This window comes from Mesoplodon bidens, assembly GCF_964165515.1.
Source record: "Mesoplodon bidens genome assembly, chromosome: 18".
NCBI lineage: Eukaryota > Metazoa > Chordata > Mammalia > Artiodactyla > Ziphiidae > Mesoplodon > Mesoplodon bidens.
This window is the reverse complement of record NC_138175.1, coordinates 57,624,797-57,761,728: the sequence shown is the minus strand read 5'-3', so window position 1 is coordinate 57,761,728 and position 136,932 is coordinate 57,624,797. Positions and strand designations below refer to the sequence as shown.

The 136,932-nt window shown below is 55.2% G+C and overlaps 9 protein-coding genes across 26 annotated transcripts; 6 read left to right on the top strand and 3 right to left on the bottom strand.

Annotated features, from left to right (window-relative positions):
* Positions 1-18,367: 18,367 nt before the first annotated feature.
* On the top strand, positions 18,368-21,737 carry SBK3 (SH3 domain binding kinase family member 3; the record flags this gene model as incomplete). The annotated part of the gene is made up of 4 exons (XM_081215209.1): positions 18,368-18,412; positions 18,919-19,069; positions 19,598-19,800; positions 21,048-21,737. 4 exons carry the CDS (start codon positions 18,368-18,370, stop codon positions 21,735-21,737), a joined length of 1,089 nt encoding a protein of 362 aa, XP_081071335.1.
* A 3,019-nt stretch (positions 21,738-24,756) lies between these two features.
* Positions 24,757-28,478, top strand: SBK2 (SH3 domain binding kinase family member 2; the record flags this gene model as incomplete). Its single annotated transcript, XM_081217105.1, has 3 exons — positions 24,757-25,009; positions 27,076-27,278; positions 27,741-28,478. 3 exons carry the CDS (start codon positions 24,757-24,759, stop codon positions 28,329-28,331), a joined length of 1,047 nt encoding a protein of 348 aa, XP_081073231.1. The 3' UTR covers positions 28,332-28,478.
* Positions 28,479-36,567: 8,089 nt separating this feature from the next.
* On the bottom strand, positions 36,568-61,880 carry SSC5D (scavenger receptor cysteine rich family member with 5 domains). 4 transcript variants are annotated; one of them, XM_081217924.1, is made up of 14 exons: positions 61,275-61,880; positions 60,808-60,834; positions 60,177-60,485; positions 59,337-59,456; positions 59,035-59,148; positions 58,392-58,700; positions 56,444-56,761; positions 56,035-56,211; positions 52,887-53,204; positions 50,321-50,893; positions 49,924-50,241; positions 49,598-49,765; positions 41,713-41,877; positions 36,568-38,602 (listed from the first exon to the last, which is right to left on the bottom strand). In XM_081217924.1, the coding sequence occupies exons 1-14, from the start codon at positions 61,729-61,731 to the stop codon at positions 36,654-36,656; spliced, it is 5,322 nt and encodes a 1,773-aa protein (XP_081074050.1). In that variant the 5' UTR covers positions 61,732-61,880; the 3' UTR covers positions 36,568-36,653. The 4 variants fall into 4 exon arrangements, with proteins under 4 accessions (XP_081074050.1, XP_081074051.1, XP_081074053.1 ...); XM_081217925.1 differs by having other exon boundaries at positions 49,924-50,238; positions 61,275-61,879; XM_081217927.1 differs by lacking the exon at positions 59,337-59,456.
* A 358-nt stretch (positions 61,881-62,238) lies between these two features.
* NAT14 (N-acetyltransferase 14 (putative)) lies at positions 62,239-65,474 on the bottom strand. Of its 6 annotated transcripts, none has more exons than XM_081217932.1 (4): positions 65,413-65,474; positions 65,010-65,064; positions 64,182-64,297; positions 62,239-63,438 (listed from the first exon to the last, which is right to left on the bottom strand). In XM_081217932.1, the coding sequence occupies exons 3-4, from the start codon at positions 64,251-64,253 to the stop codon at positions 62,890-62,892; spliced, it is 621 nt and encodes a 206-aa protein (XP_081074058.1). In that variant the 5' UTR covers positions 64,254-64,297; positions 65,010-65,064; positions 65,413-65,474; the 3' UTR covers positions 62,239-62,889. The 6 variants fall into 6 exon arrangements, with proteins under 6 accessions (XP_081074058.1, XP_081074056.1, XP_081074054.1 ...); XM_081217930.1 differs by lacking the exon at positions 65,413-65,474 and adding an exon at positions 65,277-65,404; XM_081217928.1 differs by lacking the exons at positions 65,010-65,064; positions 65,413-65,474 and adding an exon at positions 65,277-65,381.
* A 40-nt stretch (positions 65,475-65,514) lies between these two features.
* Positions 65,515-93,881, bottom strand: ZNF628 (zinc finger protein 628). 5 transcript variants are annotated; one of them, XM_081216954.1, is made up of 2 exons: positions 93,554-93,881; positions 65,515-68,777 (listed from the first exon to the last, which is right to left on the bottom strand). In XM_081216954.1, exons 1-2 carry the CDS (start codon positions 93,708-93,710, stop codon positions 65,638-65,640), a joined length of 3,297 nt encoding a protein of 1,098 aa, XP_081073080.1. In that variant the 5' UTR covers positions 93,711-93,881; the 3' UTR covers positions 65,515-65,637. The 5 variants fall into 5 exon arrangements, with proteins under 5 accessions (XP_081073080.1, XP_081073081.1, XP_081073083.1 ...); XM_081216955.1 differs by lacking the exon at positions 93,554-93,881 and adding an exon at positions 72,592-72,786 and having other exon boundaries at positions 65,515-68,968; XM_081216957.1 differs by lacking the exon at positions 93,554-93,881 and adding an exon at positions 72,592-72,786.
* Positions 83,113-89,457, top strand: LOC308605987 (uncharacterized protein C19orf85; the record flags this gene model as incomplete). Its single annotated transcript, XM_081216374.1, has 2 exons — positions 83,113-83,285; positions 89,064-89,457. 2 exons carry the CDS (start codon positions 83,113-83,115, stop codon positions 89,455-89,457), a joined length of 567 nt encoding a protein of 188 aa, XP_081072500.1.
* Positions 90,926-98,141, top strand: ISOC2 (isochorismatase domain containing 2). Of its 6 annotated transcripts, none has more exons than XM_081216960.1 (8): positions 90,930-91,014; positions 92,982-93,079; positions 94,496-94,539; positions 94,834-94,989; positions 95,221-95,430; positions 95,746-95,816; positions 95,974-96,091; positions 97,740-98,138. In XM_081216960.1, exons 2-8 carry the CDS (start codon positions 93,046-93,048, stop codon positions 97,818-97,820), a joined length of 714 nt encoding a protein of 237 aa, XP_081073086.1. In that variant the 5' UTR covers positions 90,930-91,014; positions 92,982-93,045; the 3' UTR covers positions 97,821-98,138. The 6 variants fall into 6 exon arrangements, with proteins under 6 accessions (XP_081073089.1, XP_081073090.1, XP_081073086.1 ...); XM_081216961.1 differs by having other exon boundaries at positions 90,932-91,014; positions 94,852-94,989; positions 97,740-98,137; XM_081216963.1 differs by lacking the exon at positions 95,974-96,091 and having other exon boundaries at positions 90,926-91,014; positions 97,740-98,141.
* A 4,982-nt stretch (positions 98,142-103,123) lies between these two features.
* Positions 103,124-111,611, top strand: SHISA7 (shisa family member 7). Its single transcript, XM_081216959.1, has 6 exons — positions 103,124-103,143; positions 104,385-105,094; positions 106,623-106,777; positions 108,345-108,410; positions 108,857-109,006; positions 110,912-111,611. The coding sequence occupies exons 2-6, from the start codon at positions 104,415-104,417 to the stop codon at positions 111,556-111,558; spliced, it is 1,698 nt and encodes a 565-aa protein (XP_081073085.1). The 5' UTR covers positions 103,124-103,143; positions 104,385-104,414; the 3' UTR covers positions 111,559-111,611.
* A 13,780-nt stretch (positions 111,612-125,391) lies between these two features.
* Positions 125,392-130,311, top strand: UBE2S (ubiquitin conjugating enzyme E2 S). The gene is made up of 4 exons (XM_081215991.1): positions 125,392-125,670; positions 126,275-126,422; positions 127,779-127,969; positions 129,836-130,311. Exons 1-4 carry the CDS (start codon positions 125,668-125,670, stop codon positions 130,163-130,165), a joined length of 672 nt encoding a protein of 223 aa, XP_081072117.1. The 5' UTR covers positions 125,392-125,667; the 3' UTR covers positions 130,166-130,311.
* The last annotated feature ends 6,621 nt before the right edge of the window (positions 130,312-136,932 follow it).

The window sequence follows — 136,932 nt, the reverse complement described above, 5'->3', positions numbered from 1 at the left end:
TCGGCACAAATAAATTAGGGTTTCCAAATGAGCCGAGTGCTCCAATGCACTAGATCCTACAAGAATCTGTAACTTAACCTTGGGTGTTGGGGAGAAGAGGGGCTGGGCTATGCTTTCCTCACAGGCCAGCCGCCTCCCCCCAGCCCAGGAACCTTCAATGGTTCCCTATTACCACATCCCAATGTGGGCCAGAAAACTTTTCAGCACAATCTCATGGACAAAACTCATTGAGGGAGGCGTTTATACAGCCCCATTTATAGAAGGGGCAAACTGAGGATTAAAGCTAAGAAGGCACTTGTCCTACTTCTGTGATCACTAATATGAATTGAGTCCTTCGTATTAAAGGGTTACTTTGGGGAATCCCCTGGCGGTCCAGTGGTTAGGACTCCGCACTCTCACTGCAGAGGTCCCAGGTTTGATCTCTGATCTCTAGTCGGGGAACTAAGATCCCACAAGCCAGGCAGCGCAGCCAAAAAAAAAAAAAGGTTACTTTGTGGAAAGAGCTGAAGACAATGGTTGGCGCCTGGGAGGAAGTCTTTGCTGTTGTTGCTTTGTTATTATTATTCTCCCAGGTTGCTATAAATGTGATCTCAGGGAATCCTAGTTCTTGATGGGAAACATCCTCACCATTTTCCAGAGGTGGAAACAGCACTCAGAGCGGAAGTCTCTTGTCCAAAATCCCATAGCTAGGAACTGGTGGACACAGGATTTGAACCTAGGCTGGACCAGCTCCATGCCCTGAACCCTACATCAGGCCCATATGACCTTCACAATCAGCTCCCAGCCACACAACCCACCTTTCCAGCTCCCCCTGCACACACACACACATCCTGGTCTCCAAGGCCCAAGGCACCCCACGCCACTACAGGTTTGCCCACCACCTTCCCCCACCCCATACGCTTCCTCAACCTTGACATGCCACATCCGAAGAGAAACATTCCTAGAAAAAAATACAGAACTTATGGCAAGAAAAGGGCCTTAGAGATGGAACCCAGTTCTCCCATTTTGCAGATAAGAAAACTGAGGCCCACGTACGTGGGACAGACACAGGAAATGGTAAAATAACCAAGTAATTTGTATTATTATGAAGCAATAGTAGTGGTGTTCATGAGTCTAACCCTATTGCTTGTCTTTCCCTGTGGTGAGCATCTTACATGGACGATCTCAACACACTTGTTAATAATAATACAAAACACATTTCTTGAGTATTTACCCTACATCTCTTTCTGAGGGGATTACGTGGATTAGCATTTAATCTTCACAACGGCATCATTATAGATACTATTATGAGCTCTGTTTTTTTCTTCTTAAGCAGCTTTGTTGAGGTATCATTTACATTCCACAGAATTCACTCATTTTAAGTGTACCATTCAATGATTTTTAGTAAATTCACAGGACTGTGCAGCTATCACCACAATCCAATTTTAGAACATTTCCATCACCCCAGTAAGATCTCCTGTGCTCATTAATCGTCACGTCCCATTTCCACCTGCAGTTCCAGGCAGTCACTAAAGTACTTTCTGTCTCTACAGATTTGCCTTTTCTGGACATTTCATAGACATGGATCATACAATATGTGGCCTTTTGCATCTGGCCTCTTTCACTTAATGTCTTCAAGGTCCATCCATGTTGTAAATTGTAACAGCACGTCATTACTTTTACAGCTGAATAATATTCCATTATATGGACAGACCACATTTTTTTTTATCAGTTCATCGTTGATGGAGGTTTGGGCTGTATCTACTCTTTGGCTGTTATAAATAGTGCTGCTATGAACATGTGTGTACAAGTCTTCCCATAGAGGTATGCTTCTGTTTCTCTTGGGCAGATTCCCAGGAGCGAAATTGCTAGAGTGTGTGGGAAGTTTACGATGAACTTTTTAAGAAACTGCCAGACTATTTTCCACTTACCACCCCACCAGCAATGCATGAGGGCTTCCCAAGGGGGCTCCATTTTCCTGAGAAGGAAACTCAAGTACAGAGATGTGAAATGACTTGCCCAAGGTCACACAGCTAGTAAGTAGCGGATCTGGATATGACCCTGGGCATTGTGGTCCCAAAGCCTGTGCTCTTCTTTTTTTTTTTTTTTTTTTTCATTTTCCAGTTCTTTTTTTATTGAGGTAAAACATAACATAAAATTTACCTTTTTTAACCATTTATGTGTACAGTTCAGTGGCATTAAGAACACTCCTATTGTCCTGTAACCATTACCATCCTCCATCTCCAGAACATTTTCATTGTCCCCAACTGAAACTCTGTCCCCATTAAACAATAATAACTCTCTGTTCCCCCTCCATCCGGCCCCCGGCAACCACCCTCCTACTTTCTGTCCCTATAAATATGACTACTCCAGGTATGCAAAGAAAAACTCTTCTGTTTTTCTTCTCTACCCTCCTACAACACTACTCATGGAATACTTCACCTCTGACCCTGCCGGTCACCAAATGTGTGTGTGACATTTGGTCACACATCAAGCAATTCTGCAGCAAAGCTGGGTGTCTACAGTTCGGTTCAGTTCTGACACTGTCTACCTGCAGATGATGTCAGATCCCACAGATGAAGAGGGTCAGTCCCACAAGACGGCAACTCCCCCCCTCCAATTTCAGACACCAGTCAAAGTCTGGGTTGTGACCCATGCCAGAGCCTGTGCTCTTAACCCCCTTATACAAGGGTTCACCCTAAGCTTGTTCACTCATCATTCATTCATTCATTGAGCAACATGTGCTTACAGGTAGGAGAAACATCAGTGGACAAGCAAACAAGGTTACATTCTGGTAGGGGATGCAGATAAACAAATATACTTAGGACATCAATTCAACAAATACTTACCAAACTCCCACTCTGGGCTGGGCACCGTCCTAGGTGTTGATCGTCCACCGGCTAATGAAACAGACACAAATCCCTCCCCACGTGGGGCATCCATCCTGGTGGGAGGAGACAGACATGAAAACACAGTGAGCAAGTAAGTGATGAAGCATCTTAGGAGGGGATGATGCTAGGGAGCAGGGTGATGCAGGACAAGGTGGGGGTGGGGTGGGAACTGCAGGCCTGTCCAAACAGGAGCCAAAGGAGGGAGCCTCGCAGGTAACTGGGTACATGTCCCAGGGGAGGTGCACAGTGGATGCACAGGTCCTGAGGTGGGAATGTGACCAGCGTGTTCAGGGGGCAGAGAGGCCAGCCTGAGTGGAGGGGGGCATGGGGGTCCAGATCCAGTAGCAACTCGCAAAGACTCTGGTTTCTTCTCCAAATGCAATGCATACAGAGGGACTTCCCTGGTGGTCCAGTGGTTAAGACTTCGCCTTCCAATGCAGGGGGTGCAAGTTCAATCCCTGGTTGGGGAGCTAAGATCCCACATGTCACACAGCCAAATAAACCAAAACATAAAACAGAAGCAATATTGTAACAGATTCAATAAAGACTTAAAAAAAATTGTCCACACCAAAAAAAATCTTAAAAAAAAAAACAAGAAAGAAATGCAGACAGAGCCCCAAAGGGATTCATCAAGAGGCTGGCATAATTTGACTTCCCTTTTCCCTTTTTTTTTTTTAAATAGTTATTTATTTATTTATTGGGTTGTGCCAGGTCTTAGTTGTGGCATGCAAACTCTTTTTAAAAGTTTTTTAATTTTTATTTTTGGCTGTGTTGGGTCTCAGTTGCTGCGCGTGGGCTTTCTTGAGTTGCGTCGAGTGGGGGCTACTCTCCGTTGCAGTGCGCGGGCTTCTCATTGCAGTGGCTTCTCTCGTTGCAGAGCACGGGCTCTAGGCGCGCGGGCTTCAGTAGTTGTGGCTCATGGGCTCTAGAGCGCAGGCTCAGTAGTTGTGGCGCACAGGCTTAGTTGCTCCGCGGCATGTGGGATCTTCCCAGACCAGGGATCTAACCCGTGTTCCCTGCACTGGCAGGCGGATTCTCAACCACTGTGCTACAAGGGAAGTCCTCCATCTTTTTTTTTTTTTCAGTACGCGGGCCTCTCACTGTTGTGGCCTCTCCCGTTGCGGAGCACAGGCTCCGGACGCGCAGGCTCAGCGGCCATGGCTCACGGGCCCAGCCGCTCCGCGGCATGTGGGATCTTCCCGGACCGGGGCACAAACCCGTGTCCTCTGCATCGGCAGGCGGACTCCCAACCACTGCGCCACCAGGGAAGCCCCTCCATCTTTTAAAAAATAAATAAATTTTACTATCTAGAGCCCTTTTAGGTTCACAGAAAAACTGAGTGGAAATACAGATGGTCCCTATCCATCTATCCTTTAAAAATTCATTTCAAAGCAATTTGCAAACATTAGACCACATCACCCCTAAATACTTCAGCATGCATAACAAGATATCAAATATTTATTGAACCTTCTTGTCCTTGATAAAACTTAAATTCCGTGAAATGCATGCCTGTTACCTTACCATCTGATGAATTCTGAGCGATACAGAACACCTGAGTAGCACAAATTCCTCTCCTGATTTAACAGATTCCCTCTGGCTTCTGTTTGGAGGACAGACGGGTGGGGAGTGGGAGCAGCAGTCCTCTTATGCCTGCCTGGCTTTCTCCTTAAACCACCTTTTTCTTTTAGAATCGTTTTTAGATTTACAGAGAAGTTGCTACGATGGTCAGAGCCGTCCTGTGTGCCCCGACCCAGGTTCCCCAAATGTTATCGTGTCCCTACCATCCCAAACCAAGAAGCCAATACTGGCAGACGCAACCATTTCCTCAGATTTTACCCATTGTTCCTAATAGCTTTCTGTCCCAGGATCCCACCCAGGACACCACCGTGGCCTTACTTCCTGCCTCCTGAATCTCCTCTGGTCTGTGGTCACCTTTCAGGCTTGTCTTGGTCTTTCATGACCCTGGCCGTTTTGAGGAATCCCCGGAAGAAAGGCCACGCCCACGTGCCTAGCGCTCCCGGGCTGCGTCTTACCCACGTGACTATCACTGAAGATGTTAACCTGCCTCACCTGGTGGTTTCCACGCTGTGCAGTGGCCCCTTCCCCGTTCCAGACTCCACTCCTTGTAAGCTGAGCTGCAGCCCACGTGGAGGGGAGGGGACGTTTCCAGACACACTTTGGGCAAATTCTGTCCCTTCTCCTTACCCTGTTTATGTATCTATTCAATCATTTGTTTGTTTTTTGTGTGTGTTTTGTTTTGTTTTGGCCACGCACGCATCTTGCGGGACCTTAGTTCCCCAACCAGGGATGGAACCTGTCTCCCCTGCAGTGGAAGCTCGGAGCCCTAACCACTGGACCGCCAGGGAATTCCCAATCATTTATTTGTATCCGTATGGATTCACAGACGTTTCTTTTATACTTTGGGTGATAGTCAACTCCAACATTATCTCATATAAATAGTTTATATTATAGTCCAATGTCACATTATGTATTTCATTGAAGCCCACCTGTGTTTGGATGCCAGGTGCCATCAAGAGCTAGTGAAGCAAGCACAGGGAGCTCAATATCTTGTAATAACCTATAAGGGAAAAGAATATATATATATGTGTGTGTGTGTGTGTGTGACTGAAGCACTTTGTTGTACACCTGAAACTAACACAGCATTGTAAATCAACTATACGTCAATAAAAAAATAAAATCAAAACTAAAAATAGAGAGAGAGAGAGAGAAGCAGTGCTGAGCAACAAGCAGGAGCTTCTGGCCAGCGTGTGATGGGACATGTGACTTCAGCTGGGTGACCAATGAGGGCTTTTGAGGAGGAGGAGCTGAAGACTTGGTCCAGAGGAGCTAGGGACCTGAGCACGTGAGGGTCTCTGAGGCTCCAAGGGGACGGCCACCTGCCCGTGGACATCCAGCCAGGCAGAGCTACACCCACCTTTCCCAGGCACCAGCCCCACAGCAGTTTCTACCCCCAGTTCCCGGCCCCCTGGGCGGGCGGTTTGGAATTCAGCCTCCGAGGCCAAGTCCCCACGCCTCCACAGCCCCTTATCTCACCACGCCCGGCACTGTGCCTGGCACCGACCTGCACTCTATAAATATTTGCTGCCACTCACCCGCTGTGCTAGCCCCAGCCACCGTCCTCTGCCCTCCTCCCGAATCAGCTCTTTCATCTCGAGGAGGGAGAGGGGTGTTGGTGGACCCCGATGTGGAATCAGGGTCGTGACCCACCCAAGGTCACTGGGAGAGGGAGGGCCAGAGAGAGAGAGAGAGAGAGAGCTGGGCGGCCTCCAGACTTCTAATAATGGGATAAGTGTAGCTACCATTTATTATCTTGCCCATTCACTGGTGTCAGGCACTTCACACGCATCTTCTGGTTTCATCTCCTCAGCAACTCTGCTGGTTCCTAGCACAGACCAGCTATCTCACCTCGTGGCCTGGGACGCGTGAGCCTCTTTGCCTGGGATGACCCCCTCACCCCTCCTCCAGGAGGCCCACCCTACATCCCATGTTTCTCTAGAGATCCCCTGTCATAGGCCCAGGTAAGATGGCCCCAAGATCCCTGCTCCCTGGGTGAATACACACCTCTTCCCAATTATTCAGTCAGACGCTGATTTAGGTGCTGCTGTGAAGTTACAACGCAGCTGGAATTAAGGTTCCGAATCTCAGATGGGAACTGGGTCTTCCGTGGGCCTGGCTCATCAGGTGACCCTCCAGAAGAGATGGGGACGCAGAGCATGAGGGGCGTTCAACAGGAGGGAGATTCTCCGTTGCTGGCTTGGAAGGTGGAGGGGATCCCACGACAAGGAATGCAGACAGCCTCTGACAACAGAGCAGATTCTGCCCACAGCCAGCAAGGAGGCGGGAACCTCCTTGTCTACCCCAAGCAGAGAACCCAGTCAAGCCAGCCTAAGCTCCTGACTCACAACTGTGAGCTAACAGCAGGTGCTGTGTTTGCATTCGGTCTTCGTTGCTGCGCGCGGGCTCTCTCTAGTTGCGGCGAGCGGGGGCTACTCTTCGTTGCAGTGCGAGGGCTTCTCATTGTGGTGGCTTCTCTTGTTGCAGAGCACGGGCTCTAGGTGCGTGGGCTTCAGTAGTTGCAGCATGCGGGCTCTGTAGTGGTGGCTCACGGGCTTAGTTGCTCCACAACATGTGGGATCTTCCCGGACCAGGGATCTAACCCGTGTCCCCTGCATTGGCAGGTGGATTCTTTTTTTTTTTATTTAAATTTTTATTTATTTATTTATTTATGGCTCTGTTGGGTCTTCGTTTCTGTGCGAGGGCTTTCTCTAGTTGCGGCAAGCGGGGGCCACTCTTCATCGCGGTGCGCGGGCCTCTCACTATCGTGGCCTCTCTTGTTGCAGAGCACAGGCTCCGGACGCGCAGGCTCAGCGGCCGTGGCTCACGGGCCCAGCTGCTCCGCAGCATGTGGGATCTTCCCAGACCAGGGCTCGAACCCGTGTCCCCTGCATCGGCAGGCAGATTCTCAACCACTGCACCACCAGGGAAGCCCCAGGTGGATTCTTAACCACTGCACCACCAGGGAAGTCCTGCGGGTGCTGTTTTAAGCTGCTACATTTGTGCTAATTTGTTACCAGCACAGAAAACAAATGCAATCTCTCTGTTTTGTTTCCTTCAGGGCACTCACTGCCCAAGTAAGTTGGTTTCTTTGATTACTTAATTGCTTCAAGTCTATCCATCTGTATTTGGTTTGCTAGGGCTGCCATAACAAAGTACCAGGAACCAGGTGGCTTACAACAACAGAAATGTACTGTCTCACAGCTCTGGAGGCTGGAAGTCCAAGATCATGTGTGGGCAGGGCCGTGCTCCCTCGGAGACCTGCACGGGAAACTTCCTTGCCTCCTTCTGTCTTCTGGTGGTTGACCGACGATCCTTGATTTCCTTTCCTTGGCTTGTAGAGGCATCACTTTGATCACCACCTTCCTCGTCCCATTGTGTTCTTCCATGTGTCGCTGTCTTCACTTGGCCGTCTTACTGAAAGGACACCAGCAGTAATGGATTAGGGCCCATCTTCTCCAGTACAACCTCCTCTTAACTAATCACATTTGCAATGACCCTGTTTCCAAATAAGTTCATGTTCTGAGGTGCTGGGGGTTAGGGCTTCAACCCATAAACCATCCCTACCTACATGTGTCATCTTCCAGGGTACAAACTGTGGCTGGCTTTTCCCGCTGGGTTCCTAGAGCCTAGAGCACAGCCTAGCACACAGTAGGTGCTTAACTGTTTGTTGTTGTTAAGTCATCTGACAAATTCTTTCTCTGAGGCTCCTTCCATGTCTTTCAAGTGGGGATAGAGATACACAGCAAATAATTGTCCAACACATGAATGAGGGGAGGATTATAACAGGCCTCACCCCCACTTGACAGAGGGAGAAACTGAGGCTCAGAAAGGTGAAGCGAGTTGCTCAAGGTCAGTGCCACTGCCATGCTGGCAGCCTGGCCAGGAGGGGCCTGGGAGCCCTAACACATGTCCTGCACTCCTCCCACCTTGGCCGCCAACCTGCTGACACCTTCCAGTGGCTGAACCCAAGAAGAAGCCAGATGCAGCCCAGGTAACGCAGTCAGCAGGGATGACCCGGACAGAGAGGAGCGAGATGGACAAACAGAAGGTTACCAGCACAGGGCGTTCCCCAGAAGGGGCGTCCTCACACTTGGGAATGTCTTCCAGCTCGCTCCCCAGAAGGACATGCCAGTCTACATGCACCCCCAGCACTGCCTAAGGGTCCCCACTTCCCCACTTCCTAATTTCTGCCTATCCACTTGGTGTCAAATGGAATCTCCCCTCAGTGCCATTCCGTGGTGGGGACGGTGGAAGTGTTCTGCCCTAGATGCAGGTAGGAAGGGAATACTGCACCTAGAAGGTACAAAAGCACGAATAAAACCCATTAAAGGTTTGGTCTGCTTTTCACTTTTACCACACACAGGCGATTGCAAACAAGGTCAGTGCTTCCCTGCAAAATATCTTTTGTTGGTCTAAGTTCTGAGCATTTGCTGCAAATGTTACCATGACGTTTTAAATACATATATTTAGGGCTTCCCTGGTGGCGCAGTGGTTGGGAATCCGCCTGCCAATGCAGGGGACGCCGGTTCGAGCCCTGGTTCGGGAAGATCCCACATGCTGCGGAGCAACGAAGCCCATGTGCCACAACTACTGAGCCTAAGCTCTAGACCCCGTGAGCTACAACTACTAAAGCCGGCGCACGTAGAGCCCGTTCTCCGCAACAAGAGAAGCCACAGCAATGAGAAGCCCGTGCACCGCAACAAACAGTAGCCCCCTCTCAGTGTAACTAGAGAAAGCCCACACACAGCAACGAAAACCCAACACAGCCAAAAATAAATAAATAAATAAATAAATAAATAAATACATATATTTAAATACACACATATAGATATATATACATTTCAAATGTAACAAATCCAGAAAAGGATGATAACTTATTTGTTATATATGGGAGAGTTTCTTACTAAACTTAACATCATCTTACCATATGATCCAGCAATCGTGCTCCTTGGTATCCACTCAAATAAGTCAAAAACTCACATACACAAAAACCGGCACGTGGATGTTTATAGCAGCTTTATGTATAACTGCCCAAAGTTGGAAGCAACCAAGGTGTCTGTTAGGAGATGAATGGATAAATAAACTGTGCTACATCCAAACAATGGAAGATTACTCAGTGATAAAAAGAAATGAGGGGGCTTCCCTGGTGGCGCAGTGGTTAAGAATCCGCCTGCCAATGCAGGGGACACGGGTTCGAGCCCTGGTCCGGGAAGATCCCACATGCTGCGGAGCAACTAAGCCCGTGCACCACAACTACTGAGCCTGCACTCTAGAGCTCATGAGTCACAACTACTGAGCCCGCGAGCCACAACTACTGAGCCCACATGCCACAAGCCCATGCTCCGCAACAAGAGAAGCCACCTCAATGAGAAGCCCGCACACCTCAATGAAGAGCAGCCCCTGCTCGCCGCAACTAGAGAAAGCCGGTGCGCAGCAATGAAGACCCAACGCAGCCAAAAAAATTAAATAAATAAATATTTTTTTTTTAATAAATAATTTTTTTAAAAAAAAATAAATGAGCTATCAAGTCATGAAAAGACATGGAGGAACCTTGAATGCACACGACTAAGTGAAAGAAGCCAATCTAAAAAGGCTACATGCTGTATGATTCCAACTATATGACACTCTGGAAAACACAAAACTGTGGAGGCTGTAAAAAGATCAGGGGTTGGGCCTCCCTGGTGGCGCAGTGGTTGAGAGTCCGCCTGCCGATGCAGGGGATACGGGTTCGTGCCCCGGTCTGGGAGGATCCCATATGCCGCGGAGCGGCTGAGCCCGTGAGCCGTGGCCGCTGGGCCTGCGCGTCCGGAGCCTGTGCTCCGCAACGGGAGAGGCCACAACAGTGAGAGGCCCGCATACCACAAAAAGAAAAAAAAAAAAAAAAAGATCAGGGGTTGCCAGGAGATGGCAGGGAGCATAGAGGATTTTTAGGGCAGCAAAAATACTCTGTATGATACTGTAGTGGTGGATACATGTCATGATACGTTTGTCCAAACCCATAGAATGGACACCAGGAGTGAGCCCTAATGTCAACTATGGGCTTTGGGTGATAATGAGGTGTCAATATAGGTTCATCGATTGTAACAAAGGCACCACTGGTGGGGATGCTGGTAACAGGGAGGCCGTGATGGGCGGGGCCAGGGGGTGTATCTCTGTATCTTCCACTCAATTTTTTTTTTAAGATTTATTATTTATTTAATTTATTTTTGGCTGCATTGGGTCTTAGTGGCAGCATGCAGGAACTTCGTTGAGGCTCGTGGGGTCTTCATGGCAATGCGCCAGCTTCTCTCTCGTTGTGGCGTGCGGGTTTTCTCTTCTCTAGTTGTGGCACACAGGCTCCAGGGCATGTGGGCTCTGTAGTTGTGGTGCATGGGTTCCAGAAAAGGTGGGCTCTGTAGTTTGCAGCACATGGGCTCTCTAGTTGAGGCGCCCAAGCTCAGTAGTTGTGGCGTGCAGGCTTTGTTGCCCTGTGGCATGTGGGATCTTAGTTCCCTGACCAGGAATCGAACCCACGTCCCCTGCATTGGAAGGCGATTCTTTACCACTGGACCACCAGGGGAGTCCCCTTCCACTCAATTTTGTTGTCAGCCTAAAAGCTCTGAAAAATAAGTTTATTAATTAAAAAAAGAAATAAAAAACACAAATCAGGAAGGATGCTGATGGTTCTTCCATGAAAATGACTGAAAATCTTTCTGTTACATACAGGAGGGGAGGGTGTTAAAATGATCTGGGTGTCCAATACGTCAGGTCGCTGGGGCCTCTGATTAGAATGTGTGCTCTGCCGGGACAGGGATTTTTTTTATAGCTTTATTGAGATATAATTCCCATGCTCCACAACATGCCCATTTAAAATGTACAACTTGGGGGCTTTTGGTGCCGTCACAGAGTTGTGTGACCATCAGCACGATCACTTTCAGAACATTTCCATCACCCCGAAAAGAAGCACCACACCCCTTAGGCATCGCACCCCCACCCCCGCCAGTGACCCATCCCCGGGGCGACCACTCATCCCCTCCCCGTCTCTGAGATTTGCCCCTGAGGGTGGGAGTTGTCCCCTTTGCTCTCTGATGTGTCCCCAGAACCTGCAACCCTGTTGGATACACCCTAGCGGGCAGGTGCTCCATAGTTAAATTTAACTAATATGTTTTTTCTTTTTCTTTTTTTTTAGCCACACTGCCTGGCTTGTGGGATCTTAGTTCCCCGACCAGGATCAAACCCCGGGCCCACGGCAGTTGAAAGCACGAGTCTTAACCACTGGACCGCCAGGGAATTCCCTTAACTAATCTGTTTTTGTTTGGGTCCCAGTCACAACTGGCTTCTGCTCAGAAGCCTCTTTCTCCTCCACCCATTGTCCCATCAGGACCTTTCAGAGTTACCTCCGTTAGAGCAGGTAACACCCTGCTTCATAATTGCCTGCATCTTGTCCTCGACACCCTCCAGACTCCTCCCAGACTCCTCCCGGCAAGGCCAGAATCTACTTGCTCCTCTTGGCCTCACCTCAGGCCCCAGGAAATGCGTGTTGCATTTGAATGGAAACAAAAACAGTCAGCATCCTAGACACACACGCGTCCCCAGCTCCTGGCCCGCAGACACACAGCCCAGCAGAGAGGCCCAGAGTGTGAGGCGTGGAGCCCAACTGTCCCCGTGTGAGTCCGACTCTGCCGTTGACCCCCAGCGGGACACTGGGCAAGAGACTGAATCTCGGCAAGCCTCCCTTTCCTCAACTATAAAACGGAGCTAATAATAGGACCTACCTCTCCCCGCTGCAGCGAGGATTAGCACAGGGGCTGGTAATACACAGAATTCAGTAAGTACCAGCTATAATTATCGCTAAGCACACGGGATTTATGAAGTCATGACACACGGCCTTCCCTCGGCCATCCATCAACCTCCTCACCCTATGCACGTTTCCCAAGGAGAGGGAGAGAGAATCCAGGGTGCCCCCAGGAACTGTGAGTCCTTCCTTGTGACTGGGGTGTTAGGTGAGATGGGTGTAGCAGCAGATAAGATGGGGCCGGTGCCAGCTGCGGGAGAGCTCAGAGGCCAGGCTGGAGAGCTTGGATTCCTTCCCAAAGACAACAAACAAGGAGCCAGGGCATGCTATTGAGAAGCTGAGGGACAAAGGATATCTCTGAGTGTTAGGAAGATGCCTTCGGAGGGGGGGTGATGGGGGCTCACTCTAGGGGGAGAGACTGGAGTCGGGCAGGAAGCAGGGGTGATGGTCCACATGGGAGAAGATGCAGCCAGGCCCTTGGCCTGCAGCCCAGTGGACACGGAGAATGCCCTGATTCTGAGCCCACTGTCTCTAGATTTCTAGAGAGATCTGGCAGGGACTGTAAACCTGGATGTCATCTGCTAAATCCTGTTTCCATTTTTACAAAAGTGAAAGAGAAACAAGGTGAAAGTAACTAATATGCTTTAGTTCACTCAATACAGTATATTCTTTTTATTGGCATCACTCAATATAGTTTATTCTCCTTATTCACGGTAGTGATGGTCTATAACGGCATAGTGAACACTGAATAATTGATCCTGAGCCACTGCCCCAGGGGAAATACGGGGTTAGTTGCCTACCAGACTTCGGTCACAATTTTGTTGTTGTTGTTGTTAATTGATTTATACATAACCTTGTTTTATGTGTATTTCTGCTTAAAGGCACCTTGTCTAATGCATATTGTTGAGTCACTGACATTAAACTCACAGCCAACAGTGTTGTAACTCATGCCCAGAGGAAGCTTACCTAAAATGCATTTTCTCCATAAGCCCCATCCCAGCCCTTTTACGCTTAGGACACTAGACAGCACTTGGGCTCTAGGTCTGGGGAGGCGTTTGAAAGTGTAAAATCACCAAGAAATAGTGCAATACTGCAAAAAGGACACTCGTTTACAGGATGCAAGTTTGTTCAACCTTAGCTGGGAACATGTGTCAGAGACTCCCGTTGTTGGCTGCTCTGCGCATGCCCGCGAAAGCGCCGTGCTCTAGATTCAGGGGTCACAGGAGCATTTTCAGTGGGTAGGCAAATTTGCAAATATGGAATCCGCCAATGATGAGCTCGACTCTATCCAAAACATTATCATGTCATCATGTAATTAATATAAATATCATCAACGGGTAGTTTACATTCTCTTTTCCCTGCTAAGTCCTGAAAATCCGGGATCTATCTTGTACTCACAGTACATCTCAGTTTCAAGCGTCGAAGAGCCCCACACCGCTAGTGGCTTTCACATGAGACAGTGCAAGTCTCTATAGCTTTCTTCAGACTCTCCAAGAGACCTATGGACTCAAAAATAAACGTAAAAAGGCCATGTCAGATACAGCCACCGTGGAGAGCTATGTGGCAACACCTACGAATTCAGCTGCGCGTTTTTCTTTTCACCCCGGAATTCCACGTTGAGGCCAGAGCCCCATGAAGCGTCCCGCTCAGCACAAGGCAACACGTATAAGAATATTCTTTGCACCCCTGCTTGTAAGAGCACGGTAGTGGAGAAAAATAAAATGTCCATGCTCGGAAGAATGCATCCATAAAATACAATATGTCCATACACTAGACTATTCAACATCTTTGCAAAAGAAAGAGCCTGAGCTCTGTGTAGGAACACGGATGAAACGCACAAACAGGGGTGAGCTGGTGAGGACAAAAGCAAGCTGTGGAAGGTCAGAGAGGTGAAGCTATTTATACAACATTTAAAAACAGGCAAGGCGATACTCTGTGTCAGTTACGGATTCACACATGTGTAGCAAAAGTATTTTTTTGTAAACATTGAAAAACGACAAACACCTCCTTAAGGGTGGTGGTTACTTCTGGGAGGGAAGGGAAGGATTTGGAGAAGCCTGAGTACACAGAGGGTTCCAGTTATATTTGAAAAGTTATATTTCTTCAGCTGGACAGGGGTGGACATGGAGGTGCTTATTATGGTTATCTGGGATATTTTGTGTGTGTGCCTGAAATAGTCTTTTGCACGAGGAACCATAGCAAGGGTTTGTACTGCTGTGTTGACCTGGTCAGACAGACAGTGAGGGGTCATATGTGGCCTGCGTGTGCCTTGAAAAATACTAGAGCCACTCTGACAGGTAGATGGTGAGGGTTCCGTGAGATTCCTGCACGGGTGAATAAAGCCCCCAGCACAGTATCTGGCCTGTTGTAACTGCCATCAGCGTATTTGCTGAGAGCAATCATACCACTAAGCAATCGCTCTGTTCTAGGTGCCATGTCTAGTGTTTTCATCCATTATTTTGTTTAACAGTATTTATTCAGTGTCTGTAGGAACAAAGCCCCCTGCACGGGTGCAATAGAGAGAAAACAGCATGATTCTCGTGAACATAGGGGGGAGGGCAGCCCAGTCTTCATGACGCACCCCGATAACTGCTAATGGCCAAGGTGTGCCCTACTAGTTTGTAATCTTATTCTTTCCGGACAAGACACATCAATTTAATGTTACGGGTTTTTTTTTTTCTTTTCCTTTTTATCTCTTTTTTTGGCCCACGGATATGGGGGTGGGCAGGTGAGTAATCAACTGCGCAACATTTCTTTTTTGGGGGGGTATGCCATGTGGCCTGTGGGATCCTAGTTCTCCGACCAGGGATTGAACCCTGGGCCCTCGGCAGTGAAAGTGCCGAGTCCTAACCACTGGACCACCAGGGAATTCCCCAACTGCACATTTGAAGTGCAGTTAATTCTTGATGTGATCTTTCAGTAAATATTTTATTTGGAAAAATATATAAAGTATATAAATAAAATATAAGATATATACCAGACATCATATATATGATAGTCCATAGTATATATAATTATATATAAGATCATGTATATTGCATTTGTGGTTGTATCAGGTACAATCATTACGTATTGTCAGTGTATAATATGTTACAAACTTTAAATGTTACTTTGACAATAATGCTCTGAGTATGACCAGCAATTGCTCCCATTTCATGAGGAGGAAACTGAGGCACGGAGGCAGCTGGACACTTGGCCAGGGGGACAGAGGCAGGACACGGTCACAGGAGGAGTCCTTGGGAGCTGGGGAGGGGCAGACACGGGGGCGTGGGGAGGCAGGAGGCCCAGAGCCCAGCTTTAACAGGGGTGTATGCACCCCGGGGCCTGGGCTGGGCCTCCCCCGCACCATCACACCTGCCTCTCCCGGTCACTCTGGGTGACCCCACGCGGCAGTGTGGCTAAATGGGGAGGTGTAAAGCTCCCCAGATCATCAGTGAGCCTCTGGTGGGGCTGGAGAGGGCCAGAGGCCTGCAGCGGCCCCTCTCACCCTCCCGCTGGGGGACCCAGGTGGCCAGCTCTGCAGCCTGACCTTTCGGCTCCAGCCCAGCAGCTGCCCGGCAGGCCCTGCGGCCCCCCAGGGGAGGGACTCGGCTCTAGCCTGAGTGGGGTGGGGGCGCGGCAGGGGGCAGCCTCCTGGCTCTGCCTCTCTCTGGCTGATGCCTCTGTTTCTCCAGGGCTCAGTTTCCCCATCAGGAGATTGGAAGCCATCATCCTATTCATCCAAGCCTTGTCGGGAGGACTCCACAAAGTCTTGAATGAATTTTAAAAAGTTAAACAATAAAGAGCCAGGGCCTGACACCTTATAAGCATTGAATGAAGGGTCATCATTGCATTATTTAATTTTAGTTTTAGTTTTTGAATAGGTAACATGCTGTGGGGGAAATTCAAATAATACGAAAGGCAGAGTGATCAAAAGTTCCTCCAGGGGCTTCCCTGGTAGCACAGTGGTTAAGAATCCACCTGCCAATGCAGGGGACACGGGTTTGAGCCCTGGTCCGGGAAGATCCCACATGCCGAGGAGCAACTAAGCCCGTGTGCCACAGCTACTGAGCCGGCGCTCTAGAGCCTGCAGGCCACAACTACTGAGCCCACGTGCCACAACTACTGAAGCCCATGCACCTAGAGCCCGAGATCCGCAACAAGAGAAGCCACCGCAATGAGCAACCCGCACACCGCAACAAAGAGTAGCCCCTGCTCGCTGCAACTAGAGAAAGCCCGCATGCAGCAGCAAAGACCCATGCAGCTAAAAATAAATAAATAAATAAATAAATATTTTTAAAAAAGAATTACTATGCTGTATACCTAAAACTAACACAATATTGTAAGTCAACTATACTTCAAAAAAAAAAAAAAGTTCCTCCAAAGTCACATATTGACACTGATTACTGACTCAATTAAAGCAGCAATAGAAAATTGGGAAAATTGGGGGACGAAGAATACAGACTGAGTATTAGCTTATTTTAAGGAATTACCGTTAGTGCTGTTCGATGTGATTAATAAAAGTTTGGCAGTTGAGCTGGAAATTTTCTTTCCTTTGGTGGAAACGTAAACCTGAGCATTGGGGCAGGATTTATCATGATGTCTGTAGTTTATTTAGTGACTTTTAGCTTTTTATGAGGGAAAATTTCTAGCAGAACCAAAAGGAAAGAGTAAAGGAACTTCCCTGTGCTCAGCAACACACGTGGTGTTGACTCAAGATCCCCACCCTCACTTGGGCCATGTTTTTCGTCTGCTGGAGTATTTGAAACCAAACACCAGGCAGTGTATCATTTTGCCCCAGATGATTTCCGTAGGCTGCAATTTACTTTAAAATACTCCATCCCCACAAAAGAAAAGAGAGAGAAAGAGAGTATGGCAAAAAGTAATGTTTGTGAAGTCTGGTCAGTGGAGTGGAGGGTGTTCCCTGTGGCTTTCCTTTTCCACTGTTCTGTGCTTGCAACTTTCCACAAACCTCGAAAAGTCAAAGAACAAAGCAAGTTCTGCCTCTGCACGGCGCCCCCCCGCCCCCCCGAGCCCTGCCCAGGTTCCCAGGGCCGACACAGAAGCCAGTTTCCTGGGGTTCCTTCCAGAGGCCCAGAGACATTTCTAGCTGCGTCTTTATTAATAGCAGGTTGTAGTAGTAGTTGAAACCTGATTGGGCAGGCGTCCGGGCTGAGTCACACAGGCCTGTCCCGGGTCACCCCACACCTCCTCCCCTCTGACCCCATGTAAGCTGATTGCCACTCAGAACCTCAGTTTCCTTTTCTGTAAACTGGGGATAAATCGCCACCCTTTTGGGTGGCTGGGAGGATGCAGTATAAAGGCCCCAGCGCAGAGCTGGGCTCAGAGCCTTGCTGAGTACATGAAAGAAGACTTTTCCCCAGAGTCTCTCTCAGCTATTAAGAGCTCCCGGGTCTGACGGGGGAGGGCTGGGGGTGGGGACTCTTGGTATTAGGGGGCTTTCGGAGTGGTCTCCCTGGTCCCCAGAGGCCCATGGAGGCAGGTGGATGCACAGAGCCCTGGGTCTCCCATCCCAGGTAAGGTGTATGAAGGGGCCGGGCTCCCCTTTCTCTGCTGCCCTCAGGCCTGGCCCCTGGGGGTTCATAATATGTTTTGTCCCCTCTGTCCTGGGACCAGAGCCCAGAGTCCAAGCTGGTCTAAGTTTGGAAGGGGGAGGGAGGGGTGGGGGGGTGACAGGATGTCTCTGAGCTGTCACACACACCCCTGTCCCGGGCCCAGAAAAAGGGAGGGACAAAAGGCTTGGATAGAGTCAGAAACAAAGACAGGAGAGAGACGGAGAGACACTGGGGAGAGCAGGCCAGAGTGGGGGACAGAGTGCGGACATCCTGAAAGACAGACAGACAGACAGCGGCCACAGTGGGAAGAGCGTGGGGACAGGAGCGAGGGGCCGGGGACCAACAGACAGGCGGGGAGACCCACCCTGAGACCCGGGAGCTAGAAAAAGGGCAAGACAGAGACAGGGAGGTGTGGAGAGAGGGGACCAGACAGGCAGGGAAGTCTCTGGGCTCGGACGCAGACCCTTCAGATGAGCTCCAGGCCTTGGCTCTGCTCAGGGGTGTAGTGGAGTTCAGTGGGCGTGCTGCTTTTGGGGAGCCCAGACCAGGGGTGCTTGCCCGAGGGCCAGCTGACACCAGGTCACCCTGAGATGGAGCTCAGGGACCCCAAGAACCGGGAGGATGGGGACCCGGAGGTGAGAGACAGGAGACGAGGGAGGGAGAGACAGAGACAGAGAGAGAGAGAGAGAGAGATGCAGGAGATGGAGAGGGCCAGGGGGCAGACACAGAGAGACACAGAGAGAAACATCAAAGACCCAGAAGAATATAAACCCGAGGACACACAGCAGGGCCAAGACCCCCGGGGGAAATGTACTCAGAAACAAAGAACAGGAAACCCAGGAAGGGAAGAGGATGGAGAAGGAGAGCGGCAGCGTCAGGGGCAGTGAGGGCCGCGCAGGCTGGGGCTTCTGGGGGCTCCCACAGACGGCAGATGGCAGTGGGCAGGGTCGCTGAGACAATCACCCATAACCCCGCCAGGACACAAAAACAGGTGGCCTGAGGGCGGGTGAGTCATTGTGACTCACCCTCCTCTCTGGGGACCGACCCCCCACCTCAGCCCTGGGCTGGGCCTCCAGGCCCCCCTGCTGCTCTAGGTGGGCCCCAGACTCACCCCCTCCCCACCTCTGTCCCTCTCCTGCAGGAGGACACAGCCACGGCCCTCCAGAGGCTCGTGGAGCTGACGGCCACCAGGGTGACCCCAGTGAGGAGTCTGCGTGTCCAGTATCACCTCATCCGGAAGCTCGGCTCCGGCTCCTACGGCCACGTGCTCCTTGCCCGGCCTCGCCGAGGGGGTGAGTTTGGCCACCAAAGGGCACAGTTCTTGATGTCCCCCAGGTTCCCCCCTCTGAAACCACTGAGACAGGGAGCAGCCTCACGGGGAGCTGATGAGGACCCTTCTTGATGGGGCTCCAGAAAGCTAAGAGCTCTGTGGTCTTCCAAAAAATGGAACTCACCCAGAGAGGGTGAGAGACTTGCCTGAGGTCACACAGCAAGGCGGGAGCACAACTTGGACTGAAATTCAAGTCGCCGCGTCCCCTACTTCATGCGAGAGGAAACTGAGGTCCAGAGAGGGTAAGGCGGTTGTGCAAGACCACACAGCAATCTAAGGCAGAGCAGAGAGAGTCCTCAGGGAAGGTCTCCTCCCACCCCCACTGCACAGATGGAGAAACTCGAGGTACAGAGAGGGCAGACGCCATGCCCTGCCCCTCTTGTTTTATGCGTAAGATGTCTGAGGCTCAGAGAGGCTGAGTGGCTTGCCTAAGGCCCCACAGCAAGATCAGAGCGCCCTGAGTTCCCTCCTGCCCCCACCTCCCCAGCAGGTCCGGCTGTGGCTCTGAAGCTCCTACCTCGGGACTTGGTCCTGAGAACCACTTTCCTGAGAGAGTTCTGTGTGGGCCGCTGTGTCTCATCACATCCAGGCCTGCTCCAGACCCTGGCAGGACCCCTGGAGACCCCCCGACACTTCGCCTTCGCCCAGGAGTATGCGCCCTGTGGGGATCTCAGCGGGATGCTGCAGGAACGGGTGAGGCAGGCACGCAAGGGACAGAGGTTGGGACTGCTGATCCCAGGTCTGACTTTGTCCCTCCCCCAACCCTGTCTCCAACCCTGACCCCCAAATCTTAACTCCGCCCTAAGCCCCCAAACCACCTCCTTATTTCTAATTCTCAGTGCAGTTCCATGACTAACCCCGTCCCTAATCCATCCAGGGCAGGGAGTTGGGATTGGGGTTGAGGATGGATCAGGTCAGATGAGGGGGTAGGGATGGAGACAGAGATGGGATTTTAATTGGCATTGGGAATGGGTGTGGGTGTGGGTGGAGTTGGATGGGCTGAGTTTACGGTTGATTACAGATTGGCCACGGGTGTGGAGAAGAGCATGGATGGGGCTGCAGAGTGAAGCAGAGATGGTTGAGGATGTGTGTGTAGATTGAGTTGGAGAAGGGCTGTAATGAAGTTCTCTCTAGAAAGACCAGGTCAGGACTGAATCCATGATATTCTGGGGGTACTTGAGTTTGAAGTTAGGGTGGGGCCATCTTTAGGAATAGACTTTGGATTTGAAATAGGGTTGGGGATAAACAGAAGGAAAAAAGGGAGGAAGAGAAGGAGGGAAAGAGTAGGATGGATGGATGAATGGATGGATGTTTGGACGGATTGAAGGACACAGGGATGAATGGATGAATGTTGGCTATTAAATAACTGGAAAAATTATTGAATTGCTGACTAGCTGGTGGAATGGGTATTGAGTGGAAACCCTGCTGTATAGACCGTTGGATGGATGACTGGTTTGATGGATGGATTGCTGTCTTGCCGCCTGGCTAGCTGGATGGATCGATCTATCAATGGATTGATGAAATAAACTGTGGGACTTCAGAACTGGGTCTGAGTTAGAGATGGGACCTAAATTAGTACGGGACTAAGATTAGGATTAAGTGTGGGATTTGGGTTTTCATTGGAGATCTTGGTGGTCAGTTTAGAGGAGCTAAGAGATATAAGGAGTGGGTTTGAGTGTTAGGACAAAGTTGGATGGAAGTTAAAGAAGTTCTGGTTAGATTTGGGGTTCCAGTGAGGAAAACATCTGGGAGTTGGTCTACAGGGGTACAGATGTGGGGGCAGCTTGTGGTTGAGGATGATCTGGAGAAGCTGTTGGGGGGATGTTTTGGGGACACTAGAGGTAGCCACTGGTCTGGGGATTTGGATTCTTGAACCCCAAGAAGCAACATAAAGAAGGAACCAAGGCAGCCTGACCTTCATCCTCTCTCTTTGACCCCAGGGCCTCCCAGAGCTGCAGGTGAAGCGGGTGATGGCCCAGCTAGCTGGAGCCCTGGACTTCCTCCATGGCCGGGGGCTGGTCCATGCGGACGTCAAGCCAGACAACGTGCTGGTCTTCGACCCTGTCTGCAGCCGTGTGGCCCTGGGTGACCTGGGTCTGACCCGGCCTGAGGGCAGTCCAACCTCTGCCCCGCCAGGGCCACTGCCCTCCGCCCCACCCGAGCTCTGCCTCCTGCTGCCCCCCGACACCCTGCCCCTGCGACCAGCAGTGGACTCCTGGGGGCTGGGGGTGCTTCTCTTCTGTGCGGCCATTGCCTGTTTCCCTTGGGGCGTGGCGCTAGCCCCTGACCCTGAGTTCGAGGCCTTTGCTGGCTGGATGACCACCAGGCCCCAGCCACTTCAACCACCGCCCCCTTGGGACCAGTTTGCGCCCCCGGCTCTGGCACTGCTCCAGGGGCTTCTGGACCTGGATCACCAGACTAGGAGCCCTCCACTGGCTGTCCTGGACTTCCTGGGGGATGATTGGGGGTTAAAGGAGAACAAAGAGAGATCTGGGGGCTTGGGGAGTATGTCCAGTGACGATGGGGAGGGGGAGGAAGAGGGAGGAGCAAGCCTGGAAGAGTGGTCAGAGGAGGAGGAGAATGACGACAAAGATGGTGGGAGGACGCGGACAGATGGGGGAGAGCCCTGACCCGGTGACTGGGACAGGTGCCCAGAGCTTGGGCCAAAGGCCCCTCCCCCAGCCCCCATGGCCACCTGGATGGAGAGACAGCTGCTCCCGGGAGGACAGAGATGGAACACATTGCATCTCTCCCAACTGAAGGCTGGACTTGTATCACAATTCCCCTCCCGACTGAGGACCCGGGAGTCCGGAACCCCCGGTAACTCCTCCCTCAGACCCAGGAGTCCAGGGCCCCAGCTCCTCCTCCCTCAGACCCATGGGTCCAGGCCCCCTCCTCCCTCAGACTCAGGGGTCCAGACCGCTCCCCCCTCAAGGACCCTTCCTCTCTCTTCTGTCCTGAACGTGTCTTCTTGAAGGAAGGTGCTGTTTCCCCTGTAGATCCATTTCTGCACGGTGGGGACATGTTGGGTGCTTATGGACTTGTGATGTGGTCACTCCTCTCCGTTAAGACCTTAGGTGACCCCTGCTGGCCTTGGCACCAAATCTGGGCTTTCCATATCCAACGCCATGGAAACCTCGCCTTCCATCTCTTCCACTTCCCTGGGCTCTGGGGGACATTAAGGGAGGCACTCATCCTTTCTGGACCTAAATCGACACACAGACAGGCACACACACACCCTCTCTTGCCTGCAGACGTTTGGAAACCCTGTGTTCTCCCCTGAGAATGCCTTCTTCCCAACTCCAGGCCTCCAGAAAGTAGACCCCGCCCCGGGGGCCTCTCCGGCTTCTCCGAAACTTGTAGCCCAGCGATCTGCGCCTCCACCTTTTCCATCTCCCCTCGCAGGCTGCCCAGGATGGACTTGGTCTTGTTCACCTGTACATCCTCTCGGGCTCTGCTCTCACCTGGTGAGCCTCCTGTGCCAGCTCCCTGAGAGCACGAGCACCGTGGCGTGTGCTGGTCCCATCCACGCTGAGGGCCACGGCTGGTTTGCAGGGGTCTTGTGTTCACCCGGGCCGGCCTGATGCCACCCCCATCCCAGCACACAGACCCCTGACTTGTGAAGCTTCCCCCCTGCAGGGCAGGGGCTGCGAGGATCCGATGCCGCATGCCCCGCACCCAGCACGGTCATGGGGACCTGCTTCTTTCTGGGGAATCTGTCCTATGTGCTTTCTAGATTTAAAAACGTGAGTTCACTCCATACAACGGGGTGTCCTGGATAGGACCCTGGGGCAGGTAAAGGTTGTTGGTGGACATGGGAAGCGTCTAGCATTTGACTGATGGTTACTGTCTTCATTTGGAAAAATGCACCGATGGCTGGGTGAGGGATTCACCTGGCAGGGAGCTAGGCGAGGCGACATGGGAGCTCAAAGCAGCTGTCCTGTACATCTAAAAATGATTCTGAAATAAAAATTAAATTTATAAAGAATCAAGTGAGTTCACATTGATCATCTCGATCTAAACCTGAGGGGGTGGGTGCAACCCTCCAGGACCCCGCCCCTGCCTCCTCCTCCAGCCCTGGGAGTCCCTGCCTGCTCCCCGCCCCCGCCCCGCCCCTTTGAAGTCTGCAGACTCACAACTGGGACTCTCCTCCCTTCCTCCCCTCCCCTCAGGGCCTTCACTTCCCAGTTGCTGCACCACCTGCTCCCCCTCTGCTCTGTGTCTGAGGTCATTTCTCACTGCATCGTTCTGGAATCTTGTTGTCTCATCCTTTCCCCACACAGGACCCCATGTCTCCTCCCCCGGACGCCCCTTACCAAACACTTGTGTCGGACCTGTCAGTGGGGCACTGATGGGGCAGCTGGCTGGAGTCAAGGCAGGGGCAAGCTGGAGAAATGATTCATCCTCTACAGGGGACCAGGACTCCTGGTCTGAAGGGGGAGGGGCTGGGGGCCCGGACCCCTGGGTCTGAGGGGGGAGGGGCTGGGGGTCCGGACCCCTGGGTCTGAGGGGGGAGGGGCTGGGGGTCCGGACCCCTGGGTCTGAGGGGGGAGGGGCTGGGGGCCCGGACCCCTGGGTCTGAGGGAGGAGGGGATGGGGTCTGGTCTGAAGTGACTTCCTGGCCTGGGACATCTGTCTGGCCAGAGCCAGTTCTGGGAGACAACGCACGATGTCGCTCTCCCCTTGAGGTTGAAGGGGCGAGGCCTGGGGCGGGGCTACGACCCCCTAGGTGGGGGCGGGGTCTTGCTGCAGGGCAGGCCTCTGCTGGCCTGGGCTCTGAGGGCTGGGCACTGACCACAGCGGGCAGCCGAAGGGTCAGGCAAGCCTTGGAGAAGGTGAGGTCCGGAGGTTGGAGCCCGGGTCAGGAGGAGGCAAGGGTCAGACTGCCTGAGGTGGGCCTGCGGGTGAAGCTGTGCAGGTGGTCAGAGTCGTGGGTTCTTTGGGGGATCAGGGGCTAATTACAGACCTTGAGACTGTAGAGTGGTTGAGTGTCAGGGACACAGAATCTTGGGGGCGTCCCAAGATGTGTGAGTTATATAAGGTCCTGGCAGAGGGGTCAGCTGGGTGTCTGGACCCCTGGGTCTGAGGAAGGAGGACCTGGGGGCCTGGACCCCTGGGTGTGAGGGAGGAGGGGCTGGGGCTATTGAGTTGGACCCCAGACCACTTAAGGGCTTGGTGATCATTCCTGAGTGCTTGCTCCCACCCAAGACGCAGGCGTCCCCCAGGCCCTGGTGTGAGCCACCCGCCCTCCACAGGCCCTGGGGGCAGAGAGCATGTGTTTGCTCTTAGGAGGCTGAGGCTGCTCACCCACCCCCAGGGCCCAAGTCTGTTTGCTTTGGAAACAGGTGGGGGGGTGTCTCGAGTTATCTGGTTCATCTTTCATCCTCAGGCCATCAGGTGGCGCAGGGATGTGGGGGTGGGGTGAGGGACATCTGTGGCCTCAGGCTTGACCTCACCCCAACCCGCGACTGGTCTCCCCACTCCCAAGAGGCCTCTAATAAGAAGGGAAAACGAGTCACGATGGCCTGAGTCAATCAGCTTCCACCCTCCTCCTCAGATCCAGGAGTCCAGGTCCCCAGACCCTCCTCCCTTGGCCCCTGGTCTGGCAGGACCTAAGTCCTGGTCACCCTCTCTTCTGCCCTTGCAGAGATGCCTGGGAAGCCATCAGAGGAGAAACAGGTGGAGATGGGGGCTGTGGAGAACGGTGCTGGGGAGGACCTGGGGGGCCTCACGGCAGAGGAGCTACGGCAGGGCCAGGAAGCGGCCCTGGCACTGGAGGACATGATGGCGCTGAGCGCCCAGACCCTGGTCCGGGCCGAGGTGGACGAGCTCTACCAGCATGTGCGTCCCCTGGGCCAGGGCCGCTTTGGCCGGGTCTTGCTGGTCACCCACCGTCAGAAAGGTACAAAGGCCTGGGGACAGAGGCGGGGGGCAGTGGTGTGGGCCCAGGCAGAAGCTAGCCAAGGCTGGGGAGTCTGTGGACCTCACTCAAGTCCGGCCTCTGCCCCTCCCAGGCTGTGTGCTCTCAGTAACTCCCCCACCCTCTCCGAACCTCAGCCTCCGCCTTTGAAAACATGGCTGACGATTCCTTCTCTGAAAGAACCGTGATTCCCTGAGGACATGTCAGTAGCTCTAGTTGCTGGGGACAGTGGGGAGGAAGACAGAGCCCCCTCTCATGGCCCTCACATGTGGCCGGCTTGGTGGTCATCGTGGGAGTGACGCAGGGCCATGCTGTCTGCCAGGCACTTAGAAGGCCAGCACACGGTGGTTGTGCAATAAGTGCTCCCCAACCCCAATCTGGTCGTCACCTTCCAAGGAGACTGGAGGGTTCAGCCCTGTCCAGGGGGCTGCTGGGCCCCCAAGGAGAAGTCTGAGCCAGCCCGGCCTTCAGGGAGCTCCCAGCACGAATGGGGAGAGGGTGTGTTAGTTTCCTGTGATTGTCATAACAAAGTACCACAGACTAGGGGGGGCTCACAGTTATGGAGGCGGGAGTCTGAGATCAAGGTGCCGGCACGGTTGGTTTCTCCTGAGGCCTCTCTCCTCGGCGTGCAGACGGCCACCTTCTCCCTGTGTCCTCACACCGTCTCCCCTGTGTGCATGTCTGTGTCCAAATCTCCTCTTCTTATAAAGGACACCAGTCATACTGGACTAAGGACCACCCCAATGATCTCATTTTACCTCTTTCAAGACCCTCTCTCCAGGGAATTCCCTGGCGGTCCAGTGGTTAGGGTTCTGCGCTTTCACTGCCGCGGGCCTGGGTTCAGTCCCTGGATGGGGAACTAAGATCCCGCAAGCCGTGGGGCGCAGCCAAATACAGGCATATTCTGTGATACTGCAGGGTGAGAACTTAAACATATGAATTTCGCAGTGGGGAGTCGGGGGGGAGGGACACAAGTCAGCCCATAACAGAGAAAGATGCAAAAAGGTGCAGACCTGGGTCATCACAGAACTTGGAGGCCATAATGGGGAACAGAGGGTTTGTAAGGGGGCCTCATCCAGGTCCTCAGAATCGAAGGCAGCTTGTGCTTGATGGTGGGAATTCAGGGCATTGTCGATAAACAGAAGAGGCACTGCTGCACCCAGCTGGGGAGGGGGAGGGGAATGGTTAGCATTTTAGGTAAGGACGTGACCCTCCCCCATCACACACAGCCTCTTGGGCAAGGTTGGGCCCTGGCAGCTGGTGACTCAAAAATTGAAGAAACCATATGCTATTTGTCTTTCTCTGACTTACCTCACTCAGTATGACAATCTCTAGGTCCATCCATGTTGCTGCACATGGCACGATTTCATTCTTTTTTATGGCTTGAGGAATACTCCATTCTGTGTTTAGCCATTCATCTGTCTATGGGCATTTAGGTTGCTTCCATGTCTTGGCTATTGTAAATAGTTCACTATGAACATTGGGGCGCATGTGTCTGAATGGAGTCTTTTCCAAATATATGCCCAGGAGTAGGATTGCAGGATCATATGATAACTCTGTTTTCAGTTTTTTAAGGACCGTAACGGAAAAGAAAAAAACAAAAATTGAAGAAACCAGAGTTTCTGCCTTCTGGGAGTTTACATTCTAGGAAGTTGCTTCCACGTGTGGCAAAACTCACAGTAATTCCTTAGTGGGCTCTAATACCCAGTTCAGGGTATCTTTTCCCCAGCTGCCTCAAACATGGCTTTTTGGCATGGGTTTGCTAGAACGAGGGGCCCAATAAAATTATTGGAGGTTCTGAGTTCGGTTTTCATGGTACCATTCTACCTGCTCCAAGACAGCAAAGTAGGAACTCACTAAATACTATTATCATTATTATTATCATTACCACTAGTGTTGTTTCAGTGGCCACGCTGTTTTAGGGCAGGCTTGGCAGGGGGCAGGCGGTGGAGGGGGTGAGGGCGGCATACGGGAGAGAGTCCAGGCTGAGGGGCAGGAGGGCTGGCCCTAGGCTCGTGCCCCTCTCACCCCTGTCCCTGCTCCATCAGGCACAACCTTGGCCCTGAAGCAGCTCCCAAAGGCCTCCACCACCCTCCGAGGCTTCCTGTATGAGTTCTGTGTGGGCCTCTCCCTGGGATCGCACTCGGCCATCGTGGCGGCCTACGGTATTGGCGTGGAGTCAGTCGACTCCTACAGCTTCCTGACCGAGCCTGTCCTGCATGGGGACCTCATCGCCTTCATCCAGCCCAAGGTGGGTCAGCCTCCCATGGCTCAGGGGGTCCCACATGGACAGCCCTACCCAACCTGGGCCCTAGGAATCACACTCACTGCATCGTGACTCAGGTAGCCCTGCAGAGGCCCCACTGGGCCCGCAGGTCTTGTGGAATTGTGAGGCCTCTAAGGAGTTCACGGCCGCCACAGAATCAACACTGCACCCTACTGAGGTTCACCAGGGCCCATGGGGCTCACACCAGGCCTCATGGGGCTCACACCAGGCCTCAAGGGGCTCACACCAGGCCTCACGGGGCTCACACCAGGGCCCACGGGGCTCACACCAGGGCCAACGGGGCTCACACCAGGCCTCACCGGAGCCACCCTCTTTGGGGCCCTCCATCCCCTGGGCCTGCTCCCCGGGGCCAAGGACAAGGGCTACAGCACCGTTCCCTTCTGGCTGGCAGGCAGGGTGGTGGACCCTGACACCTGTCACCCACAGGTGGGCCTCCTGCAGCCAGCAGCCCAGCGCTGTGCGGCCCAGCTGGCCTCAGCCCTGGAGCACATTCACTCCCGCGGCCTGGTGTACCGGGACCTCAAGCCGGAGAACGTGCTGGTGTGTGACCCAGCCTGCCGGTGGGTCAAGCTGACCGACTTCGGGCACACGCGGCCCCGCGGGACCCTGCTGCGCCTGGTGGGGCCGCCCATACCCTACACGGCACCGGAGCTCTGCGGCCCCCCGCCCCTCCCCGAGGGCCTGCCCATCCAGCCCGCCCTGGACGCTTGGGCACTGGGCGTCCTGCTCTTCTGCCTTCTCACTGGCTACTTCCCCTGGGACCAGCCCCTGGTGGAGGCCGACCCCTTCTATGAGGACTACGTCATCTGGCAGGCCTCAGGCCAGCCCCAGGCCCGTCCTCAGCCCTGGCTTGGCCTGACGCCCGTGGCGGACGCTCTCCTGTGGGGGCTGCTGGACCCTCACCCCCGAAGGAGGAGCCCTGTGAGCTCCATCCGGGACTACCTGGGGCGGCCCTGGAGGCAGCGGGAGGGGGAGGCTGAGGAGGTGCCCCAGGGGGACAAGTGGGACCCAGAGTGAGAAGCGCGGGGCCAGCCCGGGCCCAGCCCGGCCTGGGGAGGCTCCGGAAGGCAACCCCAGCCCCCATCCTGAGGTCTCCTCCGCATTCATGGGTGGCGGCTGGCTGCTCTGCTGTCTGTTGGTCTCTGTCTCATGATTTTCCCCTTTCTGTCCTTACTTCCCAGGCGGGGCATCTGTCTGCTGCCTTGGTCTGGGGGAAGGGGGTCTCCGAGAGCACCCCGCGTCTGTCCACACCTGCCCCGTCTTCCCCGGGCCTTGGCACCCGCTGCTCCCTTTGCCTGCGGTGCTCTTGGTGCTTTCCCGCACCTCCTGCCAAGCTGTCTCAGCCAGGCCGCCCCTCACCACCGGCGGGACGCTACAGCCGCCCCCCAGCCTGCACTCCCAGCCCCCTGCTCTCGCTCCGCTCCCCTTTCCTCTGTGACACTCACTCCCTTCCAGCCGTACCATTTATTTATTCGTAGTGCTTATTCTGTGTGTCCGGCTGGAACATGGGCTCCCAGGGGCCCAGGATCTCAGCCTGTCCTGCTCTCTGATGGATGCCACGTAGAAGGGGTGATCCTGCCCCGTGTAGGTGGTCCACAGATGCTGATTCAGTGAACGGGCCCCCTGGTTCTGCACGGCCTCCCTCCAAGTATGCCTGTCTTCCTGCCCTTGTCTGTTCTGTCCTGCTGGGCCCACACCCTCTTGATAATGTGCTTTGTCTTCTCTGTCACCCCAACCGCTCTCTGCAAATAAAGTCCATCTGGCACGTAGGTCCCCGTAGGTCCCCCGTGACGCTGTCGGTCTGGCAGTGTGGGAAAGGCCGGCGTGTGCGTGCCTGTGTGGAGGAGAGACAGAGACAGGGAGAAAGAAGGGAGAGACAGACAGAGGCAGAAGGAATGGCAGACAGCGGTCCCACCGGGGGCTCCTGCGAGGTGCTGGCTCCGCGTGTGAGTTTGTTGTGTGCCTGGGAGTAAATGTGTCAGCACTGTTTGCACCTACTCTGCACACATATGTGTGAGGAGAGCGATGAGCCACCAGAGCTGGAAAGTGTTCAGCTGTTCTCAGGTGGGGAGGAACTTGAGTGTGTATTTCTGGGTATTTGTGTGTCCATGAGTGTCTGAGCCCACGTGTGTGTGTAAATAATGGTGTGTGTGTGTGTGTGAGAGAGAGAGAGAGACATGAGGGTTTGAATGTGTCTCACCCTATGCAGACGACATGAGTGCGTGGGTTTTGTGTGTCTACAAATATCTGAGCCCCCGTGTGCTCATGAGGGGAGAGAATGGAAGTCTGCGTGCATCTCAGTGTGCAGTGAGATGTCTGCGTGTCTGTGAGACCTTGCGCCTGTATGTGGTATGTGGTGCGTGTGTGTGTAGCAGGGGGAAGACAAGTCACAGGCGCGGCTGCCAGTCACCAGCTGGGCCCTCCTCTCCTTCACACCCACCCACCCCCGCCACCCGTCTCCCTGGCCCCTTCTTGGCAGCCACCCTGTTTACAAACACTCTCTCTTCCTCTCTGTGCCCTCCTTGGCCACCCGCCTAGAGAATGGCTACAACTCAGGGCTAGATCATGTGTCACCCTCTCCCTGGCCCTGCACCCCCCAGGGCCCCTGCTGTGGCCACCAAGGTGTTGCCTGGAGGGGAGGGGTGCGGTGGAGGCAGCCTGTGTGGAGTGACCCCAAGGATCCTTTCAACTAAGTTCAGTCCAGAGACGTGGGGACATGGACCCCTGCCCCGGGCGATCCAGGTGAGCTTCCTGGAGTAAGGGGAGAATAATAAGATGGTGGGTGCAGAAGGGGGAGCATGAGCAGGACCTCCTGCCACCTCACCCGTGAATCTGAAATAACGCAAGCAATTAGGCCAAGAATGAGTCCCAAAAAAGCTGGAGGTGGCTGGGGGGTGGGGTGGGGCTGAGGGGCGGGGAAGTGGAGAGGAGCAGGGTCTGGGTGGGGGGCACAGAGGGTGCTAATTGGTGGCATCAGCTGGGGATTAACTGGGAGGTGATAATGACCCAGTGATGGGCCCCCGCAGGAGGGCTGGAGGAAGAGACAGGAGTGGATGGGATGGTGCTAATTTAGCGTTAACTTAATTACAGGACACATAATACTAATCTAATACTTTACTCGAATGAAGCCGCTTACCCCTCAAGCAGCTCCCAGCAGGTGGCACGTCCTGAACACGCTGGACACAGGTGGTCCAGAGCAGCCGAGGTACCTGCCTGAGGTCACACAGAAGGTTGGGCAGAGGGAGGATTCAAATCCAGGCCAGCTCTTCAACTGTCCAAGGTCCATGCTCTTTCTTACTTACTTACTTACTTATTTATTTCTTGGCCGCGCTGTACGGCATGTGGGATCTTCGTTCCCCGACCAGGGATCGAACCTGCACCCCCTGCATTGGAAGTGCAGAGTCTTAACTGCTGAACCGCCAGGGAAGTCCCAAGGTCCATGCTCTTAAATTGTAGGAGTGTCCTGTGGCCGTCGGGACCTGGGGGAGGAGTCTTGATGGGACTGGGGGCCTGAGCACACGTGTGTGAGTGTGGATGTGAGTGTGACAGAGTAAGGATGAGTGTGAGTATGTGGCTGTGTGTTGCTGAGGTGGCCGCCCCTCCCTTGGAGGAGATGCGAGTTGGGACACCTACATGGAAAGGAAGGTCGAAAAGCTTTCGGACCCAGGCAAGGGCCGTAGTGGAAAGACAGTAACATGTGCTGATGAGGAGGTGGAGAAGTTGGAGCCCTCCTATGGGGCTGGTGGAATGTAAAAGATGGGGCAGTTGCTTTGGAAGACTGCCTGGCAGTTCCTCAAAATGTTAATTAACTATGGAGCTACGATATGGCCCAGCAATTCTGCTCCTAGGTAAATGCCCATGAGAAATAAAAACATGCCTCCACACAAATGTTCATGGCAACATTGCTCACAATAGCGAGAGTAGAAACAACCCAAATGTCAAGCCACTAACAAAGGGATAAAAGAAATGTGGTCTAGGGAATTCCCTGGCGGTCCAGTGGTTAGGACTCCACGCTTTCACTGCTGAGGGCCCAGGTTCAATCCCTGGTTGGGGAACTAAGATTTCATAAGCCGCATGGTGCAGAAAAAAAAGAAAGAAATGTGGTCTATCCATCCAGTGGAGTATTACTCAGCCATAAAAAAGGAAGGATGCACTGACACATGCTACATCATGGACGAACCTCAAAAACACAGAGCCAGTCACAGAAGATGACCTACTGTAGGATTCTGTGTACCCACAGAGGAAGAAAGATTAGTGATTGCCAGGGGAAATGGGGAGTGACTGACTACTCATGGGTACAGGCTTGCTTTTTAGGGGTGGCAATAGTGGTGGAAAAGCTCTAAAATTAGATTGTGCTAAATGTTGCACAATTCTCTGAATATATTAAAAGTCATTGAATTGTACATTAAAAAAGGGTGAATTTTGGATGGACCTAGAGATTATCATACTAAGTGAAGTCAGAGAAAGACAAATATCATATGATATCACATACGTGGAATCTAAAAAAATGATAAAATGAACTTATTTACGAAACAGAAATACACTCAGACTCAGAAAACAAACTTATGATTACCAAAGGGGAAAGGGAGAGGGAGGGATAAATTAGGAGTTTGGGGTTATAATATACACACCACTATATATAAAATAGATAACCAACAAGGTCCTACTGTATAGCACAGGGAACTATACTCAGTATCTTGTAACAACCTATAATTGAAAAGTATCTAAAAAAGAATATATATATATATATATATACATTCTAAGAAAGAATAGATATATGTATAACTGAATCACTTTGCTGTACACCTGAAATTAACACACTGTAAATCAACCATATTTCAATAAATTTTTAGAACGGTGAAATTGGCATGTAAATTTCATCTCAATGAGGCTGCTTAAAAGAAAAAAACCAAAACAGGCATTTCCACGGTTCTCATGCTGTGACCTTGATTAGATTCCTTTCCTTCTCTGAGCCTCTGAGTTCACATTAAAAAGAAAATGAAAAAGGAAAAATCCTTCCCTTTTTCTAATAGTGCTGAATTCAGGACCCACTCATCACACAGGACCCGTTCACGTCTCTCTCCATTTTACAGACGAGATTTTCGAGGCCCCTACTTTCCAAAGACCCTAAAGTCAAACGGTGGCAGAATCTGATTCCAAAGCCTTTGGTCTTGACTCCCCACTCAGCCCCACCCCACAAAGTGCACCTGGGCCCGTGATCACCAAGGAAGTTCTGTCTACACCTCAGCTGGGGAACCCCAAGTATACAAGCAGGACCAGTTACAAAATTTGTAGGTGTCCAGTACAAAATGAAAACGTGGGACTTCCCTGGTGGTTCAGTGGCTAAGACTCCGTGCTCCCAATGCAGGGGGCCCGGGTTGGATCCCTGGTCAAGGAACTAGATCCTGCATGCCACAACCAAGAGTCCACATGCTGCAATGAAGATACCGCGTGCTGTGACTAAGACCCGGCACAGCCAAATAAATAAATAAATATTTTAAAAAAGAAAACGTGGGGTTTCTTGTTAAAAAAAAAAAAAACTTTTGGGCTTCCCTGGTGGTGCAGTGGTTGAGAGTCCGCCTGCCGATGCCGGGGATGTGGGCTCGTGCCCCGATCTGGGAGGATCTCGCAGCCCGCGGAGCGGCTGGGCCCGTGAGCCATGGCCGCTGGGCCTGCGCGTCCGGAGCCTGTGCTCCGCAACGGGAGAGGCCACAGCAGTGAGAGGCCCGCGTACCGCAAAAATATAAATAAATAAAAAAGCTTTTTCCCTCCATGCCCACCCCCACCTTTGCTACTGAATATCATGCTCCCTGGGCACCAGGATAATCACTGGTAGACCCTCAAAGCGGTAGGGGGTCGTGGAGCCTGCCTGAGGCTGGACAGCCAGGGGTCTGGCCACCAGAACCTATAGGGGATGTGGGGCTTTGCATGAGCCCCCGCTCCCAGTGCCCAGAGAATGCTTCCTTGTCCCATCGACCTCAAAACACAGAATCATCCATTGCAAACACAAAATCAAAAATCATGATGCACAGGACTTCCCTGGTGGTCCAGTGGTTCCAATGCAGGGGGCCCGGGTTTGATCCCTGGTTAGGGTACTAGGTCCCACATGCCACACAGTGTGGCCTAAAAAACCCAAGAAAACGAAAAAATCACAACGCGCGTCAGATCGACTAACGGCCGCAGAACGTTAAAGCTGTGGGGCTGCAACCAACCCACACCCTCCTTGCAGGAAAGCATTCACCTGGGACCCAGAAGGGCGCCAGCCTTGTAGGGCCTCAGAGACACTGTTCTCTGCATGAGTTCATTTTTAGTTCTGCTCAAGTACAGACATGCAAATGACTTGGGCAGCACCCCCGCATCACCAGCACCCCACCCTGCACCCCAACCCCTGACCTTGTTAAAACGCAGATTCTGATCCGGTGGGTCTGGGTGGCACCCGAAATTCTGCTTTTCTAACCAGCTCCCGGGGGCGGCCGACGCTTCTGGTCCATGGGTCACACTTTGAGGTGCAAGGAATTGTGAGAACACGAGTTTAGAGTATTGATCCCACATTCCAGCTAAACTCTCATTAATGCTAAACATTTGTCCGCTTGATTCTTTGCGGTTTTCTATGTGGTCAGTCACATCGCCTGTGGGAAATGACAGATCTGTGCCTCCCTCTCCACCCTTTGTCTGATTAAGGATGTTCCCTCTGCTCCTACTTTGCGAAGAGTGTGTGTGTGTGTGCCTGTTTGTAAACCATGAATGGGTGTTAATTTTGTCAAATGTTTTCTCTGCATCAAGCTTGCTAGGCCTCTGCGGCTACTGTTTTGGGCTTGTTGCAAGCTGGCAGGCACAGGATCAGGCTCAGATGTCCTGTGGGAGGTGTCCAGGGTCAGGCCCAGCAGTAGGTGGGGGTTGGCCTCCTATCCTGGCCATGGGCCCTGAGGCCAGATGTTTCGGCTTAGCTGCCTGGCCAAGCAGGGATAGAGTGACCGGATAATTAGGCACCCGCTTCTTTAGGGCTGGCAGGAGGTGGCAGGGGGTGGAGGGACCTCGGGCCCGAGTGCCCAGTAGCTCCCCCAACCCTGGCTTGCAGAGGGGTGCCAGGAGCCTGAACCCCCAGTGGGGCCCTCTGGGGTGACCTGGAGTAGGGGTGCACCTGCTCCCACCTGCAAACGAAAAAGGGGACCTCTTGCTTCCAAGTTGGGGTGCCATCCTTGAAGCCCCGACTAGCTGGAACAGCAAGAGGAATGTATGCAGAGGCCCTCCCCAGGTTACTAGTCAGCAGTTATTTAAGTCTTAGGGCTTAATGAGACCCGGGGAACAGGATTCGCAGTGTGCTCCTTCATCTGTTGGCAGGGGCAGACAGTTCGTCTATCAAGACCCTCGGACAATATCCTTCCCCGCCCCCAGCAGGTAACTGGACCCTGCTGGCCTTTGCAGGACTGCGGGGGCAGCAGCTCCATGACCTTCCAGGACCTCTGAGCCAGGCTCCAGTCTGGGGAGAGGTGGGGAGGAGGGAATGGTTCCCTGCCTGAGGCTGCAGGAGCCAGAATACAAGTTGGGGGGTCTTCCAAGACAGCCCCCACTTTACAAGCTGAGGCTGAGAGAGGAGGGGGCCCACCTAAGGACACTCAGCGGGAGGCCGTCGTGGAAGCCTAACCTGGAACCCCAGGCCAAGTCTGACACCGAGGAATTTGCATTGTGTTATTCTGAGTCCCCGCAGCTCCTCTCTGTGGACTGAGGCAAGGGGTTGCCCTCTCTGAGCTTCAATGCCCTTTCTGAAACAGGGGCCAAGTTCCTCCCTCCAAGGGCTATAGTGAGGGTGGGATGTAGTGTATTAAGAGTCCACATTGTGTGGGGCACAGAGAAGCACGGTTAGGAGCCGTCATGGTCACTCTTGTTAACTGAGCACGTGTGCTAAGCTCTGTCCTCACCTGCACTAGTTCACCTAATCCTCACAACCACCCCAGGAGGCAGGCACGACCACTATCCCCATTGTACAGGTGGAAAAACTGAGGCTGGAGAAAGGAAATTAACTGCTAGAGTCCCAGAGCCAGGACGCAGCCTTGAATCCAGGCTAATCTGATTTGGGTACGTAATATCTTCTGAGCAAGGGCCCTGGGTCAGACAGGCCTGGGTACCAATCATGACTCTACTACATGCTCCCTGAGTGACCTGGGGAACACAAACAAATGTCTCTGTGCCTCACTGCCCTGATTTGTAAAATGGGGATAAATACAATAATACCTATCACATATTGAGCACTTATCAAGAGCCAGGCCCTGTGCTAAGCACTCTCACGTAGGTATTAATCTATCAGTTAATCTTCACAGTGGCCCCTGAGGTGCGTACTATTACTATTTTCCCTTTTAGAGATGGGGAAACTCAGACCAAGAAGATAAGTAACTGGCTCAGGGTCATGCCCTCAAGGGCTCAAACTCAGGCATTTAGGCTCCAAAGTTCACCCTCCCCCTGCTGAGCTGTGGTAAGGTACCCTCTTCAGTGCGTGTTCATGAAGGTAAAATGACATCATGCACGCAATGCCCTCAAAACAGAGCCTGACCCATAGGAGGTGCCCAGTGAACACTAGTTATTATTATCATGCACTCGTCATTCAAAAAATATTAACGGAGGGTGCACTCAGTGTCAGGCTCTGTTCTAGGAGCTGGGCATACATCTGTGAACAAGACAAAGATTTCTGCCCTCGTGGGGCTTCATCATGGCCATTATCACTGCCATCATGATTATCACCATCATGATCATCACTGCCATCATCACCCTGATCATCTTCATCACCATCATCTCCATTATCATCTCCATCATCACCATTATCATCATCACTATCATTACAATAGTCATCACCATGATCTTCATGACCATCATCATCACCATCATCATCACATCATCTCCATCACTGGTACCATCATTAGCATGATGATCACCATCATCACCACCATTATCATCACCATCACAATCATTATCATCACTTTCATCATTATCATCACATTACCATCGGGATAGGCATCACCATGATCTTCATGACCATCATCACCATCATGGTCACCATCATCACCACCATTATCATCACAATCATCACTTTCATCCTCACTATCACTATCGCCATTCTCATCTTCACCATCATAATCACCATCATACTCATCACGACTATCACCATCGTCCTCACCATCCTCACCACCTCACATGGTGCCTGTTGTATTCACAAACAGATCAATCTTGTGATCCCACCTCCTCTAGTCCCCCAGAAACATCATTCACATTTTGTTTTTAATTAGATACTTTGGTTTTCCTATTGTGGTTTGGGAGTGTCTTAAGTCCCTCAGACCACAGATAAGGTCACACATCTCCCCGCAGAGGCCTCTCTTCCTCCTCTGGGGTAGTAGTGGTTGGTGCAGGTGTGCTGGGGGGCCAGGCCACCTCTGCCAGTCTCTTTACAACCTCACCCAGCTGCCCCAGACCCTGGGCAGCCTCCACCAGCTGGGTCAACCCCAGTCCCAGGGCTTGGCGCTCCTGCTGGTCCCGCTCCAGGGCCTGTGTCAGCCTCTGTAGCTGGCTACCCACATCCCTCACAGCAGCCACCAGCTCTACCAGGGCAGGCGGATCACAAGCCATGACCCTTACAGGTGGCACTGGGGCTTCACATGGGCCAAGGGGGCCTGGGCTCTGACCAGGAGTTGGTCCTAGGGTGAGGTGGTCAGGGGGAGGTTGATCCAAGGGGGGGGCCATAGGGGACAGGTGGAGGTCAGGGGCCACAGTGGGGTCAGAGGTTGAGTGTGGAGTCTGGGTAGGTGGAGAGGTTACTTTGGGGCTCTGGCTTGTGGGTGGTTTGAAGTTCTCAGTGGACAGTGTGCCTATGCTGGGGGCTGGAGAGGGCCTGCAGGGGCTGGACTCTGTTGCTGGAGAGGGCTCCAGGCTCCACATCTGGGATGTGGAGGGGTGTGGGGCCCCCGTGAAGGTCAACTGGGGGTGTGGGCTGGGCTTGACTGTTGGTGCTGAAGAGGGAAAGGGAAGTTCTGTTCCCAAGGAAGTTAGAAGGGACTTGGCAGTGACCATAGGGGTTGAGGTGGGGTGAGGAGTCATGGTGGGGTAAGCAGTGGTGGTGAGGTGAGGGGTCGTGATGGGTTGAGCACTGGTGATGGGAGGAGGGGCTGTGGTGGGTTGCGGGGTCGTGGTGGGGTGAGGGGTTGTGGTTGGGTAAGGGGTCGTGATGGGTTGAGCACTGGTGATGGGAGGACGGGTCGTGGTGGGTCGCGGGGTCGTGGTGGGGTGAGAGGTTGTGGTTGGGTAAGGGGTTGTGATGGGTTGAGCACTGGTGATGGGAGGAGGGGCTGTGGTGGGGTGAGGGGTTGAGGTAGAGTGAGGGGTGGGGGTGGGGTAAGGGGTGGCAGTGGGGTGAGAGGTCATGGTGGGATAAGGGGCTGTGGTGGGCTGAGAGGTCATGGTGGAGTAAGGGGTCGTGGTGGGTTGAGGGGTTGTGGTGGGTTGAGGGGTCGTGGTGGGTTGAGGGGCTGTGGTTGGGTAAGTGGTTGTGATGGGTTGAGCAGTGGTGATGGGAGGAGGGGTCGTGGTGGGGTGAGGGGTGGAGGTAGAGTGAGGGGTGGGGGTGGGGTAAGGGGTGGCAGTGGGGTGAGAGGTCATGGTAGGATAAGGGGGTGTGGTGGGGTGAGAGGTCGTGGTGGGGTGAGAGGTCTTGGAGTGAGGGGTCGTGGTGGGGTAAAGGGTGGAAGTGGGGTGAGAGGTCGTGGTAGGGTGAGAGGTCACGGTGGAGTGAGAGATGGTAGTGGGGTGAGGACTTGTGGAAGGGTCTGGGAAACTAGAAGGTTCTGGAGTTGTGTTGGGGTATGGAGATGTGTCCCAGACTGAGGTTGTGTCAGACTCTGGTGTCAGCTCTGAGGTAGGGGAAAGGCGGGTCACCACCGCCGGCGCAGAGGGGTCAGAGGTCAGTTCTTTGGGCATGGTGGGTGGTGGAGTGGGTGAAAGCCCAGGGGTCAGCGCTGGAAACACGGTGGCATCAGGGGTGGACAAGGTAAGCCCAGGGGTTGTCAAGGTATGGTGAGAGTTCATCCAGGAGGCCGGGTCTGGGCTGGGCGGCAAAGTGGCGGGAGGGTCAGAGGTGACCTCCGGTGTTGAAGCTGCTGTGGGGATGAGCTGCGGCGCTGAGTCAGAGGTCAGGACAGGGCCTGGGGGCCCTGACGAGGCGGAGGGAGCTGGGGAAGTGGTGGGAGGCTTAGTCCTGGCCGCTGTGGGCCGCAGACGTCGCTCGGGCCACGGTTTCCTCAGTGAACCTGTTGGAGGAAAGACGGCCGGCGGAGGTCAGTCTGCTCCGCCCACCCCGCGGCATGGTCCGCCTTCTAGGGGTGGGCCGACCAATGGGAAGGCAGAAAGCTTCGTGACGTTATGGGTCGCCGGCAGACTTCATCCGCCCTAGTGCCCCACCTCCAGGCCTCCTCGGATGTCTCCTGGCGCCACCTGGCGTCCTCCCCTCTGGGAGATGCGGAGATGGGCGGGCAGTGGGGAGGCGGGATGTGGAGGGGTACCTGGGATGCAAGAGGGGGCGGAAGGGCCGAGATGGGATGAAGGGACATAAAGAGGGGGAGGGGAGTGGGAGACGGTGCATAGCCTGAGGGGGAATCTGAAGGGTAATCTCAGTAATCAAGACAAATCTCTTTACTCCATATTTTTAAACAATCAAAATTAAGGCAAAAGATCTACAATGAACAAAAAGTCGAAATTTTGATCCAAGACAGGATCCAACCTACCTCACTGGAATCCCCCCGAAAATTGGCTTTGTCAGATCCTGACTTTAGTTAAAGTTTTATTTAGCTCATCGTGGACTGTGTTTGCATTCATTTGTTCTTTAACCTATGGTATTAAGATCTTATTTATCTTCATTACTAAGTGTTTGGAATGCCCCAAGTTTTAGGCCCGAGTAAAATGAGAACGCTTACCCTCTTCCAGGCCCTGCTTCCAGGTAAATGTGAATTTTAAGCTCTTTTTACAGATGAGAGAAATAAGGCCAAGAGGAGTAACTTGCCCGAGATCACAGACAGTTTGAAAGTTGCAGGGACAAGATCTGAACCCAAGTCCTTTACATACAGAGTCTAGGCCATTAAGTATCACTTTCTCAGTCATGGAAATGTTCTGTGCTGTCCAGTATGGTAGCCACTGGTCACCTGTGGCTTCTGAGCACTTGAAATGTAGCTAGTTCAACTAAGGAATAAATGTTTCCTTTTTCAATTTTTTTTTTTTACCTTTGAATGGATTTCTTTTTTTTAATTTTTTAAATTGAAGTATAGTTGATTTACAATGTTGTGTTAGTTTCAGGTGTACAGCAGAGTGATTCATATATATATATATACACACACACACATATATATATTCTGTTTCAGACTCTTTTCCCTTAGAGATTATTACAAAATATTGAGTATACTTCCATGTGCTATACAGTAGGTCCTTCCTTTTTCACATTTTTGATTCACTTAAATTTAAATAGCCAGCTGTGTCAGTAGCTACCATATTGAACAGCACAGCTCAACAGAATTCCACTTTTATGCAGCGTCTTTGAGGTGCATCATGTCCCCCTGCAGGGTCAAAGGAGCAGTTAAGTAAAGGGCTTGGCCTCCAGCCAGGCTGCCTGGATTTAAACCCCGGCTCCATTACTTCCTAGCTGGGTAATCATGGGCAAGTTACTTAACTGCCTTGAATCTCAGTTTCCTCCCCATTTGTAAACCATGGATGATTCACATACCTCCCTTGTAGAGTAATCATGAGGATTCAGAGAGATCGTGTGTGGGCAGAGCACTTACACAATGCCTAGCACATAAGCATTCTTATGACTGTTTATACTGCCATAGTCATTGATGTCTGTGCCTCAATTTCTCTTATCTGTGAAATGGGAACAATTATAGCACTTACATCATTCATGTAGGGCTCATGTGGCTGCTACGAGGATTAACACATATAAATATGTTAAAGAGTAATACATATAAAGTGCATAAAATAGTGCCTGACACATGGTATATTGCTTGATGAATGTTAACTGTTCCTAGTTATTATTTCAAGGATCTCAGCTTAGTTCGATAGCACTGGGACTCAGTAACCTAGAGTGGTATTGATTTTTAATTTTTCAGACCCAAGGTGCAGAGAGCTAAGCTACTCATACCCCACTGTATGTTGTCATTAATAGTCCCTGCAATGCCTTCTCTTGTTTTATCTTACTTTTTCTCCTCTTTAACCCCAATCTCCATCCCCTCGTCCTCTCCCATAGGTACCTCCACTCTAATGTGTTTCACGTATGGCCTTAAACATATGTGTGATCTTAAACAATACAGAATGCATAGATGTGTTTAGGTTAATATATAAGTGTATGTGTATTTTTTTTTTAATTTTTTAATTTTTTTTATTTTTTTTATGTGTATTTTTGTGTTTGTGCTTTTAGTTTCTGCAAATAATATTCTGCTGGAAATCTCATTCTGTTTGACCTTCCCCTCAGTATTATGTTTTTCATACCTATCCATGTTGCTGTGGATATAGCTCGTCATTGCTATTGCATAGAATTCCATCATGTGTAACCATTGCATTTCTCTTCTTTGTTACCCTACTGTTGGACACTTAACTTGCCTCCAATTCCCTAATACATCCTCACACATATTCCCTTATAAGCCTGTGCAAGAATTTCTCTGGAATATAGATCTAGGAGCAGGATTGCTGGGTGATAACGTATAATCATATTTAATTTCACTAAACACCACTAGGTTGTGTTTATCGAATTGCTACAGCCAGTGGGGATGCCTGTCTCCCCACACCCTCACCTACACTTGGTATTATCTACCTTTCAAACTTTTTTCCATGCTCGTCATTGTTTTATTTTTTTTATTTTTTTTGTTTTAATTTGAATTTTCTGATTCATGATGAATGTGAGCACTTCTAGATATACTCGTTGGGCATTTGGGCTTCCTCTTCTTCAAATCACCTGTTTGTATCTTTTGCCCATTCTCTTATAGGATTTCCTATCATTTTCTTATTTGTCAGAGTGACTTACATGGTATAGGTTAGGGTTTCTCACCCTTGGCACTGTTGACATCTGGGGCTGGATGATTCTTTGCTGTGGGGGATACCTTGCGCACCGGAGGATGTGTAACAACATCCCTGGCCTCTACCCACCAGGTACCAGTAGCCTCCCTGCTCCCAGTCATGACAACCCAAAATGTCTTCGGATGTTGCCAGTTGCCCCCAGTTGAAGACCACTGGTATAGATAATAACCCCTTGTCTCAAGATATATTTCTGCCTGGTCTCTCTAGGGTGAGAGTTGGGTCACCATGGGGAAATCTGGAGTCCACCTCTCATCCCACCACACAAACACCCCGCCCCCCCCGCCCCAGCCACACGTCTCACCTGTATCTCCACGGACCCTTGGAGCTAGAGAGGGATGGCCTGGGCTCCTGATGGTGCCAGTGGTGCCAGGGGGTCCAGGTATGCCTGCGGTGGGGGTCCCCTTGGCTGGGACCTCTCCTGAAGGTGTGGCCCACGTCCAAGAAGGCTCATAACCATCCTTGCCACCTTGAGAGATATGGGGAGAACTGAGTAATAACAGTGTTGTGAAGATTTCTTTCCAAGATGCTGGGTTTTAGGAGGACTCCATTAAGAACACAAAATTGAAGCTGTCTTCCTGTTAAAATGTCAGCCCTTGGGGCTTCCCTGGTGGTGCAGTGGTTGAGAATCTGCCTGCTAATGCAGGGGACACAGGTTCGAGCACTGGCCTGGGAGGATCCCACATGCCGCGGAGCAACTAGGCCCGTGAGCCACAACTACTGAGCCTGCGCGTCTGGAGCCTGTGCTCCGCAACAAAAGAGGCCGCGATAGTGAGAGGCCTGCGTACCGCGATGAAGAGTGGCCCCCGCTTGCCACAACTAGAGAAAGCCCTCGCACAGAAAAGAAGACCCAACACAGCAAAAAAAAAAAAAAAAAGTCAGCCCACCAAGTGCAGGCATACTCCCTGGGTCCGTGTGTACTCAAAATGTGCTCTAAGATATGGCCACATTCTCATTCATGGTCCGTTAGTGTGTGATCGATTCGATTTTTTAATTAAAATATACATCGAAAAAAAGGAAGCAGCATTGCAGAGTTACAGCCCTTGCGAGGCCCAATCACATCCCTTCCCTTTGTCAGAGAAGCCTTTAGTTAACAGTTCCCAAGCATGCCTTTACACCTTAGCTATACAGGTGGGACTCCCTAATGCTATATTGTTGCCACATGTGTTAGCTTCCTACAACTAGAAAGACTGCACATACACATATATACAGCAAACACCTTCTCACAGCCTGCTTTTTGGCTGCGTTCCTTCCTAGCTGGCTGAGCAAGTCACTTCACTTCTCCACGACTCTGTTTCCTCACCTGTACGATGGGTATCGTGATGGCACCTACTCCATGGGGTCGCAGGGCTGGCAAGTGATAAGCTGTCCTTTCAGTTAAATGCATGTAACTCTAGTTCCTTCTTTTTTTTAACCCTGTAATATTCTATCGTATGAACGCACAACTGCCGATTTATCTATGTCCCTGTGGACGGGCGGTTCGGTTGTGGCCAATGTTTTGCTGCAGTGGATTCTTCAGGACTGAGAATTGCTCAACGCCTAATTGTGGGACTGCCGTGCGGAAGGCATCTCTCTAGATGTTGTCAGACTGCCCGCCTTTATCCCTCATCCTTGCCGCTGAGAGACATTTTACATTTTTGGCAATCTCATGGGGAGCTGGTGGGCAAAGAAGCTGCAGTTTCGCTACAGATGACCAAACTGAAGCCCAGAGAGGGCAAGGAATTTTCCTAAGGTCTCACAACTAAGAGCAGCACTGGGTTTCAGACCCAGCAGGTCTATCTGCTTCTGAATGAGGACCTCTTCCCTCTGGGGGTAGACCTCCTGGGTCTCACCTCACTCCTTCCCTGGTGAGCTTTTATTTAGAATTTGATTCCAAGGCCACTCCCTGCTTCCCCTTGAGGAGGTTACACCCTGCTCTATGCTTCCTGGGTTCTTCAGAGCTAATTCCATCATAGGCTTCTTCCCAGTCTCCGTGGCTGGAGTGGTTATGAGTGTGAATTCTGCAGTTTGAATCCAAGCTCTGCCCTTATGCTGTCCTGATCTCTCTGGACCTCAGTTTCCCTACCTATAAAATGGGGATAAGGATAGTACTCATCTCATAATGTTCCACTGGAGGAGGTGAGTTAAACCATGGTATGCACTTTGGGGAACCACTTTGCACTGGTGGTCCAGTGGTTAGGACTCCACACTTTCATTGCTGGGGGCCCGGGTCCGATCCCTGGTCGGGGAACTAAGATCCCACATGCCACACGATGCGGCCAAAAAAGACAAACAACCATGGGATGCACTTAGATGGTGCCTGGCACACGGAGATTATTCAATGAACATTAGCTATTATTGATGTTCTATTACCATGCAACCTCTAAATGTAACCTGGCATTTAATCTTGGATGCCCTCCCCTCTGTGCAGCCATGACATACAGCGATATCCCGAGTCCACGAGTCATGCCACCTCCCCACTGGGTGTGGAAACTCCATTAGACATGGCTGTCCATCTGCATAGCCTCATCCATTCCCGCAGCTGCAAATTCCCTCCTCCCAGGCGCTCCTTGGAGCTCCAGGATTGCATATCTCATGTCTCCACTTGGGTGTGTCAAATGCATCACTAATGGAGCTCTTAATATTCCCACTCTGGATCCTGTGTGCCCACCCCGCAGCGTTCCCTGGTCCAGTAAAAGGCGGGTCCCCATTCCCTACCTCCCTCTGTCTCCTCAACCCTCGCACCCAACGCATCACTCAAACCCACCAGCTCAACCCCCGGAATGTAGCTTGAACACCTGCACTTCTCTCAGTCTCCACTGCCACCCTGGTTGAGGCCACCGTCGTGTCTGCATGGACCTTCTGGTCTCCCTGCATGCACTCTTACACCTACATCCACCCCGCTGCGGCATCCTGAGCGACTGCTTTGAAAATACTAGTGGGGGACTTCCCTGGCGGTCCAGTGGTTAGGACTTTGCACTTCCACTGGAGGGGGCACGGGTTTGATCCCTGGTCGGAGAACAAAGATCCCACATGCCGCAAGGCGCGCCCCCCCCAACCCCCCAAAAAAGAAAGAAAATACATGTGATCACGTCCTCCATAACTTAAAGTGCTTAAAACGCCAAGGGTTTCTGCACATAGAATAAAACCCAGACACTGGCCTCATCCCCGATCACTCTCCCCCTGCCTGGCTCACTCCACTCCCGCCAGGCCAGCATTCTTGCTGGTCTCCCAAGGTCCCACCACAGGGCCTTTGCACATGCTGCTCCCTCTGTCTGGAAGGCTCCTTTAGCTCTCTCCAGGCTCCCCATCACAGCAGACGTCTTTACAATGGACCACAGACCTCACCTCCTGCCATCATCCCCATCAACCACCTCACTCCCGCCCCACTGACCTTGCTGCTGTTTCTTGAACCAGCTAAGCACAGCCCCACCTCAGGGCCTTTGCACATGCTGCTCCCTCTGTCTGGAAGGCTCCGTTAGCTCTCTCCAGGCTCCCCATCACAGCAGACGTCTTTACAATGGACCACAGACCTCACCTCCTGCCATCATCCCCATCAACCACCTCACTCCCGCCCCACTGACCTTGCTGCTGTTTCTTGAACCAGCTAAGCACAGTCCCACCTCAGGGGCTTTGCACATGCTGCTCCCTCTGTCTGGAAGGCTCTGTTAGCTCTCTCCAGGCTCCCCATCACAGCAGACGTCTTTACAACGGACCACAGACCTCACCTCCTGCCATCATCCCCATCAACCACCTCACTCCCGCCCCACGGACCTTGCTGCTGTTTCTTGAACCAGCTAAGCACAGCCCCACCTCAGGGCCTTTGCACATGCTGTCCGCTCTCTACAGAACACTCTCCAACCAGATATTCGCATGGCTTCCCCCCTCTCCTTCTTGAGGCTGTCACTTAAATGGCACTTTCTTAGTAAGTCATCTCTTGATCATCCTACTTTAAATTACAACACTTAGCCCTCCCTTCCCCCTCCCTTGCTGTGATCATCACTGCTATGTTGCCAGGGGTTAGTACTCATGCCTGCCACACAGCAAACATTTCAGACATGAATTAATGTCTGCGTCTCCAAATTCTATCATCCAGGAAGCCTCAAGAAATTTTGCTTCAGTGAAATAGACAGTGAGAATCCAACCTTCATAAGCTTCCAGCTTCATCTCCTGTACACTCTCTCTAGACTTACACAGTGGTCTCTCACTGGTTCATTCATTCATTCATTCAACAAGTATGTAAAAAGTCTCTACTAAGTCTCTACAACACAGATCCCGTGGTAGACAGCATAACGCTCCCCAAAGATGTCCAAGCCCTAATCCCCAGAACCTGTGAATATGTTACCTTTCCTAGCAAAAGGGACTCTGCAGATATGATTATGGGTCCAGAACTGGAAATGAAGAGATTATCCTATGTTAATCCGAACGGACCCAATCTAATCACACAAATCCTTAAAATGAGAGAATCTATCCCGGCTGAAGTGACAAAGATGTAAAGACAGGGCTTCCCTGGTGGCGCAGTGGTTGAGAGTCCGCCTGCCGATGCAGGGGACACGGGTTCGTGCCCTGGTCCGGGAAGATCCCACATGCCGCGGAGCGGCTGGGCCCGTGAGCCGTGGCCGCTGAGCCTGCGCGTCTGGAGCCTGTGCTCCGCAATGGGAGAGGCCACAATGGTGAGAGGCCCGCGTACCACAAAAACAAACAAACAAAAAAGGATGTAAAGACAAAAGAAGGACCAGAGAGATAGATGCAGCATTGCTGGCTTTGAAAATGGAGGAAGGGGCCATGCGCTAAGGAACGGAGGGGCCTCTAGAAGCTAGAAAAGGCACGGGAACGATCCTCCCCAGAGCCTCCGAAGGAACACAGCCCTGCTGACACTTTGATTCTAGCCAGTGATACCCATGTGGGACTTCTGACCTCCAGACCTGCAAAATAATAAACGTGTGTTGTCTAAGCCCCTCATGTGTGGTGGTGTTATGGCAACAACAGAAACTGACATAGCCAAACACAAGACAGCTAGAAGTCTAGCAGAGACGACGTGCTCTCAACAGGCAATGCAATTCCTCAACTCCAGCCTCTGCTCCTCTGTGAATCCCCTTCCTCCTGGTGTCTGCTGGGGAAAATGACACCATCTCTTTTGCGAGGTCTTTCCCAATTGCTCTACTAGAAATAATCACTCCGTCCCTGGGATCCTGCAGCTGTTGCTCATTTATGGTAAATAACTTTTAACAACCAATGTTTTGCGGTTTTAAATGATTTCACACACATTTTGCTCATTGGATTGGGACCTGAGGTCACCCAGCTCGTTGTTCTAATTAATCCCAGCGCAGGTACAGCTGGAACCCAGCGAGCTGTACTACAGAATTCACTCTTGAAATGACTTGTTATCCCAGAATCTTTTCCAATCCAGCGAGCAAACTGTGCGCGAAATCGTTTAAAATGGATCTCAATAATGGCTCCTGAGTTAAAGTTTAATTTCTCTGAGCCTCATTTTTCCCCCACCTGAAACACAGGGGCAACACCAGGACCTATGTCACCCAGGTGGAATCATGCGTGCCTGGCACAGTGAGTTCTCCTTGACTCTTTCCAGGGACCTTGGAGCTCCGGTTTTCGTTTTTTCCGGAGGAAGAAACTGAGGTTCAAAGAAGCAGTCATTTTTCTCAAGGCCACCTTGCTAACGAGGATAGGAATTCCTGTCTGTGGTTTCCCCTCTCCCCACGCCACCCCGCACCTCCCTCCAAGTCTTCCCATTACTAAGGTTGTACACGTGACTCCTGAGATTTCCATCACGTAATTCCTAGTTCTGTATTTATTTGTGCCTCGCACCCAGCATGACTTCTCCGCCACGAGGGGGCGCTACGGGATAAGGGAGGTGGCGCCGGGCTGCAGAGAACAAAGGCTCAGAAATCCTGGCCACACTGCACCGAGGAGCATCACCTCTGGAAACTGAGCCCTAACTCACAGCTCGGGTGCCCCCCACCCCAAATCCCCGTACCTCCAATGCCTGCTCCTCGCCCCCCTTCCCTCTCCGCCGGCACGAGACCAGACCGAGGCGGACGCCACGCTATGGAATCACCGCTCTCTTCACCCGCTTTTATTGCCGCGGCGTGGGCCAGCCGGCCAATCAGGAGGCGCACCGCGCCTGTGACGTCACACGGCGCGGGGCGATTGAAGCCTGCCCTGCCCACCCCTCCATCCGAGGCCCCGCCCCTCTCACAACGGGCCCTCGGAGTGCGCATGCGTGTTGAGCTTGTGAAAAAGGCGGGAAAAGGCGCGAGGGGCGGGGTCCTGCGGAGAGGGAGCAGAAGCAGCGACACCTGGGGGGAGCGAGCGGCCGTCGCGGGGGGACGGGGTCGGGAGAGCTGGGGGAAGAAGCCGCCACGCGGGAAATGGTAGGATGGAGAGTCAGCGAGAAGGATGAGGAGACGGAGAAAAAGCTGAGGGGAGAACCGACCCTGGGCTGGGGGGAGGTTGAGTGGGAAACGGAGCAGAGGGCGCGGCATTGAGAGTGAAAGAAAAAGGAAGACTCAGAGAGGAAAGAAAGAAACTGGCCGTGAAAAACAGGAAGAAACAGGGGTGACGGGGTGTGGACTTGGAGAAAAAATTAGAAAGATGGTGAGAGAGGCTGATGAGGCATAGAGACGAGGAGGGGCAGAGAAAGAGAAAGAAAAAAGAGACACGGAGCTGAAAAGATAAACCGACCGTGAAAAATAGTGAGAAACAGAGACGATGAGCGTGAGAAACTGAAAATGTAAATAAAAAGAGGAGGACACAGGAGAAGAGATGAAGAGAAAGTGGCCATGAAGCACAGTGAGACATAGATACGGGGTGGGGGTGGGGGGGTGAGAAATGGAAAATGAAAGAAAAAAGAGCCAGACGCAGAGGGGAAAAGATAAAGAGAAGTTGACTGTGGGGAAATAAAGAGAGAAATAGAAATGATGGGAGTATGAACTTGATAAGGAAAGAAAAAAATTAGAAAGGGGATGAGAAAGAAATGGGTGGTGAAAAAAAAAGTGAGATGAGGAGGGTGAGAAATTGAAAGGGAAAAGAGAGGGAAAAATAAATAAATAAAAGTTTTTAAATAAAAAAATAAAATAGGGCCTCCCTGGTGCCGCAGTGGTTGAGAGTCCGCCTGCCGATGCAGGGGATACGGGTTCGTGCCCCGGTCCAGGAGGATCCCATATGCCGCGGAGCGGCTGGGCCCGTGAGCCATGGCCGCTGAGCCTGCGCGTCCGGAGCCTGTGCTCCGCAGCGGGAGAGGCCACAACAGTGAGAGGCCCGCATACCGCAAAAAAAATAAATAAATAAATAAATAAAAAAATAAAAATAAAATAAAATAAAATAAATTCCTTTGGGACTTCCCTGGCGGGTCTGGTGGTTAAGACTCTGCGCTTCCACTGCAGGGGGCGCGGGTTCATCCCTAGTCAGGGAACTGAGACTGTGTGTGCCACGCGGGCGAGGCCAAAGAGAGAGAGAGAGAGAATGTCAGAGGAACAGAGGGTGATCAAGAGAGACCCTGAGCACGGATGGGACAGAGATCACACACACACACACACACACACACGCGCGCGCGGAGGAAAGTAGAGAAATGGGCAACATCTGAGGGGGGTCAAGGCCCCTGGCAGCAGAGATGGAAGGAGGGAAGCAGGCGACAGCAAGACAGAGGGGGACGGAGCTGAGGGGCTGGAGGCTGCTCCCACTGGCCAGAGGAAGGGGGTCAGGCTGAGGACAGAACCCTCGACCTGGATGTCCCCACCCCACCTCTGAGCCACAGCCCGACCCTGACCAGAGCGTGAGCTGGGAGAACAGGTTTGAGGGGCTGGGGTGGGGAGACAACGTGGTGACAGGGTGGGCCTGGGCTGTGAGGTCTGGGGGGAGTTCCATCGAGGCTCTGGATCGAGGGGCACGGGCTCCCAAGGCCCCGTTTGCTTTGCAGGAGGGCTGCGGGCCGGGGCTTTGCTGAGCCTGGTCGGATTCTCCGCGAATCACACCGCAGTGGGTGGGGATGGGGTCTCCTTTAGGCTCTGGAGGACAGTGCCACTGCCGAGTCCAAGAAGGGAATGTTCTTAGGGTCTCTGGAGCCGAGGAAAACCTGTCTGGGGTCTCTGAGACCCAGGCCAGCTCATTTAGGAGGATCTTTCTGGAAGCCCGGCAGGGAAATGCACAGAGGTTTATGGAGGGCCCCTCCCCACCCCAGCCATGCCCCTCACCTGTGCTTGGAAGGCGCCTCGTCGCTGGGGAGGGGGCCCCTGGGCTCCCAGCGGTGCCCCAGGAGAGAGTGTGTGCAGGCACCGCTGGAGCGGTGGTCCCCTTGGCCAGGTCCTCTCCTGAGGTGGGGTCCCAGGTCCAGGGGGGATAGTCTTCCTCATCTGCATAGCCTTGGGAGAAATTGGGGAAGGGGACAGCCCCGACCCGTCTCAGAGGTCCTTGCTGTTGCTCCGAAGTCCCCTTCCCGAATCTCCTGGAGTGACTCTGGGTCCCCACCCCCATGCCACCCTGACTCCTTGGCCACTGACCCCCCGCCCCCGCACCGTACCAGTGCAGGTGAGCCCCACGTCCTCCTCGTGGTCGCAGTTGTGCTGTCCCCAGGCCCTAGTGGGGCAGTCACTCAGCGATGCCTCACTTCCCTTGCAGCCCACGTCATCCAGCCAGATGGGCCCGGTGCCAGGGCCATAGTGGGTTTTACCCACTCGGGGCTGAACCCTTCCGCAGCCCAGCTCCCAGCAGGCCACCATGCCATCCCGCAGATCCCAGCTGTCATCACACACTGTCCCCCAGCGTCCAGCGTGCCACACCTCCAGCCGCCCGGCACACCGGTTGGGCCCATCAGCCAGACGAACCCGGAACAGGCCTGCTGGTAGACAGCCCAGATCAGGAGGGGTCAGCAGGGGTTAGGAGGGGTCAGCCTCACCCTCCACGTTCCTTCCTCTCACCTGATGCCCCAGTGGGGGAGGGGGCTGGGTCTTTGGAGGACTCTGGAGTACCTACTCCTGGGATCTCGGCCGATGGCTCCATGGTGGCCTCAGAGGTCAGTTCTCGGGGGCCCTGGGTGGTCGGTGTTGCCAGGGTCTTAGAGGTCCGTTCCCGGGGGGCCCGGGGAGTCCGCCTGTCGGTGGTGTGTGAGGTCAGCCTGTGAGGGGCCTCCGTGGTCAGCCTGGTGGTAAACTCAGAGGTCGGTCCTCGGGAGGCCTCAGTGGTTGGAGTGGTGGTGGTCAGTGAGGTCAGTTCTGGGGGACTCTGGGTGCCCGTGGCCCTGGAGTGCTTAGTGGTTGGTATCATGGGGGGCTGAGTGGTCGGTCTCTTTGCGATTTTGGTCACCCACTTCTTCGTGCTTTTGGGTATCTTCCCTGGGGCCTTGGTGGTGGTTTTCTCAGGAACGCCAGGGGTCCGCCTCGCAGAGGGCTTGGTGGCCAGCTCCCCCGGGAGCCAGGCATCCGGGTCTCTACCCAGGCCAGGGATCCAGCTCCAACTGAAGGGGTCTGAGATGGAGTCCAGGCCGGGGGGTCCTGGCAGACAGGAGGGGAGGACAGGGGAGACAGCAGACACCGTGACTGTCCGACCAGGCCCCTCCATCTCTCTCATCTCCCGCTACAGACAACCACCAAGTTCCCATGCATTCATTCACATCACAGATGTTTACAAAGCATCTCCTCCGAGCCAGGCCCTGTGCCAGACCTGGGGCATACGGTGGCCAGCCACAGCCGGCACCATCCCACCTCTGGGCACTTACAATCATGATGTGACTGCCCCCCTTCACCCCCTCACACTGACCCATCCTCTCCATCTGCCCAGCCACTGCCTGGCTTCCTGTGCCCTCTGACTGGTCTTCCCCCACACCCCGTGCCCAGCTCTCACCGCCCCACCAGGGTGGTACCAGGCCACTGCCCAGCTCAAAACCCTTCTGTGGCTCCCGTGGCCCTCAGGAGGGGAGGGAAAGGGGAAAGTGCCTTAGCTTCAGGCAGAATGGTTGACTCCATCCTCCCAGCTGCCACAGCTGACCTTACATCTTTCTGATCAGCACAGGGAAGGCGGCAGACAGCATGGGCAATGCCAAGGGTTACTGATGCAGGACAAGGGTTAATCTTGTCCAAAGAAAGGTTCGGCCCTTTGCCCCTGGCTGCCGGGGGGAAGCTCCAAGCCCTTTCAACGTCCTGCCTGGTAAGAGTGTGTTGTTTCCCTGTGGGGCCAGAGCCACCCAGATCATCTCTGCTAACACTGTGACTTATGGGCCACCAGTGGGCCACCAGCCACATCTCATGACTGAGCTCCTATAAACACTTTGATGCCAAGGCTGGGAGATCGTCCCTGGTTGGCAATACTTCATGTGCGTTGTCATGCGTCGTTGCTGGGAGAATTAAGTGAGGAAGTTCCACAAGGGTCTCTCCTGGACCCAGCCCCACGTGCCTCTTCCCTCAACTGACTTTTTAAATTTTTGGCTGCGTTGGGTCTTCGTTGCTGTGCTTGGGCTTTCTCTAGTTGCAGCAAACAGGGGCTACTCTTCGTTGCAGCGCGCGGGCTTCTTATCGCGGTGGCTTCTCTTCTGGCGGAGCACGGGCTGTAGGCGTGAGGGCTTCAGTAGTTGTGGCTCGTGGGCTCAGTAGTTGTGGAGCGCGGGCTTAGCTGCTCCACAGCATGTGGGATCTTCCCGGACCAGGGATTGAACCCGTGTCCCCTGCATTGGCAGGCGGATTCCTAACCACTGTGCCACCAGGTAAGTCCTAATATGGACCATTTAAAAACTCTTTATTGAATGTTACAACATTGCTTCTGTTTTATGTTTTGGTTTTTTGGCTGCGAGGCATGTGGGATCTTAGCTCCACAACCAGGGATTGAACCTACACCCTCTGCGATGGAAGGCGAAGTCTTAACCACTGGACTGCGAGACAGCTTTTCTGATTGTTGTGAATCCTTCTAGAAAACTTCGGAACCCGAGGGTGGTCTTGGGGACCTCCCAAATGACAATGTGTCACACGGGTTTGCAGCGATTTGTCAGGGTGTCTCTTTCTCACAGTGAACTGTAAGCCTCTCAAAGGCCAGGGTCGCGTTTGTTGCATTCTGAGGACCCAATACCTAGCTCAGCGTCTGGCGCTGGATAAATAACAGCCAGTGAATGAACACGGGCCAAGCCTGAGTCTACTTCAACTGGCCCTCCCGTCACACGGGCTTCTTGCCGTCTCCCGGTGCCCCATGCCTGCTTCCTTTCCTCTTCCTTTTCAGCTTCCCTCTAGGTGGGAGACTTCCTTGATTCTTGGTGGGAGGAAGAGGAGGAAGAATCCCAACTGTGCTGCTTAGTTGCTGTGTAACCTCTCTGTGCCTCAGCGTCTTCATCAGTAAAATGGGCATAACATCCACCAATTTGGACGTATCATGACGTGTGAATATGGTCATGGGCAGGGGCTTAGGAGGTGGGCGCTCAATCGATGTTAGTGCCAATGTTAGTTCCCGTTCCCTCCTCCAGGAAGCCCTCCCGGAGCCAGCGAATGGCCAGGGCCTCCTTACCAGTGCAGGTAACTCCAATGTCCTCGTTGTGAGCACAGTTGTGCTTCCCCCAGGGAGCGGCAGGGCAGTCAGCGAGGGAAGCCTCGGTCCCCACACACCTCACGTCGTCCAGCCAGATGGGGCCAGCGCCCCAGCCGAAGCGGCCGGCAGCAGGGTCTGGCTGCCGAGGTCCACCGCAGCCCAGCTCCCGGCAGACCACAGCCGAGTCCCGCAGGTCCCAGCTGTCGTCACACACGGTCCCCCAGCGCCCACCGTGCCACACCTCCAGCCGGCCTGAGCACCTGCTGGGTCCGGCCACCAGGCGCAGCTGGGGGGACCCTGGGGTGGGAGAGACGCAAAGAATTAGAATCAGACCTTCCTCCACCTTCGCTTCATCTTTCTTCCATTCATCCACCCTTCCTTCCCAGCAGCAAGTGTTTATCCAGGCCTGTGCTGTGCCATCGTCTGCATCAGGCACAGGAATAATGAGTCAGGGATAGGGAATTCCCTGGCGGTCCAGTGGTTAGAACTCCGTGCTTTCACTGCCGAGGCCCAGGTTCAATCCCTGGTTGGGGAACTAAGAACCCACAAGCCTCGTGGCACGCCAAAAAAAAAAAAAAAAAGTCAGGGATAAAGCGTGGTTCCTTGGAAAGCTCAACTCAGAATTGCCATATGATCCAGAAATCCCACTCCTAGGGATATACCCAAAATAAGGTGAAAATGGGCATTCAGTCAGATACCTGTATGCAAACATTCACAGCAGCATTATTCACAATAGCAATAATGTGGGAACAACCCGAGTGTCCCTCAATGGACGAATGGATAAGCAAAACGTTGTCCATCCATACGATGGAACACTATTCAGCCGTTAAAAAGAAAGAAATTCTGACACACACCACAATGTGGATGAACTGGGAGAACATTACGCCCTGTGAAATAAGCCAGACACAAAAGGTCAAATACTATACGATTCCATCTAGACACAGTGCCTGGTTGGCAAGTTCACAGAGACAGAAAATCAAATGGTGTGTGCCAGGGGCTGGGGAGATGGGGGGGAGGGTAGTGAGTGTTTAATGGGTCTGGGGAATCTGATTGGGATGGTGAAAACATTCTGGAGATGGTGGTGGTGATGGCTGCACAACATTATGAGTGTATTTTTTACGACTAAACTATATGCTTTAAAATGGTTAAAATGGGACTTCCCTGGCAGTCCAATAGTTAGGACTCCGCGCTTCCACTGCAGGGGGCGCAGATTTGATCCCTGGTCGGGGAAGTAAGATCCGCGTGCCGTGTGGCACAGCCAGAAAAACAAAAAGTTGTTAAAATGGTCAATTTTATGTTGTGTATATTTTACCATAATTTTTAAAAAATAAAGCAAGTGGGCTGTGGAACAAATTGCCTTCATTTGAGTCCTGGCTTTCCAACTTTTTAGCTGCGCGGCCTCATTTGTAACGTGGAAACCAGACGGTACCTACCCTGCCAGTGGTGGGTAGTTTTACCTGATGAAGGGGCTCGGAACAGCACTGGTCGTGTAAGCCAGTGAGAGCTGAGTCTATGGCAGTTGTTATCATTATTATTATCATTATTCAGAAAAAGGGGAAGCAGGCCTCTGCTAATAGTGACCAAGTTCCCACATTTTCAGCCTTTGGCAACCTTGAGGAGGTGGCTGTATTAATCATGGCTTTTTATTTGCGGTACCTGATGCTTTGACATCTCGGGGCCTTGCTGACACTGGGGGGATTGCTGATTCCCAGAGACAGGAAACCACTGGAGCGTGCCCTTCACATGAAACCAACCCACCCAGAGCCCTCACCCCCCACCTCGTGTCAGGCTCACACTCCCCGGCCACCATCCACCTGCCCCATCTCCCCAGGGCATGTACCCGACAAGGGGCAGCCCGTACGCTCCAGAACCCGCAGATATGATGCGAACCAGCCCATCCGGAGTCATCTCACCCTGCCTTGTCCATTCCTCCCCATGAAGCCACACTCCAGGCTTTGCTCACCGTCGCCCCTCGCTCCCTCTGCCTCCTGCTGGACCCTGGTGCTTCCCACGTGGCCCTGCGTCATGTGCGGGCTGTGCCCCCTCCTCTTGGGAATTGTGAGAAACCAACTATCTCTGCAGTGACAGTGGTCTCACCTGTTGGCAGCACCACACAGCATGTGGGACCATAGTTCCCCAACCAGGGATCAACCTGTGCCCCCTGCAGTGGAAGCACAGTCTTAACCACTGGACCGCCAGGGAAGTCCCTAAAGCCTGTATTTTATTTTATTTTATTTTATATTTTATTTTATTTTATTTTATTTTTTTGCAGTACGTGGGCCTCTCACTGTTGTGGCCTCTCCCCTTGCGGAGCACAGGCTCCGGACACGCAGGCTCAGCGGCCATGGCTCATGGGCCCAGCCGCTCCGCGGCACGTGGGATCTTCCCGGACCGGGGCACGAACCCGTGTCCCCTGCATCGGCAGGCGGACTCTCAACCACTGTGCCACCAGGGAAGCCCCCATAGCCTGTATTTTAAAACAACATCACTGACTAGTTCTTTCGATATTTGTGAGAAGGAGGCGGCCTTGTGAGTTTCAAGACAGCCAGAGCAGAGCATTAAACCAAGCAGGGGCCTCTGAGCGTGGGCTCCGTCCCCTCCCCTCCACCCTTCCCTTTCCCCGAGACAGTCTGAGCAGTGAAGGAGGGCACCTGGGGGCTGTGGGGAGTGGCGCAGGGGCAGGAAACAGAAGCTAAACCCCTACTCAGCGACAAAAAAGAACAAAATAATGCTGTCTGCAGCAACATGGATGGACCTAGAGATTGTCATACTGAGTGAAATAAGTCAGACACAGAAAGACAAATATCAGATGATATCACTTATATGTGGAATCTAAAAGAAGGGGGTATAAATGAACTTATTTACAAAACAGAAGTAGAGTCACGGATAGAGAAAACAAACGTACGGTTACCAGGGGATAAGGAGGGGAGGGATAACTTGGGAGATTGGGATGGACGTATACACACGACTGTATATAAAAGAGGTGATAAGGACCTACTGTCTAGCACAGGCAACTCTACTCAATACTCTGCAATGGCCTACCTGGGAAAAGAATCTTAAAAAAAAGCAGCAGCAGCAGCAGCAGCTAAGCCCCACATTTGGGGTGGGGGAAGCAGGAGGGACTCACCAGCTTCTGGCCCAGGCTCCTGAGGGGCGGCAGGGGAAGCGGGTGGAGGTGAAATGCCTGCTATCCGCGGGGCCTGGCTCGCCGTGGGGGCCGGGGGCCTGGATGCAGCCTCCCTGGGCCTGGAGCTGTGGCTGCCCACCGCGGGGGCCGTGGGAGGGACATAGCCCAGAGGCATCCCTGGGGCGTGAGAGGGGAGAGGTGAGCACCCGCCACTGCTGTGCTACAGGTAGTTCCCCACGCCTGCCACCCCAGGGCCCCTGATGGAGGTGGGGTCTCACGACAAGCAAGACATGGGGCAGGTGGGCAGTCTGGACGGAGGGAGCGCGGGGCCCTGGGGTACACCTCAGGAAAACACACAAGACCCCCCAGTTCCCACCCCTCCCGGGCCTCTCCCCCAGGGCCCCCTCACCGTCACACACGGCCCCAGCGTCCTCCCGGTGATGACAGTCATGCTGGCCCCAGGGCCGCGCCGGGCAGAAGCGCAAGGCCGTCTCGTTTCCCCGACAGCGAAGATCGTCCAGGAGGATGGGTCCAGCCCCCTCCCCGAAGAAGGCGCCTCCAGGGGCAGCCAGCGCGCCCCCGCAGCCCAGCTCGCGGCAGGCCACAGCGGCGTCCCGTAGGTCCCAGGCATCGTCACACACGGACCCCCAGCGCCCGCTGTGCCACACCTCCAGGCGGCCCGCGCACCCGTGGGGGCCGTCTGCCAGACGCAGCCTGGGGGCCGGGCCTGGACGTGGGGAGAGGGAGAACAGAGAGACGGGAAACTGTGATGGATGAGCAGGTACTGAGGTACGCATGCAGGTGACCAGGATGGATGTGCAGGTACAGGCCACGTGCTCAGGTGACTAGGATGGGTGAGTGGATCCTAGCCTCATGCTCAGGTGACTAGGATGGGTGAGCAAGTACAGGCTATGTGTGGTGTCCCGCTTCACGCCCAAGATGGGGCTGGAAAGCAGCCATTCCATCTTCAGTTTGCAAGTGAGGAAAAGACTGAGCTGAGAAGTCGCTCTCCAAGAGTCCAACTGTGATCTATCCACTGCCCCCCATGTTCCTGCCTCCCCAGGGACGAGCCCTGGGGATGCCGGCCCTGATGCCCTCCACCCACCTCCCCAAGCAGGTGCCCACTCCCCAGCTGCCTTCTCCAGCCTGTAAAGCAAGGTTTCTCAGCCTTAGCGCCCCTGACACGGGGGTCAGGTCATTCTCTGCTGTGAGGGGCAGTCCTGTGCACAGTAGGATGTCCAGCAGCATCCCTGGGCTCCACCCCCCAGATGCCGGCAGCACCCCCAGTGCCCCACAGTCATGACAACCAGAAATGTCTCCATGTCATCCAGGGAGTGGGGTTGAGAACCACTAGTCTAGATGTTAACCTCTTGTTGGTTTGGGGGTACATTTCTATTGGGTCTTTGTGGGGTGAGAGTTGGGTCACCTCTGGGGAGTGTGGAGTCCATCTCTCTAGCCTGCAGTCGGTGTCTAGAGAAAAGGACAGGCCAGAGAGGGTGAGATACTCCTGCCTGCATCACCCAGCTGTGAGTGACGTGCTCCCTCACGGGGCTTCCCTGAGGAGCAGAGATGTTGGTAAGACACCAAGCCCCCGGGCCCCTCAATGGGGGGTTCACTTCCTCTCCCCAACAACTTCTTCTCCCGCTGGAGACTCAACTCAGCTCCTGGGAACTGGGCTTCAGAGGCCCCATTTCTGCCCCCACGTGCTTCCCACGGAGGCGCCACCGTCACTGCCTCTGGTCCACCAATCTGTGCCCTGACCTGTGTCCCCTTGGGCTCCATCCCCACCACACCCTACACGCTAGATACCCAGATCCATCTGTGCAGCGGGACAGACACAGCGGTCAAGTTAAGTTCCGGGTCATCTGCTTTACATCTCTGAGCCTCTGTCCTGCATCCATGAAGGGTGGCGCGAGGACATCCACCCAGGAGGCCAGGCAGGTCGGGGGGAGGCCCAGAGCCGGCTCCCAGCTTCCTCTGTAGCTCCCTCTCCCCTTTCCCATCCACCAACTGAAACATTTCCCGCCCCCTGTGCGGGCAGGCGGGCAGGCGGGCAGGCGGGCAGGCGGGCAGAGGCTCCTCTAGTGGTTGCAGCCCGTGAACTCTCCCATCCCGCACCTGTGGGCCACCCCCGCCCTGTGCCCGCTGCGTCCTAAGAGTCAGGAGAGCAAGAGCTGGATCTGTGCCCGGTGTGGATGGGGCTTAATGAGTAAGAAGGAAGAAGAGAGAGAGAGAAGGAAAGGAGGGAGGGAGGGAGGGGGAGGGAAGGGGATTGGAGAGCTCCTTAAACTTGTGACCTCAGCGAGTGGGGAGGGGGCGTGGCCCTGGAGGAGGGGTCTGGGGAGGCGGGCACGTACCGGTGCAGACCAGTCCTGCGTCCTCGCTGTGGTCACAGTTGCTCCGGCCCCAGGGGCTTCGGGGACAGTCCCGCAGGGCCTGCTCCCCGCCTCCGCACCCCACGTCGTCCATCCACACGGGCCCTGCGCCCGGGCCGAACCGGGCCCCGCCAGGGGCGGCCAGCGCGCCCCCGCAGCCTAGCTCGCGGCAGGCCACGGTGGCGTCCCGCAGGTCCCAGCCGTCGTCGCACACGGTGCCCCAGCGCCCGCCGTGCCACACCTCCAGGCGGCCCGCGCACCCGTGGGGGCCGGAGACCAGGCGCAGCCGCTCTGGCGGGTGGGCGGGGAGAGGGGCAGTCAGGGGCCTCGTGCGAGGCAGCTGGGGATACGCGGATTCAAGCCGCGGGGTGGGGGGTGTCAGTGGCCTGAGATGGGCCTGCCAGCCGGCTGTTAAGGGGAGAGCCAGGATCTGAGCAGGCCAAGGGCCTGGGTCCTGGGAGTGGACACCCGGGTCTCCGGACCGGGTGGGGAGCCTGGGCCTGACTGTGAATCCCGGGGGATGCAGTGCCCCCCCATACCTGGGGGTGTCCCAGTTTGGTCCAGCGGGGCCTAGCGCCTCACCCCGTCCAGATTTGTTGCAGAGGGGAGGCCTGCGTGGACTTACCCTGGCGGGGGGCTCCCGCAGTCAGCAAAGGGGCCCTAGTGGACTTGGCGGGCTTGGGCGGCCGGGGGCTCTTCTTCCGGGAGCCGCTCTGGGGGGTCCCGGCTGGTCGGGGGGCTGGGTGAGGAGACAGCGGAGAGGGAGATCGGCAGCTGCCCCTCCCGGGGCTGCAGGTCAGTCCCGAGAGTCCCCAGGGGTCTGAGGGGGGCCTTGGCAGGGGCCCTCGGGACTGTGGAGGAGACGGGCCTCCGTCCGCTCTCCCTCACAGCCGAAGCTGGAGACAGGGCACGTGTCGGGGGGCTCACCAGGCATCACCGGGGCCTCCTCAGAGCCGGGGCTCAGCTCCCCAGACAGCCCCGGCCAGGGGTCCCCATCCAGGACTGAAGGTGAGTCGTCCCAATCCCTGGAGTCCGACACACGCTGACCTTCGGGAGAGCAGCGTGTGGCTGGACCGCACTGGCTCTGTTTTGTCAGCCCCATCTCAGGCCCGCGGCCCTACCCCCTCCCCTCTTTGCAGGGCTGAGCTTTAGCCCACTCACGAGGAACACGCCCAAGCCAGAAAGGTTCCCTATCAACTTTTTTTTTTTTTGGTTCCCTATCAACTTGCCTTCGTCTTGATATGAAAACAGGAAGGATGCCTTTTGCTGACATAGAGAATTAATGGTCCATGAGGAATAATGATCATATTCTATCTAGATTCTAGATAGAATTCAGATTCAGATTCACTCAGATTCTGTCTCTAGCGTTGGCCCCTTTAGATCTTCCTGCACCCTTTGCGATGGTGTGCAGCACAGCCGCAAATTAATGGATCACTGCCCACCAGATCCATCCTGCCTGTATGAGCTCCCCACAGTAAACTTCATAGTTGTACTTTACTGCTTTGTTGATTGGCCTCAAAGTTCCCTCTCAGTTGGGAAGATACTAGTCAATATCCCCGCCATGCAATCCCCAGATGCTATAAAGAGGGCAGGCCCTGAGTAAGGCAGGGCTGGGCCCTCCAACGTAGTGCTAAGTCCTGGCTTTGCAGGGGGTGTCAGGGGTGGGGTGTCTGGACTTCTGGATTCTCAGAGTTACTGGGCTGAGGACTTGGGTCCCTGGGTTGTCTCTGAAGCAATGTCCCTTGGAGGGGGTCGAGGGCCCCTTACCTGCACAGACAACGCCTGCGTCCTCCTCGTGGGAGCAGATGTGGGCCTTCCAGCCGCGGTGGGGGCAGAGGCCCAGTTGCTGCTCACCGCCCCGGCAGGCCAGCTCGCTCAGCCACACGGGCCCCACGCCCTCCCCAAAGAAGGCGCCTCCAGGGGCGGCCAGCGCACCCCCGCAGCCCAGCTCACGGCAGGCCACGGCGGCGTCCCTCAGGTCCCAGCCATCGTCGCACACGGTGCCCCAGCGCCCGCCGTGCCACACCTCCAGGCGGCCCGCGCACCCGTGGGGGCCATCGGCCAGACGCAGCCGCTCTGCGGAGGACAGAGGAAAGGCTGTGATGTCCTGGAGACCCTGGGGCCAGGGGGAGGGTATGGGCTGGGGGCTGTCCTGCAGGGCATCACTGGAAGGCCAGTGTCCTGGCTGCTAACGGGGAGCCCGACTCCTGGGTACCCAGGGGAGCAGTGGTGCCCCGTAGGAAGCAGGAGGCCGTCACCCAGATGGTCCTGGGGGAAGTGGTGCCCGAGGTCATAGGCGGATGGGGGTGACCAGGGTCCCTTTGGAATGTGAGGCCGGGCACGGGGTGGGCCTGCAGCTGAGCGAGGCCAGATGGAAGAAGTGTTTGGGGCCACTTACCAACAGCCTGGATCCCCAGCAGAGCCACTGGAAGGGAGGTGGGAGGGGTGTACAGAGTGAGGCCCCATGCCTCTGAACCAGAAACCCCGCCGCTGGGAGGCAGGACTCTGCGTCGAGGGCCTGGCGAGGTTCAGGTCCTTGAGGTGGGTGGGGCCCCAGATGCCTCAGGTCAGGGCAGGCGCCCAGGGGCCTGACTAAAGGTCAAATGATGGGTGACCCCCCACAGGATCAGGGCTGGTGGGGCGGGCGGGGGGGATAGGAGGTAGGTCTCTGGGGCTCCTAAGAGGGTAGGACGGGGGTGCCAGAGGCTGGCTCCCTGGGGGATCAGGCAAGGGAGGGCCAGATGTCCTGTATCTCCCAAGCAACAGGGATGAGGCCCCGGAAGTCTGAGGCTCTCCAGTGGGTGAGCTCAGGAGTCAGAGGGTGGGGCCCAGGCCCCTGAGTCCCCGAGGAGAAAGGTCACTCACCGAGGAGGCAGGCCAAGACCCTCATGTTTGCAGAGTCGGGGCAGGGATGGGGTGAACGGGGAGAGAAGCAGGAGAGGGGAGGAGCTAGCGGCCACAGGAGGGAGGGAGGGAGGGAGGGAGGCTCCTGCCAGAGGCGCCCGGGACCCGGGGAGGAGCAGGCAGGGGCTGGACGCTCTGCCAGGAGGAAGAGAGGCTGCCGAGGAGGCAGCAGGGGATAGGAGGGGGGGTGGGGAGGGGGCTGGCCGGCGGCTGAGGCCTGGGGAGAAGGGCGGTGGCAGGCAGGAGGGAGGGCGTCCAACTGCAAACACCCACTTGGGAGCCGGCCTGGGGGCGGCAGGCTGTAGGGAAGCATCCAGGCAGGGGCATACGTTGGGGGACAGGGGTGCATGGGTGGGGTGCCCACCCATCTGCCTCCTCTCTTGTCCAGCCAGGGAAGCGTGCTGGGACCAGAGGGCATCAAGGGCGGATTCACATCAGATGCCGGGGTTGGGGACCTGGCACAACTGGGGCTCCTGGTGCAGCAAGAGGGCTTGCAGCCAGACACCAGGAAGAACTTCCTGGATTGGGAAAAGAGACAGAGAAACTCCTCTCTCCATCCCCCACCCCGTGGATCTGCGCGCAAAAGCCCCCAACCTCCTGTCTGAGGGAGCTGTGGTTGAACTTGCGTGTCTCCCAAGGAAATTGGGGTCAGGGGTTGGGGGACCAAGGGTCAAGGCTTGGGTGGGGGAGGGCGACTACACACACACACACACTCACTCTCTCTCTCTCTCTGCACTAAGCAGCTGTGAGGCGGAAAAACTTCGGTAATGGGGAGCCTGAGTCAGAGGGCTGGCAGGGAGCAGGGCTGCCTTGAGCTCACTGCCTCCCCTGCCCCCAGTCCGGCACCCCCGCTGCCAATAATTAATGTCAGCCTCGGGGAAGGACGAGCCAGACAGAAGGGGGGCTTCGGAGACAGACTGGAAAAGGCATCAGAGAGAGGGAGACAGGCGCACAGCAGTTTCAGGCTTTATTAACAAACGGGTGTTAAAAACCAGATGGGTCTGTCTGCTCCTCTGGGCTCTCACCTTCCCGGGGAGGGGCTGGCCGGGAGGGCAGCACTGTGCCCACCACCCCCCTCCCTCCCCTGGGGCTCTCGAGGCAGACGACCCTCCCCTGCAGAGGCGCCCCTCACCCTCTCTCTGCCTCTGCAGCCTCACCCACTCCAAGCACAGCATCAAGCCCCACCCCATTCCCTGGGGGCCTTGTCCCGGTTTGGGGTGCCCCTGCCTAAGTCCTAAGCCTGGTCGGGGTCGGGGGCAGGCTTGCTCGGCCTCCTCTCCTCCTGCCCCACGTCTCTCCCAGGCTCGTAGCACAAACAGCACAGGCTTGACAGACAGACAAATGGGGAGACTTCTCAGTGCAGACAGAATCTGAGGCAGGGGTTAGATGGGCCGACCTCTCTGAGAAGTTCAAACACTACAGACAGACGTCAGACTGCGGTGGGGTCTCTTGCCCTCTGCAAGCCTCAGTTTCTGGGCCCTGGGTGGGCTGGGGATTCACGGAAGGACGGTGTGAAAGTGTCTGCACACAGTAGGTCCTCACTAAGCGCTGGTTTTTCTCCCTCCAGGGTCTGGCGTCATAGTTCCTTGCTGAACTCCCTCACCAGTGTGTAGCCCATGCAGCCCCAGCTCCCCTCGGCCTGGTAGCCACAGCCCTCCAGCATCCCAGCCACGCCCCACGCTGCCACGGCCACCGGGACCACTAGCCGGGCCCGGGGCTCCCCCATGCCGCCCGCCCAGGCTCGAGCCCGGGATTCGGCAAAGGCCAGCAGCCGCCTGCCCACGCCTCGGCGGCGGTGCCAGCGAGACACAGAGAGGCGGGTGACCCGGGCCCCGTCTCCAGCGCTGGAGCCTGGGGCCAGGGCCAGGACCCCGCACACGTCCCCTGAGCCCCGCACTGCCACCCAGGGCCCCCCCAACCCGCCCGGCGGGGGCAGCGAGCCCCACCGGGCCCGCAGGCCCAGCTTCATAGCTGCCACGGCCAGGAACACGGGCAGGAGGAGGGCCAGGGCGAAAGAGGCCAGGACGAAGCGCAGGCCGCTGCTGGCTGCCGCCAGGAGGAGCAGGGCCGGTGGCCGCGTCAGGGCGTGGAGGGCCACGCGATTCTCTGTGTCCTTCACGCCAGCCTGCAGGCAGGAGGAGCAGTCAGAGTGGGGGAGCTCCCGTGGGCAGCAGGAACGGGGCGGGGAGGAGGCAGGCCCTGCCCGGGAGGGATCCGGGGCCGGGGTTGCCGGAGGAGAAAGGAAGGCAGTGAGCTGAGGCCTGTGGCGGAGGGTCCAGGACCACACGGCTGGCACACTGGGCTCTGGATGAGTGAGCTGGTGAATTAGGAAGTGTGAGGGCTCCCACTTCAGTGGAGAGGCAGGCACCAGGCACCAGGGAAGGCTGGATGGAGGAGCTGACCCAAGCAAGAGAGAAAGCTGGAGGGGCGCCTGGGGGGTCCTCTAGTGCCAGGCTGAGGCCCAAGGGCTCTACTTTGAAAAGCAGGAGGCTGGGGCGTAGGGAAGACTGGAAGTGGGGAGGATAGGGAAGGAGTTGGTGTGTGGTCAGCTCCACAGCCCTACAGAGGTGAAAAACCTTTTTGATCCCCAGGGTAGGGAGAAAGAACTAGAGAGAGGAGGGTCCAAGGGCCTTCTTAGGAGCAGCAAAAGACTGCTCGCCGGGGGGTCACGGCTGGCTCAGGAAGGTGACTGAAGCCACTCAAAATGCCGCCCCTGCCCCCTCCCAGGCTCCGTGGTGTGTCCCCGCCCCACCCCCAGGCTCACTGGTGTCCCCGTCCCCTCCCAAGTTCACTGGTGTCCCGGCCCCCCCTCACTGGTGCCCTCCACCCCACCCTCCCAGGCTCACTGACGCCCCTGCCCGCTCTCACCTTCAGCATCTCCAGCACTAAGGGTTTCTCATCTTCCCTCATCTCCCGCACCGACAGGTGGCTGGGGGCCATGGCAGCCCCCAGGCTCCCGCGCCCCCAAGGGAGCAGGCGTGCACCTGGCGAAAACAAGCCGGTCAGCGTCAGGAGGGCACCTCTCGGCCCCAGAGCTGCGGATCAAGCAACAGTATGTCCCAGGTCAGGTCCCAAGAGAGGTCCGAGACAGGACAGGCTTCCCCGTCAACCCATCGACCTTTCTAAAGTCTCTCGGGGTGCCCCCCCCGGCCCCCAGTGGTGTCCAGCGATCTACGCCTAAATGCCCGGTGCACGCCGACACCTGCCAACACCGGGCTCCCTTCCAGGTTCCGGGGCGTCCGGGGCGGCCCTGGGGGTGAGCGAAACTACCCCCAAAGGCAGGGAATGGACCGCGCTCCCCACCCCCCAGTGCCCAGAGCCTCTCTGCCCCAATCGCCCCCAAACGGCGTCTGTCGCAGGAACAAGGACTTGCAAGCACCTCCGTGGGTCGCTTCGCTTTTGACAAAGTGCGGGGGGAGCAGGGTTGAGAAGGGGGTCGTCGGCGGAAGTGACGTCAGACTAGCGCACTGGGGGGCGGGGCGGTGCCTGCTCTCGGCCTTAGCAACTGTTGCCAACCTTCTGGCAGGGGGTGGGGGGAGAGTCTGGGCGTGGGGTGGGAACGGACTAGGGCGGGGAGCGGCAACCCTGCAAGGGGAGGAGCAACAGAGAAAGGGGGCCTGTAGGACGCTGGCGGGGGAAGGGGCTGAGGATGGGAGCGGGGGACGCGGCGGGGTGGGGGCGGGGAGCGGTACTTACCGGGCGCGCGCTGAACGCACGCTTGCTTCCCGACGTCCCCTGGTTCCTAAGCAACCTGAGTGCAGGGGGTGGGGGGGGGCGGCGAACTCAGTGGGTCTATTCCCTTTGGTTCCAGGGCCTTCGCGGGAGGGGCCGCGTCAGCATCTTGAGCCCACTGGCTCCCAAACTGCCCCACCCCAAACCAACCCACCCCGGCTCTCAGTGACATTCGGAATGGGCATTCCCACCCACCCATTTTTCCGTGAGAAGAGGGGTGGGGTGACTTACAGAGGACAAGTGGCAGAACCAGGATTCTAGATTCCAACGCCTCCCCCATATAGTGACCGTTGCATCCCTTTTTTTTAAAGGATAAACAGAGCCCACATAGGAGAAGTGGCTGGCCCCAAGACGCAAAGCAAGTCACCTGCGAACCAGGAAGCAAGAGATGAGACTCCAAGTTCCCAAGTGGTGGCTATGGCCATGACAGTGACCTCCCAAACCACAAATAAAACAAAAGCACAGGAGAGGAGATTCTGGTCTTTATTAGCAAGCCCAGCCTGCAGTTCCCCTCCCCTCAGCTCAGCCCAGCCCAGGCGGACAGTGAGTCTGGGTCTCTGTGTGGGGCGGGAAGGGGTACCAGTGGTTCTACTCAAAACGTGTGCACCAGCTGGACTGCGGGCAGAGTCTGGACAAACTGGATGGAGGGTAGGCCCTGTGGGGTCATGCCCCCAGGTGCAGCTCCTGCAGGGACCACTTGTACCATCTGGGAGGCAGGAGCCGCAGGGACGCCCGCGGGAGCAGCGCCTGGGCCAGGTGGTGGTGGGGCCAGCAGCTGCAGCGCAGCGGCGCCTCCCCCAACGCTGCCATTCTCCAGCAGCTCGGTGGCCGGGGCACTGCGGATAATGAGCAGTTTCTGTCCCGGCGGGCCAGGGGTTGGCGGCTCAGCCAGCCCCGAGGGTAAGGTCTCTACCTCCTGCACACACAGCTGGGTCTGCTCCCCATCAGCCCCGCTCAGCACCAGGACACTCTGCAGCCCCTCCTCGGTCTGCAGCGTCTCAAAGAGCACATCCTGGACCACACCAGTGCTGGCCTCACCGTCACCGGGCTCCCCCGGGCCGGGGTCCGCCAGCAACTCCTCCGCTGCCCCACTCTGAACCACCAGCAGATTAGGCGCCTCAGTGGTTCCCCCACTGGGATTGGACAGCTGACCCGTTACAGGCTGGAGCTGGACCGTGGTCACCTCCTGGGTCGGCTGGAGCTGGACCGTGGTTACCTCCGGGGCCGGCTGGAGCTGGACCGTGGTCAGTTCCGGGGCTGGCCGAAGGGGTTGGAGCTGGACCCCGCTCACTTCCTGCGGCCCTGCCTCCCCAGCCCCCACACTCTGCAGAACTATGAGGCTCTGTGCCCCCGCGCTGGCCCCGGTGTTGCTCCCTCCCTGCACCCCTAGCCCCCCAGGACCTGGCAGCCAGACTACTCCAGCCCCCTGCCCAGCTTTCCCCACTGCCCGTGGGCCCTGCCTTGCACCGCTGCCCCCACCACCAGTACTGGAGGAGGGCAGCAAGATGAGCTTGGGGGGGGCGGGGGGAGGCGGGGGTGTGGGGGGCTGGACGCTGCTGGGGATCAGCTGGAGGCCCTGAGCAGTTTGCACCAGGAGAAACGTCTGGGAGTTGGGGGCTGCTGGGCCGGGGGGCGGGGCCTGGGCCGTGACTCCTGCCACCTCTAGGGAGAGCGTGGCCTGGAGGTGGGGCAGGACGTGGACATCTTGGGTGGCGGACGGGGCTGGGGCGGCAGCCAGTGGGGCAGGGGGCTGGGGGCCGGCGCCGGGGTTTGCGGGGCCAGAAGCGGCGTTGGCCGGGGCATGCGTCCTCAGGTGCCGCTGCAGGTAGGCGGCCATGACAAAGCTGCGGCCGCAGATGGGGCAGGCGAAGGGTCGCTCGGCCGAGTGGGTGCGCTGGTGCAGCAGCAGGTTGGACGAGTGTGTGAAGGTCTTGGGGCAGAGCGGGCAGCGGAAGGGCCGCTCGCCCGTGTGCACGCGCTGGTGCTGCCGCAGGTTGGAGGTCTGGGCGAAACTCTTGCCGCACACGCCGCAGGAGTGGGGCCGCTCGCCCGTGTGCACGTGCCGGTGGCGCCGCAGGCACGACGTGTTGCGGAAGGCTTTGCCGCACTCCCCGCAAGCGTAGGGCCGCTCGCCCGAGTGCAGCCGCAGGTGGTACTGGTAGTGCGACGACCACTTGAAGGTAAGGCCGCACTGGCCGCAGGTGAAGGCCCGTAGGCCGGTGTGCACGCGCTGGTGGATGGCCAGCAGCGACGAGCGCTTGAAGGCCTTGCCACACTCGCCACACTGGTAGGGCCGCTCGCCCGTGTGGTCCCGCAGGTGGTAGCGCAGCCCCGATGAGCCCTTGAAGGCCTTGCCGCACTCGCCGCATTTGTAGGGTCGCTCTGCGGAAGCCGGGGCGGGCGCGGGAGCGGGCGGGGCGGGGACGGGGGCAAGCGGCTCCTGGGGACAGGTGACTTCGGCAGCCTCCGCCTGGGGGGGCGGGCGCCCGGCCGCCGCCTCCTCCACGTGGCACTGCTGGTGCGCCAGGAGGCTGGCCAGCTGCGGGAAGGCGCCGTCACAGCTGCCGCAGCGGAACGCCTGCCCGCCGGCCGCCCCGTGGCTGTGCTGGTGGCGGGAGAGGCCGGCCACCGTCCGGAAGGACTTCCCGCAGGGGAGGCAGGCGAAGCCAGGGGCAGCGGCGGCGGGAGGGGGCTGCGGCAGGGGGGACGGCGGGGACAGTGACGGCGGCGGGGGAGGGTCGGCCTTCCGCGGCTCCGAGGGCGCGTCCGCGGGCGGGGGCGGCGCCTCCGGCCCAGGGCAGGGCTGGTGCTCCAAGAGCAGCTCCTCGCTGCCGAAGCCCAGCTCGCAGCCGTCGCAGCGGTACACCAGCTCCACCGTGGTCTCGGCCGCGGCCAGAAAGAGCTCGGGCACCACGGGCGGGGGCGCGGGCGGCGGGGGCGCCGGCGGGCTGGGGGGTTGGAGGGGCCGCTGTAGGTAGGCCTCCGAGACCAAGACCTTGCCGCCGGGCTCCCGCGGCGGAGGGACGGGGGCGGCGCCCGCGGCGGGGGCGGCGGCGCTGCCGTGGGTGCGCTGGTGCAGCAGCAGGTTGGACGAGTGCGTGAAGGTCTTGGGGCAGAGCGGGCAGCGGAAGGGCCGCTCGCCCGTGTGCACGCGCTGGTGCTGCCGCAGGTTGGTGCTCTGCGTGAAGCTCTTGCCGCACACGCCGCAGGTGTAGGGCCGCTCGCCCGTGTGCACGTGCCGGTGGCGCCGCAGGCTGGACGAGTTCTTGAACGCCTTGGGGCAGTCCGGGCAGGGGTAGGGCCGCTCGCCCGTGTGCTGGCGCAGGTGGTACTGGTAGTGGGATGACCACTTGAAGGCCAGGCCGCACTGGCCGCAGGTGAAGGCCCGCAGGCCAGTGTGCACACTGCGGTGGATCTGCAACAGCGACGAGCGCTTGAAGGCCTTGGGGCAGTCGGGGCACTGGTAGGGCCGCTCGCCCGTGTGGCCCCGCTGGTGGTAAAGCAAGGCCGAGGAGCCCTTGAAGGCTTTGGGGCAGTCGGGGCACTTGTAGGGACGCTCGCCCGTGTGCGTGCGCTGGTGGTGCAGGAGCCGGGACGACCAGCGGAAGGACTTGCCGCACTCCCCACACTCATACTGGGCCGTGGGGGCAGGAGCCGCGGGGCCTGGCTTTTCCCCGGCCCCCTCTGCGGTAGAGGCCGGCGCCATGTCAGCGTGGGAGCCGACCATCACACCTGAGGAGGGATTCCGGGTCAGGCGAGGGCGGGTGGTCCCCCCACCTCCGCCCACACACCAGGTTATCTCAACCCCAAACCCATGGGCTGGCCCTGTAAGAGGCATGGGACACATCCTTTAGGATTACGGCTTCCTATAGTCCAGGTCAGCACTGGCCAGAGAGGCTGCCCACGATGGAAGGCTTTGGGTGCTAAAAGGGAAACTTATGTCAAATTGGGAGGAGCTGGTTACTGCCCCCACCTGCCGGCCATCTCCTCCGGGAGGCTGGACCACTGGATGTGGCCTTTATGAGGCCAGGTACTGCCTTTCCGGCTATGCTCATTCCCTCTAAAGACAGGCAGTGTCTTTGAAGAAGGCTGGGGTCTCTAGCACCGCTCTTTGGATCCTCTGGTCCCTCTAAAGACCTCATCCGCATCCTGCCTCAATACCCGCTTCCACTGCCATCCCCCAAACCTTTCACTACAGACAAAGCCTCTGTGAGCATCCGCTCTCCACCGCCACCCATCCTGCTCCACCACTCCCTCTGGGTACCCTAACCCAGAACCCCTCGGCTCCACCATATCTACCACCCACTGACCCTGTGGGCTCTGCGTCCGCCACCCCCTCATCCACACCCTCACTGCCCCCCTTATCCAGCACAGATGCTGCTGGTGACTGGAAACTGCCTGGCCTCAGCTTCCTTTTGCATTCATGCCCAAGGATCTCAAAGCTCCCTCCCCGACACCCTGCACTGCTCATGCTGCATTTCTCTGGTCCGTTCACCTACCCCACCAGGTGATACTTGCCATGTTTCTTTTCCCCTCAAATCTCTCTCCTATCCCCTCTTGCTCTTAGCAGGTGACCCTGCCACTGATCTTGTCGCTGAGAAAATAAAAGCAACCAGAAGAGAACATTCCCATCTTCCAACAACTACACTGGTGGTTCTCAATGGGGCAATGGACGCTCCCTCGACCACCACCACCACCACCACGCCCTCCACCCCAGCAGACATGTGGCAATGCCTGGAGACTGTTCTGGTTATCTGGCTGTCGACTGGAGGAGCAGGTGCCACTGGCATCTAGTGGGCAGAGGCCAGGGATGCTGCTCAATGTCCTACGATGCACACTACAGCACCACCCCCAACCCCCAAACAGCAAAGAACAATGAGTTCAAAATGCCAGTGGTGCTGAGGTTGAGAAACCCTGCACTGTCCCTTCCCACCTGCCTACTTCTGGGCCTAAAGTCTCTGACTTCCCACCTACGGCGATTCTCCGTTCCCACCTACAGCGATTCTCCGCATCTCCTGGACCGTTCCCATCTGTGTACCCACAAGCCAGGTCTCCCATCTTTAAAACTTAAAAAAAAAATTTTTTTTTGGCTGTGTTGGGTCTTCATTGCTGCACGTGCGCTTTCTCTAGTTGTGGAGAGCAGGGGCTACTCTTCGTTGCAGTGCGCGGGCCTCTCATTGCGGTGCCTTCTCTTGTTGTGGAGCACTAGCTCTAGGCGTGTGGGCTTCAGTAGTTGTGGCACGTGGGCTCAGTAGTTGTGGCTCGCAGGCCCCAGAGCACAGGCTCAGTAGTTGTGGTACCCGGGCTTAGCTGCTGCACGGCATGTGGGATCTTCCTGGAGCAGGGCTCGAACCCGTGTCCCCTGCATTGGCAGGCGGATTCTTAACCACTGCGCCACCAGGGAAGCCCTCCCATCTTTAAAAAAACAAAAAACCCTTCACCCCACTTCCTCCTCCAGCTATGGCCTCATTTCCCTCTGTCTCCTTGCAGCAAAGCAACTTAAAAGTACCATCAATACATGCTCTTTCCCATCTCAAACCCTGTCAATCAGATCCCCCCCCGCCCCCTCCACTCATGGCCTCCTAGTTGCTGAATCCAGTGGTCTCTGCTCAGTGTTCAATGGACGCCTTATTCTCTCTCTCCTTAAACCAGTCTCCTTGGCTTCTGGGATACCGCGCTCCTCACCTGCCACCCTTCTCAGTTTCGGATGCGAGTCTTACTTGTGAATGTAGGAGAGCCCAGGGCTCTGTCAACCCTCCTATTCTGTATCCACACTCTCCCTAGAAGCCCTCACCCACTCCTGGGACTTCATAATCTATAAATTGGACAATTCCAAAATTGATCTCCACTTGATACCTGTCCTTTGAAACCTACACCCCTGCTAGACTATGCCATTTGGATGCCTCATAGACACCTCAAACTTAACATGCCCAAAACCTAATTCCAGTTTTTGCTCCTGCTCTCTCCCCTCTCTGTCCCCCGCAAATATCTCTTTCACTCCCAGTCTGCTCCATTTCCAAAAACACCTTTATTTTTGCTCAGGCCAAAAGTCCCAGGGCATCCTCACCTCCTCTTTTTCGCTCACTCTCTATGACCAGTCCATCAGCTGATTCCCCTATTCCAACAGGAGCATCCTTGGAATCTGGCCACTTCCCACCAAGTCCTCCATTACCACCTTTTTCTAGGGCACCAACATCTCCCTCCTGGGCAACTGCAACAGCCTTCTGACAGCTCTCCTAGTTTCCACCCTTACTCTTCCTACCCCCAGTCTGTTCCCAACACAGAGGCTGAATGGAAACTGCCAACACAGACAGACCATTTCGTTCCTCTGTGCTAAAGCCTTCCACTGCTCCCATCTGAGAGCAGAAAACGAATTCCTTACAAGAACCTACAGACTTCCCACGGCCTATGGCTTCCTTCCCTCCCTGACTGTCCTGCTAGCCTCTCCAACCCTCAGAGCACTCTGGTCACAGGGCCGGGTCAGGCATGCCCACTCCCACCTGGGGCCCCACACAGGCCCCTGCCTAGTACCCCCTTCCCTCCAATATCCAGTAAGCTCCCTCCCTCACCTTCAAGTCTTTGCTGAAATGTCATCTTGGGGAATTATTCCCTGACCACCCTACCTAACTGCAACCCCTCCCAGCATGCCGCATTCTCTTTCCCTGACTTATTTTTTTTTTCTCCATAGGGCTTATCACCTTCTAACCTACTTTATAATCAGAGTTTCCCACCATCAGCACTGTTGAGGTTGGAGCTGGACAGGGGGCTGTTTCCTGCATTGCAAGTTGGTTAGCAGTATCCCCGGCCTCGGTCCACTAGATGCTAGTGGCATCTTGTTCACTGTTGCATCCCAGCCACCTAAAATAATATCTGGCACAGAGTGAGTACTCAGTGAACATATCTTGAATGAAAGAAAGCTGGGCATCCCTTTGCACAAGCCATAAAGATTCCCTTTAAAAAGATGAGCGTCCCCTTTAAAATGTAAGCAAGTCCTTTTAAGAGGCTATCCCAGGAAGCTGCACGTGTCTTTCAGAAGGCCGGCATGCCTTAAACAGGAGACATCCGTGCTCTGAAAGAGCCGGGACCCATCTTATCTGGTGAAGAGCACCCTCTTCAAAAGGCCGGGCCACACCCTTCCATCGGGCCCGACTTCCCCTTTAAGAGGATCTTGCTCCTGCACAACCATCTCCACCTTTTCTGAGCTAAACTAGGGACTGCTTTGAAGCCACTAGGATTCAGAAGCTTTTCTTTCAGTATCTGGGACACTGTCACCGGCCTTTAAAGAGAGAATTTATTCTCGGGGGGGGGGGGTGGGAGGCGGGGGGTGATGGAAGCGGGAAGCTCTTTATAAACTGCACAACCTGCCCCGCCCCTTTAAAAAGCAGCCCCTTGCCCTTTAAGGGGTCTGAGCCGGCCCGGCGGACAAAAGTCGGAGGTGAAGTAGCGCCCTTCCCTTTAAGGCATCCCTTCCGGTTTCACGTTCGCCGTTTCCCCAGCGTCTCCGCCCTCCGGTCCCTCCCCCACCCCCGCCCCTCCGGTCTCTCACCTGCGGCCCCGACCGGGGAATGAGCTGGGGAGACCCAGGGCCTTCCCGCGGGGATCGATGGGAAGGCGGGGCCCCTGCAGCGGCGGTGTAGGAGTGGGGGCCGGGGAGGGGGCGGGGGCACGCTCCCTCCCAACGGCCCCCGGCGCGAGGCACCCAACCTTTATCGGCGGCCTCTCGCGCACACAAACCCCGACGTCGCCGTCAGTGCGTCAGGACGCCACGTGCGCAGAGGCCCCGCCTCCGTACCCCCCATTGGCCGCCGGCTGTGGCAGCCCTTCCTGGCGCAGGCGGCACGAGGCATCTTGGGAGTTGTAGTACTCTAGGGACCCCGACCACTCGGTCCTTGCAGCGGTCGTGGGGGTCGGCCCAAGGCCGGGGGAAGCTGGGTCGGGGCGCAGGGTCGCACGTTCCCCTTTATTAGCATCGACTCCCTCTCGTCTGTGATAGAATCCTCCCCCGCAGCGCGGTTCCCGAGCAGGCGTCGCCCACCAGGGATGTGGTCACTCCTGGCCTGGCCCCACGCCCAGGCCCTCGGGGCTCCCATTTTTTCCCCCGTTGGGGAAACTGAGGCCCGCAGTGCTTCCTGCCCCGCAAAGGTACCACGTGCTTGCGGTTCCCGGGCGTCTGTTGCATTCTCGCTAGTTCGGCTGTTGGGGAACCTGGGCCCTGCTATGCAGGGGGCTGCCCAGGGCACCAGGGACCCCTGCCTCTTTCGCAGCCTGGGGGCTTACGGGAAAACGGGGCTGTCCTGAATCCCCTCTCCCTCCTTCCCATGTTCAACTCTCACCAGCCTCGGCCTCTAAGTCAAACTGACTTTTCTGCGGGTCATCCAACTAGTTTCTCAACCATGGCACTGGTGACATTTGGGCGGGTCTTTCTTTACTGTGGGGGCTGTCTTGTGCCTTGTAGGGTGGCTAGCAGCATAGTGGCCTAACCCTAACCCACTAGAGGCCAACAGCCCTCCTCGCCACCCGGCTCCCCTCCACCACACATTATGACAGACGTCTCCAGACCTGGCTGCAGGTCCCCTGGTTGAGAACCACTGTTCCAAGACAATCCTCTTCAGCCTGACGGCTACCCTTACCGCGTCCCTTCTCAACTACCGGAAAGCCCCTATGCTAGGTGGGGTCCCATTACATGCTCAGCGGCACTCATCTCTGTTCTAGGACAGACGGATGGGGTCTGACTTTGCCACCCAGGCGTCCCCAACAACCAACAAGGGGCTTAATCAGAAGCAGACGGCACTCTGTTGAATGAGTGAATTTTTACAGCCTCCCATACAGTTTCCCAAAGCCCCCAGGCAGGCTGGGACTCAGGCGTGATCTGAGCTGATGGACCTGTCCCTGCCCGGCAGGGTCTTTATGAAATCTCCAGTGAATTCATGCATATAAAACCCTTGGCTTCCAGCTCAGCCCAAACGTTCCTCTCACTTCAGCCTTCACCTCCCCTGCCAGAAACGAAGCTGCCAGAGGCACTGGGGGCGGCGGGGCAGGGGTGGGGTGGGGGAGGGACACCTGAGGAGAATTCTGAGCTGTTAAGGAGTAAAGAGGGGAAAGCTAGGAAGAGGAGAGACCTGCAGGCCCTGCCCCCTGGGGTCTGTATCCAAGGCTCCTCAACACATCAGGCTCTGGCTGCTAACAGAGGCTTGGGGATGGAGGGAGGATCCCCTATGAGCAACTGGCTCCCACTCTCGGGGCCTGGTGCCTCTTTGGGGAGGAAAAAAAAAAAAAAGTCGTGCAGATTTGACAGGCTTATTTTCAAGACAGCAGTAACAGCCCTGTGGGGTGAGTGATGGGATGCTAACATCGGGTCTGGCTCTCCGGGGACATGGACGGGAAGAGGGGTTGTCCCCCCATCCATCCCTGAGCTGGACCTCTCATGGAGCCTTGTATGTGGAGTCCTCTGCAGCTGACACAGATATCATAGAAAGTTATCAGAGGCACCCAGTCCAGATTCTGTAGTGTCCAGACTCTCAGTCCTTACCCAGGACCCTCCCCAGATCTTGCCCTAGAAGCTGGGACATAGCAACGGGGGCTTGGGAGGGGGCAACAAAAGTTCGGTCCCAGTGAGTTTACAAAATCTACAGGGGGTAAAGGGTGGCAATAAACAAGACATAATAAATAGCACTTATCCCATGCTATGTGCCACTAAGCGTCTCAGAGAAAAAATACAGCAGGAGAGATGGGCGTGGGGGCATGTCCAGGGCTGGGGCAGTGGGTGAAGGCTTGATGTGGGACTAAGCAAACGTCTGGACATACGCCTGTCCAGTCCCCAGGCATCCTTTTTTTTTTTTTTTTTTTTGGCCGCACCACGCAGCACGCGGGTTCTTAGTTCCCTGATTGGGGATCAAACACCAGGGATTGAACCCACGCCCCCAGCAGTGGAAGCGCAGAGTCTTAACCACTGGACTGGCAGGGAAGTCCCCCCAGACATTCTTATTTCTGGCCAACAACACCCCGCCCCAGGTACTTTTCGCAACCCCTCCCACTAGATCAGGCATCCCATCCAGCCCCAGTCCCTCTGAGCCCCCTGCCTTGCCAGCCAGGTGAACCATTCTTCCCATGGGGGACAGGGATGGGAGTGGGGACTGCAGTCTTTGAAAGTGGCCAAGACTACCTACCGAACACTTCCCTGGGCCCAAGGTTGTCACTCACGTCCCACAAGCCCTGTGTGCACGGGGGGGTGTCTCTGCATTTAACCCCATCCCAGCCAAAAGGATTGGCAAGGTCTGCACCCCCACCCCAAGGAAGTAGTCGAAGGAGAGGAGAACCCTGGTAGGAACTGGGGAGCCTGGCCCTTCCCTCTTCCCAACTCTCCCTCACCCATCCCTACCAGCCACACTCCAGGTAGTGGGGGACGTGTGCCAGGCTTCTGGGGCAGTCCAGCTCCAAGGTGGCTCATCCAGGACCAGAGTCCGGGCCCTGCCCACTTTGATTACAGAGCGTGGAAGGGGCTGAGGTCCCACTCACCGTGCCCCCACCAGTGCTCCCGGACTCCAGACACCTGAGCCCTTCGGCCAGCCTCCCTTCCCTCTGGAAGTGGGGGGTGTCCTGCTGTGTGGACATTCAATTCTGGTTTTGGCCACTCAGTCCAACACCTTGGTGACAGCACAGCCTGCACTCACTGGAGAAGATAGGATTGGGGTTGGGGACACCTCTCCCTGGAGCAGCCCTCACCCAACTCCCCAGAGGAGGTGTCTGGGGCAAAGACAGGACTCCCAAGGCCAGAGACTAAAAACAAAATATCCTACAGATGTAGAGAACAAACGTATGGATACCAAGGGGGAAGGTGTGGTGTGGTGGTGGGATGAACTGGGAGATTGGGACTGACATATACACAGTACTATGTATAAAATAGAGAACTAATGAGAACCTACTGTAGAGCACAGGGAACTCTACTCAGTGCTCTGTGGTGACCTAAATGGGAAGGAAATCCAGAAAACGGGATATATGTATACGTATGGCTGATACACTTTGCTGTACAGCAGCAACTGACACAGCAGTGTAAAGCAACTATACTCCAATAAAAAAAATAATAAAATAAAATATCCTTTTTCACATAAGTGGAGTAAAAAGAGCAGAGATACACTTTAAGTGGGGGGGAGGGTAGGGGGCAGGCAAGAGAAGTCCCCAAGTCACAGCTGTCAGCTGTCCCAGGAAGAAGGAACCAAGGGGCCAGCCTGTGCCTCCCACAGACTGAGGATGCTCCTTTCCAGCATCTCTAGGGGCTCTCATGGGGTGCCCCAGCCTGCCCTGCCCTGCCAGGCCTCTCCGCATGGAAGGGGCATCCTCCTCAGTTCACTGGGGTTGGCAGGGCAGTAAATAAAGGCTCTCTGAAGGTTCTTGGCCAGGCACAGAGCTGGAAGTAATTCCTGCAACCAGGAAGGGACTTAACTGGGAGTGTCTCCAGCCCCAGGGTCCAGCTCCATCCAAGGCGTATCTAGCAGGTCTCACGTGTCAGAAGCCCATGGAGGCTGCCCAGGGCATGGGAGCCAGAGGAGACCCCTCACCCAGCCTGGGGGGAAACTAGGGCAGACTCCCTGGAGGAGGACAGTTCACAGGGTCCCATCTGTGTGGGGAAAACAGACCCCTCTGTTTGTTTTTTGTTTTTTTGGCTGCGTGGCAGGCGGGATCTTAATTCCCCAACCAGGAATGAAACCCAGGCCCTCAGCAGTGAAAGCGTGGAGTCCTAACCACTGGACCACCAGGGAATTTCCTAGATGTCTTTCTATATGTAATATATATAATCTCTCTAGATAGACAGATAGATAAATAGATAGATAGATAAAGATAGAGCCTATTGGTTCTGTTTCTCTGGAGAACCCTGACTAATACAAGAAGATTTTCCTGGGTGGGCCTGATATAATCAGGTGAGATCTTTAAAACTGGGTCTAGAGGTCAGAGCAGTGGAATATCAGTGATTCTCCTGCTGGCCTTGAAGACACCAGCCTCCAAGGGTTCTACAGATGCAAGGAAATGAATTCTGCCATGCGAGCTTGGAAGAGGACCCTGACCTCAGCCTGCACCTTGATTGCAGCCTTGTGAAACCCTGAGCTAAGGACCCAGCTCAACTGTGGTGCCTGGACTCCTGACTCACGGGGACTGTGAAAAAATTAATGCATGTTGTTTTACACCACTGTGTTTGTGGTAATTTGTTATGCAGCACAGATAACAAATATACTTCTTGTGTTGGTTTGCTCGGGCTGCCATAACAAAGTGCCACAGGCTGGGTAGCCTAAACAACAGAAAGTTATTTTCTCACTATTCTGGAGGCTGGAAGTCTAAGATCAAGATGTCAGCAGGGTTGGTTTCTCCTGAGGCCTCTCTCCTCGGCTTGCAGACGGCCACCTTCTCCCTGTGTCCTCACATGGTCTCCCCTCTGCACCTGTCTGTGTCCAAATTTCCTCTTCTTTTAGGGGCACTAGTCATATAGGAGTAGGGCCCACTCTACTGACCTCATTTTAATTTAATTACCTCTTTAAAGACCTTATCTGTGAATACAGTCACATTCTGAGGTATGGTGGTTAGGACTTCAACACATGAGTTTGGGAAGACACGATTCAGCCCATCGCTCTTCTCAGAAGAAAAGATGTAAAACAAATACGACAGTGTTGGCCCCTCTGAGTTATGGGCTGGGGACACCAGGAACCTACCACCTGTACATTTTTACAACAAATTTTATGGGGAACAAAGACCCTCTTGGACCGGGTGAAGAGAGGCAGCATAGGAGCAGGGTGGAGGCAAGGAGGGACAAGCCTTGTTTGGGCTCCCAGCCTGGCCCTGTCACCTCAGTTTCCCCCTCCCCACACTGGAGAGGGATGTAGGGGCAGGGTCAGCGAGGCCTGCAAAGGAGGTTTGGGGCAGGGCCCTGAGCTCCGGGAACTACCTCTGTCCCAAACCCGCCATGGCTCCCAATCACTCTTGCCCTCATAACACAACTCCTGCCTAGTCTACAAAGCCCCGCGGGTCTGGCCCCCATCCACTTCTCTGACTTCACCTCCTCCCATCACTCTCCCTCTCTCACTCCCTTCAAGCTTGCTCCTGCCTCAGGGCCTTTGCACCTGCTGTGCCCTCTGCCTGGGAAGCTCCTGGCTGCTACCTCTTCCATTAAGGTTGCAAGACAATTATAACCTTCTCAAAGAGGGCCTCTCCAACTGAAGTAGCACCCCTGCCCCATCCGGCCTCCAACTTACTGTCCAGTCTCAGTATCCTCACAGCACATCCGGAACCATAATTTCTTGTTTACAGACGTCTCCCTCCCAGACTCCTACAGGGACAGACGGTGCTTGTCTTGCTCACCATTGCATCCGCAGCTTCTGCACACAGTAGGTGCTCCATAAATGCTTTTCTTAAAAAAAATTTATTCATTTGGCTGCACTGGGCCTTAGTTGCAGCACGCAAGATCTTCCTTGAGCGAGCAGGATCTTTCGTTGCGGCATGTAGGAGCTCTTATTTTTTTTTATTTTTTTTTTGCGGTACGCGGGCCTCTCACTGTTGAGGCCTTCGTTGCGGAGCACAGGCTCCGGACGCGCAGGCTCAGCGGCCATGGCTCACGGGCCTAGCCGCTCCGCGGCATGTGGGATCTTCCCGGACCGGGGCACGAACCCGTGTCCCCTGCATCGGCAGGCGGACTCTCAACCACTGCGCCACCAGGGAAGCCCTCTTATTTTTTTTTTTTTAGTTGCGGCATGCGGCATCTTTTAGTTGCGGCACACGGGCTCTAAGTTGCAGCATGTGGGATCTAGTTCCCTGACCAGGGATCTAACCCTGACCCCCTGCATTGGGAGCGCAGAGTTTTAACCGCTGGACCACCAGGGAAGTCCCCATAAATGTTTGTTGAATGATTACATGTGCCCCACCCACCCCCAATTCCAAGGGCCGGGATAGGAGAAAGGAGCCTGTGAATACCTTCTCATACCTGCAGGTGCAGGTCCTCAACAAACATCAGATGAAGCCAGCCCCCAGCTGTGAGCAACTCTTATCAAGATCGAAAAGAGGGGGAGAAGGGCTCAAAAAGTGGGGGCCACACCTTGAGGACACTCCAGCAGGGAGTCCCAGCGCCAGCCTGGGACGTTGGCGCCCCCTGGTGGAACATCCCCAGGCCAGACCTTGCCGGCCAGCCGGTGGCCCCCAGTGTACTCCAGGCTGGTCTGGCGGTGGGACAGAGCTGGCCAGCAGACGTTGCCCTTGGCTCCTGATGGCTTGGATGTGAGCCCACTCCTGGAGCTGGGTTAGCGAAGGTCATGTCCCAGCCATGCAGGGGTGGCCCCTGGCCTGTCCTGGGGCCTGAGCTCTGACCTCCAATCCTCCAGAGACCTGGGGGTCTACTCCCCTCCTAGCCTCTTGCCAAGGGACGCTGGGCCCTCCCCTCTGGGCCTGAGAGCAACAGGACAGGAAACCTTCCATGCCAACCCACAACACCACACGTATGTCCAGGACACACACACACGCACACGCACACGCACACACACACACACATGTCTGCCCAGACCAAGGCACAGAGGCAGTCAAAGTCTGAGAGACACTCAACAGGTGGTGAAAGGGACAGAGACGGTGAGAGAAGCCAGAAGCACACGAGTGGTGGGAGGCGTCATCAGAGACACAGTGAAGAGGAGAGGGGTACAGACAACCCAGCGAGGGGCAGGAGAGTCAGAGGGCAGAGGAGGAGACAGCAAGGGGGATGGAGAGACAACACCAGAGCTGGTGAGAGGCACAGACAGACGGAGAGTCACGGGGGCCGGGGGCGGAGCGCAGGGGGCCCGTCACGTCCCCACACCTGTGTCCACGCTGCCCTGTCCTCGGCTGTGGTGAGGCGCACGGGTGGTACTTGGCGTCCGGTCCACCCGCTGCTGCTGGCCTCACTGATTGCAGCTCACAATACACTCCCAAGGGACTGGACCTCTGGCTACCTCTGCCTGGTGGTCCCCACCCTGAGCCCTGCACCTGGCTGGGCCTCTGCCACCGCCACGGCCCACCCGGATGCCACCGCTGTGCCAATGCTGCCTTTGGCACTGCTGGATGGTGAGGGGGCCTGGGAAGCAAAGGCCTGGTCTCCGGCCTAGGCTCCCTCAAGTTCAGACCCCAGCCTTGCCACTTACGCGCTGTGTGAGCCTGGAGAATCTCCCCTCTGTGCTGCCTCCTCATCCCAGTTTTACCAGTGAGGTAATGGGAGCTGGAATCAGGACACAGGATCTCCCAAGTGGGGGCAATGAGTTTTGTTTGGTTGTTTGTTACATTATTCCCTAACATTACACTATATCACATTTGGTAGCTCTCATTTCAAAGGGACTCCTTGGGACTTCCCTGGTGGAAGTGGCTAAGTCTCTGCGCTCCCAATGAAGGGGGCCCGGGTTCGATTCCTGGTCAAGGACCTAGATGCCGCATGCCGCAACTAAGACCTGGCGCAGCCAAATAAATAAACATATATATATATATATATATATATATATATATATATATATATATAAACAAAAGGACTCCTATGTTGGGAATTCCCTGGCTGTCCAGTGGTTAGGACTTCGCGCTTTCACTGCTGAGGGTGCAGGTTCAATCCCTGGTCAGGGAACAAGCCGCCTGGCGGGGGGTGGGAGGAAGGACTCCTATGTATATTCTCTTCTTGAGCCAGAGTCTTTTATAATTTGCTGCTGATAACTTTATCAAGGTATCATTTGGAGGACAAAAAGGATATTTATAATAGATCTTAGAAATAATATACTTTAGTATTTAACAACTATGAGAGCTTTTAGAAAGTTCTTAGTTTCCCTCCTGAGGGTTGTTTTCCCCATGTGGGTTAAATCCCCCAGCTCAGCTGCTTGTGACTTTGGGTGACTGTGTGCCCGGACCTCAGTTTCTCCTTCAGGAAATAGGGACACTGATGCCTTCCTGTGAGTGCCCAGGGGCAGGGGGCCTCACCGAGGTGCAACGTGTCAGGCACTGGGGAGTCCCGGGGGAAGCCCACGCTGTTCTGTGTCTCTCTACCTGCCTGCATGCTGGGGGCGCCGGAGGCAGCCCCAGGCTCAGCCTCAGTGGCTGCAACCACTGGCCCAGTTAACGTGGCCTTGAGGGGAGCCCGGGAGGAGCCATCACTAGGGCCAAGCCTCTCCCTCTGTGCCCGCCTCAAAGACGCGGACGTCCTAACCTTCAGAACCTGCAACTGTGTGACTTGGGGCAAAAGGGACTTTGTAGGTGTGGTGGAGTTAAGGATCTTCAGAGGGGGAGATGATCCTGGATTACGAAGTGAGTCCTTATAAGAGGGAGACAGGAGGGTCGGGGTCAGAAGGAGAAGGGGCAACAGAGGCAGAGGGCAGAGCGATGCACTTTAAAGATGGAGGAAGGGGCCACAAGGCAGGGAATTTGGGAGACCTCTAGAAGCCAGAAAAGGCATGGGAACAGATTCCCTCTAGAGCTTCCAGAAGCAGCACCTTGACTTTAGCCCGTGGGACCCATCTTGGACTTCTGACCCCCAGAACTGCGAGAGAATCCCTATGCATGGTTTTCGGGGTTTTTTCAAATAAATAAATTTATTTATTTATGGCCGTGCTGGGTCTTTGTTGCCGTGCGCAGGTTTTCTCTAGTTGCAGCGAGCAGGGGCTACACTTCGTTGTGGTGCGTGGGCTTCTCACTGCGGTGGCTTCTCGTTGCAGAGCACGGGCTCTAGGCGCGCGGGCTTCAGTAGTTGTGGCTCGTGGGCTCTAGAGCTCAGGCTCAGTAGTTGTGGCGCACGGGCTTAAGTGGCTCCGCGGCATGTGGGATCTTCCCGGACCAGGGCTCGAACCCGTTTCCCCTGCACTGGCAGGTGGATTCTTAACCACTGTGCCACCAGGGAAGCCCCTGTGCATGTTTTTAAGCCACTAGGTTTGCGATACTGTGTTAGGGCATCCGCAGGACGCTCATACACCTCCCGACACAAACCACCAATGCAGTCTTCTCAGAGCAAACACTGAGACGCTCCCTCCCGCACCGGCAGAGACCAGGTTCCCCTACTCTGGCCAACACCCTCCCAGAGGCAAGAGGACCCCACTCCCAGCCCCAGGAGCCAGCCCCTCCTCCCTGCCACGCCCCAGCCCCCCGGAAACACCAGGGCCCCCCAGTCCCCCAGTGAAATGCCTTGGGGGGAACCATGCCCATGTTTCTCTTCCCCTCCTGCCACAGCCTGGCTGTCACCCATGTCACCCACCTGAGCAGCGAGGCCCATACCACAGGTGTCCCCCCTCCCCCTCACTCAGAAGCTCGGGTATGAAACGAAACGCAGGGTTTGGGGGTCAACCCTCCCCCCCGAAGCCAACCCCTCCTGCAGGTTGGAAGACCTTGGGCCCCGGCAAGCTGCTCTCTGAGGCTGCTTCCCCGGGGCGCTGGGCCTGGAGCAGAGGGAGGCAAGAAGGCACGGGCAAGTGGGTCTGGAGGCGGGTGGGTGGATGTGGGATGTCTGCCCACAGCGGAGGCTCCCGGCATGCCCCCCGGGGGCCGCCTCCCCGCCTTCCCAGCCGGCACCAAGCCTCCCACCACCCCGCCGCTAGCCTGCAATCGTGGCTCCTCCACGCTAATCGCTGCTATCGCTGTGGTTGTCTCTGCTCCTGGCCTCGCTTCCCTAATGAGGGCTTTGTCCCCTTAATTGGCCAGCTCCAGGCGCTTTTCTCTGGCCCCCCACCTACACTGCACTGTCCCAGATCGCAGGTCCAACTATGTGCTAATTGGGCCCTTGGGGGGCACACAGAAAGACCCCTCCCCTCCCTGCCTCCTTGCCTTCCTGTATCAGACCCCCACCTACAGGTGCCTCAAACCCCAGGGATGAGGCGAGGGCACAGGAGGAAGGACCTGTTCTAATTGCCCAGGCCCTGCCTCTGCCAGCCCGGGGAGGGCCTTTCCCTGCAGAGCCCAGCCACCCTCCCCAAACCCATCTCTCTTCCTGTCCCCCCACCCCCCAGCCCTGAACCCCCAGCCCTGGCTGCTCCTTGCCCCTCACAGATTTGGGGGGCTGCTTTATGATCAGCACTGTGGGGAGCTACTCCAGATCACCCTGGCCATGCACCCCGGGGCTCCGGCAGCCCCTGGAATCCCCGAGCCCGGCCCCGGGGAGCTGTGTGCCTTCGTGACTGGGGCAGCCGCCTATGTGCTGCGCACCCTGCACCCCCGGAGGACCCGGCCCCCCAAAAGGAGGCCCAACCATAGGAGGTTCCTGCACAACCAGATCTGCAGGTGAGGGGGGCGGGGTCGGAGGGGAGCCCTTGGTGTTGGGGAGACCAGGCCCAGACCAAACAGAGAGGAGTGGACCCCGGAGCTGGATGCAGTCAACACCAGTATGCATTTACTGAGTGCTGACTGTGCGCCAGGCCCCAGAGACCCATCAGTACAAAGCAGACCAACTTCTCTGTCTTCATGGAGCTCGTGTTCCAGTGGGCAGGCAGCTGATAAGGGACAGTCAAAATAAAGAGACGAATGATACGGTATGATGCTACAAAGCGGAGGAGCCTTGAAGACACAGTGCTGAGTGAAAGGAGCCAGACACAAAAGGCAACCTATTGTATCATTCCATTTCTGTGAAATATCCAGAACGGGCAAATGCACAGAGCCAGAAAGCAGATTAGTGGGTGCCAGGGGCCGGTGGGGGGTGACGGGGAGAGACGGCTGATAGGTACCGGGTTTCCTTCCAGGGTGATGAAAAGTTCTGGAACTAATTAGAGGTGTTGGTTGCACGACATCATGAATGTACTGAATGCCAGTGAATTGCACACTTTAAAATGGTTCATTTTAAGTGATATGAATTTTACCTCGATATTTACAAACAATATGGTGTGTTCGAAGGTGATAAGTGCTGCGGAGGGCATGTCGGGGGAGGGTTGGTATTTTAGGTAAGGTGTCAGGGAAGGTCTCACTGAGGAGGTGACATTTGAGCAGAGACCTGAGAGAGGTGAGGGAAGGAGCCCTGTGGATGTCTGAGGGAGAGCATACCAGGAAGGGGACAGCACGTGCGAAGGCCCTGAGGCAGGAACATCCCTGGCGTGTTCCAGGGCAAGTAAGAAGGCTGGGGTGGTTGGAACAGAGTGAAAGGGGAAGGGAATTAGGTTCAAAAGAAATAGGGGGGGGCTTCCCTGGTGGTGCAGTGGTTGAGAATCTGCCTGCCAATGCAGGGGACACGGGTTCAAGCCCTGGTCTGGGAAGATCCCACATGCCGCAGAGCAACTGGGCCCGTGAGCCACAACTACTGAGCCTGCGCATCTGGAGCCTGTGCTCCGCAACAAGAGAGGCCATGACAGTGAGAGGCCCGCGCACTGCGATGAAGAGTGGCCCCCACTTGCCACAACTAGAGAAAGCCCTCGCACAGAAACGAAGACCCAACACAGCCAAAAATAAATAAATAAATAAATAAATTTATTAAAAAAAAAAAAAAAAGAAATAGGGGGGCTTCCCTGGTGGCCCAGTGGTTGAGAGTCCGCCTGCCGATGCAGGGGACACGGGTTTGTGCCCCGGTCCAGGAAGATCCCACATGTCACGGAGCGGCTGGGCCCGTGAGCCATGGCCGCTGAGCCTGCGCGTCCGAAGCCTGTGCTCCGCAACGGGAGAGGCCACAACAGTGAGAGGCCTAAGTACCACAAAAAAAAAAAAAAAGAAAGAAACAGGGGCCTGATCATGGAGACCTCATGGGCCTCTGGAGGGACTTGGGCTCTGGGCTGGGATGTGGTACAATCTGAAAGGACCCCTCTGGCTGTTGAGCGGAGATCGGATTGTGTAGGAGGCTACTGCAGTGATCCAGGCGAGGGATGGTGCTGGCTCAGATGACGGGTGGGGGACTGGGGTGTGAGGATGGGGTCCGACTCTGGGGCTTTTTGAAGGTAGCACCTTTCTAACCCACACACCACACTTGGCCCCTCTCCCATGGCTCCCCGTCGCCCTCAGGACAAAGGCTCTGCCCTATTAGCCCCTGTTCCCCTTGCCAGCCTCAGCTCCCCATCTAGCACTTCACCATTCAGCCTCTGGGCCTTTGCACATGCTCTTCCCTTTGTGGTGCAACGCCTTTCCCTGTCTCCAGGAATGTGGATGGAGACCTCTGTTCCTTCAGGTCTCTGCTCAGCCTGTCCCCCCTCTCACACCCACCCAGCACCATCCCACCTTGCCCTGTGCTCTCCCCTCACCCTCTGACAGTAACCATTTTTTGAGGTTGCTGTGTGCCAGGTACAGTGTACTAAGGCCTTGCCATACACTACGTCACTTAATGCTCCCAACAAACTCACACTGTAGGTTCTGTCTTTCCGCTATATTACAGCCAAGGAAGCTCAGAGAGGTTCAATGACTTGTCCAAGGCTACACAGCTAGACAGTTGATACAACCCTAGGCAGTCTGAATCCAGAGCCCATGCTCTGGACCACTTTATAATCCTGCCTGGATACAGCATCTCAGGGACTTGATGATGATGGTGATGATGAGGAGGATGATGGTGATGGTGATAATAAGGACAATGATGGTAATGATGACAGTGATGGTGATGATGATGATAGTGATGGTGATAGCGGTGATGATGGTGATGATGGTAATGATGATAGTAATGGTGATGGTGATGATGATGATAAGGATGATGGTGATAGTGGTGATGGTGATGAGGATGATGGTGATGGTGATGGTGATGATGGTGATGGTGACGATGATGGTGATGGCGATGATGGTGATGGTGGTGATAATGGTGATGATGATAGTGATGGTGATGGTGAGGATGATGGTGATGGCGATGATGGTAGCTAAAATTTATCTGATACTTAATATGTGCCAAGCACTGTTCTAAGTACTTCAGTTTTAACTCCCCGTACTCACTTACAGTGAGTATGAACTCATTAATCCCTGACAGTAACCCCAGGAGGTAGGTGCTCTTATAATCCTCCTTTTTCAGATGAGGAAACTGAGGCACAGAGAGGTAAAGTGACTTGTCAAAGGACGTGCTTTTCTGTAAGTAGGTGGCTCCTCCCAGCCAGCCCAGGACCTTGCCTCAGGAGGTCGTGGAACCAAATTTGAGTAAATGGGAGCCCGGTTCAGCCTAACCACTGCCCCCATACTGCAAGCCACCTTCCACCAGGATGCCCAGCTGCGGCCACACCCAGAATGCTCACCCCGCACATACACCACTGAAGAGGAAAACACTCATGTCCCCAAACAGGGTCCAGCCCTGTGTTCCAGAGCTGGCCTCCTAACTCCTCTTCAGCCTCCTCATCAACTGCTCAAGGATCCCTCCCCATCTTCAGCCCTCCCCCAAACCTGGGCCCTGTGATAATGCCAGCCTCTGGCCTCCCAGGCTGCCTGTCGGTCCTCCCTGCTCCCCAGGGCCAGCTTCTCTGCTAGAGCATCCCAAACCTCCCCACCCCCATGCCCGGTTCTGCCATGTACTCCCCAGAGACACAGGCTGCCCACCAGTGGCCTTGAGGGCAGCCCAGGTAGCTCTGAAGCACATTCCCCTCAGCACCCAAGCTCAGCCTAGGAAGATCCAGGTCAGAGACAAGCTCTCCTCAGCATCTTCCCACCCACGCCCCTCCTCCTCCCTCCAGGTCCCCTCAGGCCCTGCTCCCTCAGGAACCCCTCCCACCCACGCTATGAAATTTTAACTTTTTGTGAACATTTTTCAAACCCACAGTAAAAGTCAAGACAGTTGTCTGATGCAGCAGTTCTAAAAAGGTGGTCCCCAGAGCAGCAGCACTAGTACCTCAGCATCACTTGGGAGCGTGTTAGCAATGCAAATTCTCGGACCCCACCCCAGAAACGCAGGGGCCCGGGAGCCAGCATTCCCACAAGCCCTCCAGGTGTCCTTCCTGTTGTGCACTGAAGTTCAAGAGCCACTGGCCTATTGATCCCTCGTGGAACCTCACTTAAATTTTACTGTCCATAACATCTTAGCCTATTTCCTTCATCTATATGTTTTTAAATAGTTTAAAAGTAAATCACAAATGTCACGACTCTTCAGCCCTAAACACCATTTATCCTTACTTTGTTCAGGTCAGGGACCATACATGGCATGTAGTTGTCATGAACCTTAAATCAGTCCCCCGCCCCCACCCCCGCACCCTCTCTGTCATTTAACCTGACCTCCCATTACTGAAAAATTTCCCTGGGGCACTCAGAGCATAACTAACCTCCTTGGCATCAAAGACAGTGTCACAGTGGCGGCTCTCACTGAATATAGTAAAATATATATAACATTGGGCTTCCCTGGTGACGCACTGGTTAAGAATCCGCCTGCCAAGGCGGGGGACACAGGTTCGAGCCCTGGTCCAGGAAGATCCCACATGCCGCGGAGCAACTAAGCCCGTGCACCACAACTACTGAGCCTGTGCTCTAGAGCCCGCGAGCCACAACTACTGAGCCCATGGGCCACAACTACTGAAGCCCGCGCGCCTATATCCCCGTGCTCTGCAACAAGAGAAGCCACCACAATGAGAAGCACGTGCATCGCAAGGAAGAGTAGCCCCCGCTCGCCGCAACTGGAGAAAGTCCACGTGCAGCAACGAAGACCCAATGCAGCCATAAATAAATAAATAAATAAATAAATAAATAAAACAATAAATAAAATTAATCATTTTGAACATTTTAAAGTGTACAATTCAGAGGCATTTTGTATATTCACAATGTTTTGCAACCATCACCTCCACCCAGTTCTGGAACATTTTCATCAACCCCAAAGGAGAACCGGTACCCCTTTGTATTCCCTCCCCACCCTCCCCTCCCTGCCAGCACCTGGTAACCACCAATCTGCTCTATGTTTCCAGGGATTTGTCTATTCTGGACATTTCACATAAACAGAGTCATACAATATCAGATACATTTTTAAATAAACCTTTTCCTGGAAGTTTAACATAGTACAAAAAAATGAACACGTCATCCCTGCAGAGCTTAATGAATTTTCCCGAAGAGGCCCCACTAACGTAACCAACACTCAGATTCAGGAACAGGGCATTCCTTGTCCCAGAGACTCTGGTAGTACCTCCTTCCCATGAGCCACACATCCTGATTTCTCTCACTGTCGATTGAGTTAGCCTGTTTTTGAACTTTATTTAAATGGCGTCATGTATCCACTTATTCTAAGTCTCACCACTTTTGTTCAACATTATGTTTTTGCATTAACCTGCTAGAACTTCCATAATCAAACACTACAGACTGGTGCAACAGAAATGTATTGATACTTTCTCATGATTCTGGAGGCTGAAGTCCAAGACCAAGGTGTCGGCAGGGAGAGGCCTCTCTCCTTGGCTTCACACGTGGTCATCCCTCTGTGTGTCCTAATCTCCTCTTGCTGGATTAGGGACCATACTGATGATGTCATTTTAATGTAATCACCTCTCTAAAGACCCTGTCTCCAAATACAGTCACATTCTGAGGTCCTGGGGGTTAAAACTTCAACATATGAATTTTAGGGGGACACAGTTCAGCCCCTAACAGTTTGTGAGATCCATCTGCATTGTTACTGAGGGGTTAGGAATACAGGGGGGAGACCCGTGCAATGGCTATTACAGTCATCCAGGTGGGGAAAGCTGGGGACTCCAACCAGGGGTTAGTGGAGATACTGAGAGGGTTGGTGGAGATGCAGATTCATAACTATTTAGGCAGTAGAATCCACAGGGCATCATGTTATAGTCACATTGCCAGCCCACAGTACACCTTTGTGTGAAAATTTTTTTAAAGGCACCCCTTCCTTAAGACATTTTTTACTTTTACATGTTGGAATATAGTCATATTACATCTAAATGTTAAAAATGTGCGTAGCGTTGAACGAGATGTGCTGCCTTGTGCAGTGCACAAACCCCGCAGCTGTTCAGAGCTTCCCTATGAATGGGGTTAAAAAGATTACACTGTCAGACTCATGAAAATGGACCCAGGGTCAGAGACATGAGCACAGAGAAGAAAAATGTGGAGGGATAGAAGGGACAAATCACTCCTGGGATGGCAGATAGGAGGGGAATCCTTCGTGGTCACCCAGCTAATGCCTGGCTCTCTCTGCAGGCAGTTTGCCAAGATCGAAGCTGCCACCCAGCGCCTGGCCATATCCATCCTGTCCCAGGAGGCACCTCCCCAGCGACCGCCACCCCAAAGGCCACCTCCATCACCTCCATCCCCCTTCCTGGGGGTGGCCTGTGCTGTGGCCCCCACTGAGGCACCCCATGCTGGCCCCAGCCTGAGTCTCGCTGCCCTGGACGCCTCCACCCACGACCTCTTTGAGGACACTGTGGTCCCCCAAGAGTGTCCCTCAGTGCCATCTGACCTGTCCCATTGTGTGCTGGGCCAGGCGGACCTGAGGCAGGACCCACACTTCTACGACCCCCTGCTCCCTACCCTGCATGCCCTGGGGGGAGGGAATGAGCCCTCAGCTCCTGAGGGGGGTTGGGTGGGCAGGTGAGAGGTCTCTTGTGCCTGCCGTTCTCAGAGGATCCCTGAAGGCTGGGGGACCCGCTCCCCATGACACCCAATCACAACCCAGCCCAGGCTCCCAGACAAACCAGACTGCCCCTCCCTCCGTGACAGCTCTTCAGCCACCGCCCCCCCAGGAGCCCCCTGTCCCATCCACTACCCTCCTGGCAGCCTCTGGAAATATGAACCAAGCCCAGACTCCCACCTCTGACCACGGCCTCATGGGGCTTCTCCCAGGTCCAGTGCCCCCACCACAGCCCCTTCGGGGGGGTTCACACTCTCCCTCCCCCACCTTCTCCCTTCTTTCTTCCCAGCCCCACCTCCTTGGCAACTGTCCCTTCAGCTCCCTCTTACCCTGGTTCACCTCTGCCTAGTGTCTGGTGTCGTCTTATTTATTCCCAAAGATTTGTTGAGTGCCTACTATGTGCCAGGCCCAGGTTTGGGTGCTGAGGATTCAGCAGTGAATAAAACAGATAACATCTCTGCCCTCGCGGAGTTCACATGGTGGGGGGGTAAAGTCGGGGGTACTGAAAATAAATGAGTACATCCATACATTTTTTTAAACACAAGATAAATTTCCAATTTCAGATTGGCGTTAGTGCTGTGAAGAAAACAGAACAGCGACCTGATCAGGTGACTACTTGATGTAGGGTGGTCAGGGAGGACCTTGAATGACAAGAAGGAGCTGGTACTGCGAAAGTCTGGGATTCCAGGCAGAGGAACCAGCTCGTGCAAAGGCCCTGAGGTGGGACGTTGGGGGAACAGTAAAGGAGGCCAGCATGGCTGGAGTGGAGTGAGACGAGGGAGAGTGGTAAGAGGTGAGGTTGAGAGACTGACAAAGGCACACCATGAATTGGGAGTTTAGATTTTATTCCAAGCCTGATGACAAGTTCACTCTCCATTTCTTTCAACCCCATTTCCAAGCACAGTCTAAATATTACGAACACCACCGTAGGAGGCAGGTGCTGTGAGATGGGGAAACTGAGGCACAGAGAACGAACGTGCGGGGACAGGGAGGGACTTCTTGGCTTCTTCGCGCCTTTAACCCTTTCCAGGAAAATGCTTGGGTCTCTTTGCTAAGTTTCTGTCTCTAAACAGAAGGGCAAGGGTTCGAACCCCCGGCCTTCCCCTGCCCTGGGCACAGCCCCTCTCTCTCTCCCTCTCGGCCCCCGGGGTCTGAACTTTACAGCGTTCTCGGTACCCGCCGCGCAGCTCCGCCTTAGGCCCGCCACTCACATCTGTCACGACTCCCCATTGGTCAGACTGGCTGCTTTCCAGCCCCCTGACGAGCCAATCACGCTCTCAGGAAGGACAGTCTGGCCCACACGCAGCCCCCCCCAGGGAGAAGCAGCGGCGCTTGCGGATTGGCTGGGAGCGGGGGGTGGGGCTGAGCAGAGCTAGACGAGTGCCTATTGGGCGGCTCAGCCAGGGTGGGCGGGACGAGGACGGAGCCGGGGGCGGGCCAAGTGTCCGGGCTTTGGAAAACATCTACCAGGCCTGCGAACCCCGCGGGTGGGTCTGAGCGGCGGAAGTCCGGCTGCGGGAGGTAAGTGACTGCAGGCCATACCTGCGGCGGACGGGCCGGGCCCCGTCCCGGCGCCTTCCTGATAAGGCCCCTCTGGCGCTGCGGGGGGACCAACCTCCCCGCCTTGCTGGTGGAGGACAGGAGGGGGAGGACTCCTGCCTCGGCCCTTCAGAATTGGCTAGCCAGGGGCTCGAATTCTCCACGGGCCGCTTCCGCCCTCTCTGCCAAGTTTCCGCGTCACCCCTGCGTGGTGGGTGGGTTTGGCTCCCATTTCCTCAAGAAGGAAACTGAGGCTCAGACAGAGCTGAAACTTGCCTAAGGTCACACCGCCAGCTAGTCTCGGCTGCAGAACCGGGTTCCCCAGGCCACGTGGGGATCTGAACAGCCCCATTCGCTCCTCAGGTTGCCGCCCACCTCGGGCCGCTCCTCCTCCTCCGGCCTCGGGCTCCCTCCACCCGGAGCTAAGTTCTGAATTTTCATCACTTCCCCAGAGTACTGCCAACTCTGTCTCCAGCCGAGACCCCCTCTCCACATTCACCCCCCCACCCCCCCCACATTTTCATCTTCTCCCCCAAATCAGTTCCCCTCTCCAGGTCCCCAGTTAGTCCCTGGAACCTGCCTCCCTCGGACCACTGGCAACCTGAGGCTCTTCCTTCTCCCCCTCCGACCCCAGCCAGGCCCAGCTGCCTCCTCCCCGCTCTGTCCCCGCTGCCTGAACTGGAGCCCAGGCCTCACCCTTGGCCATCTGGACCCCAGTCCCCTCTTTCACCCTGGCCTCCACCTCCAGTCCAGCCCCACCGCGGCCAGCGAGGCCTCCCTATTTTATTGTATATTTTGAAAACTTTTTATGGAAGTATATCACATATGTAGGAAAACAGAAATCACAGATATACAGCTCAAATAACTTCACAAAGAGAACGCTCTGGTGTCAACAGCATCCAAATCCAGAAGCCGAACGTCCCCCACACCCCAGAAACCCCCCTTGCACCCCCTCCTTCAACACTGCCGCCCAAGGATAACTGTTATCATAACTTTAATGCCACAGGTGGGTTTTGCTGGGTTCTTGCCTTATGTAAATCCTTTACTGTATTGTATTTATTCCTGACTAGACAACCTGTTACACACATTGTCCAAAATTCAAAAGGAACAGACTAGTACACAGTGAAAATCAAATGTCCTTCACACTGCCCCTCAGAGGCCTGTCCCTGCAGAAAGAGCCTGTTCCTTTTGTGCCTTCCAGAGAGAGCAGATATAGATTGGAACAGTACCTACACTTTTTCTTCTTCTTGCATTTTGGCACAAATGGGAGCATTGTTTTTTTGGTTTTTTTTTTTGCGGTACGCGGGCCTCTCACTGTTGTGGCCTCTCCCGTTGCGGAGCACAGGCTCCAGACCCTCAGGCTCAGCGGCCATGGCTCACGGGCCCAGCCGCTCCGCGCCATGTGGGATCTTCCCGGACCGGGGCACGAACCTGTGTCCCCTGCATCGGCAGGCGGACTCCCAACCACTGCACCACCAGGGAAGCCCCGGGAGCATTGTTATATACACTATTATGCTTTTTTTTTTTCTTCACTGTTAACATCTCTTGGACACTTTTCCACGTTGTTACTTAAAGATCTCCCTTGTGATTCTTCCTGGCTGCAAAGAATTCCATAGTATGGATGTACCATAACTTATGTAACCAGTACCCTAACCGTGGATGTTGGATTTATTTCTGTTCTTTTGCTCTGGGAAGACGCCCATCATGAATAACCTTGTCCTGTAATGAATAACCTTGTCCCATAATGAATAACTTTGTGTCATTTCACAGGTATGTCTGCAGGATAAATACTTAGGATAGTTAGGAGTGAGTTCTCTGGGTCACAGGGTTTGTGCATCTGTAATTCTGAGAAATGTGGGCACATGGTTCTCCCTAGGGGTTTTGCAATCCCCACTCCTACAGCCCAAAGGGAAGCTCCTCCTCACTCTAGACTCCTGTCACTGTCACAGGCTTCGGACATTCCAGCGCCCCCGCCCCCACCTGACCCTGTCCCTCCTGTCCCCTGGAGAGCTAATGCCGGTGAATGGGAGTGAGGAGAGCGCTCCAGGTGAGGGAGCTGTCTGGGCAAAGGCCCTGAGGTGGGACTTGGCCACTGAGGCTGGAAGGTCCCGGTTCAGCGCCTTGTGGGAGGAGGGTACATCGTAGTCCTGAGGACAGAGAGAAACCATGGGGCCTTGGGGAGAGCTGAGAAATAGGGTCAGCTCTGTGTTTTCAAAAAGCTTGTTTTCTTTCCCTCTCTCTTTACTTCCTCAGGGAGAACTCTGCCAAGATGGATTAGGTTCCCTAGCAATCCTAGCACTGGTCACAGTTGTAATTATGCGATTAATTAATTCAGTGTGGTTTTGTTTTTGAGGGAGTTTCCATTCCATTTGTTTTTTGAGACAAAATTCACACAGCATAAAATTCACCATTTTAGCCATCCACTAGTTTTTGAACTTTAGATATGTCACACATAGAAAACATTTTCAATGGTAGATGTGTTCAGTTTAAAGAATAATCACAGACACCTGTGGGGACTCACCAGCCAGCACTGAAACTTCCCCCGAGTGAGTGTCAGCCGGCTTGCCCTCCACTGGGTCCACTGGGTCCACAGGGTCTCCGTTTCCTAAATAAATTAACAAATAAGTGAGTAACATGCAGAGAGGGAGGGAGCTGCAGACAAAAGCCAGGACTCCCATTTGTGCAGCAACTCAGGCACCCAGGGACACAAGCCTCTGGGTACATGGGCTGGGACATGTGAGACTTGGGGTGTCCAGGGCCCAGATGCTCACTCTGACGGGGGTGGGGAGGGGCAGTCACCCCTCTAGTCCCCACAGGACCTTGGCCTTCATGGACTCCCATGGGCTTCAGTGTCCTCCCCTTTAAAAGGGCTGCTGGCCAGGTGGCTCTACCAGTCCCCCCACCTTAATTTTTATATCTCTCTTTTTTTTTTGGCCACACCTCACAGCATGCGGGATCTTAGTTCCCCAACCGGGGATTGAACCCATGCCCCCTGCAGTGGAAGCACAGATTCTTAACCACTGGACTGCTAGGGAAGTCCCTTTCTTTCTTTTTCTTAAAATTGTGGTAAAATACACATAACCTAAACTTTACCATCTCGGCCATTTCAGAGTGTACAATTAAGAGGCATTTAGTATATTCATGACATTGGGCAACCATCACTACTATCTAGTTCCAGAACATTTCCATCTCCCCAAAGGGAAACTCTGTACCCCTTTTCAGTCACTCCTCACACCCCCGCACCCCCCCCCCCAATGCCCTGAGGTGGAAGCACCATCAACCCGCTCCCTGTCTCTGTGGACGCAGCCGCTTTGGGTTTGGGGCATTCCATGTAAATGGACTCCTGCACGTGGTCTTCTGTGACTGGCCTCTCTCACTGAGCATCGCGGTGAGGGGCCTCCGCGCTGTGGCCTGTGTCGTTGCTTCGTGCCTTTTTACAGCTGGGTAATATTCCACTCCACAGGTACCCCAGCCTTTCTTTCTAAGACCTGGACGGGGGTTCAGCTGGTGAGTTTTCCACACGGGTAAACTGCATTTCAGAGGAGGCAGTCAGACTTGAGGGACCCCAGACCATGAAGGAGGGAGGTGGTGCAGCTGGGAGAATGCAGCTCTTTTTGCCTCGGGGCTCAAGTCCTGCTCCCTCTGCTATGGGCAGTGGGCCCTCAGTCAGGACACTTCACTACTTAGACCTCGGTTTCCCCCTGGGGGTGGGGGGAGGATCACAGTTGGAGCCTGGGGTGTAAGCGTGTGGACCCTGGACATGCAGAGAAGCCCTCTCCCTGCCTGATCCCACTCCCTCAGCCCCTCTGCCCACCCCAGGACATGGCAGCTGTGAGGCCCGGCCTGGGACGTATCATCCCTGGATCATCCATCCTCTTCCTGTGCGACATGCAGGAGAAGTTCCGCCATGTCTTGTTCTTCCCCCAGATCGTCTCTGTGGCTGCCCGCATGCTCAAGGTACGGCCCCTCCTCCCGCAGACCCCCGAGTCCAGGGCCCCGGCCCCTTGTCCCGCAGACCCCCGAGTCCAGGGCCCCGGCCCCTCGTCCCGCAGACCCCCGAGTCCAGGGCCCCGGCCCCTCGTCCCGCAGACCCCCCAGTCCAGGGCCCCGGCCCCTCGTCCCGCAGACCCCCCAGTCCAGGGCCCCGGCCCCTCCTCCCACAGACCTTTGCTCCTCACCCCAACCCAGGTGGCCCAGCTCCTGGATGTGCCAGTGGTGCTGACTGAGCAGTACCCACAAGGCCTGGGCCCCACGGTGCCCGAGCTGGGGGCTGAGGGTCTGCAGCCACGGCCCAAGACCTGCTTCAGCATGGTGCCCGTGGTGCAGCAGGAGCTGGACGCGCAGCCCCAGCTGCGCTCTGTGCTCCTCTGTGGCGTGGAGACACAAGCCTGCATCTTGGTGAGACCGCAGCTGAACCTTGGGGACCTCCATTCACACCTGGGACCGCCCCAACCTAAAAAGGGTGTCTTTCCTGACCCAGAACTCTCTATCCTCCCCTTCCTGACCCATGACTCCCCTCCTGACCTGGGACTTTCGCCTTCACTAAGGACCCCTCTCTTTACCTGGGGCTCCCATCCTGCCTAGGATCCCGTTGTAATCTGGGGACCTCCTGCCCTGATCCGAGCCTCCCTCATCCCCATCATGGTTCCCCAGTCACTGACCCAGGATCCCTGTTCTTGTCTGGGGGTAGCCCTGACCTCTTTCTGCCCCTAGCACACAGCCCTGGACCTCCTGGACCAAGGGCTGCAGGTCCACGTGGTGGTGGACGCCTGCACCTCCCGCAGGTGAGAGGGTCCCCTCAGGGGTGGGGTGCATGTGGGATGGGTTTGGAGCACCCAGGAAGAACCAGGGGGTGGGATCCCTGCCGAGTTTGCCAGGTGTCTGGGTATCCAGACCAAGGCGCTGACGCCGCACACACACCACCACCCCTGCCCCCCGCAGCCAGGTGGACCGGCTGGTGGCACTGTCCCGGATGCGCCAGAGCGGCGCCTTCCTCTCCACCAGCGAAGGGCTCATCCTGCAGCTCGTGGGTGATGCCGCCCACCCCCGGTTCAAGGAGGTACTGACCCCCACGCCCCACACTCTGACCTCCCCCATGTCCCATGCAAACGGCAAATATCTTTTCAGCATCCACCACATATTCACAGAATACACCCATGAACACAGAAGGCCGCCGCCTCCAGGGGCGCCAAGTTCTAGTTGGGGGAGACTGCGGGTCAACACCATAAATCAATGAAAGGAGAAGCTGTCTGGCCACGAGGACTGTAGAGAGAGATAAAGCAGGGGAGGGGGCCAGGTGTGCAGAGGAGGGGTTGCCTAAGGTGGTCCAGAGGCCTCCCGGAAGAAGGTGATTTTAGAGTGAGGTAGAGATGGGAGGGAGCCAGGCAGACGGGAGAGAACAGTCCAGTAGGGGCCCCGTAGACGGGAGCCCCTTGACCCTTTCCCGCCACCCCCTCCTCCATTCTGTGGCACACAGGTCCAGCCTCCACACCCACCACCCGAGTCGCCTTCCTAGTACCCAGGTCTGCCCAGGTAGTCCCCACTGCTTCACACCACTGAGGGCCACTGCTTGGCCCTTAGGATAACGGAACTTGCCCGAACTCGAGATTCCCAGCCCTTCCCCTCCTCTTAGTTCAGTTCTGTTGAGCATTTATTGAGCACCTACTGTGTGCCAACCACTGTGGCAGGTCCAGGGGCAATAGCAAAAGACAGTCTGTATTCAATCTTGCATTGTGGCCTGGAGCTGGGGAGGGAACATGTAGAACGTGTGAGAAATAAGATGGGGGCTGGCAGCTGGGAGGCCCCTCCTGGGGGGTGGCCTTGAAGTGGAGACCTGAAAGTGCAGGAGCAGCCAGTCGTCCAAAAAGTGGTCCTGGCAGAGGGGACAGCTAGGGCAAAGGCCTGGACATGGGACTGAACTTGACTTATTCAAGGAACGATAGCAGGGCACGGTGAGTGCAGGGAGAGTGTGGGAGGAGGGGAGGCAGGGAGGAGCCAGAGCCGTCTTCCCAAAGATTTGGGTGGGGGTGGGGAGGGGCAGCCATGGGGGTTTGCACAGCGGGGCTGGACACGGTCAGATCTGTGTGGAGTGCCAGGTGGCTAATGGATATGTGGTAGGAAGGGGGGAAACCGGGGTGGAGGCAGCGGCGGGGATACAGGCTTTGCTTATTTTCATTTTTTAATCTCTGCAGGTTAGCATGACAGGGATTGCTGATGGGTGCAAGGTGTGAAAAGGCAGCACAGAGAGAGGATCCGGCTTGAGCGCAGTAGCTCAAGCTCCCTACTGATGGGGGTGGCGGTGGCGGCAATGAGGTTGAGAGGTCAAGTGACCACCAACATCTAAGAGGCAGCTGGATAAGTGAGTCCAGAGTTGAGGGGCAAGGCGCGGGCTGGATTTGAGAGTTGAGGGATAGGAGAGGTGAGATTACTTAAGAAGAAGCATGTGTAGACAAGAAGCCCCAGGACAGAGTCGGTCACCCTTAGTGGTCCAAGTCAGCAAGGTGGACCAAGATGGCAGATGATCAGGTGCTAACCCTGGTGGCTATGGTGAAAGGGAGGCCCTAAGAAAAGTTCTGAGAAGAGGCAATGGTTGGTTTGGCCAGTTGCTACTAAGGGGGCAAGGGAGATGAAAATGGAGAAGTATCCCTTGGATCTGTCATGGGGATGAGAACCCTTGAGCTTCCTGACTCCCTACCCCTACCCTACAGATCCAGAAGATCATCAAGGAGCCCGCCCCAGACAGCGGGCTGCTGGGCCTCTTCCATGGCCAGAACCCCCTCTTCCGCTGAACTCCCTACCCTGCCTTGAGGGGAGACCACCTTCTCGTCCCTGGGACCTTGGCAGAAGCGCTTTCCCCCCCATTCTTGGATCCCAAGAGTGGTGCAGTCCACCGGGGGTACCGCCCCCTCAGGAGGGGATGTGGGTGCCGCTTTTCCATTGGATGGCAGCTCCCGGAAATGCAAAGGAGACTCCTGGAAGCTGGGCGGGGGTTGGCTGAGCCGAGCTGGAGGTGGAGCTCGGCCCCGGGCCACTTCAAGGGGCGGCAGTGGGAGGGGGAGGGAGTGTCACAGGCTGTGTGGGACCCGGTCTCAGAGAATAAACATTGATGTGACTGTGGACTGAACCATTCTTGGGTTTGGGGGGTATCCCGGGGGCGACTGGGGGCTGCGGGCGGTGGGGGAAGAGGGGTCCCCAGCAGGTGGGGAGGGGGAGGTGCCTCTTCTTAACTCCAAGCCGGCGCGAGGCAAAGGCGAGGGCTGGCCACCGTCACATCTGCACCGAAGCCGGCGCGCATCTGCACGGAAAAGAACTGCCGGCCCGGGGTCGCCCAACTCGCTGCCGGTCGCCCCCCCATCAGCGCGCGCACGCCCAGCCGGGTTGGCTCGCAGACACGCGCTGGCTCTGCCTCCCCTGGCCGGCCCCCCACGTCGCCACCACCCCCGACTCCCCCAGGGTCCCGCATCCGGAAAGTGAGGTGAGCGTGACCGCACCCCGGTGCGGAGGGGGAAACAGGCACGAGGGACATGGGGACGGGGAGGAAGAGACAGGCATGCGGATGAATGGATGAATGGATGGGAAGGACAGACAGCTTCATCTGAGTGGTCCCTGCTCCCCTAAGACGCAGGAGCCCGGGGATCCACATAGGGGCTCCCAGAATTCTGCAGCCCCCTTGGAAATCTGGGAGTTGGGACTCTACGGACCCCCCAGTCAGGGCCCCTCAGCCCCTTCAGAGTCTTAGTCCTCCCCCCGCCCCCACCGCATCCTTGGGTGCCCAAGAAGGCAATCTGAGTCCCCCAGGGACCCAGGCATCAGAGCTCTCAGCCAGACCGCCCCCCACTGGGGAAACAGAGCCCCCCCGCCCCTGGATCCCAGACCCCTCCCAGAAGGCCCGGTCACCGGACCCCGCGGTCAGAGCGCCCAGCACCCCCTCTCTCCGCAGGGATCTAGGAGTCCCTGCCTCCCCCCTCCTCCAGGAGCCCCTGGGACCGGGTGCCGGCGCCCCCGGCCCCCGCCTTTCGGTCCAGGTGTCCCCCCCTCCTCACCCCCCAGCCTGAAGCTTCGCGTCTCGGAGGCCGCGCTCGCGTCTCCACGGCAACAGGAGTCTATTTTGCGCTGGGAACACACAGCTCCCGCCGCAGCGCCCCCCCACCCCGCCCCTCCAACCTGAGCCTGAGCGAGAGTGGGGGGCCCTGGAAGGGAGACTGGTGGTCCGGAGTCAGGGGGAGACACAGAGACACTCAGAGGGACAGAGATCTGTAGACAGCAAACCTAGGAAAGAGACACAGAGACAGAGACACGGAGTCAAAGAGGTAGCGAGAGATGGGGATGTGGCAACGGGGAAGACACAGGATGTAGAGAGACAGAGACTGACTGGGCAGAGGGAAGGAGAAAATGTTGGCGCACAGAGGAGACTTGGGACAGAGACTGAAAGATGCAGAGATGCGATGAGACACGTAGAGAGAGACAGGCTCAGAGAGGCCGCGACCCAGGGCACTTCCCGATAGAGATGAGAGACCCGCCGGCAGGCTGAGGGAGAGGCGGTGGGAGGCAACGTCCGGGAGGAGGTAAGGACACGGAGACGCAGAGACTCCCAGAGACAGAGACATAAGAGACAGGAAGGCCTAGGGACTGGGCGGGCCGCTGGGAGAGCGTGGGGAGGGTCCGCATCTCTCCCTCAATCCCACCTCCCACCTCCCGGGTGGCGAGCCGGAGGCGGCGCTGGATCCCTCCACCCTGCCTCCCCCGCCCGGAACTGGGATCCCCGCCCGCGCATCCAGAACCCTCCCCTTCTCCCTCCGCTTTCCCCCTCCGGCCGGGTCCGCCGGGTCCGCCTCCTCTGGAACCCAGATGCCGCCTTCTTCCACATGCCTAACCCAAATCCACCCTCAACCCCAGATACTCCTAGGAGGCCGTCCCTTTGCACTCGGACACCGCCCACCCTCAGCCCCCACCCCGCTGCCACCTGCGGACCCCTCTCCAGCACCCAGTCGCTTGAGGTCAGGGCTTCTGGCTTTTTCCTGGTCTCCTCCCCTCTGCGGGTCTCTATCCTCCTCTGGTTCTCTCTTTCGAGCTCTCTCTCTGTCTGATCCCCAGTCCTCTGGGTCTTTGCCCCCAGCCCCCGCCCCGTCTCTGCTCGCCCTCTGGGTCTCCGCCCTCCCAGGGCTCGGTCCTCTTTTCTTTGGGTATCTGTACTCCCTTCTCTTCATCTCCGTTCCTCTCTCTCTGGGTCTCTGTCTCCCTCTCCCCGAGTCTCTGTTCCCCTCTCCCTGGGTCTCTATCCTTTTCTCTGGGCCTCTACCCCACCCCGAGGGCTCTCTCCACCTGCCCCCCGCGCCCTGTTCTAGCTCTCATTCTCTGCTGCCAGGCATCTCAGAAGGGAGTCCTTGCCCCCAGAGCCCAGCTGGCAGGGTCAGGAGAGGGGTGGGGGTGGGGCGGACCGTGAGGCACAGTGCTTGCAGGGGAGCAGGTGGAGGAGGGGCTCCTCCGGGAGCCCAGGGACCGAGTGGGGCCTGCTCTGGGACCCCTCCTCACACTGGCTCTCCTGATCTCTGTCCTCACATCTCCATCTCTCAGGTCCTGGGCTGGGGTGCTGGGATCTGGCCCCGAGCTGCTAGGTGTGTGTGGTGTGGGGAGGGAGATCCGGGTTTGGGGAGCATTCTTCTCCAGCTGTGGAGGAGGAGTGTGTCTTCCGGTGTGTGTGTGGGGGGGGGGCTGTCTGGGTGTGTCTGGTGGAGGGCCACATGCCTGCTTCCAGACTCTCCACCACTGGGTTCTCACTGGTGTGTGTGCCTACGAGGTTGCGTGACTGTGGGCTGTGATGTGTGCCACTGCGTGCCCACGTGCAGCTTGCTGGGGCAGGTCCCTGGCCATGTTCTGGAGCTGTGTGTGGTCCCGGTGTGTCAAAGTGTCTGAGATTGTGTCTGACTCTTGTGTGCTGTGGGTGGGAATGCCCAGAAATGCATGGTCGTGTGTCCACATGGAGCTGTATTGTGTGTTTGGGGAGGAGGGAGGCTCAGGTGTGCCGCCAGGATGACATTGGGTGTCCTTGCGTGTTGTGTCTGGACACTGTGTGTGTGTGTCCTGTGCTCTGTGTCATTGTGCATATATAAGCTCTGTTGTGTGTCTGTGTATAGTTTTGTGTGAGGTAGAGGAAGAACTGGTCCCCTGTATCCTTGTGTCTGGACCAGCTGCTGTGTCTGCAGTGTGTCTCCTCCCCACCTGGAGGCGCTGCCCTGCATCAGGAGGTGTGAGGCAGGGACTGGAGGCTATGGGACCTCCACTGGTCGAGGGGCTCTGTGTGTGTGTGTGTGTGTGTGTGTTGCTGGGTCTGAGGGGACGTAGGCCACTGCTCCTCCTGCCCCACTCCCCAGAGTTGTCAATGGCCAAGAGTTTCGTGCATGTGTGTGAAGTTGGAAGGGACAATGGGAGTCTGTTAGCAGAGGGAGAAATTCTGTCCACGGAGCCCAGCCAGAGGCTTGGCACAGCACAGGGACTGAGAGGGCAAACTGCTACCCCTGCGGGGCAGATGAGACAAAGGTGGCCCCAGCCCAATGCAGCTCTCTAGCATCTATGATTTAGCAGACAGATGGTACCCTTGCATGTGTTTGAAAAGGTGCCCCTTCCCACAGATGGATGCAACCCCACCAGCTGCATTCTTAGGAAGGAGAGCCCAGCTGGATTCCAGCCTCTCAGCCAGACCCTCTTATGCAGTACACAACCTGCCCAACCATATGTGGCAGCCCTCGTATGAATGAAGGAATCCACATCGCCACACACGTGTCACTCTCAGAAGTGGTTTGTCTGTGTGCATGACAACCTATGTTTCTCTGTGTGGGATAAAGCATCCATGTTCTGTGGGTGGTGGTGCCCTGAGTTCAAAGCCTAGCACCATTGCTTGGGCACTGTGACATCACCTGACCTTTGTTGGTTGGTTTTTGTTTCTTAACTGTGGTAAAATACACATGACATAAAATTTACCATTTTAACCATTTTAAGTGTACAGTTCAATGGCATTTAATATATTCACAATGTTGTGCGACTACCACCACTATTTAGTTCCAGAATATCTTCTTCACCCTGAAAGGAAGCCCTGCCCCCATTAAGCAGTCACTCCCCATTCCCTCCTGCCCCCAGCTCCAGGCAACCATTTATCGGCTTTTGTCTACATGGATTTGACTGTTGCAGACATTTCATATAAATGGAATCATACAATATGTGACTTTCTGTGTCTGGCTTTTCTCTCTTAATGTTTTTGAGGTTCTTCATGATGTAGAATGTATTGGTGCTTCATCCCTTTTTATGGCTGAATAGTATTCCATTGAATGGATAGACCACATTTTGTTTACCCATTCATCAACCGATGGACACTTGGGTGGTCTCCAGTCTGGGGCTGTTGTAAATCATGCTGCTAAGGACATTCGTGTTTTTGTGTTAACATGTTTTTCAATTCTTTGGGGCATATGCCACTCCCTAGGAGTGGAACTGATGGGTCATGTGGTAACCCTATGTTTAACTTTTAAGGAACTGCCAAACTGCTTTCCGGAGTGTGGGCCAAGGCACTTCTAAGACGCCCGTTAAACACCAAGTGGAGGCATCCAGCAGGCAGTCTGGCGGCGAGCTCAGGGGCGGGGCCGGAGCAGAGCTAAACGGGAACGTTGAGGCCCCAAGTGCAGCCTCCCATAGGCCTCTCCCTATCGCAGGCCCCAGCGGTTTTTGATAATGGCGTGGCCCCTAGATGCACGTGCACTCAATGGGAAGGAGCAAAGGATAAAAACAATACCAAACGACACTATTAAACTAGTCCCACCCACCCACCCTCTCTCCCACCTCCTTGCACTGCTTTTATTTCTTCACGGCCTCCATAATTTCTTAGTGTTTCTTCATAACAGTTTTCAACGTGCATCCCATTAATTTGTGTCTGCGTACTGGCCCTCTCCCCTCACCAGAAGGCAAAGCCCATAAAGACAGAGGAGGAACCCTGTGGTTCATCTACTGCTGCATCCCCAGCCTCAGTAAACACTGCTGAAGGAACCCCTCCTGCCAGCCTGCTGCCCTACAAGACAGCTGGGCGGGCCTGTCCCACCTGGCCCCTCCCATCCTGTTCACCCTCCTGTAAGTATAGCACCTGCACTAGGCCAGGCACTGCCCTAGCCTCTCTACACATATGAAATCGGTTCGTCTTTCCAACCACCCAGTGACAGCCATCCTTACCCCTGGTTTACAGATGGGGAAACTGAGGCACATGGGGACTTAGGTGTATCCAATATCAGGCACCTGGCACGTGGTGGAGTTGGGGGATGAACCACTACTACCCTGACTCTCCAGCTGTGCAAGGAGACACGTCAGACCTGAAACTGTGAGCGTGGGTGTGTGTGTGCGTGAGAGAGAAAGAGAGACCACAGAGAGAGACAGAGAGAGAGACTGAGGCTCAAGATCCCTTGATTATCAGATGTAAATACAGGAGAGAAGTAAGCACTGGGTGAACTGAGGGCCACGTGGGTCTAAGGCAGCAGTTCTACCTGGGGGCAGACGTGCCCCCGGGCGGATATTTGTTAGTGCCTGGAGGCATCTTACGCTAACACGATGTGGGGGAACGTGAATGCTCCTGGCACCCAGCAGATGCTGCTGGACACCCCACAATGCACAGGACGGGCCCCCACAAGCAAGTACATTCTGTGCCCAGATGGCAGTAGCGCCCAGGGTGAGAAACCCTGCACTCCCTCTTTCCATCTCCTGGTCTATAAACTCAGGTTCTCAACTCGGATCTCTCTCTCTCCTTCTCTCCCCCCATCTGCTCTTCTCTCTCTCTCCTTCCCCATCTCCCCGACTCCTCCCATCTCGCCCACCCCACCACGCGTCTCCCTTCATTGCCTCCCTTGGTCCCCCACTGACCCATCCCAACCTCCTCCCCACTCTGCCCACCTCTGCCGTCCCTCGCCTGCATCTCACCTCTGGCTTTCCACTCTGCCCTCTCTCCCTCACCTGCCTCCATGGTTTCTTCTCCCTCCGTCACGTCTTTCCTCTGGTTTCTGTCCACCTCTCTCGTTTCTTCGCACCCCTGATGTCACTGTCAACTTTCCCATTCTTTCCTCCACCACTCATCACTCACTTTGATCTTTTATCTGCCATTATCATTTCCGTTCTCCTTCCGCGGTGTCTGGACATCCTCCTGTTGCTCCCCCATCACCGTGCACTGTCCCGTGGGACTGCCAACTTTGGGCCCATGCATGTCCCCTCCATCTTTTCTGTTTCCTGGTTTGTGTCTCTCCCTCGGCCTGCCTTCCTCATCATCTCCGGCCCCCATCTCCACATTTCTCCACCTCTGGCCATCTTTCTCCCGCCCACCGTTGCAGCCGCGGTTCTCCCCCGAGCCTGGCTGCCCCATGCCGGCCCTCCTGCTCTTCGGGACCCTCCTGCTCCTGGCCTCGACTACCGGCCAGGCTGGGGCGCGCCCGTCCAACGCCACAAGCACCGAACCCCCGGGCCCGCTGCCCGCCCTGCTGGCGCACCTGCGGCGCCTGACCGGGGCGCTGACCGGCGGCGGGGGCGCGGCGGGCCCGGGGACCAATGTCACCAGGACCAGCACCCCGAGCTCGGCCGGCGCGGCGGCACGGGCGCCCCCTCCTGCCGAGCTCTGCCACGGCTACTACGATGTCATGGGCCAGTACGACGCCACCTTCAACTGCAGCACTGGCTCCTACCGCTTCTGCTGCGGCACCTGCCACTACCGCTTCTGCTGCGAGCACCGCCACATGCGCCTGGCGCAGGCCTCCTGCTCCAACTACGACACGCCGCGCTGGGCCACCACGCCGCCGCCACTGGCCGGGGGCGCCGGGGGAGCCGGGGGTGCGGGCGGGGGACCCGGGCCCGGCCAGGCCGGGTGGCTGGAAGGAGGCCGGGCGGGTGGCGTCGGGGGGCGTGGGGGCGAGGGCCCAGGGGGCAGCACGGCCTACGTGGTGTGCGGGGTCATCAGCTTCGCCCTGGCCGTGGGCGTCGGCGCCAAAGTGGCCTTCAGCAAGGCCTCCCGTGCGCCCAGGGCGCACCGGGAAATCAACGTACCCAGGTGTGTGTTCTCTGGGGCCGGAGGGTGGGAAACCTGGGGCGGGGGCGGGGCCACGGGAGGTGGAGCCATCAGGGAGTGGGGCCGGTGGCGGGGCGGAGGGGGTGGGCGGGGCGGGGCCGGTCAGGGTGCAGGGAGTATGGCCAGAGACTGAGGCAGCCACCAGGAGCGCAGAGGCCAATGCCTTGGAGAGATGGGCGGGACATGAGAACATATGTGACTTAAGTGGCAGTCTATGGAGTGACCGGGTAGGCTCAGGCCTTCATTCATTCAACAAATATTTCTTGAGCGCTTTCTGTGAGCCAGGAGCTGGGAACACAGCAGTGAACAAAACAAAGTCCCTGCACTGATGAGTAAACCTGGTTTCCAATCCCAGGTCAGCTGCCTGTGGGCTGTGTGACCCTGGGAAATTTGCTTAAACCTCTCTATGCCTCAGTTTCCTTGTCTGTACAATGGGCCTAATAATTGTTCCCCACCTATTCAGACTGTAATGAAGATTACCTCGGTTAATTCATGTTGAGTCCTGGTACATGGTAAGGCCTCAGTAAATGCTGGCTACCGTTATCATTAAGACAGTAAGCAAGGAAACACATGTGCAATATACTTTTAGATATTGATAACTGCTGTGAAGAAAATAAAGTAGGCATAACGAGTTGTGAATGGGAGGGACAGTGTTGTTTGACACGAAGTGGTCAGGAAAGGCCTCTCTGAGAAGAGACTTGAAGGAAAAGAGAGAACCAAGCAGATATCCGTGGGAAGGGCATTCCAGGCAGAGAGGAAGCCATAAATGCAATGGCCCTGAGGTGGAGTGTTTGCAGGACAGCGAAGCAGCCCATGTGGCTGGAGTGCAGTGGGTGAGGAGGCGGTGGACAGAAGTAGGCAGAGGCCAGCTTTACCCTAAGTGTGACGGGGGAGACACTAGAGTGTCCTGAGCTCCGTATGTCACCATCTGACCCCTGGGCTGTGCGTGTGAAACTAGACTGCAAGGGTTAAGGGCAGAAATGCGGAGCCCAATTGGAGACTGTGGCAATAATGGTGAGAGATGGGGCTCGCAGCAGCACAGGTGGTGACAAGTGCTCTGAGTCAGGATACATTTTGGAGGGCGAATCCACAGGATTGCTAAGGGCCGTGCAGGAAAGAAAAAGAAGGGTCAAGGGTGATTCTAAGGTTTGGGGTCCACATAGCACCCTTTATTGCCATGGGGAAGGCAGCAAAAGGAACAGGAGTGAGGTCCCAGGTTCAGGGTGGGCAGGGCCACAGAGAGGACGATGTGGGAGGGACCGCGGAAGGGGCAGGGTCCAAATAAATAGGGGAGGGGGCGCTTCAAGCGCGAAGTGTGGTCCGAGGGACCTTGGGGCAGGCGGTGCTCAGATTGGTATTAGCAAGGGGCGTGGCCAAAGGCGAGAAGCCGAGCTGAGCTAACGGATACACCCAAAGGTGAGAACGGGGAGGGGAAGGAGGCCTGCGCCCTCCCTCTCCCCACCCCCACCCCCAGTCCCCAGGCCACTGACCATCCCTCTGCCACTTCTAGGGCTCTGGTGGACATTCTGAGGCATCAGGCGGGGCCTGGGACCCGCCCGGACCGGGCACGAAGCAGCTCCCTAACCTCGGGGATCGGGGGTCCCGACAGCATGCCCCCGAGGACGCCCAAGAACCTCTACAACACCGTGAAGCCCTCCAATCTCGGTGAGTGAGAAGTGGGGCTACGGCTGCCGCCTCTGCTGCCTCTGCATCTGCCCCCACCCCTCATCCCAGTAGCTCCGCCCCCCACGGATAGCTCCGCCCTCCACGGATGGCTCCACCTCCCACTGCCCAGGCCCTGCCCCTAGCCACAGCCTGCTGTCTCTGCCTTCCCTGAACCGTTAGGGCCGAGACCTGTTTTGGGCGATGCACTGGACTTTGCAGTGAGCCAGACCTCCTCCCTGACCTCCTGTGGGCACCCTGGGTGGGAACCCTGGGTGCTATGACGGATGATTTAGATTTAGACACTCTCAGCCCCTGCACTTGGGAAACTCATGTCAGACCACCCAACAGCCAGTGACACACAAGGACGCACTTAGTACCTGAATTAGAATTTGTCGGGAGCCAGACGCGCGGATTCAAATCCCGGCTCTGCCACTGGGACCGAGGGCAAGTGCCTTCGCTTCTCTGGGCCTCAGTCTCCTCATCCATAAAATGGGAATCGTAACAGTACTCACTTCATATTATTGTTATTCTTATAGTTTATGACGAGTGCATCAGTGGAGAAGTCCAGGTAGCTGGAAGAGAGTTTGAAAAGGGTCTCCTTTGGTGTGAGGGGGAGGAGGTTCCCTCAGAACGTGGTGTTTGAGCAGTGGCCAGGAGGGTGAGGGTAGCTTCTTGGGCAGGGGATCTCTGAGTGGCTGGAGCAGAGCTTGTGAGGTGGCCAGAGCGGAGGCTGAGGAGAGGGTGGGCAGATACCTCAGGAAGGGCCTTGAGTACCAGGCTGAGCTGAGCGGCTCTGCCTTTGTCCTGAGGGCAATGGGGAGCCATGGAGGAGTTTAGAGCAAGGGAGCAGCAAAGTCAGAAGTGGGTGGAAGAACTATGTCTCTGGAACCCATATGAAGGAAGACAGATGAAAGGAAGAAGACTCCAGAGGAGGCTTACACGATGATCCAGGCAGTAAGGGACAAGGCTTGATCTGGGATCAGGAATGGAGGGGAGGAGATGGGTTTGAATAGTAGTGATAAGGAAGAAACATTTGACCTGGATCTTGAGGGGTGAGTACGAGGTCTTCAGGCAAAGAAGGAGAGGAAGGGATTCAAGGCCGAGAGAACAGCATGACAGCATGTGCAAAGGCCCTGTGGCAGAACTGAGCTGGACCATTTGGGCATCAGAGAGAAGTACGGCTTGGGAGGGATGGGAGATGAGGCTGCAGATGTCTGTTGGGGACAAGTCACACAGGCCTCAAATGCCATCCACAGCTTAGACTGTGTCCCATGTGTGATGGTGAGACATGGGAAGAGTTTCGAGCAGCAGAGGAACAGGGGCAGGTGTACATGTCAGAAATACTGCAGTGGGGCTGATCTTGGAGATGGGCTGGCCATTTGGCCAGAAGGCTGGTTTGATGATCCAGGAGGGAGAAGCAAGTCAGGGCAAAGATTCAGTAGGCAGGAGCGACCAGAGCTGGGGACCAAGTGGACATGAGTGGGGATCCTTCCACAAGACCAGGACAGCGGTGCCAGCTGGGAACAGGCAATGGCAGTGATGCCACCTCCCCTCTTGGTCCCCACAGATAATCTGCACCACAACTACCTGCACCTCAACGTCAACAGCCCCAAACACCACGCTGCCACTCTGGGTATGGAGCAGGGTGGGGCTGCGGGGAGGGCAGGGCTCCTTCCCTTCCCACCCTTGTACTGAGCCGGAGCCAGGTGCCCAGCATAGGGCAGCTGTGAGACCCTGGGAGCCTGTCCTCACAGTCCAGCCAGGTAACCCAGTGAGGCTCAGTTTCCTCATGTCTATGCCAGAAGTGGTCTGCGGGAAGCTGCATGGAGTGCATCCCTTCTAGCCTGGGGTGGGGCACACAACGAGTGCTGAGCAAACGCCAGTTGCCCCTCCTCCTCCTCCTTCCCCAGCAAAGAGCACCCGAGGGTTGGGGGCAGTGAGCGCAGGGAGCTTGGACTGCTGCAGCTCTGAGGGGCTGGGACTCCAGATTTCTAATGCTCTAAGCGGGCTGGGGGCCAGAACTGCTGGGTCTGAGGGAGGAGGGCCTGGACTGACCCCGGCCATGCCCCTCTGCCCCAGACTGGCGGGCCATTCCGCCGCCCAGCCCCTCCCTGCACTACTCCACGCTGTCCTGCTCGCGGTCCTTCCACAACCTCTCGCACCTGCCCCCGTCCTACGAGGCCGCTGTGAAATCTGAACTCAACCGCTACTCCTCCCTCAAGAGGCTGGGTGAGTCTCGGGAAGGGGAGCTACCTGGGCGATGGGGCGGGGTCAGGGCCTGGGTTCAGGACAATGGACAGTGACCCGATAGCCTTCTAAAGCTTTAGATTCCCCACCCCCCACCGCAGATTCTTCTCCAAGTTTGTTCCAGAATTACCTGAGGTAATTTTGTATCACAATTACTTGGGGTGCTTTTTAAAAATGCAAACCCATGGTCCTCCCCCCAAGATCTATTGCATTCATCAGGACTTGTATTTGCAATGAACAGAAATACAACTTAAAAAGAAAAAAAAAAAGGTGACTATGCTGGCTTGATAACAGAAAGTCTATGTGCCACAAGCTTCAGGTGTGGCTGAACCCAGGTGCTCAAAAGCTGTCTCCAGGATTCTACATCTCTCAGCTCTGCTGAATAGTGGGCTGGCTTCATTTTCAGATAGAATTTCCCCTTGTGATGGCAAAGATTGTCCTGAGAATTTTCAGGGCAATTCTACCAGAAGAGTCTCTCCCAATGATTCCAGCAAAAATCCCAAGCCTGGATCCCACTGGCCAAAAAAGGGTCACATGCTTGTCCCAGAACCAATCACTGTGACTCTGATTGGACATTTCTGGGTCAGTGGCCGATCCCTGGTAATGGAGTAGCCTTCAAACATTTTAAACGGAGATCCACAGTAAGAAAGGATTTTTATACTGTGTCCCATGAGACCCACATACACTGGCACTTTTTTTTTTTTTTTTTTTTTTTTTGCGGTACGCGGGCCTCTCACTGCTGTGGCCTCTCCCGTTGCGGAGCACAGGCTCCGGATGCGCAGGCCCAGCGGCCATGGCTCGCGGGCCCAGCCGCTCCATGGCATGTGGGATCCTCCCGGACCGGGGCACGAACCCGTGTCCCCCGCATCGGCAGGCGGACTCTCAACCACTGCGCCACGAGGGAAGCCCAACTGGCACATTTTTTAATTACAGTAAAGTTTTGAAACTTGTTATTATGGACATTTTCAAACACACTCGAGAGAGTAGAGGAATTGTAAACTGAGCCCCATGTTCCTGTCACCCAGCTTTAACAATGGGCAACATTTTGTTAATCTCTCCTCCCTCCACCCCATCCTTTGGTGGATTATTTCAAAACAAATCCTAGATATCATGTCACTTCATCCATTAATATATCAGTAACACACACACAACTGAAATAAAAATTTTGTGAATGGTTTTCACCCTTATACTCTTATTATGGGACACTTTCTGATAATTTTCTATTCTATTTCATTTTGCCAAGTGCTGGTCCCTACCCACAAAATTGACTTTACAACCCATGAATGGGTCGAATCTCCAAGTTTGAAAAATACGTGCTACAGGATGAAAGGGAAGGGAAAGTGGTTCCTCAAAAGCAAGAGTTGGGGGGCTTCCCTGGTGGCACAGTGGTTGAGAGTCCGCCTGCCGATGCAGGGAGCACGGGTTCGTGCCCCGGTCTGGGAGGATCCCACATGCCACGGAGAGGCTGGGCCCGTGAGCCATGGCCACTGAGCCTGCGCGTCCGGAGCCTGTGCTCCGCAACGGGAGAGGCCACAACAGTGAGAGGCCCGCGTACCGCAAAAAAAAAAAAAAAAAAGAAAAAAGAAAAGAAAGAAAAAGCAAGAGTTGGGTTCTACTCCCCAAAGAAGGGATGTTCCCAGGCAATTACAAAAAAAAGAAAGGTCCCCCCTCATCTACGACCGCAGCATTGCAAGCTGGGCCTGGGAATCTGCATTCTGCTAGCTTGACTGTCCTGACTGGTTAAAATTGTGCCCCTGCCCAGGCTAATGACCAGGAAGTTCCAGGTAATGTCTGGGGTCTTCCTGGGGTGGGGGGCGCCCCAGGGAAGGGAGCACATTCTGGGCTGGCTGAGGACCCACCTCTGTGGTTTCTTCCCTTCTCCCCCAGCCGAGAAGGATCTGGACGAGGCCTACCTGAAGCGCCGGCACCTGGCGGAGATGCCCCGTGGGACGCTGCCCCTGCATGCGCTGCGGCGACCTGGCACAGGGGGCGGCTATCGCATGGAAGGCTGGGGTGGCCCCGAGGAACTGGGCCTGGCGCCCGCGCCCAACCCACGGCGCGTCATGTCCCAGGAGCACCTGCTGGGCGACGGGGGCCGGGCACGCTATGAGTTCACACTGCCACGCGCGCGCCTCGTGTCACAGGAGCACCTGCTCCTGTCATCCCCCGAGGCCCTGCGCCAGAGCCGCGAGCACTTGCTGTCACCCCCGCGCAGCCCCGTGCTGCCCCCCGAGCCTGCCGCCCGTGCCAGCCTGGCTGCCTCCCACTCCAACCTGCTGCTGGGGCCCGGGGGGCCCCCCACACCGCTGCATGGGCTGCCCCCGCCGCCCGGCCTGCACGCGCACCACCACCACCACGGCCTGCACGGCTCGCCGCAGCCCGCCTGGATGTCAGACACCGGCGGAGGTGGGGGCACGCTGGCCCGCAGGCCGCCCTTCCAGCGCCAGGGCACGCTGGAGCAGCTACAGTTCATCCCCGGCCATCACCTGCCCCAACACCTCCGCACTGCCAGCAAGAATGAGGTGACTGTCTGAGTGTCTGAGGTCGGGCCAGGGGCTTGGGGGCTGCAGCCTGGGGCCCCCATCCCAGGCTGCATCCCCCAACACACTCCAGGGGCCTGGGACCAGATCTGCGGTGGCCGGGAGGGCTGCCTCCAAGGACACTGTTTTGGATGAAATCATCACCTGACACAAAGCTTCCTTCTGCGATGTCACGGCAGATGAGACCCCTCCTCCTATGTCACAGTTTGAGGCAGGACCTCCTTCCCATGACGTCATCACAGAGGAAGAGGCCTGTATGTGAGGTCATCACTAGCGAAAGTGTCTTTGTTCATCACAGGGACAAAACCTCCTTCCCATGAGGTCATCACAGAGGAAAAGGCCCACCCTTAAGGCCATCACTAGAGGCGTCTATGCTCCATGGTGTCATCATCACAAAGACTTCCCTCCTGTGATGTCATGAGGAACAATGCCTTGTCCTATGACATCATCCCTAGAGACAAAGAGTCCTTCCTATGATGTCACTGCATAGATAAATCTCATCCTTATGATGTCATCTCTGGCACCAAAAGGCCTCTTTTGACATCATCATCACCAGGAAAATATTTTCTTCCAAAGAAGATGCCTTTGTCTTTGAAGTCACCACTACAGACAAAGCCATCTTCCTGGGACACATCACAGGGGAAAGAGCCTCACCAACTGTGTCCTCACTAGACATAAGGCCTCCTTTCTACAACATCATCACAGGGACTCTGCTTCTCTCCTGTGATGCCATCGCCAGAGAAGGTGCCTCGCCCTATGATGTCATCAGAGGGACTGTGCCTTTTCCGTGATGTCATCAGCAGAGATGGCAGCCCACTCTGGGGACATCTCCAAGACGAGGCCCCTTCTGCAATGTCACCACCAGACTCTGCCTGCTCCGAGATTACATACGGCGTGAGACACCTCCACTGCTGCTGCCAAGTCCCGGAACGGCAGGGCGCACCCAGCGTCCGTGACTATCCTGGGAGGGTCACCAGAGAAAGTGCCCTGTCCTGAGGTGTCATCCAGGGGTGTCCTCACTGGGGAGGCTGCCCCAGCAGAGAGGTCTCTGCCACAGATGACAGTCCATCTGTGGACTGTTGGCAGTGGCCCTGCCCCAGTGCTGTGACGTCATCACCAGAGACACTGCCTGCTCTGGAAGGCCATTACTTGTAATGGTATCACCAGAGTTTCTGCCTTGTCCCACCATGACTTGGCTTGGTCACTCCTTCCCCTGACCCTAGAGACATGCCCTGTGGGATTTCCACCAGAACCTCACCTAAAGGGTGGTTGGGCCACGGGTCCTGTGTGGCTCCTGGAGGACAGCACTTCCAGACTGGCTTCTGCTACCACGGAGGCCACTCTGGCCCACCAGGCTCCTGGAGTCCTGGGACTCATAGGTGGCGCTACTTCTCTCTGCCGTAACTACAGACATCATCACCTCTGTAAACAAAGTCCTGGCCTGTTGGGGGGTGGGGGGAGGTGGGGGTATGCCTGCTATTGATCTAGCTGATGACATCATCAGCACCACAAGACTTCCACCCCACTCCTGGTGGTAAGTTGCACCTGGGGTCCAGTGTTAATCATGCCTGATGATGACATCATTTCCCAGGATTCCCTTTGACCTATGGTGTATTCACCTCCCAGGATCCACCATAACTAGGGTATCATTCTCTTCCAGGATTTACCATAACTATAGTGTCACCTTCTCCCAAGGTTCCCTATAGCCAATGGTGTCATCATCTCCCAGGATTCATCACAACCACTGTATCATCATCTCCCAGGAGTCACCATAGCTGATGATGTCATCATCTCCCAGAATCCGCCATGACCAATGGTGTCATGACCTTCCAGAATCCACTGTAGCTGATGGTAACATCTTCTACCAGGATCCACGAAGACTGATGATGCCACAACCTCCCACAGTCCCCCATAGTTGTGGTGTCATCATCTCACGGACCCACTTCAACCATGATGTCTGCATGCCCCAGGGTCCACCACAGCCATGGTCTCATCACCTCCCAAGGGCCACTTTAATCACGGTATCATCAGCCTCCCAGGATCTACTTCAACCATGATGTCTTCGTGCCCCAGGATCCAGCACAGACTTGGTGTCATCACCTCCCAGGATTCAACTCAGCAGTGATGTCACCACCTCCCAGCATCCATGAGAGTCAATGGTGTCCCAGAACCCATGACACCCAATTAGTGTCATTATCTCCCAGGATCCATTTCAACCATGGTATCACCATCTACTGGAATCCACCATAACCACAGCATCACCATCTCCCAGGATCCAGGACACCCAATGGTGTCATTTAGCAGGATCCACTTCAACCATGTATCATCACCTTCCAGGATCCATCATCTTGGGAGCCAAGTACTATGACAGCTGTATTTCAGTTGTCTTCTGGGGTCACCTACAGTTGTTCCCTTAAGATGAACCAGCACAATACACATCATTTTCCCATTCCCTCAAAAATGGAGTGGGATGGGGCCCCCTCTGATGACATCATCCTACTCTGGCCCTTCCTGATGATGTCACTGCTGTGCTCCTGACTTAGGCTGACGCCTGCCTGCATCAGCCGCACCCCAGGCTTGGCCTTGGCCAGTCCTCCATCTCCCCCTGGTGAGGGCATCCAGGTCCCTCCTGATAACCGCCCTTCACCCAACCATCTGATCGGTGACAGGGTCAACAAAGAGACCTCTTATCATCACCAGAGGGGGGGCTTTCCAGCCCTCAGGTGATGTCACTGCCCCTTGCCCAACCCCTGTTACCTGGATCCCCACCCAGAGCTGCACTCCATTGGCTTGGGCCAAACTCTCCCTAGAGACCCCCCTGGGCTGGGCCAACAGCTGCCGACCTCCCTGAGGCCTTCAATGGTCTTCTCTGCTGCCCTGGTCGTGGGGCAGGCACATCTGGAGAGCCACGGCCACTGCCAGTGCCACCTGTGGGGGTGGGGGGGGGTGCTCCGCATCATCCCAAGACGGCAGGGAAGCAGCATTCTCTCCTTCATCTCCCCTCACACCCTGGGGAGCCTCTGGGGTTTCGGGGATTCCCCAACACCCAACGCACAATTTGCCCCCAATTCTCTCTGTATATAGCCATGTTCTGGGGCGGCCATTCCCCCACTCTTAAAGGGCTACATGCCCCCTCTCCCAGCCCCCAGGGCGAGGTGAGGGGGCCTCTTCTCCCCCCCTGGGCCGTCCTCTTCCCTTTCCTCTCTCCCCACAAATCCTGGCACCCCAGCTCATCCCTTCTCATCAGGAGCCTGGGGCAGATAACTGACCCTCAGCTCCCACCACACTGAGGAAACTGAGGGGTTACCCCCAAGCTACCAGGGCCCCCGTGCCAGTTTGCCAGTTTCTCACGCTTACAGCTGCTCCTGTGGGTGCCCCCAATCCCCCTGAGGGCCTCGCCATGCCCCGTGTCCCTATAGCAGACTGTGACTTCCCCCAAAAGGAGCCAGCTTGGGCGCCTGCCCCTCCCAGACCCCTCCCCTCTGCTCACCACCCTCAAGGAGCCCTCAGCTTTCTCCAGCCCCCAGAATTGGGGGATTCGGGGCCTTTCAGCTTTTGTATGCCCCCCTCAACTTGCTCTTTCCTGGCCTGGATTCCAGGTATCTTGCCCCCTCCCCCCACTCACTTGACACAGGCTGCCTGACCCTGGGGCCTTGACCTCTTATCTCAAATAAGCCATAGTAGGGAGAGGTCTCGAGGTGGGTGAGGAAGTGGGCATGTCCTGCCAGATCCCCTTGATGCTTCCAGAGCTGGGACCTCGCCATCTGAGTCTTCCCCCACCAGCCCCCACCACCTCATAAATGCATACACAGGCTTGTGCGTACACACACACACACACACACACACACACACACACACACACACTCCCATTCCAGTGAGGGGGCAGTGGAGGGCAGTACAGAAAGAAGAAGATCAATTCTGGACCAGAAGAACTTCCAAAGCTCTGCCTGCTTCCTTATCCCTACCCACCCTATTCCTCCCCCTAACACCAGACTCTTGCCCCAGTTCCTTGGTGAGGACAGCCAGCCGAGCTGCAACTTGGTATTTTTTTGAATAAACAGATGTTTTCCTGACCCCCGGTCTCAAGTATACTGTCGGGAAAGGATGGGTTTCCATCTCCGCATTTGCAGGTCACTGGGGAGTCCCCTTTGTGGCCAAGGAAGGCAGGCATCTAAGTGTCTTTACAGGTAGGTGGTCAGGGCTGCTCCAGCTGTCACCAAGGGAGGAGTCAGACACTGTAAGGTGTCTTCAAATCCTTAGTTTCTTCCTAAGAAAGCTTCTTCTCTCTGAGCAGGTAAGCATTTGTTTGTAGATTCGATTTGTTTGCGCCTCCTTATATTTGAATTCTTTGCCTGAACATCACTGAAGTGTGTGTGGTGGGGGTGCATCTGCATTAGTTTCCTGGGGCTGCGGTAACAAAGTACCATACAACTGGCAGCTTAAACAGAAATGTATTCTCTCCCAGTGCTGGAGGCTGAGAGTCGGAGAGGGAGGTGTCGGCAAGGCTGAGTCCTTCTGAGGCTGTGTGGGAGAATCCGTCTGTGCCTCCCTCCTAGCTTCTGGTGGCTTGCTGGCAATGCTGGCATTCCTCGACACATCATCTTCCCTCTGTATGCATGTCTCCTTGGCAAAATGTCTCATTTTATAAGGACACCAGTCATGATGGATTAGGGCCCACCCCAATGATTTCATCTGCAAAGACCCTGTTTCCAAACAAGGTCACATTCACAAGTCCTGGAGGTTAGGACTTCAACATCTATGTGGGCAGGGAGCAAATTTCAACCCATAACGGGCTATGACAGAATAGTCTAAATGTCAGTTTTTATGATAACTGGGAACCACTTTCCACACCTCTCCCCTCCCACCCAGTGCATTAAAATATTTCCACAGTGATGACTAGAATTGGCCCCTCCTTCTGTCTCAGGAAGTGCCTCTAAGGCTTGGTTTTATGAACTTTAGGACAGCTCACCTCTAGGAGCATCTAAGTGTTTGTTTACGAATATCAGACTCATATTACATCAAAGCATTAGTTTGCTCGTACCTCTGGGTTTTGTGTGCAGGGTATTTCAGCGTTGACTTTATCATTAAGAAAACCCCTTCCTCTCTAGTGTATTAAAGTGTTTGCTTCTCAGATATTAGACTTTATTCCGTATCAGTCAGGGTTCTCCAGAGAAACAGAACCAATGTGTGTGTGTGTGTGTATTCCTGTTAAGGAACTGGCTCATGTGACTGTGGGGGTTGGCAAATCCAAAGTCTGTAAGGCAGCCCGGAAACTCGGGCAGGCTTTCGAGGCTGCAGTCTTGAGGCAGGATTCGTTCTTTTCCAGGAAACCTCAGTTTCCGCTCTAAGGCCTTCGACTGATTGAACGTAGCCCACCATATGATCTAGGGTAATCTCCTTTACTCCAAGTCAACTGACTGTAGGTGTTCATCTTGTCTACAAAATACCATCACAGCAACACCTGGGCTGCGTTTGAACCAATAGCTGGGCACTGTAGCCGACCAAGTGGACACATGAAACCTAACCATCCTCGCAGGGAAGTGCTTTGCTGGAAGGAGTGTGATCTGTGGTTGAGAAAGCCTGCCCCCCTTCGGTGCAGTTAAGTGTTCACCACCGGCTAGATTTCACCTGCTGAGGTCCATCTGTTTGACTGTAGGTTAGTGGGGTGGGAGGGGGGTGGTGCCTTCAAGTACTGGTGTTGGATCACTGGTGAAATGCCCCACATGGTGCGTGCAAGGGTTGTTCGCCCATTCTTAGAAATCGTCTCTTTGTGCTGGCGATTTGTCTATAGAAAACTGGGGGTGGGTGGGGAGGGAGGGTGGTGACGCAGTCTGTCTAAGTACGGGATCACTGAGCGCTCAGAGAGTCTCCTCCTGGGCACAGACTAGGACCGTACTTCCCTGCCTCCCAGATGTTAGATGTGCCAGATACAAACCCTTATTGCTTTAACAACTGGGGCTTTGGGGCTGCTTGTTACTGCAGGACAGTGCAGCCTACTCTGGCCAACGTGCCTTGCCTGTGGAGAGGAGAACTAGATGGCTTTTCTGCTGTACACTCTTGCACTTCTGAATTTTTTGTAGATGCGTTACCTACTTTAAACAAAATGAAGTCTAAATGTAAACGTCAATGATGCCGGCTTTGACTGCCATTCCCCTCACTGAGCAGATGCCCAGGGGCGAGCTTGACACAGGAGACAAGAGTCTCATTCCCCTCCCATGCAAGTGATTAGCTTCCACTCTGAGTTGTAATGCCAAGGCTTAAACGTATGTATTTTTCATTCAACATGGCCTCTATGTGCCTGTCAACTACTTCATTTCTGTTCAGCCAAGAAGAAAGCAATCTGATCCACACGTACCGTGCTTTAGTTGAGCAAGTCAAGGATAAGATCTGGCATAAGCATTTTTGCCTTTGTAACCTAACATTTGCTCAATTTACAACTCCACTGTGTTGATAAATACAGCCTCTGAGCAGCTCTTCTTAACAGGCGTTTGAGGGGGCGGGCTTGCAAACTTCTGAAATCTATACCAGATGTTGTGTGCATGTACCTTTCTTTTTTCTTTTCATTTTTCAACTTTATATTTTGAAACAGTTTCAAACGTGCAGAAGTTACAAGTCCAAGAACTCATGTACAGCTTTTATCAATTCACTAATTGCTAACATTTCATCACACTGCTTTATGGTTTTCCTCCCATATAAATTTTTTTTTTTCAGAGACACTTGAGAGTAAGTTGCCCCCTAAGGGACATTTCTGAAGGACCAGGACATTCTCTTACACAGCCACAGTATAGTTATCAAAATCAAGGACTAAACACTGATGAAGTCCACGTTCAAGTTTCACCAACTGTCCCAGTATTGTCCTTTGGAGCAATTCTCTTTTCAGTCCCTGGTACTCCGGGATTAGGTGTCGCATCTGGTTATTGTGTCTCTCGAGGCTCCTTGGACTTGAACAGTTCCTCAGTCTCTTTCATGACACATGTTTCTGGAGTCCAGGCAGCAGCATAATTTTTATTCCAGTCCCTACCACCAGACGTTTAGGGTTTTCCCACTTCTCAATACTATGAACAATACTTTGAGGAATATCTTTTTGCACACCATGGGGAGCATTCACTTACTTTTACCTGGGATGACCTCCCAGGAGGGTGAACTTCTGGGTTGGAGGGAGGTGCGTTTTTAAGACTTTTGCTACACAACGCCAAGATGCAGTTCCGAGAGCCTTGCCAAGTCCATGTATGTGAGAACGTCCATTTGCTCCCACCCTCGCCGGCATCAGGCATTATTCTGTTTAATCTTGATGTGCATCAGAGGTGTCTGTTTTACGGCCGTTATAGGAAGCCCCTAGTTACTAAAGTTTGTTGTTGTTGTTGTTTTTGCGGTAGGCGGGCCTCTCACTGTTGTGGCCTCTCCCGTTGCGGAGCACAGGCTCCGGACGCGCAGGCTCAGCGGCCATGGCCCACGGACCCACGGGCCCAGCCGCTCCGCGGCATGTGGGACCCTCCCGGACCGGGCACGAACCCGTGTGCCCTGCATCGGCAGGCGGACTCCCAACCACTGCGCCACCAGGGAAGCCCCTAAAGTTTGTTTTTGTCCAACACGAAAGTCTCTGCTCTGCGGTCTAGGGTTTTGCAGTGGGATAAGAGCAACGCGTTTCATTGCTGTTGTCTGTCACTAGAGGGAGCACCGGATCCACTGCAGGCACATTTAGCAATTAATGCGGGCCCCTCCCACTGGCGGAGAGCTCTAACCTCTGTTCAGCGGCACAGAGGAAAGTGGTTCTTGCTAATTACCTACCACAGCCTTACAGTCAACTTGCTTAAAAATATTAAGGCCACTAAGGGGCAGAGAACACATCAGCAACCACAGACTGTGAACTCCGAAATAAAGATGGAGGCATTTACTCATGAAAGGATGCTCAGCCTCACTGGGGAGAAAGGAAATGCGGATGAAAGATGAGGCACCTTTGCCCATGACTGGCACATATTTTGAAGACTGCTAATACTCGGGCTCATTTCTGCATCAAAACATTGACATCGGCTGCTTCCTCTGCCTGGAACAGTCTTTCTCCTCTGGATAAGCACAAACCTTGCTCCCTCGCTTCCTTTAAATATGTTTCCTTCTCAATGAAGATCTACCCTGACTCCCCGCATCTAAAATTCTCCCCCCCCTCCCCCCAGTGTTCCCAAACCTCCTTACCTTAACTGCTCTAATTTTTATAGTAATATCTTTTTATACTACCAACTTTTCTTACCCACTAGCCCAGGACTTTCCCAGTGCTGGCACTCACTGAAAGTCCAGCATCTTGGGCAACCCCGTACAGTTGGCCACCCTGGGTTTAGTGCTTACTGTTTATCTGTCTCCCCACCAGAATGGAAGCCCCAGGAAGGTGGTGTCTTGCTTCCTGTCTTGGTCACTGATGTATCCCAAGCACACAGAAACAGGGCCTGGCAACAGTTGGTTCTAAATGAATTCTTGAATGAATGGATCAGAGCCTAATGGTGAGGATCTAAATAAGTAGAACCCTGCCAAGGGCTACTTGGCAGAACTGCAAACACTCATGCTCTTTTGATCCTGAGATTCCACTTCTAGGAATTTCTCCTTCAGGAAAGCTCACACCTTTGCCCAAAGATAAACGTTCGAGGATGCTCACTGCAGCTTCTAGCCACAGACTGGACCAGCATAAACACCTGTTAGTTGGAGAATGCTAGAAACTTCCGTGTTCTTATCAAGGACCGGGGTGCATGCTGCCGAGGGAGGATGTGTGGGAATGTAAACGTCCAAGCAGTGTGGGGAAGAAGACACCCAGATATTAACAGCGGGTACCTGAGGGGGTGGGACTGCGAATGTGGGAGTGGAAAGAGAGCTAGAGCTGCACCTCCTACTTTTACTTCTTGCACTGCAGTAACTGTGTGAATTTCCCTCCAAGCATGTATTTCTTTAGTGATTTAATACAGATGAACAGAGAAATGAAGATTAATTTCTGAAGCTAGAATTCAAGCTGAAGGGACAATTTGGGTTTCACTGAGCAAAAGTAAGTTTCCAGGTCTCCAATATTTAGGAAAGTAAGGACAGCCCTCCCCCAGCCCATCCCCTGCAGATTCCAGTCTCCCACACTAACACAAAAGGCCCATCACCAGGCCACCTCCTGAGTCATTCTCAGATCCGCCCACTTCCCAGCCATAGCCACCACACTAGCCCAACCCACGACCAACTCCCTGCTGGAGGAGTTCCTGCTTCCACTCTGGGTCCTCCAATCTAGTCTCTACCCAGCAGCCCTGAGCCAGAATCTCAACATCAGTACCAAATCCACTCACACGTCCCGGTGAGAATTCCTCATTGGCTCCCTAGGGCTCTACCATGCCTACCTCTACCGGCTCAGAACATTCTTCCCTCAGAACTCTCTCTCCCTCTTTCTCCACCCCTCTCTGTCCTTCTTTCAGTTCCTCCCACCTCAGTATTTTTTTTTAATTCTTTTTAGAAAACTAACATCTTTACTGACATATAACTCACATGCCATACATAAAACTCACCAATTTAAAGTGTTCTGGTATATTCATAGAGCTGTGCATCTATACCATCACAATTTTAGAATATTTTCATCGCCCCAAGAAGAAAATCTACCCATTAGCTATCAACTCTCCATCCCTCAGCCCTAGGCAATCACTAATCCACTTTCTGTCTGCATGCATTTCACTGTTCTTGACATTTCATATAAATGGCATCATACAACATGTAGTCCTTTGTGACTGGCTTCTTTCCCTTAGCATAGCACTTTGGAGGTTCATCCATTTTGTAGCAGATAACAGTACTTCACTCCTTTCTATGGTTGTATAATATTTCACTCTAAGTAAATACCAGTTAGTTTATCCATTCACCAGTTGCTTAACATGTGGGTCGTTCCCACTTTTGGCTATTATAAATAATGCTGCTATGAATATCTGTGTATGACTTTTCACGTGGACATGTTTCCATTTCTCTGGTGTATACCTAGCAGTGGAATTGCTGGGTCGTATGGTAACTCTAGATTTAATCATCTGAGGAACTGCCAGACTGTTTTCCAAATCAGCTGCACCATTTTTCATTCCCACCAGCTGTGTGAGGGTTCCAATTTTCCACATCCTCCCCAAACTTATTACCTCACTTTTTGATTAGAGCCACCCTGGTGGTGTAACGTGGTAGCTCACTGTGGTTTTGATGTGCATTTCCCTGATGGCTGATGATGCTGAGCATCTTGTCATGTGCTTATTGGCCATTTATATATCTTCTTTGACCACCAGCACCATCTCTTCTCAGGGTTATTGCAAGAGCCTCCTCCCTGGCCTCCCTGCTTCCGCCCTCATCCCCCTGCATTCTCTTCTCCACCCAGCAGTCAGAGTGAGACCCCAGCATTCCACTGCTCAAAACCCTGCCGTGGCTCCCTGTTCCCCCAGAGACAAGACCACAGTCCTAGCCACGGCCTTCAAGGCCCTGAATGATACCGGCTCCCCAACTCCGCCCACACATACATCTCTAACCTCAGCTCCCCACCCCCTCCCCCTCGTCCACTCTGTTCCAACCAAACCAGCCTCCTTGCAGGTCCTCGCAGGCACGTGCTGGGCCTCCGTCCCACTGTTCCCACTGCCTGCAGTGCTCCTCCCTGATAAGCACATAGCTCACCTCCTCCCTTCCTTCCAACGTGTGTTCACATGACACCTGCTTGGTAAGGCCTCCCTGGCCACCTGGCTTACAATTCACAACCTGGCACACCCTGAGCCCCTCCCTTGCTCTACTTGTCTCTTTATCCACAGCACTTGCTCCCTTCTAACATACCACGTATTTATTACATTTCACTTGTGTCTGTCTTCTCTCACCACAGTAAGCCCCACAAGGGCAAAGATCTTTGTTTGCCTACGTATCCCAATCACCCAGAACAGTGCCTGGCACACAGTAGGTGCTCAATAAATACTTGTTGAGCAAACACCTTGATCTGTCAGGCACTCTGCCAGAGTCTAAGAACAGGGTCCCTGTGCTCCTGGGGCTGTACTCATCGGGGGACAAACACGTAAGCAAACAATAATAAATTCTTATGGACCAGGAAGATGGAAGAGGGTGAAGTACACAGAGCAGGGAGTGGAGGTGAGGAAGCTGCTCTGAGAGGTGAATTTTTTTTTTTTCCCCAGCCGCGCTGCACAGGTTGTGGGATCTTAGTTCCCCGACCAGGGACTGAACTCAGTTCCTTGGCAGTGAGAGCGAGGAGTCCTAACCACTGGACCGCCAGGGAAGTCCCATGAGAGGTGACATTTTAAGGTGAGCCTAGGCCATGAGGAGGACAGAGGAGGAGGAGGAAAGCTCTCCTGGCACAGGGGACTCCTGTGTAAACGTCTTCAGGTCAGGCAGAGCTTGGCTTATAGCAGGGAGACAGACAGAAAGAGGCCAAGGGGGCCTCAGGGAGAGTGTACTTATGGATCTCATGGGAGTTCGGCATTTATTCGAAACGCAGTGTGTTGGGGGCTCTTGAAAAGTTCTTAGCAGGGGTGGGGCCTGTTGGGATTTCAGGGGTCAATAAGAAGCAGCCTCCCTGAAAGCCAAGCCCTGCCACTGCCTGTTTCTGTAAACAAAGGCTGATGGGAACACAGCCAGCCCCTCCATCTGCACATGGGCTTGGCTACTCCGGGGCTATGGCAGCAGAACTGGGTACGCTGGGACAGGGACTGATGGCCCGCAAAATCAAAAACCTTTACTGAGGTTTGCTGACCCCAATTTTAAGATGCAAGCGATTCCTTCCTTCTCCCTCAGGTCCTGTCGACGTCACCGATCCCCATCACGTCTCCCATCCCCACTGCCACCATCCCGCTCGCCTCCCTCTGTTACCGCCCACCGCCCTGTCAAAGCCTCCAAAGGCTCCCCAGGGCTTGACGACAACACACCGCCCACCTCGGCAGAGGCGAGAGACGTAACCGCTGCCCCCCCTTACCTCTCGGACTTAAGCACCTCCGTGCGACCTACCCTCACTGGCTTCCTGGTGGCGCCCCAAACACACCAAGCGCGATCCCCTCGCCTCGCCTCGCCTTTGCACGGGCTGTTTCCTTTCCTGGGATGCTTTTCCCCTAGACCGTCCCGTATGGAGCCCAAGTGACCCTTCCTCAGACCGGTCAAAGAGCAGCCCCCACCCCTCCCTTTCTGTGCCCTTGGCCCTGATTGTTCCTCCACGTCTTTATCACTCGCTGACATGATAGGATATACTTACTTGTTTACTGTCTGGCTTCCCCACGAAGATGTCAGCTCCCTGAGTGCGCAGGGATTTTGTCCCTTTTACGCTCAGCCATATCCCCAGAGCATCCTGCCTGCCACATGATAGGTGCTCAAAAATGAAAGCGTACTGAACGCCTGAGGGTGTCCAGAGGGGAGTCATAACATCCACCCGACAGGGCTGTTGCAAGGATTCAATGAGATGAAGCATGCAGAGAAACTAGAACAGTGCCCTGCCCAGCAAGCACCGGATCGATCACCACCATTCTCATGACCATCATCAGTTACGTCTGTTGGGTGGACTTCTGAGATACAGCTCAGTCTGACCAGCACCTCCGCCATGTCCCAAGTGTGTGTGTGGGGGGGGGGCGGCTGGGCAAGTCACTTGACCTCTCTTCCTTCAGGGTTCTTGGGTGTTAACTGGGCCGGACTGCTCTGTACCCGGCGGGATAAGACCAAGGCGAGGCGCGTGGGATGCCCGCGTGCGGCCAATCTGCCACAAACTAGTCATGGCTACGGCGGTGGGCGTCTCTGCACGTTCCTGGCCCCTGTTCCAGAGGCTGGGGCCCCCTGAGGGGTCTTTTCGGGACCCTCTCTTACAGGGAAGAGAGGACCTGACGGGGGCGCCGCGGCCGCACAGGAGCCGAGGAGGCGGGTCAGCTCCCGGGCCTCCCGCTCTCAGGGCGCCGACACTGGGTCGCCCGGGGCGCTCTGCGCCGGTTCCCCAGACAGGGAAAGGGAGTCCCGGCGAGGCCTGCCTGGCGGGAGGCCGCTATCAGTCACAGGCAGGGCCAGGCCCTCAACAAGGCCTGAGGGCTCTTCCTTCTTTCTCGGGCACAGTCCTCACAGGAGGAGACTGAGGCCTGGCTGGGGCCAGAGGTCACACACTGGACGGCCAGGCGTCTAAGCCTTCAGGGCCGGGCTGACTGGTCTTGGAACCTCCGCGACACACCACGTAGGTCACAGGTCATTCTCAGCACAAAATGGCGCCTCGGAGAAAAACGTACAACGATTCCCCGCGCCCACCCCACTCCCGGCTGAGGAAGGGGCGCGGGCATACGCGCACACACATTTGCATACACAAAAACCAACGAACTTCATTGGCTGCGAGCGCCTGGGTCCGCGCTAGGCAAGGCTCCCATTGGTCGCTCTCCATTTCTCTCGCCCCCCCCACCCCCGTACTGCCTTCTCCGTCAAGGATTGGCCCGCGCGCGTCTCGTGACGCCACTCCACTACTGCGCGTCCCTATTGGCCGGCGCGCCTTCTATCATCCTTTTAAACCGCCAGAGTCCCACCTCCCTTCGCCCTGCCCAGGCTCCACGGCCGACCGTTAGTCGCGTGAGTGATCTCCTGGGCGTCGGGGCGCGCGCGTGCGCCAGCGTCTCATTCAAACGGGCCAATCAGCGGTCGCGTCGCCCTTCACGTCCTCTCCCACTCTACTTCCCCTTCTCCGCCACTCCATCCTCCCGGATTCCCTCCCCGACCACCGCGCACCCCCATTGGCCGGCCCGCCGAGCGCCCCCTCCCCAACTTTGGCCTGCAGCTTGCTGGAAGGGAGCGAGCTCGTCGAACGCCGAGGGCCGTGCGCGCTGACGTCACGGGTCGAGGCACGGCGAGAGGGGGCCGCGAGGGGGCGCGGCCTTGGGCGTATATAAAAGGGCGTTGGTGCGCGCGCGCGGCCGGCTTAGTGCGGCCGGGCACCGGGGGTGGGCGGAGCTGCAGGCGCGGTTCGCGGCGGGCGTCGGAGGCAGCGGGGAGCAGAGCGGGGCCGCCGGGGCCTCGCTAGGGCCGCAGCGGCAGCAGTTGGGCCCCCCGCCCCGGCCGGCGGCCGGAGAGCGCAGGAAGGGGGCCGGGGGGACCCGCCCCCGGCCGGCAGCAGTCATGGTGAGCGAGGCGTCCAGGCCCCGGAGGGGTGGTTGGGCCCCCACCAGAGGAGGAGGCGGGGTCTCAGGAGCCTCTCGCGGGCGGCTTGGGGGATTGGAGGGCCCACCTGGGTATCCCGGGCCTGAGATGGGCCGAGGGGCCTTCCTGTAGGCGGGGCGGGGCGGCAGGGGAGGGCCCGGCCGAGCTCCGGGCTTTTTGGCCCGCCCGTGGGTGTTTCGGGAACAACGACGCTCCGCCGCCGTCTCCAGGCCCGAGTTGGGGTTTCCAGGGTGGTCTTACCAAGGTTAGGTGGGGAAGGGGGACCGGCATAGGCCTGGGGCCTGCCCGGAATCATTCGGGGGCCTTGCGGAGCTACAGCGGGCTTTGGGGTCTTCTGGGGAAGGTGGAGTCATCCGCAAGCCCTCGGCAATCCGCCCTATTTCTAGTGGGAGATCAGCTTGGGGCAGTCGTCTGAAGCACTCTGGGTTGGGGGTTCTGGGAGCTCGGGGTGATGGACAGCCTGGGACTGCAGGAGTAAGACTAGGGTGCCACTGCATCCTAGATCCTGCAGGAGGCACCAGGCCCTGGCTCTGCCCGTGGCTCACCCCCTTGTCTCCATACCTAGAACTCCAACGTGGAGAACCTGCCCCCCCATATCATCCGCCTGGTGTACAAGGAGGTGACGACACTGACAGCTGACCCACCTGATGGTATCAAGGTCTTTCCCAATGAGGAGGACCTCACTGACTTGCAGGTCACCATCGAGGGCCCTGGTGAGCGTGGGAAGGAGAGGGAGGGGTGCACTTCCTAGATCTCCGTCAGTCTTACAGCAAGGATAGGAGGCTCCCACTGTAAGGTGGACTGCCAGACCCTGAGGACGCAAGGGTGGACGTGACAGGCACACCTGTTACACATGGTGCTCGCAGTATGCAGGGCAGGACACTAGAAATGACAAGTAATTGTGGATACTTTCCCCATAAGTGTTGGGAGAAAAATTCTGGGGGCCAGGAGAGCATATAATGGGGCCTTACCTGGATTTGGGTGTTTCCTCCATCCTGAAGTATGGGTAGGAATTAGGTGGGATTTGGGAAGAGGATGCCAGGTGAGGAGAAGTGTCAGCAAAGGCCTGGAGGGGAGGCTGGATCATCTCGAACTTCCTCCTGCCGCCAGTGTTAGGTTCTCTGGGGACCAAGCAGAGAACAAGCCAAATGCAGGCTTTCAGGGAGATAACAGTAATAACCAAATGACTACAGGCGATCGATCGTTTGATCTTGCAGAGAGGTTTAGCAGGTCGCTTCGCGTGCACTACATTTAAGTTATTAGTTGAATTTTTATAAGTGAAGAGTATGTGATGAAGGACCTAGTCTGGAGTTGAACTTGTGGGGAGGGGGTCAGGGAAGACTTCCTGAGGAACAGAAGAAAAAAGACCTTGTGAAGCTTATAGGGAACAGATCTTTTAGGGCTTGTAGGCATCTTTTCAAAGGAGTTTGGAAAGGAAGCCTTTGGAGGGTTTAAAGCCGGGCCAGTGGGTCGCTTCAGACTTCACTTTGACTTCAGTGAGGGTGGGGATAGAATCTGGAGGCTGGTCAGGAAGCCACTGACCACGGGCATCCATCAGGTGAGAGAAGAGGTTCCGCTGGACTTGGAGGGGGGCTCAGATTCGGGAGTGGACCTGGAGGTCAGCTGCCCAGGCTATGATGGGTTGGGCGTGGGGGCTGGGGCATGAGGAACAGCCATGGGTCTGGAACAGCGCCCAGTGTTTGCTGCGGCGGGAGGACCACGGAGTGGTCAGATCTGTCCTGACATCTGCCTGAGAGGCTCCAAATAGATGTTTTTCCGAGGAGCCGAGTGGGCATGCGTGTCTGTGCCTCTTGGGAAGGGGGTGCTGTGCCTTCACTTGGGAGTGAAGAGGGATCCGTGCGTGGGGACCACCAGTCGGGGTTAACTCTGAGATGGGGGTGGTGCCTGTGGCCCCCTGGGAACCTGGGCCTGTCTTCCTCTCGAGAACCCCCTGGTCTGGGGGAGGCGGCGGTGGGGCACTTGCCTCGCAGCCAGACTATGGAGACTGGGTTTTGGGGGTGCCTGGAAGGCCTGCGCCTCCTGACACTGTCCCCCTCCCTGCATTCCAGAGGGGACCCCATACGCCGGAGGCCTCTTCCGCATGAAACTCCTGCTGGGGAAGGACTTTCCTGCCTCCCCGCCCAAGGGCTACTTCCTGACCAAGATCTTCCACCCAAATGTGGGCGCCAACGGTGAGATCTGCGTCAACGTGCTCAAGAGGGACTGGACAGCTGAGCTGGGCATCCGGCACGTGCTGCTGGTGAGTTCTGCCTGGGCCTGGGCCTCCCTCCTGGACGCATCCCAGTGATGTCCAAGCCACGGAGCCTTGTTTCTCTTCTAAAGTCAACGCTGAAGTGGCTGGGGCTTCTACATAAGAATCCAGATTTCCAGCTTTTCTGGAAGGGTTGGCAGTGCCCAGCTACCTTTGCTGTGGAACAAGTGATGGGTTTGTGTAGCAGGTGTTCTGACAGGTACAAGTCAAGCGTCTGGTTAGGGCGAAGATAGACTTTCCAATATCCTACAGCATACAGTTCATTGGTGTTTCAATAGTCACAGCTTGTACAACCATCTCCATAGTCATTCCATTGTTTCTCAGCCAGGGGTGGTTTTGTTCCATTGGGGACATTTTTAATTGTCACAGCTGGGGGTGCTACCAGCACCTAGTGGGTGGAGACAGGGAAGCTGCTGCACATCGCGCAGCAGGGACCACCCCGCGGAGAACCATCCAGGCCCACCTCAGCCAAGCTGAGGTGGAGACAGCCAGACTACTCTGGTGCTCCAGGGTCCCCATAGGCCACTTAAAGCATGTAGGTCACCTGATGCCTCTCCACCCCTCTCACAAGGTGAAATTTAAAAAAAACAAACACTGAATTTCTAATGAGCCCCTGGGGCAGTTGGTAGGGAGGATGGGGAATTGGGGTTTCCTGCAGGGCACGGGGGAGGATTGAGCACCAAGGTAAACAGACCCCAGACCTTTCCCTCCTCTCCCTGGAGTGTCAGTGGTGGCTGCCAGCAACACCAGAGATGAGCTCACAGAATAACTCCCAAGTGTCCCCAACGATCCCTAGGGCCTGCAGTGTGGGGCCCAGGCCAGGCTCAGCCATGGGAGGGCAGCTATGGGAAAGGCGGGCAGTCAGGCCTCTGGTTGTGGGGTGCAGTTGTCAGAATTAGGGTCTGATCCTGGTCCCTCATGATTATCAGTGATGTGTGTTGGGCCAGGTGCTTTGGGGAGTACTTGGTACTGCCCCCATTTACAGGTGAGAGCATTTCACCTGCTCAAGGCCAGACAAGTTCTGGGTTCCTGGGGGGCTCTGTGTTCCCTTTTAGAATGAAAGTGGAGGTAAAACAAACATAGCTTAGGGGCCACAGCTGTCTGTGTAGACTCCTCTTAGAAGGGTCCATTGGGGGCTGGCTGGTCACACCTTTCAGCCTCGATTTACTCTGCAGTTAAAATGGGCGGATTAAGGAATACTGAAGACTCATCCTGGACCACTCTCGACTGTCCTGGGGCATCAGTGTCTGTTTATGCCCTGGTGCCTTTCTCTTGGATATTAACAGCTTGCCCAGCCAGGATTTGTGCCTCTGCCCTTGAGATTCCTGTTAAAGCCAGCGATAGCTCTAGCTTTAAGCATCTTCCTGTAGTGTAACGTAGAGCATTGCATCTTCGTGGCTGCGCACGGGCTTTTGTCTAGTTGCAGCCAGCAGGGGCTACTCTTTGTTGCAGTGCGCAGGCTTCTCATTGCAGTGGCTTCTCTTGTTGCGGAGCATGGGCTCTAGCGCGCAGGCTCAGTAGTTACAGCTCGCGGGCTCTAGAGCGCAGGCTCAGTAGTTGTGGCGCAGCACAGGCTCAGTAGTTGGGGCACATGGGCTTAGTTGCTCCGTAGCATGTGGGATCTTCCCGGACCAGGGCTCAAACCCATGTCCCCTGCATGGGCAGGTGGATTCTTAATGACTATGCCACCAGGGAAGTCCCCCCTCACTTCCTGAATGACCTGGGGCGAGTCACTGGTCGCGGTGCCTGCACGCGTGTGCCATCTGGGGGAGCGGTGTTGGGAGCGGAGGCCACAAGGCCAGAAGTGTGAGGCTTGGGGGGCCGGCCCCCCTGACCCTGGCGCTCTCCCCACAGACCATCAAGTGCCTGCTGATCCACCCTAACCCCGAGTCTGCCCTCAACGAGGAGGCGGGCCGCCTGCTCTTGGAGAACTACGAGGAGTACGCTGCCCGCGCTCGCCTGCTTACAGAGATCCACGGGGGCGCAGGCGGGCCCAGCAGCGGCAGGGCCGAGGCCAGCCGGTCCCTGGCCAGCGGGGCTGTGGCTTCCACCGCTGACCCCATGGCCCCTGGGGGCCCAGGAGGGGCCGAGGGGCCCATGGCCAAGAAGCACGCGGGTGAGCGTGATAAGAAGCTGGCAGCCAAGAAAAAGACGGACAAGAAGCGGGCACTGCGGCGGCTGTAGTGGGCTCTCCTCCCTCCCTCTCCCACCCGCCACCCACCTGCCCCCAACTCTGTCTCTAAGTTATTTAAGTTATGGCTGGGGTGGGGGAGGGCACGGGGGCACTCGGACCTGGATTTGTTTTTCTAAATAAAGTTGGAAAAGCAGCTGCTGTTGCCTCCACCACCCTGGCTTTGAGCAGTGGGCACCCCAGCCCGAGTCTTCACGCGGCCTGAGCACAGGTCTCTCAGCTCAGCCGGCCTCCTGTTGGGGTCAGAGGCGCTCTCTGTCTGAGGGGTGCAGTGCCAGGCACGGGCCTGCTGCCGAGCTCTCCTGCCCTTGTTCTCCTGAAATGGGCATAGTGGCCGGGCAGTGGGTGTGGGAGTCCCGTCTGTCTGCCGTGCGCTGGGGCACTTGATCCCGCTCTAGCCAACAGAACATGTTCCTGTGGATTTCTGTATCACATATCACAAATCCCAGGCCTAAGGAGACACCTGTCTTACAATTGGTGTTGGTCGGAAGTTGGTGCGATGGGCTGGTCACTGCTCGGGTTTCAGAAGTGAAGTTGAGGATCCACTGGGCACGTTCCTTTCTCGGGTCCTCTTCAAACTCAAAGTTGGCGGGATTCAGTTTCTCGGGGTTGTAGGGCCGGGGGCTCCCCAGCTCCTAGAAGCTGCCAGGGTTCTCACCCCACAGCCCCCTTTTGTGGGACCCAGTTGATGAGATGAAGCTGATGCACCCCAGCTGGTAACCTGACTGCAGGAGCACGTCCCCGCGTGGTCACAGGTTCTGCCCTCGCTCCGGCGCACGTCGGCTTCCTGCACGCAGCGGGGGCCCCGTGGCGCGGCCCTTCTCCCTGCCCTGTCCCTTCATCTGCAGGGGGGCAGACTGCTGGGCATTGTACCTCTTGGACTGTTACGGAGGGTCAGGTAAGGGCCGCAGACCCGGACAAGTGTCGGGGTTCTCGGCTGGTGGGAGAGTAGGGAGTGGTCGGTCTTGGCAGAAACCAACGAAGGCACAGATGGGGAGGCCAAAGATTCTGTTGCCCTCTGTCAGGCTCTGCGCCGGGTCTTAGGACACAGTGTCAAAAATGATCATAAAATACAAAGAGAGGAAAGCCTGGTATGCCAGCTTTCACAGTTGCTTCCTTTGTAATCAGCAAAGCCTGGAAATATAACCCACGTGTTCACCAGTGGATGAATGAGTAAAGGAATTGTGAATTCACACAGTGGAATACTACTTAGCTAAACACTGATACACAAAATACCACGCTGAGTGAAGCCGTATACGGAAGAGTACAAAATAGCTTGATTCCATTTATATAAAATTCTAGAACAGGCAAAGTTAGTCACTAATGGCCAAAAGCAGATCACTGGCTGGCTGAGATCAGGGAGGATAAAGTGTACAGGGGTTGGGAAGGCCTTGGATGTGATGAGCACATTCCAGGTCCCCATTATGGTGGGGGTCACATGGGTGCATAATTATGTCAAAACTTATATAAAGTATATACTTAAAATAGGTGTATTTTACTTTGTGTAAAGTAATCTAAGAGAAGTTGATTTAACTTTTTAAATCAAGGACTGCTGTTTACCTAAAGTAGACTGAAAGACAAGTCAGTGGGACAAGTCAGTGGGGTTGTATGCAAGACATACAATCGAAAAGGACAGGGCTTCCCTGGTGGCGCAGTGGTTGAGAGTCCGCCTGCCGATGCAGGGGACACGGGTTCGTGCCCCTATCCCGGAAGATCCCACATGCCGCGGAGCGGCTGGGCCCGCGAGCCATGGCCGCGGAGCCTGTGTGTCCGGAGCCTGTGCTCCGCAACGGGAGAGGCCACAGCAGTGAGAGGCCCGCGTACAGCAAAAAAAAAAAAAAAAAAAAAAAAAAAAAAAAAAAAAAAAAAAAAAGAAAAGGACAAATCCAAACATGTATAAAGAGCTCCTACAAGTCAGTAAGAAACAACACAAAAGTTGGCAAAAGCATTTGCACAAATGCTTCACAGAAGGGGAAATCCCAACGACTACCAAGCACATGCAAAGATTCCTGTCATCACTAGTGATGGGGAAAGTGCAGTGTAAACCCAAGTTGCGACCACTATGCTCCCATGAAACTTGCCACAGTGATGAGCTCTGACAACGCCACGTGCAGAGCCACGGATACTCTCCTGGTCCACGGGGCGACCCTGGCAGGAGCGTGAAATGGTAAAAGTCACGTGGGGACGCAGTAGTATCTCATTACTCGGCCTTCTTGCACATGTACCATGGGCTGCAAAACCACATTTGTCCTAATTGCAAGCAGTATAAACATGCTTGTATATTCAAGGAGCAATACTATACAACACAAAAGTAATGGACCATCACTACTTCCAGCAGCGTGGAAAACTCAACATCAGCCAAACAAGCAAGTCACAGGAGACCCACAGTCTGAATGCCTTCGCACACAATTCCAAAACCGTCAAAACCAAGCTGTGCTGCTAAACACACATACCTTGGTGGTAAAGCTGTAAAAGCAAGAAGATTGTTTCCCTAAAGCTCAGGATACTGGTTACCTCTAGCCAGTAGGGAGCCCAGGAGGGAAGTGTATAAATATGTTTTGTGTGCTTTTCTCTGTGTCTGCTATAGTTCAGAATTTTAACAACATGAAGAAGCTCATTGAGATACGGACCAATCTCCAAAATATGTGAGAAAGAGCAACATGCAAATGCTGTACAAGATATGCTACCATTTCTGTTCTTTTTTGTTTGTTTTAATTTTGCTTTAAATAGGATGTGGGACTTCCCTGGTGGCGCAGTGGTTAAGAATCTGCCTGCCAATGCAGGGGACACGTGTTCGAGCCCTGGTCCGGGAAGATCCCACATGCCGCGGAGCAACTAAGCCCGTGTGCCACAACTCCTGAGCCTGTGCTCTAGAGCCCGCAAGCCACAACTACACTACTGAGCCCACATGCCACAACTACTGAAGCCCTCCCGCTTAGAGCCTGTGCTCCACAAGAGAAGCCACCACAATGAGAAGCCTGTGCACCACAACGAAGCCCCAACGCAGCCAAAAATAAATAAATAAATAGGATGTGTATTTGCTTGCATATTCATCGAATGCTTCCAGAAGGTTACATTAGCACGTGTAAATACTGTCCCAAGAAAGGAGAGCTTGGAATACCATGTGCATGTTACCCATTCAAAAAACAAAGACTTAAGAAAAAAAAAAAGCAAGCAAAGACTTTTTTTTTTTTTTGCGGTACGCGGGCCTCTCAGTGTCGTGGCCTCTCCCATTGCGGAGCACAGGCTCCGGATGCGCAGGCTCAGCGGCCATGGCTCACGGGCCCAGCCGCTCCGCGGCATGTGGGATCTTCCCGGACCGGGGCACGAACCCATGTCCCCTGCATCAGCAGGCGGACTCGACCACTGCGCCACCAGGGAAGCCCTTGACTTCTTTTTAAAGATAATAAGAGCTTCTTCAGTGAAACGGCTCCCTCTCATTCCCATCTCCCCACACCCAATTCCCTTAATCAGGGACAACCAGTGTCAGCAGGTTCTTGTGTATTTTTCTGGGGAAATGCTATGCAAATGTAAGCAAATTTAAACATATGTTCTTTTTATTTTAATTTTTTGGCCACACCATGCTGCTTGTGGGATCTTAGTTCCACGATGAGGGATAGAACCCACTCCCTCGGCAGTGAAAGCGTGGAGTCCTAACTGCTGGACCGGCAGGGAATTCCCATAAACCATAAACATATATTCTTTTACATCCAGCGTTTCATCTGTGTATAACACAGCACGTCGCACCTGGGCTTTTTGACTTAGCACATCTTGGCCATCTGTCCTGCAGCACTCACAGCCCTTCCCTGCCCTCAGCTGTGCCCTAATGTATGTCACACTGAGCTGGAAGGAATGACCTTTGTGCATGGATCCCGTGGCACAAAAGGAACAGAGTCAACCTTTTCAAGTGACATCCCTGTGTCAGAGGGCACATTCATTTATAATTCTGTACAGACATGGCCAAACTGTTCCCCGTGGGTTTGTACCAATTGATGCTGTCAGTGACATAAGTGTGTGCATCCCCCCACAATGGCCTAAGTGCACTTTGATTTTTACCCAACTTTTGGGTGTTTCTCAACCTGAGAGGTGAATGCTATCTTAGTCTATCTTTTAAAGACTTTTTTTTTACAACAGTTTTGGAGTTACACAGAAATCGTGAAGACAATATTGTCCCCACCACCACCATCCTTGGGTGTATCTCCTCCATAAATAATACGCTAAGCGAAGGTACTGAAACAAATGTGCTGGTTTTGCTGTGAGAACCTGGCCAAGGGCCATGGGGGTAACACACAGTCAGGGTGAACTCAGCAGGCCTGGGGTGCTCAAGGCCCACAGGTGGATGATTGTGAACAGTTTTCAAGATGAAACACAAGGGACTTCCCTGGCGGTCCAGTGGTGAGGACTCTGCACTTCCACTGCAGGGGGCACGGGTTCAATATCTGGGCAGGGAACTAAGATCCCACATGCCAGGCGGCATGGTCGGAGCCGGGGCTGGGATCCTGGGCTCCTTGCATGTCTCCAAACCACGTGCTCATGTCATTTTCATAATGAAAGACTTTAAAAGAATAGATTTTATTACAGCAAATGACTACAAGAGAAACAAAGAGATTTTTTAAATTCCTGGACTGGGAAGAAACAGCCTGGAGGGAATGCAGCAGAGGACACAGCGGTGTATTCACAGAACTCACGCAGACTGGGAGCCACAGGCACTAGCGCGTGTGGATTTGTCCTCCCAAGTGCTCAGAAAAAACACGAGCATCGTTTTGTGTGCAAATCGTTATAGACATGGGAAGACATTTGTGATTGTTTTGAGTCCATCTGCTCAAGATAATTGTTCATTCAGGCAAGGAAGATTTGTGGGCTTGTCCTGGCCGGCCATGTTACAAGCTTTCTGCACATTTAACTTCAAGAGCCTTAGGAAGTAAGGTCCACTCATATGCACGTGTCACAGGCACAGAGGTTGAGGAGTGATGGAGCCCTGATGTATCTGAGGTATCCGTGAAGATGGAACTATAATCAAGGCCAGTCCCTCCCATGAACAGAGCGTGTCTCAGCCCTGAGTTTCCACTGCTCTGAGTGACCTTGTGCGGGGCAGCTGCCAAAGGTGCGTCCTACACTCACTCTGAACACGTTCCCCGGATTAGCACTGGAGACAGCAGCGGCAAACAAAACCAGGATCTCTGCACTGCGGAGCCCTGAGGAGTCAGACGCTGGAAACCACCTTATTGTTTCACCTGTAGGGAAACTGAGGCGCAGAGAGACTAGTGACTCACCCAAGCGTAGCAACTGGCAAATGTGGAACTGGAGGGGGATGCTGTGGGTGGTGGGGGACGGGAAGGGTGCGGGCATCTCTCTGGGCACTTGCCTGTAATCTCACTGCCTCCTGGCCCCACTGTTCCTGCTGAGAAGCCAGCAGTTAGTCTTACTGCAGTTCCCTTGCATGTGAGTTGCTCTTCTCATGATGCTTTCCAGATTTTCCCTGTCTTTGGCATTCAGCGTTTCTACTATGATGTGTCTGGGTATTTATGATTTTTTAAATCTTGTATTCTTTATTTGCTTTTCCAATTTCCATGCCAACATACATCACTTGTGAGAAAACAAAGTTTGCATAGATGGCCCCCCATACAAACCACACCTGCCGCCAAACTCTCTTCTTCCCCAGGAGGGAGATGGGAAGCTGAGGCCTGGAGTGCCTGCACCACTGGGGATCCAGCAGCAGAGCCTCGAGACTGAGACCTGTTCCCTCCCACCAGCCGTCTCCTGGCTCCCCCTCACCGAAGTGCCATCCAGACACCTGGCGTGGCATCCCCAGCCCAGCCACCCCTGATGGCCTGGCCACCCGCAGGGCTAGAAGTCCACACTGAGCGAGGCTGTGTTATGAGGAGGAAACTGAGGCCACAGAGGGAGGTAGTTATCTTGGGGGTTCAGGTGACCATCCGGACTCCACGTGGGCTAAGGGCCTAGAGGAGCAGGGCTCTGGGTCAGACAAGGAGACGGACACCATCTGATGGCCGGCCACCACATGGGTGAGCAGATGCTCAGTGCTGCGTGCATCCGGTATGCTGGGGTGCCAGGCTAAGTACTGGCTCACAGGACACACACGCTAGGTGGACTTCAGTGCGGTGGAGAAAAATGAAGCCGGGGTGGGGGTGGGTTTTGATTTTTAAGAGTGGCCAGAAGAGGGACTTCCCTGGCAATCCAAAGTTTAAGACTTGGCGCTTCCACTGCAGGGGGCGCGGCTTCGATCCCTGGTCAGGGAACTAAGAACCCTGATGCTGGCCAAACGGGAAGAAAAGTGGTCAAGAGAGACCTCACTACTCGGCAACTTGTAAGAGTAAGAGGCCCTGGCTCCCTGTGGGGAAGCACCTTCCAGAGGAACAGCTAGTGCAGATGCTCCCAGGCAGAACCGCGTGCTGTGGGTGGACAGCAAGGGGCTGGGCATCCGAGTGGAGATGGGCCCGACCAGCCAAGGCTAGGGGGCTGCCTTTCACTCGAAGTGGGATGGGAATCGTGGGAGGGTTTTGAGCATGTGTTAAGTCGCCTAAGTTCCACCTGGAACTAGGGATGCCACTCCACCTGGGTTGAGAACAGAGCACAGTGGGCTGAGGGTGGATGGTCCAGGGGAGGAAGAGGGCTTGGCAGGAAGCGATCAGGTTCACGCCCACTGAGGAAGGCTGGAGGGGGCAGCAGGGTGGGAGGGGGGTCAGGAACTGTCTGGGTGTGTGGAGCTCCCGGGCCCCAGCACAGAGCTGTGAAGTGG

Bases quoted from the DNA above. Each gene is read 5' to 3' on its own strand.
- SSC5D (XM_081217924.1), bottom strand. From the start codon at position 61,731: ATGCCCTCTGGTCCCAGCACGCTTCCCTGGCTGGACAAGAGAGGAGGC. The intron at 60,835-61,274 runs GTGAGTGACCTT...CCTCCCTTCCAG, and splicing joins GGTCTTGGCCTGCCTCCTCG to TGGCTCTGCTGGGGATCCAG. The intron at 49,766-49,923 runs GTACGGTGCGGG...ATTTCTCCCAAG, and splicing joins CGTGGGGCTCACCTGCACTG to GCTATGCAGATGAGGAAGAC.
- NAT14 (XM_081217928.1), bottom strand. From the start codon at position 65,325: ATGGGGGAGGCGTTGGAATCTAGAATCCTGGTTCTGCCACTTGTCCTC. The intron at 64,298-65,276 runs GTAAGTCACCCC...TGTTTTCGCCAG, and splicing joins GGTTCTGCCACTTGTCCTCT to GTGCACGCCTGCTCCCTTGG. The intron at 63,439-64,181 runs GTGAGAGCGGGC...TCCTGCCTGCAG, and splicing joins TAGTGCTGGAGATGCTGAAG to GCTGGCGTGAAGGACACAGA.
- ISOC2 (XM_081216960.1), top strand. From the start codon at position 93,046: ATGCCGGTGAATGGGAGTGAGGAGAGCGCTCCAG. The intron at 93,080-94,495 runs GTGAGGGAGCTG...TCCACTCCACAG, and splicing joins GAGTGAGGAGAGCGCTCCAG to GTACCCCAGCCTTTCTTTCT. The intron at 94,540-94,833 runs GTGAGTTTTCCA...CCACTCCCTCAG, and splicing joins CCTGGACGGGGGTTCAGCTG to CCCCTCTGCCCACCCCAGGA.
- ZNF628 (XM_081216954.1), bottom strand. From the start codon at position 93,710: ATGGGAGTCCTGGCTTTTGTCTGCAGCTCCCTCCCTCTCTGCATGTTA. The intron at 68,778-93,553 runs GTGAGTCCCCAC...ATCCCTCCTCAG, and splicing joins GGAAGTTTCAGTGCTGGCTG to GTGTGATGGTCGGCTCCCAC.
- SHISA7 (XM_081216959.1), top strand. From the start codon at position 104,415: ATGCCGGCCCTCCTGCTCTTCGGGACCCTCCTGCTCCTGGCCTCGACT. The intron at 105,095-106,622 runs GTGTGTGTTCTC...TGCCACTTCTAG, and splicing joins CGGGAAATCAACGTACCCAG to GGCTCTGGTGGACATTCTGA. The intron at 108,411-108,856 runs GTATGGAGCAGG...CCTCTGCCCCAG, and splicing joins ACACCACGCTGCCACTCTGG to ACTGGCGGGCCATTCCGCCG.
- UBE2S (XM_081215991.1), top strand. The intron at 126,423-127,778 runs GTGAGCGTGGGA...CCTGCATTCCAG, and splicing joins GGTCACCATCGAGGGCCCTG to AGGGGACCCCATACGCCGGA. The intron at 127,970-129,835 runs GTGAGTTCTGCC...CTCTCCCCACAG, and splicing joins GCATCCGGCACGTGCTGCTG to ACCATCAAGTGCCTGCTGAT.